Source organism: Borostomias antarcticus (genome assembly GCF_949987555.1).
Source record: "Borostomias antarcticus genome assembly, chromosome: 2".
In the NCBI taxonomy this organism is placed as follows: Eukaryota; Metazoa; Chordata; class Actinopteri; order Stomiiformes; family Stomiidae; genus Borostomias; species Borostomias antarcticus.
Genome location: NC_140235.1, coordinates 17621059 through 17742954, shown reverse-complemented (window position 1 = coordinate 17742954; position 121896 = coordinate 17621059). Strand labels below are relative to the sequence as shown.

At 45.5% G+C, this 121896-nt stretch overlaps 3 protein-coding genes across 7 annotated transcripts; 2 read left to right on the top strand and 1 right to left on the bottom strand.

Annotated features, from left to right (window-relative positions):
• Positions 1-16705: 16705 nt before the first annotated feature.
• Positions 16706-19290, top strand: cmbl (carboxymethylenebutenolidase homolog (Pseudomonas)). 2 transcript variants are annotated; one of them, XM_084456535.1, is made up of 6 exons: positions 16706-16811; positions 17206-17420; positions 17629-17736; positions 17893-18035; positions 18320-18411; positions 18573-19290. In XM_084456535.1, the coding sequence occupies exons 2-6, from the start codon at positions 17206-17208 to the stop codon at positions 18750-18752; spliced, it is 738 nt and encodes a 245-aa protein (XP_084312661.1). In that variant the 5' UTR covers positions 16706-16811; the 3' UTR covers positions 18753-19290. The 2 variants fall into 2 exon arrangements, with proteins under 2 accessions (XP_084312661.1, XP_084312662.1); XM_084456536.1 differs by having other exon boundaries at positions 16707-16816.
• A 35-nt stretch (positions 19291-19325) lies between these two features.
• On the bottom strand, positions 19326-30467 carry cct5 (chaperonin containing TCP1, subunit 5 (epsilon)). Its single transcript, XM_084456523.1, has 11 exons — positions 30248-30467; positions 29694-29754; positions 29289-29453; positions 28552-28750; positions 22798-22990; positions 21523-21672; positions 21184-21303; positions 20886-21071; positions 20581-20718; positions 20086-20266; positions 19326-19661 (listed from the first exon to the last, which is right to left on the bottom strand). Exons 1-11 carry the CDS (start codon positions 30350-30352, stop codon positions 19534-19536), a joined length of 1626 nt encoding a protein of 541 aa, XP_084312649.1. The 5' UTR covers positions 30353-30467; the 3' UTR covers positions 19326-19533.
• A 309-nt stretch (positions 30468-30776) lies between these two features.
• mtrr (5-methyltetrahydrofolate-homocysteine methyltransferase reductase) lies at positions 30777-85377 on the top strand. 4 transcript variants are annotated; one of them, XM_084458549.1, is made up of 15 exons: positions 30777-30795; positions 31439-31583; positions 31774-31927; positions 32150-32267; positions 32466-32934; positions 33129-33242; positions 33384-33537; positions 34216-34304; positions 38358-38538; positions 41310-41352; positions 42419-42614; positions 42858-42976; positions 81127-81219; positions 83680-83862; positions 84309-85377. In XM_084458549.1, exons 2-15 carry the CDS (start codon positions 31440-31442, stop codon positions 84451-84453), a joined length of 2202 nt encoding a protein of 733 aa, XP_084314675.1. In that variant the 5' UTR covers positions 30777-30795; position 31439; the 3' UTR covers positions 84454-85377. The 4 variants fall into 4 exon arrangements, with proteins under 4 accessions (XP_084314675.1, XP_084314676.1, XP_084314674.1 ...); XM_084458550.1 differs by lacking the exon at positions 30777-30795 and adding an exon at positions 31131-31203 and having other exon boundaries at positions 42419-42599; XM_084458548.1 differs by lacking the exon at positions 30777-30795 and adding an exon at positions 31131-31203.
• The last annotated feature ends 36519 nt before the right edge of the window (positions 85378-121896 follow it).

The window sequence follows — 121896 nt, the reverse complement described above, 5'->3', positions numbered from 1 at the left end:
GGCAGGGGAGGGGGGGTTCAAGAGAGGACGCCCTGGATGTGTCTGGGAGGGATGGGGTATCGGACGTGGATGTGCCTGGGAGGGATGGTTGATCAGACGTGGATGTGCCTGGGAGAGGCAGTGGATTGGACCTGGATGTGCCCAGGAGGGAAGATGGATCTGGACTGGCCTTGATGGTGGGGTTCGACATGCATGAGGCAATGAGGACAGGTGGAGTCAAAGATTGTTTTGACCCCACTGCCTCATGCATGCCATCATAGAAGCTCCAAGTAGCAGGGGTTTCTTCTCCCTGGTCAGTCCCAGAGCAGAGTTGGTGGAGCTCTCAGCTCCTAAAACAAACAGTGGCATGAGATATCTGCAGCATCTAGAAGGCTATATTCATGTTATGTGAAACACATTTACTGTGTACTTCTTTAAATTCACCCATTTCTTTGAGGCCTGTTTTGGACTTACCCTCCAGGTTAATTTCTTTTATGATGAAGCTGTTAAGAAATATGTCCGGGAAGATGGTTAAAATGTTTTGGTCAGAATGAGTGCTGTGTGACTCCTCCAATCACTCCACATCTTACCAAGTAGTAGTCCTACACATCATTTATCAAGTCCTAGTAATGGGATACAATCACACAATTAATCTTCTTTCAAAGAATCTTAAACATTAAGGTGTTTTTGGTTGTAGGCCTAATCAGTGAAATCTGCCAATGGAACAAGTTAAACTTTGCTTAATCTTTGGAAGAAGATGCATTTATCTACAGACAAATCACTTGTCCTATATCTCACTGAAATGTTGCTTGTTGGTTGAGTGTCTACATTACGTGTAAAAAATATGTGTTTTGTGGTGAGTGGCAGGCCATTCATGGACTAAACCTGTGAAAAAACTTACTCCCAAGCTTCTTTAGTGCTGTTTCGTTTTTTTGTGGACAACTTTTCATTTTCCATTCTCAGTTTGATCAGCTGTTTAGTCTGAACAACAGGCCGCGTTTCCCAGATTTGCCGAATTTCTCCGCACTACCACGCTTCCCAAGGTATACCTTGGCGAAATGACAGAGTTTCCTACGAGTGTTTCCCAGACTATCCCTTAGCGTGCGCGTGAAGATACATCGTTAGGTCCGTCCCAAGATACATCGTTAGAGGAGCTGTCCCTGGGCGCGGTGCTGAAAAAAGAATTAATCGATGCCGCACACATCGATGGCCATTCGTAAAGTCACAGAAATGACGTGCCAATATAATACGTGCTGTCTTAATTATTTGATTTCAGTCTAAATATTACCAAAAAGGAAGCTAATCCACCGAAAGCTCATCTGCTAATGTATTTAAGAGTCAAAGCGAGACCTCGTGATAGTCCCAATTCATACATTAAATTACATTACATCAAATAAAATATCCAAGAAAGAGCATGAATCGGATTGGGACATATAAGCCCCGTCGAGGATGTCTTGAAAGGCCAGGAAAAAATAGCCTACTTTAATGATGATAGGCAATGATGATAGCAAAATGACCACTGATTTAGTTATCATACAAACAAAGGTATAATGCCCATATAAATTGCCTCTGTGGCAGTAGCATTCCCACGTTAGAATTCGCGCGGATACCATGACTAATTTAATCTATCAGGCACCGGTGTTGGCGCATGTGGCCTATAAAAAAAACAAGGGTAACTGCACATATTGAGCGACATGGCAGATATGAAGAGAAAGCGTGTGATAGCGTTCACCAAAGAATAACTAGTGATCATGCTGGACGAGGTGGAGCAGCCGAAGGCCGTCCTGTTTGGCGGCTACCAGTAGGGCCTATGCACAACTCCAGTAGGCTACTTCCTGAAATTAGACATGCTTCTCTATTTCCTGTCCTACACTTTGGATGAAATGATTATTCAGGAATTCCTGAATAATCATTTCATCCAATAGTGTAAGACAGGAAATAAAGAAGCATGTCTAATTTCAGGAAGTAGCCTAGGCTACTGGAGTTGTGCATATAGCCCATTGAAGAAGGCTGTATGCGTACACACACACACACACAACACGTTCACCACACTGTAGTTCCTACACACACACACACACACACACACACACACACACAGTATGCGTAGTTAACAGACATCCGCATTGCAGCGCGGATGGCTGCTTCCACTCCTGGGCCACCCAGGGAGTGGACAGTCGTCAGCAAGAAATGGCAGGACTTCGCCAGTTAGGCCAAAAGCCGGGGGGCGGCAGTGCGCCGAGAGGCAGAGCACCGTGCCTTCCCTCACCCCGGAGGAGGAGAAGGCCCTATCGATCATCGGCCTCACAGCCTCCCAAGGCATCACTGGTGGCCTTGATTTGGAGTCTGGAGAGGGCCCCTCCAACATCCAGCCCTCAGCTGAATCACCCCAAGCCTCCCAGCCCTCAGCTGAATCACCCCAAGCCTCCCAGTCCTCTGGAGAGGAGACCCCAGCGCAGTCAGACTGCTCCACCCCGTCGACACGCTCTCCCCCCACACACCCCATGACGTCCCCCCCCCCTCCCAACGTGAGAGGCAGCTGAACACTACGGATGCGAGGTGCGACTGCAGCGAGGAGCTCCTGGAGGTGGGGAGGCAGAGGCTGGGTGTGCAGCGTGAGAGGCTGGACCTCCAGAACAGGCAGCAGGCCCTAGCGGAGGCACAGTTTGTGTGGCCCTCCATATCAGTGCCCATCATTCTGCCAACTCCAGGTAGGCCAAGTGTATATTTTGTATACTCTGTCTTTTCCCACACTGCATGCATTCCATTCAATGTCGCTAATTGAATTTTCCTCCCTTGCAGATGATGCAGATGCCTGAGACACACTGCACACACTCACCACACACACTACATACACTTAACACACACACTGCACACACTACATACACTTACCACACACACTACACACACTCACCACACACACTACATACACTTACCACACACACTGCACACACTCACCACACACACTACATACACTTACCACACACTGCCCACCCACTACAGTACACTGCGCACACACACTACATACACTCACCACACCACTCATCCTTCCTACGTGTTGCTACCTTGTCGTGGTGGGAAGGCTTGTGTGCCTCCATGACCATGAAGGCTATATTGGTGGGGGGTCACCCCCCAGCAGGTTCAACCATGCCGGGCAGGTTCAGGGTAGAGGCCAGACGAAAAGCAACAACTGGCCCTCCAGGTTGGGGGTTGGGCATGGGTCTAACAACCCCACCCCTGAAAAAGACAGCCTGTTACAGGACAAAGGTCTGAAGAACAAACCTGCCCATGTTTTTTCCCAACCAATATTAAACAAGTTCCCTTTATCCTGTATATTTGTTGTTTCTTGCCACATTACAACAGTAGAGGTTTTGGAGAAGGCACACAATATAACAAACAGCATTTGTAAGATCACTAAATACTGTGAATCTGTTAGCAAAGTTCACTATAAGGACAACAGTATTGGGCCACCTACACATTACAACTTTCATGACATCCCATTCTAAATGAATAGGCATCATATGGAGTTGGTCCCCCCTTTGCAGCTATAACAGCCTCCACTGTTCTGGGAAGGCTTTCTACAATATTCTGGAGCGTGTGTGAGGATATTTGACTATTCATCTAGATGGCCTCATTGGATTAATCAATTCGTCAGGATATCTGTCTGACAATATATAAAGACAGACAGAAAAGTCATGTCATCAAATTATCCCTTTACATAAGAAAATGTTGTTGTTGTTCACAAAGTGGATTATATTAGGCTATGGATAGTCCGTATATGTTGCTTGGCTCAATAAAAGTTTTAAAAACAACATTCCCATGATGTGTTCTGTAGGCTGACATTATTTTCATCATTCAAGTTAATTGTATTTTGTGTACACTATGTGAATCGCGCAGGTAGGATAGATAGATGTGCGCTGTATTGCAACTCTCCTTTTTAAAAGTGTCATTTAGCTCGAATCGCGCTAATACTATGACGGGATGAACGGAGCGCATCGCCAAGGTACACTAACGATGGGTTCAGACCGCCCTTCGTAACGTATCCCTTGGCTAAGGTATACCTTGGCTAAGAAGGCTCTGGGAAACAGCGCTTCGGCTCCAAGGTAGACTAACGATGTATCTTCGGAAGGTACATCGTAAGGGCGATTTACGATGTACCTTGGGTGGAGCTGTTTCCCAGAGCCTTCGTAGCCAAGGTATACCTTGGCTTAAGAAGGTTCTGGGAAACGCATCGCCACCTAGAGGTGGAGCTAACGACGTTCTTAAGAAGCACGTAGCGCTACGATGCCTTAACGATGCCTCTGGGAAACGCGGCATATCCACCAGCCACCACTTTACATTACAATTAATGAACATAATCTAGCGTTTTCTGAACTGGAGAACGGAATTTGATGAGAAATACAATGCAAATGTCGTATAATTTGTGAGGAACTTACATTTGTACGGCGCATTTTCCATTTCGGACAATAAAAACAGCTGCACATGTGAATCGAGCCTGCATCGTTGCAGACTCGCTACCGAGGGTGTTATAAGCAGGGCTTAAAAACGAAATTATTTTTCAATCGGTTCGCTCCGAGCAGAACCAGAATATTTAACGTTTCCGTCCTCGTGTTCCGCCACCAACATAGCGTTCCTAACCGGGTTAAGAACGAAAAATAACGTTCCGTTCACCGTTCCGGGGGTGTTAGCCTATTAAGACTCTATAGGCCTACAGTATTTCTTGTACAAATATTTTCTTGTACTGTTGCTGCAAGCTATTTAATTCTGCGCCTGTAGGCCTATTGTTTGTTTTTATTTCGTTTTGTAATGTTTTATGTTATTTATAAATAATTAGTCACCTCATTCATTCATCTGCACAATCCCTATTGTTTATGCTGCGTTCCTTTTGTATGGGAGCTCCGGATTTGGCGCCTATACGCGTAATACGTAGCCTATCGTCTGACATCCGCGGTCTTTAATATTATAGTAATTTAACTTATGCTATTCAATGATCAGGGTTGCACGGCAAATTGTCACTAAAGTGTGCTCATATTAATTAATGTCGCCTAATCATTTGGTTTGTGAAAGTCAAGACGTGACAGAAATCTGTGCAACAATAGGCATATGACTAGATTCCAAGAGGCGCGCTCGCTTTCACAGCCTAATTGCCGAGTTGAACTCTGAAGTAGGCAGACCATTAAATTCGCAAAACATAGGTTTTGCATACTAGTATACATCCAAGCAACTGTACTCCATGTTTTAAATAGCCAAACCATACTTTGAGCAAGATGCGCAACTAGTGAAAATTGGCTTCCGCTGAATGTTGGTTATAAAGATAGAGGAACTTTATTGCAGACACGCAGGTCCATATAAAACATTATATTTGCATAGTAGGCTATTATTTCTTTCACTTTATTATTTGCATCATTCTTTGTGGACCAATGTTGGAATAAATTTGCCTTCGAACGTTATTGCCCTCTCTGACATCCGCGGTCTTTATGTGAAATCTAGTTTTAGCCTACTGAAACATTACAGGCTATAGGCTAGCCTACTCTTCTTCAATTAAAAAAAATAAATCACATTGATATCTTTGCTAAGTAATAAGCTGTAAGGACAGGCTGAACTATTGTTTTGCACTGGAAAACAAAGGAGAGTGTGTGACAGCCCTGCGCAACGCGTGCAAATTGGCTGCCGCTGAGTGGTTGGGAAACATCAAGAATAGTCATGCATCTTAGCTTGCAGAGTTTGAGAAACATCCTCAATTTTTCTAAATAGCACTTGTTGTAGAAACTTGGGAATCCTGTTTTTAGACTAGTCATGTAATCGGTTACAAAACCACCGTCTAGTCATCAGTGAAAATAGTCGCTGCGCACATCCCTAGTCGGAACTAGGCTATGCATGTTGTGTGTTGTTGTAATATCTAAATCTCTTCATTTCGCTAAGCAAGCATTTAAGATCCTGACTGTGAAATAACAGATTTAGGGGCCTAGGCTACATTACAAAAACAGGACAAGATGTAGGCTACAAATTTAATTAATTTAATTTAGCCTATTCGGCCATAAAAGGCTCAGCTTTCTTCTTTTTTACAATTATTTTAAAGTTATATAGGCCTACTACAAAGAACGAAAAAATAACGTTATTAACCGGTTTTAAAGATTTCAAATTAACGTTTCTGTTCTGGAACAATTAAAGACCATTTCGTTTTCGTTCCTGTTTCTGTTCCTCGTAAAATATTTTTTTAATTTGTTGTATGTATTAAGCCCTTTTTGAGCGGTGTGCTTTGACTACTCTCCTTTTTTGTGGTCATTTTCATTAACACATTTGATTAAACAGTCAATGGTATTAAAAGACTATATCCGCACTGGCCTATGAACGGCTAAAGATTCCCCAGGCAGAACTGGTTGATGCTGCTAGGGAAAGGGATGTCTGGGGCCCCCTGCTGGAACTGCTGCCTCCGCGACCCGACCCCGGAGAAAGACTTTAGCCGGGACCCCGTTGATGTTAGAATTAATAGGCTACCTTTATTTGTGGTACTTGAACTTGTGTCTGCGTTTCTGGCTTGCCATCATGGATGTATTGTTCATAGGCTATGTTTATCGGATGAGATGCAGTTGTCCGGGCAGGTCAGCTAATGTGATTTACGAATGGAAATACATGCTTGGGAATATTTAGACATTTCAAACTTCCTCTGTTAAGGTGGTGCTGGGGACAGCGCAGACGGCCTGCATGGCAGTAAATTATCAAAAATTAGGCAAAATCTATCTATGAAAATAACCTCAGATTGAAACATATTTTGTGGTGAATATGGCGATATAGGCTTAATGTGTATTTATACGGAGATAAGATTCGATTGATCAAGGGCGAATGTGAAATAGCAGCCACGAACTCAGCGGGTTATCCGAGATGCGGTAGCAGCGGCCAAAGCTCCTGCTGGCGGGGAGTGAAGCTTTTCAACTCGCCGGTCACTGGCTCCCTGGAGGAATTTAGCCTGGCTGCAATAACGTTATCGCGAACGGAATGAATACCATCTACTAGCAAACAAAACATGTTCAGTTATATTTAACCTGTTAAAACTAAGATGCCTGGATGAAAAAATAATTTCTCCAATGGATATATTTGACAAAAACAGGTTAATATGCAAGCCGGTTTTCATTGCTAAATCAAAGCGGGGAGAGCCGAGAGAGCCGGGAACGTGCGTCTACATTTCACATAAAGGTGAACTTTTTCGTGGACGCGCGTCGGACAGAAAAGCACAACTGCGCAAGTACAAAAGTCACCGGAAGGCCAGAAAAGCACAACTGCGCAAGTACAAAAGTCACCGGAAATAGTCAAATGACTACAAATTTGCCAAGATGGCGCGGTTCAATAGGGCTTCATTGTTGATAGCGGTCCCCTACTAACACAGTGGGTTGCAGCAACGTTGCACATAAGTTGTACTTAGGTAAGTTGCAACGTTACCATCAGGCGATGTTGTGACAACGTCCATCTAAGGTCGAAAATAATTTTACCCTCCTAAGTCTAATTAGACTTTTCTGCAACGTTGCAGAAACATTTGCAATATGGGTCCCTGCAACGTCATTAAATAAACGTTGCAGTGACGTTGGATTAAAGTCCTATTAGGCTAGCATTAGGATTGCTATCGGGCTATCCCGTGACGTCACTGCTTGCTGGTTCACAGTTAAAGTAGGCAGGATTCTTTGCCAAACTGCTCCTGTCTTTGTAATTTTTTTTTAATTTTCGCTTATATCCTTCATATTGTACTGTATGTTGAGGTTAATAACGCATCTTAGAAATGTTATTGATTGTATATTTCCCTGTTTGTTATAAATTGAATGCTTTTTCATTAATTAAAAAAAATTCTAACTTTTCGGTGTCGACCAAGATATCATTTTTCAAAAGACGTGTCGAGAAAACCCATTCATTCTCTCGGCATTATGGAACGCTACCACTAGGGGGCGATGAGATCACTTTCCCTCCCTATAGATGGGTTCGCCGCCTACGTCACAGCAGAGCGAGCACGTAGCCTCTCGGTAAAAAGGAACGAGCGAACGAGGAACGAACTCGCTAGCTACTCGTTTCATGTAGCTAATTATGCCTCAAAGCTGCTGTGAACTGTACAAACAGAAAATGACAAGATGATGGCCTCAGATTCTTCAGCATCCCCTCGAGATGTCCCCCTTTTCAGAGGAACCGTCGAAAGCTGTGGTTTAAAGCCATAAAGAGAACAGATTGGGGACTAACAAACACAGTGTGGTGCGCACTTCATCTCTGGTAAGTTATACCAGTTACCTCGGGGTTTTTTTCCTCATCAAATTACATTGATTTGACTGTTGGTTTAGCTATTTATTTGTTTACTTACCGGTAATAATTTAAGTAAACAGAAGTAACTCATAACCTGCACGCTAAACTAAGTTCAGGAATTGGAAGCCCAATGCTAGCTAGCTAACGTTAGCTAATGCTAGCTAGCACGCTACCTAGTGTTAGCTAGCTAAGTCAAGGCCCGAACTTGACTAACGTTTAGACAATATTGCAAATAATCCGACAAACTATTGCAAACCTTTTTTCTGTTACTGCTGGCTTTGTGTTCGCCGCGAACATTTGCAGAAACATAAGCAAGCGAACGGTCTGAGCTGGTAGTTTGTGTTAGTTAACGTTACTCTAAAATGGCCGCTGCACATGTGAATTGTTTGTTGTTTGACTCTGCTGAATTTGAGACTCACATTGGGAGCTCACTCGTGTCAGGCTTTCTAAGGACATCACGAATCTTAGGCTAATATTACATAGGCAACAGTGAAGGCGAAGCCAAGATAATGCTTTATATATGTTCCATTTGTCTGGAAAGTGGGAGACTGAGAACAATGCCACCCACGAGGTAAGCGGGTTACCGGACAATAGCGTTAGCTCGAAACAAAGATGGAGGCAGCTTTGTTTGCCACATTAGTAATATCGGTGGTGGATATTGTTGGAGTTCGAGTCAAAAACAGGCGTTCCTGTTAAAACTGAAACTGCATGTTTGTGTTGAAATGAAATGTCTATGCCTACTGCACACTGATAGTTGGACTATTTTTTATTTATTTTGAATACCATTTTACTCATCTTGCAGATTTTCCAAGCTTGTCCCATGTGGGCGAGTGGGGCCCAGGCCCCATGTATAGCACCCCAGCCAGATCATACAGCACCCCAGCCAGACCAGGTAAGAGTGGCATGTACTGCTGTGGTGTCTACCTGTCTTGTCTTTATTTAGTTTCCCTCCAAATGCCAGAAGCCAAAGCCAACACCATAAAGTTTCCTGCTAATCCCTTTAGGTTTTCAGTTAGCTCTGTGATTGGCTTTTTTAGATTGAATACCATTTACTCATCTTGCAGATTTTCCGAGCTCATCCCCTGTGAGCGAAAACCATGCGAGCCCAGGCTTCATGTATAGCACCCCAGCCAGACCAGGTAAGAGTGGCATGTACTGCTGTGGTGTTTTGATGTCTACCTGTTAATGTCTTAATTTATTTTCCTTCAAATGCCAGAAGCCAAAGCATGCTGCCAACACCATACAGTTTCCTGCTAATCCCTTTCCTTTATCCCTTTTGTTTTTCAGTTAGGTCTGTGATGCCGTCGCCCAATAAAACGGCTCCAGCACCATTGACTCCATGTAACCCTCTACCTAATCGATGCTGCTCTGCAGATGCTGGTATGGGACTACTTCATGTTGCATGCAGGGATATATTTTGAGTTTCATTTAGTTTTATGTCAATGTACTTATAGCCACATCTGTGTTTATCTAGATTTCCAGAGGTCTGTACATCAGCAGTTCTCAGAGATGCGGGAGCAACTCCGTGAGCTTGCACGGACTGTGAGGGAACTGGCCCAGAGCACGTGGCCTGTGGAGTCTGGAGCCCAGGGAGAAGTGCTGGATGTACTGAACCCTGCCCAAACGGACGAGGAGCTGCAGGTCTGTGAGGCCATGTTGAAGGACCGGGAACATCAGAGGAAGATGGTGAGTGTCTGCAGGGCGGAACTTTGTCTTATTTTTGCAGTGCAGGTAAGGGTACAGTAAATGACTGTCTTTGTTTTGCAGACACAATACCTAGGTGCCATTGGTGGCAGAGACTTGGCGGACACAGTCCGGCGGGTGCTGTCAGCTGTAGCCACACATGCGGTGTGGAGCGCCTACAGTGTGCACGGGAAGAAGGGGAAGAAGCCACTGAAGAGTATGACACTCTTCAATGTTCTAACACGTAAGAAATGGTTCATATTTTGAATATTTTTTAATACATCGTCTTTGTTCCATGACCGATGTGAATTGAAACCATTACCTTTCTTGATAACTTAAAGGTGCAGTGATGGTCTCCATGCCAAAGGCTATGATGGCGTAGGTGGCCGCCCAACTGCAGGAGGCATTGAAACATGCCCCTGCTAAATGCAGAAGGGTAAGTGATGTCTTTTTTTTTGGTTTCTCCTACCCAGTGACACTGCATGGTTCCAAAGATTGTGTACCACTTTTTTGTGCATGGATGTGCGTTGTGTATTTACGGCCATTTCATTGTGTCTTTAGGTATCTGCAGAAGTCCGCCTGAGCACAGCCCATCCAAGAACAGTCCATCTGAGCACTCCCCAGCATTCTGATGAGGAAGACTTCCCTTCCTAGCTGCCCCCCAGCCCATCTGACGCCCACCCGCAGCCCATCTGAGCACAGCCCCCCCCCCCCCCCAGCCTATCTGAGCACAGCCTGCCATTTTTTTTTTTTTAAATAACTTTTTTTGTAAATAACTTTTTGTATTTTTTTTTTTTAAATCCTTTTTGTTTTTAAACTTGTTTATCATGTTGCAGGCCAGACATTGTGTACTTTTTTAATAAAATAAATTGTTCTTGACTGAATGGTGTTGTCATAACTTTTGTACCATAATTTTGCTTGCTGCATTGACTATGACATTAATAGGCTCTTTGCACAAGCTCCACTACTTCCTGACACTCTACAGGCGTATTTCTTTCCTGTCCTATACTAGTGGATGGAAGTGATTGATCAGGTGTGCTGAACACCGGATTCATCGCTATTGCTATCCAATAGTATAGGACGGTAAAGAAATATGCCTGTAGAGTTTCAGGAAGTAGTGGAGCTTGTGCAAGGAGCTGATTTGTTTTGTAATGCAAATTATAAATGTAGCCAACGGAAGTGTAGACCACGTTGCAGCAACGTAACAAAGTAATATATAAACGTGTATACAACGTTGCAGCAATATACATCGAAATCATCGCGGAAATCACAACGTTGTGTACACATTGCAGGCACGTTGCAGACACGTTGGACCTGCACGTTGCAGCAACTTGTGTGCAGATACCGCGTTTGCGTTGCATGCACGTTTAACTTGACGTTGAGTGGACCATACAAAAGTCTAAATTGCACGTTTCTGCAACATTGCTGCAACCTGATTGTGTTAGTAGGGTCAGTGAATGGAGTGGCTGTATCCAGTTCTATTAATACATCCATGGTTATAAGCCACTTCCACTCGGCGCGAATTGGTTTCACAGCGGTGTAATATCCTACTTATCGTACATTCAATGAAAATATACAGAAACAAATCATGCAAAGCTCAGAGCTTTTCCACGTCTGTCATGCTTAAGAATAAATACACACAAAACCATAAGAAATGTGCAATCTTTTTCAGTACAGGGTATCCAATATGGACTCAAATGCTTTTTTCAGTTGTGTGAACCCATAATAAAAAAAACGCATCTTGAGTTTCTTATTAACAGGAAATCTGGCTAAATGTATATACATACGTATAAAGCAACATAAAACAATCAGTTGTGTTGTTAGTCATCTATTGCACAATGTGTGTGAGTCTGAGTTGAGAGATTAGGGTTCAGAGATGAGGGCGCAATCTCAAACCACCCCCTAAGCCCTCACCCTATCCACTCCCCCTCCGTTTGCGCGTTCACGCCAAGCTTCACCATGTTAAGGGCCGTCCCAAACCAATAAGCGCGGAGTGCGAGTGGGCTGTCAACCCCTTAAATAGCAAGCCTGCATCGGTGCAAGCTCCCGATAGCCGAAGCAGGAAGTGCATGTGCCAAAGAGATGCCGCAGGAAACCACATATAAATAAAGTTCCGTCTTCCTACACTGTCAATTATTTTTGATTATTTTACAGCATTCAAACGTTTGATTTTCTCACACCGATTTCACTGCATCAAACAAAATCGCAGAATATGGTGTCAAAAGATACAACCAAGTGATACAATCACTTTATCCCTAGATCACTTGACTTGTAGCAAACTCTTAAAAGCCTGTTTTCATAGCCGACATAAAATAAATCTAAATAGGTCTACTTCAAATGTACATCATATATTCCATTATTTACAGGGACATTGGAACAGACAAGCAGCTGATTAGGCTGCGATATGCAAATGCCTCTTCACAAAAGAAGGAATGCTGCCAAAGGCATGGGAGTAAGTTTAATACATTTTAATTTATTTATGTATTTGTCTCGGGACAGTGTTATAGTATTCATTTAATTGTGTTCATTCAAGTTCATTTGCAAAAACATGTTTGGATTTTTGACCATTTCTCATCATACATGGATTTATTATAGTGATTTATATTTGTATTATAAATCAAACATTTTCCCATAAATCACCTAACCATGCCATGGTGACGGCCCTGTCCCGGTCAGTTCAGGTGGAATGGGGAGTCCGTCCCACATTTGGCTTTCCATTTATATACCCTCCCCCTCGATTGAGTGCCCTCCACAGCTGCGAGTTCATTTGGAGGGACACTCGGTGGTGGAGTGGGAGTGGGTAGGGGGTGGTTTGGGATTGGGCCTACGGTTACAGTTTGGCTTGTTGATGGTGATGCCTGTAAGGCAGTTCTACTGGGTGGAGATGAGCCTGACGATCATGTGGATGATGCGGGAGCCTCGTGGGCAGCTGCACAGGTCCATGCTGGGGCTCCGGATCTTATCCTCCAGGAGCTGGTCAAGCTCTGCCGGCTGGCCGGCCGGCCGGACGGACGGACGCACGCACGCACACACGTTAAGAGGTAAGCACTGCATTCAACAGGAACAGATGTACCGTATGACCGCCCATGCGGCTGACCTGATGCGAGGCGGCGGCGAATCGTATGCAGCCGTCGTCCAGCAAGATGAACAACTCCCCCTTCTGCAGCTCGACGTTGACCTGGACCCCTCCGAACAGCACCAGGGGGTAGACGGACACCATGCTGCAGTCTCTGATGAACACACGACTGGTCTTCACCTTCTCATGGTACACCAGGTAGGGACTGTCATAGTGACGCACCTGGAGGAGGGAGGGGGGGTGACTTTGTTAATCCGTCTGGATCCGAGTGACACTGGACATTGTCTGCTGCTCCTGTTAGCAGCAATGACGTCTGGGGCCCTTTGACCTTCATCGGGCATCAGGACTGCCATTCTTCTGTTCTTGTTGAAACAGACCCCCCCCTACACACACGCACACGCACACACACGTTGGGGTACCATGTAGTTGACGGAGGACGGATGGACATGGACGCAGCCATCGTTCTTGGTCATGAAGCGGAGCTCGTCTGCTTTGGGCTGCATCTTCATCGCCCCCTTGCTGGTCTGCTTGTACTTGCCCTGGGGGGAACGCACCTGGTGTAGGGAGACACTGATGGTCAGAAACACACATGCACGCGCACACGCACACGCGCGTAAACATACGCAGGCACAACCACAAGTACAAACACAGACACATACATACACAGGTGTGTGTGGTGAGTGTGTGCACAGAGGTAAGTCACTCTGCTCACCCAGCCTGGCAATCCACTCTGTTAGGGCCAATGGGATATACTGTACATAGCCTACTGTATATCCACCTATGAACTCCACACCAACCTAGCAACAACCCCCCACAGGGTTGAAGCTAGTTGGCAACAAGGAGGCAACAGAATATATTGTAATAATTATTGGGATCTACCTCAAAAGAGTAGGCAAGGTTTAAATGTCAGGGACACACCACAAACCACACGCACAGTCGTCGCAGTACACGATCACATCTTTATTAAATAATTAGCAATAACACAGGACAAACACTTCCTACGCAGTTCATGAGGTGGGGGAATCACCAGGAGGCACAAGGGAACTCCTACTCCAAGGCTGGGGCCTTATTGTCGGCTGCCGTCACACCACACTGCAAACGTGCACGGCACACACACACACATAAGAGGGCCACTACAACCGTAGCCACTTTACACTTGACCACCGCACACAGGGGTCGCCTCAGCGACGGTGAGGACCGGGGCGACACTGCACTACACACATGGGAGACTGCGTGTTTCAGTTAACACGGCAAACTAGGGCAGCAGACTTGAGTCCCCCGAAGCCTAACAGGTTGGGATAATAAGCCTAGTAGCCTAGTAGTAGCCTAAACACTGATTAGGGGAGTAGGCTATTGAGTGCTGTGCCATAAGGGGGTGTATATTATCGTTCTGTCATTCCTCTTCGTGGTGTTTGGCCATTGTTGTCATATAATGGCTCTGTAGTTTATTTAGTGTGTAGCCTACTTAAAAGCTTGCTTGATTCGGCCTAAATATTGCCCGCTATTCGCTCGCTGTCAAATTATTGGCCTTTGTTGATGTGTTAAAAAACATCAGTAGCCATCAGTAGTTTATGTATGTATGTCCTGTGATCAGGGCCGGACTGGGTGAATATTTCATGCCGGGAAATGTAGCCCCAGTCAGGCCACGAGCCGAGCCGACGCGGTGAGATGGAACACCTTCAGTTTCGTTTTGTTGACGGGGGGGGGGGGGCGCCTGTGATAGAGTGGCGAGACACCCGAATTTCCCCAAGGGGATTAATAAAGTATTTATCTATCTATCTAGCCTAGGCTACTGTTGTTTTCCTGTAAGTTGTTTACATAGAAAAATGCCACTGCTCAGCGCCCTTCTGGTGCTGTGAAACCTCCCATCAGGACATGCTTTGAAAGCGCACCCCCAAAAAAAATGTTCGCGCTGCGCGCGCGTTTCATTGGTCCTGTCTTTCCCGGTTCTAGGACCCACCAGACACCACTGGTTATCAAAGGTTTTGACTTGTCATTACAAATGAAACGCCGTTGTGTTTTGCGCTGTGCTTAGAGGGTGGGAGATATATTAGACCAGTGAGATGTCCAGGCCCTCTGCCCTGGTGTGTGGCAGCTGTTAGTGTCAGAGGGAAAGCCTCGTTCAGACTGCACGATTGCCATCTCTGAGGGATCTCTATTAGATGATGGTCAGCTATCTCTTTTTCAGCTTCCACTGGCACATTTTCCCCCCAGATTTTTCTTTTTCAGAACTGACATTTTTTAAGGGCTCATGTCCCGCAGTATGTTGCATTAAATAGTATTTTGTACTGTAGATGGAAATGGGGCACATTGAGTTGTTTGTCAGGGTGTTACCTGTATTCTCATTAAAAAAGACTGGGCACGACACTGGATGCTATTAAATATTGATTTCTATTTATTAAAGTCCCGCCTTGTTTACCATGATTTGTGTATGATTACTTCTTTGCCATCCCCTTTCATAACCAAATGTGGTCTGATTATTAAATTGCTATGGCTTCTTGATTTTGCTCTCAAAGTGTGCCAAATTGATGCATTTAAATTAACAATGTTGTAGTATATTTTTGTACTGTATTACATCAATACATCTGTATTACTCTCATGTAGTAATCAATATTACTAAGAATAATGAATAAACTTCACTATAGGTAGAACTGTGTTAATATAACAGGATATTGACAACAGATGCCCTGTCCTGAGTAAACATTCCTTTGTCCTCTGGGTCAATAAAGATAACACCTCGTCTACAGTTGAAACGTGATCTAAGCAGGACAGGAAGAACCCAAGATTGCCCCCATGTCCGGAGGGGGGCAGAGCTCAGTGACCTATTGACCAATCACAAGACTAGTTGACCAGATCTGTGTTAAATGTACATCCCTTGTATGCAAATTTGTTTGTCATGTGATACTTGGCCTGAAGCCAAGTATATAAACTCGCCACCTCGTAAAAGAACTTTAGTACTGCCGAAATTTTGACCTGTCTGGCGTGCTCAATAAATATTTGGTTTAACTGCATTTTGCTCTTGAAGTCCATTCATTTTTTGCCCAAAAGTCAAGAAGAAAAGAAACCACAATGTTAAAAAAATTCTCCCGGGGGGGCAAGACCCCGGACCCCCCTAGAGGGTCAGAGGTCCACTCCCCATAGCTGCCCAAAATCCTGTGGGAAACACTGTTTATGGTCTATGTGTCTTTGGTGCATGGTGGCAAAACCAAATGGGCCCCTAAAATATATTTTCCTGCAGGTTTCACCCACTCTGAACTTCAGCCCCTGATGCTTTTCCCTTAGCCCCTAATGTTTTTGAATCCTAGATACGCCCCTGTCTACATCGTATAAAAAACATGTTATGTCTGATACGATTGTAGATAATAAAAGTGAGTCAGGGTGACCATCAACTTGTAGGCTATCCCAATCGCAGATTTAGTAAAACACGAATGTGTCCCTTGTCAGAAAAGGATAATACGACTTATTTAATAGGACCGGCGCCGTGGCTTAGATGGTTAAAGCGCCTGTCTAGTAAACAGGAGATCCTGGGTTCGAATCCCAGCGGTGCCTTTTCGGACCCCTGTAGCTGTACATTCAATAGGCGCTTCTCACGCTCAGAAACATGTTTGGAAGAGGATCGATTCGATTGGTGTTGGACGTCGAACGGTAGGCGTGAAGGGGGCGTTCACTTGACGATCACTACCCACGTGATTGTTACCTAATACAGAGGGAGAAAACTTAAACCGTAGACTAAAATCCAGACCGAGCATAGAATCTTCAGTTACACCGTAGTCCTACTGGAATCCAATCAACTGAGGCAAGTTAAGTAATGCTGGCTTCAACTTTACATACTTCTAGAATTTGAAGTGACTAGCTGTAGCTGCTTTACCCACTTATCGCCAGACTCAATTCGCAAACGGGAGGACTAACTGAGTCACGCGATGAGGATACTGTAGTATTTTAGTTACTTCTTTCCAATGTTCCAAATAGGTTTCTTTACATTGTGTTATAATTTGGTTTACTCTGATTGGCGTTTGGAAAGCAGTGTTGGTGTGAGACACACACACACACACACTCCCTCTCTCTCTCTCCCCCAAAATACTCTCTCTCAATTCAATTAAATTCCAGTTCAATTGAAAGGGCAACATATGTCAGCCCGACTCCTTGCCAGTATAGGTGGTTGTATCTGTTTTGTTTTCTTCTCATGACAGATGGCTAATGAAGCAAAGCCCTGTCCGTGTGATGTTGGTGACAGGATGGACTACGGTGGGCTCGGCCAGGAGGTGCAGATAGAGCACATCAGGGCTTACGTCACAAAGCCCCCCACAGACTCAGACAAAGCTGTCATCGTCATCCAGGACATCTATGGGTGGCAGCTCCCCAACACCAGATACATGGCTGACATGCTGGCCTCCAATGGATACATGTAATATTAAATTAAATTTGTACTCCTCTGCTTCCTATTTTACACCCACACCTATGCTAAATGGTTGGGGGAGGTTTACCCTAACTACAGTATGTGACCGCACTAGAACCTAGGTTTAACTTGACAGGAACATCCCCTGGACTAGTCATTACCTATTGATCGTGAGTATTTCTCTCACACTGGTTGCTGCTTCCTCTGTGCTCCTCAGTGCTGTCTGTCCAGACTTCTACGTAGGGAAAGAGCCGTGGAGTCCAACACATGACTGGTCCACATTTCAGCAGTGGCTGGAGGACAAAAAGCCCACCAACATAAACAAGTAGGCACACCGCGTTTGCGGGAACTCTCTTGCAAACCCAGTCCAGACCAGTAGTGAGTTTGTGGGTTGCTTGCGTGTACTACTGTACTGTATATCCGGTTCCAGTAAGAGACCCCCCCCCCTTCTTCTCTGTGCCCATTCTCCTGGTGGCCCCAGGGAGGTGGACACTGTCCTGAGGTTTCTGAAGGACCACTGCGGGGCCAAACGTATCGGGGCAGTGGGCTTCTGTTGGGGAGGGGTGGCCGTTCACTACCTGTCCCTGCATTACCCGGAGGTCAGGGCCGGAGTGTCTGTCTATGGTGAGGCTCACTTTTCTGGCCCCCGGGTCAAACTGTTTTTTTTGCTTCCCTCTGGAATATGTAGGGGTGGGACCTATGCCCATCCCCCCTATTGCTCTCTGTAAAGTGTGTTGTGTTACCTCTGTGTATGAAATGCGCTATACAAATTAAGTTTGATTTGATGGTGAAGACCTAGAATGTGTCCCAATATTTTTTTTTCCTCCATCTGTCAGGCTGATTATTGTGTGATGTCATTCTACGGTGGTGGTATGTGTTTGATGGGTCTTTGTTAACCCTGATGACAGGCATCGTTAGAGAGAAGGAGGACAGGTATGCGCTGAAGAGTCCAACTCTGTTCATATTCGGGGAGAAGGACGAGGTGATCCCACTGGATCAGGTTGGTTGGTGACCATTATTAAGGAAAATCTCCATGTAAACTGGTAACTTAAGTATGAAAAGTATAACAGCTCAATAACTATAAATCTCAACTCGTCACCTAACAAAAGCCTGAATTTCTCTTCCACCAGTCCTGCTTAACTCATCACTGTCTTCCCTTAGGTGAGCGTCCTTGAGCAGAACCTGCAGGAGAAATGCACAGTGGAGTACCAGGTGAAGATCTTCCCAGGCCAGACACACGGCTTTGTGCACCGCAAGAGAGACGACATTAGCCCCATGGACAAACCAAGCATCCAGGAAGCGAGAATAGACATGCTCAACTGGCTGAGCAAATACATGTAATAGAGATCCTAACCGCATTGTGAGGGCCAGTGCATCTCAACAGGCAGAATGTAGGCTAGGTACCAAATGTTTACCAAATACTAAATGCAACTATTGCCATATCAGAATATAAATTGCTAAACTGACGCACCAGATTTGCTTCAGAATATGAGCTTGTGAAACCAGTTGTCTCACAAGGCTAATAAATTGCCTAGTTCATCAGTTAGCAGAGCTCTGTACTATAGCTACATACAGCTCCAGCATTAGTGCCTCTTGCACAGAGTGAACCGTATCAAAGTCAATGGGGATGAGAACTGAATATGGAAGATAGGAGTGGCCTTACATTAAGCACTTGGAATGTGCCTTTTCCTTACATTACAAAACTGAAATATCAATATGTATGAATAGGAATGTGATTGCTTTTTAATTCCATACAGTATAAATGAATGCTACAATGTTGTGATGTATTCGCAATGTACAATGCATCATGGTAGTCTATATCTTGATCAAGTTTTGCATGCATTAATTCATGAATCAATAAAAATCATGCAAAAATGTGTTTCCTCTTGGATGTGAAAGAGAAACTCAAAGCAGTGACATTCCACAGACCAACATTTTATTGATACCTTCGGCACTACACCAGCTTGAAGGGAGGGGTTCCGTATCAGATGATAAATAACAGTACGCAGATTACTAAACAGTGCTCGGGAAGTGCCTAAGACTGTTCTAGAACTTTTTCTTTCTTTCTCAGAACAGTGCCATTCTAGAACACAGGCCGAGCCTTGCACGCGCTCAGTTGCTCTCAGTCCTCAGCCTCTCCCGGACTTCTGATGTCATCGATCTTCAGGATCATCTTGACCACCTGGGTGGCCAGAGAGATCTGCTGCTTCTTCCCAATCAAAGTCTCGATCACATGCTGCTGCTTCATGTCTGAATAGAGGCGAGAAGACACAATCATGTAAGCTTAGAACTTTCATGTGAGAAGTGTTGAGACCAGTATGTTGCATGATTATATTATATGAAGATCCTAAAATATTGTTAGATCAATAAAAGATGGCTTAACGGATGAAGTTTTTTTGAGATAAGCCTCTCGTTGGCGCTGCTCAATTCCAGCAGCCAATCTGATTCAATCCCCCAACACCATTTGGCGCCGCTGATTAAAAACAAGCGTAGCGCCGCCCAAGATGATTGTGATTGACTTAAAGAAATGCATTGTCCCCCCCTTTTCGCAATGCTAATCGGGTGCAGCCAGACCTTTCTCCAGCACAAAAAAGTGTGGAAAAAGGTCAGGCTATGCGAGACCAACTCTGACCTATCCCAGTAGCTACAGTATGTGATGCAGCTAGCCCCTTACCGTTGGTGTTGAGGTGCAGGCAGTCGATGCCCAGGGCAGGGTTGTTCTCTGTGACCTGCTTGGCCCGGACCTCCGTCATGGTCTGAATGGGGTTCAGGCCACTGTTCTCAGCCAGAGCCATGGGGATGACCTCCAGGGCGTCAGCAAACGCCCTCATGGCATACTGCTCCAATGAAGGGCACTGGAGGGAGGGAATAATGGAGAGGGAGAGAGAGGGCGAGAGAGAGAGAGGGAGAGAGAGAGAGGGAGAGATTTCATTTCATTTCAAACCTTTATTTCAACTCGTTAGACACTGAGGTTTCCCTCATTTGCGGTGTTGACGAGCTAACACAATCATAAACAAACAATAATAAAGAACAACAGATCAATGTACAGTGTTACAGATAGAATCATTAAACACAATTGCAGGATGAAGTTAGCTTATAGCACGCCGTTAGCTTATAGCACGCTGCGCAAACTGTCATGGGGTTTGTGAAGGTAAAGCCGGCCAGCTACCTTGTCTGCTGCCTCATTGACAGCCAGGGCGCAGGCGATCTCAGAGGCTCCGCCTCCGTAGACGACGCGGCTGTCTCTGACCAGGTTACGGATCACACACAGGGCATCATGGAGGGCGCGCTTCGCCTCCTCGATGATCTGACGGAAAACACACAAGATGGCAAAGCAGAGGATTGAACAAATCGCAATAAAGAATCAAAACCACGGTATGACAGTCAGCATGATGCTAGAGGGGTCCGTGGCGCTATATATCATTTTTAATGTCCAATTTTATAGCAATCCATGGTCAGAGACAAACGCCTCACCATCTTGTTGCCTCCGCGGATGAAGATGGTGACGGCTCTCGAGTTCTTGCACTCCTCGATGACCAGCATGCGGTCCTTGGTGGTCCCGAAACAGATCTCCTTGACGACACCGGCCATGCCGAGCTTCTCCGGGGTCAGCTCACAGAAGCGGGGCACGATGCGCCCGCCCGTTGCTATGGCGATCAACTGCGGAGAAAATGCAAGAGAAGATGGCTTTAGCACATCTGGTGGTGACTGGGACTGCTGGTCGGGTGACGGTGGAATGTTCTGTCGCGGGTGTGATGCCCCCCTCCCTCACCTCGATCTCGGGGCCTCCGACCCAGCGCACGGCGGGCAGCTCGTTCTGCAGCAGCAGGTGGTTGGCCTCGTCGTCAAAGCCCCACTGGCAGATGGCCAGGTTGGCTCCGTTGTCTTTGATCTGGCAAAAATAGTTACGCATGTTAGCTTTGAGTAAAATTGGCGGGTGTGTGTGTGTGTGTGTGTGGGGGGGGGGTGGTTCACACGTTTCAAAATTATTTGTCTGCGCAGGGTAAAAACAACAACAACCAAGCACAGTAGTCCCGAACAAATAACACTGCGCATGAACCAACCACCAAGAACTAACTCTGCTGCTGACAGAGAGTGAGCTGGTACAGACCTGGCGGATCATCTCCAGGAACTTGTCCTTCTCGTACTTCTGCAGGGCCCGGTAGTCCTCCACCGAGGTCACGTCCAGCTTGTGCTTGGTCTTGGGCTTGGGGGGCTCAAACGGGCAGGTGAGGATGGCGATCTTTGTGTCCTTCAGAACCTGGGGGAAGGCAGAAAGGAGAGAGGGTGATGGATAACAGTATATGACACACACACACACAGACACGCATCAGTCCACATCCGGCTTAGGCCTGATGCTCTTAGCCTTTCTTGATCTGAAAATTTAATTTAATGTAATTTATTGCTTTTTAAATGTTCTTAGCCATTAGACAAATATATTCCAGGAGCTTGCTCCAGGTTGCCTGTTTCAATATCTGTGTGGTTTGTATGGCTCTATGTGCTACTAACCCTGTTCTGCCTTCCCTCTCCCTAGTGCCTCTCTCTCTCCCTCCTATCTTCTAACCAGGTCCAGTGGATGCCCCACTGTCACCAGCAGACCTCCCGGAGTCCGATAGACACCCCCGTGTCTGCTGTGGATGTCGTAGCATGTCCATAGGATGCCCTCTCTCCTATGATGCTTTTTTAGCCTCTCTTACTCTGAAATGTAATGTAATGTAATGTATTGCTTTATAAATGTTCTTAGCCGGTAGACAAACATACTCCTGGAGCTTGCTCGATTGCCTTGTTGAGAGGGGTCAGGGAAGAATTTTTACAGCTCACTTATCTGGCCCCCGGGTGATTACTGTTTTTTTGCTTCCCTCTGGAATATGTAGGGGTGGGATGTCTGCCCACCTCCCTTGTTCTCTGTAAAGCGCATTGTGTGGCCTCGGGGTATGAAATGCGCTATACAAATAAAGCTTTGATTGATTGATTGATGACATAACTTGCCAAATAGGCTTGTAAGGGTCACAACGTCCATGTAAAATTGTGCCGTCACATGTTTGAAGGGGGCACTCGGGGTCCCAGTGACAGATGACAGGGTAATGTCGCTGGACATGACACCCTGTCAACTCCAGAGCACTACACACGGGACATGACGTAGCTGGGGTAAGGGAGGGGAAGATGGGGCAACATCTCATGTTGCCCTTATTATTGCACTGCCCTTGTTTAACTTCTTGGTGGATGTGGGGTAGCACGGGTGACCTAGATTACCTCTTACTGTTAGGACCCGCTAAGGAGTTCTGTGACACCTGGGAGGGAGAACCAGGAAGGCGCAAAAGGAAGAAAACCTCTGTGTGCAGAAGGGAACCCAGCCTGGGTCTCTGCAGCACTGCTGTGCTGGTACCTTGGGCATCTGCGGGTGGCTGAACTCCTTGTCCACTATGACTCCCTTGATGAGCTGCGTGTCCTCCAGCTTGCCCCCGACCTTGCCCTCCATCTTGATCAGCTCAAAGTCCACGTCCTTCCTGTTCATGTCTGCCACGGTGAGGATGGCGTTCACAGCGATCTCCGCCATCTGTCTGTGGCAACGGTTGATCCTGAGAAAGGAGAGATTGACAAGTGGCAAATGAGGTGCATGCACCTATCCCAGGTAGCCTTGCCACGAGGAGTAGCATTGGCCCTCTAGGACCTGAACGCCTCAGGACCCTTAAGCGGGCAGTAGAGATTCTAACCGAAACCTCCTACCATAGTGCTCCTTGAAGCACTCCCCTCTGGCAGGAGCCTGCAGTCAGTCAGGACCAAACCTCAAGGTATATAAACACTTTCTTTCTGACTGCAACTTGTCTCAACAAGACACGAGAGCCACTGACAAGTCTATTTTGTAGATTGTATTGTAGATTGTATTGTATATTGAATTGTACAGTATTTGCCACTTTGTTATTGTATTTTGCACTGTCCTGTCTTTCACTAGGTTTATTGTCATGCACAGACCAAGGCAAATTCCTCATACTGTAGGTGTCCCTCCTCCTAGCACTGATTGCATTTGTACTTGTACAGATGTGGGAACATAAGAATGTAACTTGACCCGCGGTATTCTAACAGGCGCTTTACGTCATTCCGCACCACCGCTCGCCTGCCCATAGGGGCGCAGTAATACCACTCATTGACCCATTGCTGGCTCGCACATTAGATTAGCCTACCGTTCTCAAACTCCTTGTTGTCTGTCTGGTTGTAATTTAATTATTACGAACAAAGCCTATCTATTTATAGTTTCTATCTCTGTAAATGTCGCCGGGTCTATATCTGTTAACTGTCGGGACAAGTAGAAGTTTAATACATTAGGCTGAGTGTTCTCATATGGAACATGGCATCAGGACGAGTAAGATGGCTAACGGAGATGACCAGAGATGTGTTTGAAATGGTTCACTCACTCCCTACTCCCTATTACCATGGATGTATTGAGTGCGACTCATAGTGAACTACATGGGGAATGATTTAACAGTTTTGGGACACTACATGGAATATAACTGCGTAAGATATTCATGACTCAAACAAGCAGACGCGCCGATCACTGATGGCAGCAGGTTGAAATATCAGGTAGTATTCAGGTTCCATGTTTAGTTGAATGATAAATCCCATATAAATGGTTGGAATTCTAATGATGTGCAAGTGTGATTTTGTCAACTTAATGCTGTCTGCTAATAGCAGGCTGTGAAGCTGCACGATGAGACCGTGATAGCACGTTAGCTCACGACAGCAGCTTCCGTTCCGTTTCAGGAGTGCATCAGTCGTGAGCCTTGACAGTAGATACCAGCCTGCGCTGCGCTCAGAACAAAGTTGGATGAATGGATGGACTTTTTGGAATCCTGGAAAATGTTTATTGCGCTCTAAAATCATGAAAGCATAAATGTAAAAATGCAGCAACAGAAGTAGTCTAGATGAGATGGTGGTTTAAATGAATGGCAACACATAAATTCAATGGCCGGTCATGGCAAAGCACCCGCTAACGCAGGCTACCCCCCTCCCCACGATCCAGGGCTAGGAAACCGGTTCATCCAGTTTATTTGAATATAAAAGAATTTGGGGGGGGGGGGGGGGTTACAATAGTCTAGTCCAGGTTCGCTGGAGGACCTGTATTTTCAGTGTTTGCTGGTAGCGGACTGCATCGATCAATGCAATGACTCTTCAGTTTTACCCTTTTCATCAATAAAACATCATTTTTACAACCATGTCTCATTGATTGTGAAGGCATTTAGAGCTGCCGGTCTATTAGCCTACATTCGGACTCAGAGGATGACATAACTGTTTATTGAGAAACAATTGGCTATATAAAGAAATACCACAATGCATGTAGTCTAGATATATTACATTATGGTTATACACTTTATGGTAGACTGCCCTCTCGCTCGCTAAGCAGGCTACATTGTGGCTGTTTTGTTCATCGCCTATAGGCTACACATTAGAAAAATGTTTTTTTTTATATAGACCTAGAAGGAATCATTTCCTATTTTAATACAATTCAAATTCTGCTTAGAGGGAATTATTTTCAACGGACATTATGACCTGAGCATAATTAATAATTATCTAAGTTAATATAGGCCTATGAGAACGCAACGCTTTTTACGATAGGCTAGGCCTATGCGTCTTGTGATTGTACTGTAGCCTAGGCTACAACTTAAGGCTTGCCCTATTGAATTCATTTTATAGCCTACTAGGCTACTCATTATTATCGAATTATCTAGTTGATATATGAATAAAACAATAAGCCGTTTTAATGGCTATGGGCTACTAGTTGTAGCTATATGATGCGCTCTGCTCTTACGCACGGTTGAGGCGGCAGCTCAAATACACTTCGCACATATCCTCTGCTATAGCCTCTCACAGACAGCTAGGTGCACTTCATGCATTGGTAGACAGTTCTGCAGCTTGTCTTCACCATGCAGGTATTTTGGTGGGGGTATTCTTCTGTGGACACTGCGAGGGGCGCAGCCGGTGGCTGTTTGGAGGCCAGAGCGCGCAGCTCTTCAGCCAACTGGAGGATGTCGCGTCTGGGGAGGCTCTGTGTCTCTCCACCAGTCCCCAGCGAGTCCAAGCTATTCCCAATGAATAATACTTATTTATAATAGCCTACGTAGCGCGAAACTGTGCATATAATAGGCTGTAGCCAGCGCGAAACTGCGCATTCCCTATAGCCGTTCATGGAACGACTGGCGGCCGGTATAAATAAATAAAAACGTACACGATATTTTCTTATTTGAATGATCTTGAATATATATATATTCAAGATCATTCAAATAACAAAATATTGTGTATATTGTGCATGTGAAGGCACTCACTGTCAAACCTGCCGCTATCTATGCACAAGATAGTTAATGTCCGGATATGATTGGCAATGAGTGATCTTTACTCATGGCGACTATGTCAATTTTATATGGATCCACAAGTCGATCAAGCTTATTTTTTCTTTGTATCGTGCTGAAGCCATATAGCCTACTGCGCTCAGACTTGGCTACATTAGCTGGTGCCCTGTCTTCAAATTTACTTCCGGGGTTTACAAGTAGCCTACCAGTTGAATGCGTTCCAGAAACACTCCGTGTTAAGGGAGTGCATCAGTCGTGAGCCTTGACAGTAGATACCAGCCTGCGCTGCGCTCAGAACAAAGTTGGATGAATGGATGGACTTTTTGGAATCCTGGAAAATGTTTATTGCGCTCTAAAATCATGAAAGCATAAATGTAAAAATGCAGCAACAGAAGTAGTCTAGATGAGATGGTGGTTTAAATGAATGGCAACACATAAATTCAATGGCCGGTCATGGCAAAGCACCCGCTAACGCAGGCTACCCCCCTCCCACGATCCAGGGCTAGGAAACCGGTTCATCCAGTTTATTTGAATATAAAAGAATTTGGGGGGGGGGGGGGTTACAATAGTCTAGTCCAGGTTCGCTGGAGGACCTGTATTTTCAGTGTTTGCTGGTAGCGGACTGCATCGATCAATGCAATGACTCTCCATGTTTTCCAGTTTTACCCTTTTCATCAATAAAACATCATTTTTACAACCATGTCTCATTGATTGTGAAGGCATTTAGAGCTGCCGGTCTATTAGCCTACATTCGGACTCAGAGGATGACATAACTGTTTATTGAGAAACAATTGGCTATATAAAGAAATACCACAATGCATGTAGTCTAGATATATTACATTATGGTTATACACTTTATGGTAGACTGCCCTCTCGCTCGCTAAGCAGGCTACATTGTGGCTGTTTTGTTCATCGCCTATAGGCTACACATTAGAAAAATGTTTTTTTTTATATAGACCTAGAAGGAATCATTTCCTATTTTAATACAATTCAAATTCTGCTTAGAGGGAATTATTTTCAACGGACATTATGACCTGAGCATAATTAATAATTATCTAAGTTAATATAGGCCTATGAGAACGCAACGCTTTTTACGATAGGCTAGGCCTATGCGTCTTGTGATTGTACTGTAGCCTAGGCTACAACTTAAGGCTTGCCCTATTGAATTCATTTTATAGCCTACTAGGCTACTCATTATTATCGAATTATCTAGTTGATATATGAATAAAACAATAAGCCGTTTTAATGGCTATGGGCTACTAGTTGTAGCTATATGATGCGCTCTGCTCTTATACGCACGGTTGAGGCGGCAGCTCAAATACACAGCCAACTGGAGATGTCGCGTCTGGGGAGGCTCTGTGTCTCTCCACCATTCCCCAGCGAGTCCAAGCTCCCTCAATGAATAATACTTAGGCCTATTTATAATAGCCTACATAGCGCGAAACTGTGCATATAATAGGCTGTAGCCAGCGCGAAACTGCGCATTCCCTATAGCCGTTCATTGAACAGCTGGCGGCCGGTATAAATAAATAAAAACATACACGATATTTTGTTATTTGAATGATCTTGAATATATATATTCAAGATCATTCAAATAACAACATATTGTGTATGTTTTTTTCATTTATAATTTAACAATAGGGGGTGCAACAGAACACAATTTTAGGGAAAGTCATTGACAGGCGGACTTCAATGTTTTATTAAAATATAGTTATGTGCAAATGAAAACCCACAATCGTCCTATGGACCTTACCCCGATTTTGGAAATCAGATAAAGGCGTTCACAAGACCATTTCAATAATCGCATTATTACAATTATCGGTTGATGTCTCACTGTCAAACCTGCCGCTATGCACAAGATAGTTAATGTCCGGATATGATTGGCAATGAGTGATCTTTACTCATGGCGACTATTTCAATTTTGTATGGATCCACACCTCCGATCAAGCTTATTTTTTCTTTGTATCGTGCTGAAGCCATATAGCCTACTGCGCTCAGACTTGGCTACATTAGCTAGTGCCCTGTCTTCAAATTTACTTCCGGGGTTTACGAGTAGCCTAACAGTTGAATGCGTTCCAGAAACAAAACGCAAAACCCCCACGTTCACCATATCTTTACTAACAAATATATTTACAATACTGTTATTTTGCGCATTTGACTTAACAGACACCACGTCTTGACCCGACGTCAGTTGCCGAGATAGATAGGCTACTGTAGGCCTAGATATATTATAGGTGTTCGTAATAATTAAATTACATCGAGGTGGATAAAACATGTGTTTGAGAACAAGGTAATAATAACAATTAAACGTTATTTGTATAGCACCTTTCATACAGATACCTTCAGCTCAAAGTGCTTTACAACAGAGCATTTAAATTAAAGAATGTGAAATTGAATGATGCTTCATTCGTAGACTATAGGAGAAAAACACTGAGCCCAGCCTGCTAAATCTACTCAAAGACGCCACCTGGCGGTGGTGCATCACTAAAACAAAATAACACCCGTCTGAAATCCCACGAGATTTCCAACGGGATTTCCCTGCCAAATACCGCGACGTGAAATGCTGCAGCAAGTTACATTCTTATGTTCCCACATCTGTAGCTGTTCTTGCACTTTTACTTTAGTAACTAGCTTAGAAAGAGATGCACTAATGAGTTCTGGTGAGTAATAGTACACCCAACTACCTACGCTGAATGCACTTATTGTCGCAAGTCGCTTTGGATAAAAGCGTCTTGCTAAATGACTGTAATGCAATGTGTAAACCTACTTGGCTGAAATAATTCTGAATGAGCACTCACACTTTAGAGCCCAGCGTTGTCATGGCTGTCTGGACGAGGGGCTCTGTGTTGTTGGGGTCGTAGGGGAAGTTCTCGCTCATCTTGTCCAGCTGGTCGATGGCGATGCGTGCAGCCTGGTCGTATCCATCGGAGATACGGATGGGGTGGATGCCCCGGTCCAGCAGCTGCTCCGCCTGCTCCAGGAGAGCCCCAGCCAGGACTGAGGAGGGAGAGAGGGACAGGGCACCTTAGAGGGAGGGGGACTATGCTACAACACTGTATGCAAGTGGTGCCAGATGTGACATCTCTAAGAACTTCTGACGAGAGAGCATGTCGTATACTGTCAGGAAGAGCCAACGCATAGATATTTTAAAATAAGAACATATATGAGCAAAGGCAGTATTGCTACAGGTAATCTGAGGCAAAATAAAATATGCAGCAAAATGATCAAACAACACCATGTTAAATTGTCAGCTCTGAATGAGTCTTCTGGACAGGTGTGCAGAACCGTGTGCAGGATAGAAATTAAAGCCAAGAAATGAAAAGGGCTACAGCCAGTAAAATTAATTAAAATTAAAACATTTTTATTTGGCACTGACTTGGACCTAAGCATTTACAGTAACAAAAATGTTTGAATACGCAAGCCAACCAAGACACCGCGCAGGAGAACTGTCAGCCATAATAGCTGTTGAAGAGGACCCAGTTTGAGAAGTGACACAGCAGCAGTTACTGAGCGGTGTTACTGTACGTGCTCTTACCAACCACTCCGGTGGTGCCATCACCAATCTCGTCATCCTGGGACTTAGAGAGCTCCACCATGAGCTTGGCAATCTGGTGATCAACGTCCATCATGCTAAGAATGGTGGCACCGTCGTTGGTGACCGTCACCTCACCGTCCTTGTCAACCATCATCTTGTCAAGGCCTGGGAAGGGAAATAGTTTGGGCAAAAAAAGGCAACAGTGAGGGTTTTTCAAAATGGTGCATGATGAGTCAGGCTTGGGTAAGTTATCTGGTGTTGATATCCAGCAATAAACAGGGACTACAACTCATTTCTGATTTCTGTCTGTGTTTGAAGTCTGAATGAACCCCAAGATGCTGGTGTTGAATCTGTGGCAGGGTGGGCCACAGCGAGAATATTATGCAGGAGTGCGCTTGGACATACCGTTTGGTCCGAGAGACGTTCTGAGCGTCGAGGCAACCGCCTTCGCTGCCATGATGTGAGACTGCAAAACACAACATGGCAATCAGATTAATTTACGCTATAACTTATCGAGCATACCTACCCAGCAGGACCACAAGTCGCAAGAATGATTGATTGGGGAGGGTAACGTTTGCGAAGAATCACACTTATATGACGTAGCTAGCCAACTAGTGAAGATAGCTACCATAGTTAGCTGACGTTAGCTAATTTGCTAAGTTACCAGCATCTTCAACCGGCCTTCGACTCAACGCATCAGTAAAACGTAAGCACATGGGGAGTACAGCTAGCTAAAGTTAGCGTGCCATAACTGATCCACCATTAGCTCCCAGATGAGATTACTGAACAAACAGCCAGTTATACATTGTGCACCGCATACATGTGCACTTCCCATAATCACAGAACAAGCTTCACAATAAAGATACATCGATGCAGACGACATACTAGCTATGGCGTGGGTGAAGCAGCATGCCGCACCAGCTAGCTAACGTTAGCTCTCCTAGCCCATTGTAGGGTACCTTCAATGCGTCAAGGCCCGACAACCGCGTCTTCTTATCCTGGTCTTTTATGATGATGAAAGGCCGCCCATAGTCATCGAAGGCGAGAGTCCCAAGTGCCGACATGTTTACCGAAAGACGGTGACACTCGAAGAGTGCCAATTAGATTGAATGTGGTCTTTTCTCGGTGAAAAGTGAAGTGATGCCGGGCTGCTTGTCGCACGGGTCTGCCGGCGACTTCTGGAAGGTTCTCGGGGTGGGGAGGGCGAGACCAAGTAGCGTGACTGGATGAACATTTTGATCAAACAATTTAACAAATCTCTAAATTTGAGTTAATTGAGATTTAGATTCTAACATTACATTATAAAATAAATTTTACGGTGAGATATGGGATTATTTATTCTGAAAAGTCAAATATGTCGGTCTGATTATGGTTTATTCCAATCTCGTACAACGTTTCACTTGAATCTCGCGATGTCTCATTCAATGTGCTGCTTCTGGTGCCAGTAATGGAAAGATTATATACTTCATCACAGTTGGCTTTGGATGACTTTGGAGGCCTTGTCTTGGTAAGTATTTAGTTAAAACCAGGTTGAAACTTATACCAAAGGCGCTTGATCATCTCAGGCTTGCATGTATACCACTCGATTGTTAAATAACGTTACACTTTGATCATGCGTGTTGTGTGGTGTGGGAAGGATTGTGACAGTTTAATAACTAGTAGCAGCATACATCAGAGTATGTAAATTAATTAAGTATAACGTTAGGCTAGTTGCAAATTGTGTGCGTTTCACAATTGTACAAGTACGATCTGTGTGTATGTGCACATGCACTGGCTGTTCCTGCAGCCTAGACAAAACTGACGTAATGTCCGGGTAGTTTCTCTTCATGGTAAACGTGATCAGAGGTTTGCTCCACTATGCTGCCAAAACTATTCTAGGATCTGCCAGTTACCTTTCAACTCTCCCAGTTTATAGGTAAGAGACTCTGGTACGATTAGTTGGGAAATTGACATAATGAATACATATCTTTGGTGTTATGGCTGGTTTAGAATATCAGCCATAGCGGTAACGTCCCTCATGTTTAGTTAACGGTATGCCCACTTCAGTAATAATCAATAATGAATGGTGTGTGGATGTTCATACAGCAGATTCTTCAGCTATGTATGAGTATGCAGTAACTTTCTAATTCAACACGCATCTTGATCCATAGAATGCCTTGTGAAGTGAAGCCACGGATCTTGGTGCTTTACGGCTCGCAGCGCGGACAAGCCCAGTCCCTAGCCGAGGGAATAGCCGACGAGGCAGGGGAACAGGGACTGGTTGCTGACCTCTGCTGCTTGAGCCAGGATCAGAAGGCAAGGACGGAACTAGATACCTAACATGACATGATCAGGATCACTCCTTAAGCTGACACATAAATACACATAAATATGAATTACACCCACTTATGGTCCAAATGAAGACGGATATTTCGTGAATTAAGTGTAATGCTGTTAACCAACATTGTATGTTGAAGGGTACTAAAGGTCCTGTGTGTGTCTGCAGTATAATTTGGAGGGGGAGAGGTCCCCGGTGGTCCTTGTTGTTGCTACGACTGGGGACGGGGAGCCGCCAGACACTAGCCTGAAATTTGACAAGAGAATCCAGAACAAGAGCCTTCCTCATGACCACTATGCACATCTCCACTATGCACTTTTAGGTAAGGATGAGTCTGCTATGGTCATTGCAAGCTCTCCTTGTGCAATGCCAGCGGAGAGAATAGGGTTTCAAAGCCCTGGTGTCAGTTTAAAAATAAAAAATCATTCCATGTTTTTCTATTGTTAGGCTGCAGTTAGATCAAATGTTGTTAATTTTCTGGTACCCTTACATTATGTTGGCTCAAATGATGGGAATCTTTTTTTTTTTTCTTTTCTACATACAGCACTAGGTGATACAAATTATGCAAATTTCTGCAACTGTGGGAAGACCATTGACAGACGCCTACAGGAACTTGGAGCAAAACATTTCTATGCTACAGGACACGCAGACGACGGTGTAGGGTAAGGCTTGGAGTAGGGAACATTATTGTGATTTTATAATAAGTCCTTTCTTGGGCATACCATTTTAAATGAATTAGCGGTTCTTAATGTTAGACAGTTTGCTTTGTCCCCCATAATCCTTTCACCTACTTCTGGGGCTCTCCCTGAGATATGGCACATGACCTAGATCACCACATGGACTTTGCTCTGTGTGTCCAGACTGGAGTTGGTTGTGGAGCCCTGGCTGGAGGGACTCTGGGACGCTGTCAGAGGAGCCCTCTCAAAGATGGCCTCCCAGCAGCCTGAGAGCAGCGGCCCGGCCAACGCTCCCCAGACTCACGACCCGAGGGACTCTGTGAACACAACGCCTGATTCGCTGACAGCAGACGTGAAACTAAGCGTCCTGAGTCTCAGCGATCCAGACGGCCAGACCTCAGACTCGCCCAGAGCTGCGTCAGACGGCCCGACCTCAGACTCACCCAGAGCTGCGCCAGGGCAGAAGGCCACTGATGCGGTCTCCAAATCTGAGCCTGGGACACAGAAGGGAGAAACTGTAGCTCCCCCTGCTGTTGTGGAGGCCTCCCTGACCTGCTCGCTGCCTCCGCTGTGCGAGTCCTCCCTCAACGTCCCTGCGCTGCCTCCTCCCTACCTGGACGTCACGCTTCAGGAGGCCACCAAAGAAAATGAGGTTATTTAATTTACTTTATTTCTTTATTTGGCAGGGACAATGTACAATTTGAAACATGCTTCAAACCTGTACTGTCTGTGCCAGAGTAAAGCCATGGTTATGAGTCTGGGCTGAACTTCAAGAATAATGCCATGGTCTTCATTTCTCTCTTGTTCTTTACTCTCCTCTCACCCTTGTTCTTCTCTCTTCTCCAGACCAGCGCTCTATTCACTAAAGAGACCCTTTATATGGTGCCCATCGCCAGTGCAGTTCAGCTGACCAGAGGCGACTCTGTTAAAATGGCTCTTCTTCTAGAGCTGGACATATCGGTGAGTGTGCCAGTCCTGCTCTGTTATGTTACAGGTTTACTGTAGTCACATAGTCCTGACAGTCGGATAGAATATTTCATCAAGACCCCTTTTGTGTAATCAACATGTCTCTTAATCCACTTCTCTTCCATGTTTGCTCAGGGCCACCCCATAGCATACCAGCCAGGGGACTCGTTTGATATTCTCTGTCCAAACAGAGACGTTGAGGTGGGGGAGCTGCTCCAGAGACTGGGTCTGCAGGACCAAAGGAGCCGCTGTGTCCAGCTCTCTCTGCGCAAGGACACCAAGAAGAAAGGTAAAGTAGGAGTCAGTATCAAATGTCAAGACCCAAAACTGTGTTAAAGATGTAGTGTAAATTGTATACAAAAATATATTATTGTTGATGGGTGTCTTGTGTATGTCAATAAGACTTTTCACACTGCATATTCTAAGCCTAAGGCTATCCTTATCCCAGGGCTAAGAGTTAACCCAGAGTTAACTTAGCCCCTTTTCACACACACATTCAGTGATTATTCAATCTTTTAAAATCTTTTACAGACATATTGTCATTTTAGTTAGCTATGACGCTGCCGTTAGTAGTGTAGTTACAAAGAGTTCGGTTGCCTAGTGCCTACTGTAATAACGTGACAAAGTAGTTGTGTGATTGGACAACAAAAACATGATGCAAAGTCCATTGTTTACTTTAGTCCCGTTTCACACTGGCACCTTTTAGCCCCGTGCTTAGTGGATTTTCAGGAGATAACACTGCAAACTTGGGGCTAACCCTGCTCCAGAGCAGGGCCAGCAAGTCCCACTTTGGAATGTGCCAGGATGGTGCCAGTGTGAAAGCTTTCTTATCCTGGGGCTAACAGCTCCCTTAACCAGGGGCTAAGTAGGTTCTAAGAATGTGTTCAGCCCTGGGCTAGGTGTAGTGTGAAAAGCCCTATTGAGGTGGGAAGTCAGCATTCTGGTTTGACATAGTGTTTGTTTCTAGCTGCCCAGCTGCCCTCCTACATCACTGAGACCTGCACCCTGCAGCACCTGTTCACATGGGGCCTGGAGATCAGAAGTGTCCCTAAGAAGGTGAACTTCACTTCCTTGTAGAAATACAGTCAAGCCGGAAAGTCTGCACACCCTTCTCCACGTTTCATTATGTTAGACTTATTCTACAATAGATTGTGTTCATTTTTTGCCTCGAACATCTACACTCAATAGCCAATAATGGGAAAAGGGAAAGCAGGTTTTTAGAAAATATTTTTATTTCACTGACAAAAATAGGTTATTTAGGGGTTACATACTTTCTCCGAAGCCACTACTTTGTTCTCTTGGCTGTGTGCTTCGGGTCATTGTCATGTTGGAAGGTAAACCTTCGCCCCAGTCTGAGGTCCAGAGCACTCTGGAGCCGGTTTTCTTCAAGGATCTCGGAGTACTTAGCTGCATTCATCTTTCCCTCTATCAGGACTAGTTGCCCCTTTCCCGCTGTTGAAAAACATCCCCACATCATGATGCTGCCAGCGCCACGCTTCACTGTAGGGATGGTATCAGCCCGATGATGAGCGGTGCCTAGTTTCCTCCAGACGTGACGCTTGGTATTCAGGCCAAAAAGTTCAATTTTGGTTTTATCAGACCAGGGAATCTTGATTCTCATGGTTTGAGAGTCCTCTAGGTGCCTTTTCGCAAACTCTAAGTGGGCTGTCATGTGCCTTTTACTAAGGAGTGGCTTCTGTTTGGCCACTCTACCATAAAGGCCTGATTGGTGGAGAGCTGCCTGGATGGTTGATCTTCTGAAAGGTTCTCCCATCTCCACAAGGATAAGCTAGAGCTCTGTCAGTGACCCTCAGGTTCTTGCTCACCTCCATAGCCAAGGCCCGTGTTCCCCAATTGCTCAGTTTGTTCAGATGGTCAGATCTAGGAAGATTCTTGGTGGTTCCAATCTTCTTCCTTTTACGAATGATGGTGGCCACTATGCTCTTTGGGACCTGTAAGGCTGCAGACATATTTTCGTACCCTTTTCCAGATCTATGCCTTGACACAATCCGGTTTCTGAGGTCTGCAGATAATTCCTTTGACCCCATGGCTTGGAGTTTGTTCTGACATGCACCATCAACCATGGGACCTTATATAGGCAGGTCTTGGCAAACCCCAATCATGTCCAATCAATTGAATTTCCCACAGGTGGATTCCAATTAAGTTGTTGAAAGTGGAATCAGTGGAAACAAAATGCACCTCTGCTCACTTTTTGTCACACAGCAGTACACCAACACACATGCCACGGGCGACACAAAGAACACACAGACAGGGTTGCCCATGAAATGTTCTCTGCTCTTCTCTTTTGGCCGACACCGATGTTTAAAATTACAGCTGCTGCGCAGCACTGGATCAGGGCCGGGCGTTTTGAGGAGGAAGAGGAAGGAGACAAATGAAAAATCATAGATATTTACACTGTAGGAATCCTGCATGAACATAATAGTAGGCCTACATACTGTGATGGAATGAGTTGTGGGACTCTGGACTGAGCATGGACTCACTGACATTGGATTGAACACAGGTGGGACTGGTTGAGATGTAAGCAGACAAAAGACTGGTCAGACGAGATGCAAACAAGAAAAAACTAACAGCTACAACAAACAAGATGAAGAAACAGTAACAGCTACAAATTAAAAATTGTTAAAAAATCATGTCACCGCACAATGGAGTATGCATTAACATTTTTATTCTGCATCCCCTGGGCTTGAATTGTTGAGCTACCTGCCATGTGAGAAGCCATAGATGGTTTCACACCATCTTAAACATCACAATCATAAGGGTATGTAAATGTCACAGGTGCATGTAACATGGAGGTTTCAGAAGTTTCCACAAAATGTTGTTGCACCGCGAGGGGCAAAAACCAAAACCACAGACTAAACAATAAAACCAAGGTATACACTCAACAAGTGGAGAACAAAAGACAAAGCTTACAGATGTATAAAGCCTCGGATACACTAGAAGACTTTCACAATCTTAACAGATTATCAAATTACGGAGTATACACGAAATGGCTTCTGCTGGTTGTTGTATCACAACTGAAAAACTGGGTATCGCACATTTAACGACTGGACCAACGAGTGACGAGTTTACACTACACGATTACGTCCAGAATCTGCTCAAAAATATCAAACATGTTTGATATGCTCCGACTCGGATCGGGAGAAGTCTATTCTCATCATACACTTGCCAATTTAAATCTGTACCCCTCATACACTTACAGATTTCTGTGCCAAATTGCCGCTCCGCTTACCCCCAACTAGTGCAGACTGCTGCTGACTAGGACAGACTCGGCAGGATTGGGAATCGTGTATAAAATCGGGCATAATATCTTGTAGTGTATCCTCAGCTTTAGTTGGCACAACACCAGGGACAACGCACAGCTACAGCAAATAATGAACAGACAAAGAACAAGAGGGGAGCTACATGTAGGCTATATATACACAGACTAGCAAGACAGGTGGAAACCAATCAATCAGTGTCACAGGTGTCCTTTCAATCAGAGTCAATTTAGCCAGTTGTAGTCCTAGGCTGCGTTCCGAATCGCATACTTCTACTTCTTACTACCAGTACCTACTACAGCTGCCCTTAGAAAGTACGTACTTTGCAAGCAGTAGGCATCCAATTGGGACATACTACCTTGTCATAACATTGCGCCTTGAAATTAGCCCACATCCGTCGCTGTCCATAACGCGACAGTCGTCTACAGCTATCAACTCGCGCATGTGACGCACATTACCGCTGCGCAAAGGATTGTGGGTCAGAATAGCCAGAAAAGCCTGCTGGCGTGCATACTGCAAAATACGACCGGATGTAGTAGGTCATCCTGGTACTTTTGCCATACTGCATGTGGCATACTATGTATTGGGACATACTACATTCTGTTTTGGCATACTATATAGTAGGGTAGTAGGCGATTCGGAACGCAGCCCTAGGGTCCGCTATTGTGGTGGGGTGGCCAACAACAACGTCTCTGATTGGTGGAGACATTCCTGTAGCACTATAGGATTCTACCTCCCATGTCTCCCATTCTAATCTCCCATGTCATGAAAATTTCAGATTTATTATGCGAGTATATGCAGTAGCAGCATACAGTACTGTTTACAGTAAAACAGTTTGATGCACTGTGGGCTCAATTTTTGATATTTCAAAAATCTCTGAAGATTGTTTGTGGAGGGCAGTCTGAAGATGTATTGTAGCAATTGGGGTGTCAATTGACCAAAAATGTAGGAAGAGTAGGGCTTGATGGGTTTTACATTTTTTGAGAAAAAGAGAGTGATGGACTTCATAATTCCTGCCAGCTCAAAACATATGGAAGTTTCTGCTCTTTTGGGCCTACATTTTGGTGGTGGTTGCAAAGTGATGGCACATACGGCTGTTTTTTTTTTCAAGTTCTCGGTTTCTGTAGCACCACCATCAGGACTATTGGCCCACAATGCCAACGGAGGACTTCTGGCATAGAATGGACTTATGTACAAAGATTTTTCATGCATGGGAAGTCAGACTTAGTAGGAAGAAGAAGAAGATTCAGAATATTGGGAAATACAAGAGGGACCGTCAGCTGAGGCTGTCCGGCCCCTAATAAGAATCTGGCTGATAGCCAGTGCCAATGTTTTTTTGTTGTTGTTTATTTTGTTTTTGTTATTTGTTACTCCCTTTGTGCCAGGGAAACAAAGACATCTTCATTATATATAAAAAACTGAACTGTTTTAGTCTTTTAGCCCTTCATCACACTATCTTTGAATGAGCACAAATTCAACCATACAAATTTATGAAACAACCTTCAATGCGACAGATAACATTGGCCACTGCCATGGTGAATGTCATCTTATTTGCCAATAGGCTGATGGCAGTCGACAAGGGGAATATATATATATATATACAGTATATATATATATATATATATATATATGTATATGTATATATATATATATATATATTAGTTATTTATTAGATATTAGTTATGTGTCGTGGGAGTAGGACTTTCGTTCCTCAGTGCTGTGTTTATGGAATGTTTTCTGTGTGTAGTAGTATAATGTAATATAATACTTTCATCCTTATCTGGCCCTGCCGCTCTCTCTCTCTGTCTTTCTCTTGCTCGGTCTCTCTCAGGCGTTTCTCAGGGCTCTGGTGGAGTGTACAGGAGACAGCGGTCAGAAGAGGAGACTACAGGAGCTGTGCAGCAAACAGGGCACAGCTGACTACAACCTCTATGTGAGAGACCCCAGCCTCAGCCTGCTGGACCTGCTCACTGCCTTCCCGTCCTGCTGCCCCCCTCTCAGCCTCCTCGTAGGTCAGGATCCCTTCACTCTCCTGTCACTCCCAATGCATCTACCTCAAACTGGAGAATGTCAACATATGGAAGCATTGCTCTCTAAAATACCTTAAATGGCTATAAAGTATGACTTTGGTTGTAAAACCCTTCAGATTCATCCCCAGGAAGACCAGAGGTTCTGTGACGCTGATGTGATGTTACACTGCGTAAGGTTTTCCAGCAGGGAGCAGTAGAAGCTCAGTGAAGTTGGGTCCTGCAGTGATGTTCACTCTGACACGGCCCAATGAAATGAAACAAGCAAAAAAGTGGGCCTACATTAACTGTTGTATGGTGTTACATTAATATGGGCTTTAGATTCATACCCGACTCACTCTGATGACAATACAACTTTCACTTCTAAGTTTTGGAAGACAATGCTTGTTTTTGATCTCTTCGATTGATTCTCTCTCTCTCTCTCTCTCTCTCTCTCTCTCTCTCTCACTCATGATTGTTCCAAGTGTTGGAGGAACACCATGTTTTATCAGTTCTCAGGACAACACTAATTAAATATTCATTGGAAGTGCTTAGATGGCACACTTATTACCACTCCAAGTTACCATTAGCACTCACAAGCTGCCATTTCCTCTAAAAGAGCTGTGTCACATTTCCCGGCTTATCCAGTGTCACAGTTATTTTTGGCCCTTTTGCAGAGCGCAGCACCTTTTCAGCGGTGGGCCGACGCAGAAATCGGCAATCAGGACATCTGCACCCCTTGTGAGAAGTGTGCAGCTGGGAGTGCTTCAGGGCACCAGCTGTTGTGCCTGGGCTCCAGTCATTGGGCGTCCCACTGGACGACACCGCAGGACACCGCGGGGCCCGGCTTTAGCTAGGGTTAGGGGCTAATGTCCAGCTCGCTGTGTCAGCGCATTCACCGTGCTTGCTGCATTAGCCTGACTGAGAGAGGTCAGTGCAGAGCAGGTTTAATTGCTGTTTAATTATTAAGATGAGGTCTACTGTGTTAATTGATTGACCATGCAACTTCCAAACCGTGTCCACCAATCAAGGGTTCTAATCTCTTGAAGACAAAAGAGAACCCCAGACGCCTTGTGTTTTGGAGGGGACACAGTAAATGCGGGTTCAATCTCTGGCTCTCATAACTTCCCCTGCAGCAGATTTGACAGTAGCCTTATGCTCAGACACCAAAATTACCCAAAAGAGGGCACTTCAAAGGCTGACAGAAACAAGCCATGCAAAAGCAGCAATCTACATCTTCCAGGCACCACATCAATGGGGATTTGATAACCCTGAGTTTGTGATCTTATGAATGAAGAATAGAATGAACTGCGAATGTGCTGTGATAAAACAGTGCTGGCCCATTTTGCACCTTCTGACTTCAGATGCGCTGCCTACAAGATTGTGTTTTGATTGCGTTCCAGTTTGCTGAAGACGAGTGAAAAGCTCTCTTCTGTGTTGTGGAGGGGCGTAGACGTATCGGTAAAGAGGCATATCTGGGGCACTACTGCGCCTCAAAGGGTTAAAAGTAGGTAGTACGGTGATTTGGAATGACAGATGGATCGTCCTGGGTCCCTGGCGTGCTGTCTTGGCGAGTGATAGAGAGCACAGAGATACGCCTGTACAGACGGCGTTCGGGATTGTTCACAGGCCGTGTTCATCCTGCCACTGGAACGAGGCCGCCAGGACAGGCCTGATGGAGTGTGCTGTGGCCCAGATGAGGGATCCTCCATCTCCGGCCAAGCGGAGCCTTTTATTGCACGGTGACCAGCTGGCTGTTGTGGTCCTTTCCTTTCTCCCTGTAGGGTAGCCTTCCAGCCGCTTACATAAACCCACCCAGACTTAAGATGGAGAACTGACTGGACCCGTGTCTGTGAGCCATGGGCTGGACAGCTACCATAGAAAACACTTTTATCTCTGTGATGGCAACGTCCCAGGCACTGGAGCTGGTACTCAGGCGTGACTTCATATTTAGGCGCTGTCCATGCCAAGGTCGGCCAATTACACGTTAGCTGCACGGTGTCACTGATGTCGAATCCTAGAGACCAGAGAGAGATAGAGTGTGGTGTTCATGTGTGAGAGCGGTGTGCTCTCTGGCTCACACCGACACCATGGTTCCTTGCCTTCTAGCTGGCTCCTTCAGACAGCACAGGCAGTGGAGCGATCCAGACCAGCTGGTTAACTTGACGAAGGCCTCATTGGAATAATAGCTGTTTTTGACTATTCTCAGCTGGTGCATATGGTACATTTATACATATTTCAGGTTAATTTATTGGTTCACACTTTTACTTATTTCATGAAGCACATGAATTGGTAAATTAGAATAGACCACATTGAGTCTAGACTGCAGTATCTGGACCTTTAGGCGTTTGAGATTAGATTTAGGACAACATTTCTCTTTTTATGAGCCACGGAAGCCATAACAATGACATTTAAGTGTTTTGAATCCCTTGACTCTTGAAATATATGAGAGCTCTCCTGCAGCAGATTTAACAGTAGCCTTGCTCAGACACCAAAATTACCCAAAAGGGGGCATCTTGAAGGCTGACAGAAATAAGGCCAGCAAAAGCAGCAATATACATCTTCCAGGCACCACATGTGGTCACTGGGGATTTGATAACCCTGAGTTTGTGATCTCATGAATATAGAAGTGTGCCCTGGAATAAGAACCGGGAAATGGGCTGAGGGAATATGATTGGTCTGGAAGAGTCTCAGTAAGATGAAGCGTCCTATCCCCTCCTTCTCTCTCTCTCTTCCACCATTGGCCTGTCTGTAATTTTGAGTGTGTTTCTTTACAGAACATTTGCCTAAACTGCAGCCGAGGCCCTACTCCGCAGCCAGGTAAGCTGTTCTGCTCTCAACTGGTGGCCAAACTTGTTTGTTGTGTGTCCTTACTATCCCATAATGAGATTCAAACCCAACTCTGGTATTGGTGGTGAAGGTGAAAACCTAATTGGGTTGTGTAGATAGTTGTAGAAGCAGGCTAAATTATGTTCCCAGTAGATGCCAGTTTGGCAGAGGGGGATGTTGATGCCTTCCATTACCGTCCATTAAGATCACTCTAAAGCTTGTGTGGAAGGGCAGCATTTGAACAAAATGTCAAAACAGCCCACCTACTCTCATTAGTTCTTTGCTAATCTTGGTGTTTGTGTGTGTGTCTGTGTCTGCGTGTGCGTGTGTGTGTTAATAGTGGAGGTAGTTCATCAGATGTTGTGGAGGCATTAGTGGCCTGCATTATTGATAATGTGGTCAATACAGATCCCCAGTGGCCGGCAGTTAGAAAAAGACAGAGAGATAAAAGGGAGGGCAGGACACTCTTGTCCACCACTGACTTCAAAGCTGACAGAGAGAGGGAAGAAAGGAGGGAGAGAGAACTGTCTGAACTGGGTCTATGGATGGTGGCAGGACACACAGAGACACACTGTTGTTGACTCAATCACCGCAGCTCAGGATTCATCAGGTCACTTTTGATGACAAGTAAACCACCTTGACACAATGCATGGATTTCACACATATTTCCATTTTGTAACCAGTGCAGCATCAAACCTGTGGTGTGTGCCCTGTTTCCTTTACTGACCTTCTACAGCCTCTCCACGCGGCGCGCAGCTCTCCAGGACGCGTCTACGCGTTTCGCAACCCAGTTTAGCGATAACACCATTGAGTTTAGGGTTAAGGAAGACCCTAACCTTAACCCTAACCCTAAACCTAACCCTGAACCTAACCCTACACCTGACCCTCACCCTAACCCTAACCTTAACCCTAAACTCTATGATGTTCTTGCTAAACTGCGACCTTGCAAAAAGTAATCTCGCCTCCAGGACGGCACGCGGCTGTGTGATGCATCTCTTTCTCATTCCCTCCTTCTTCTCCTTCCCTTCTCTCCCTCCCTGCCTGCCTCCCTCTCCAGCTCCAGCCTCAGACACCCAGCGAAGCTGCACTTCGTCTTCAACCTGGTGGAGTTCCCGGCCAGCTTTGGGCGTCCCGCGGGGAGGCGGGGCCTGTGCACCGGCTGGCTGTCCGACCTGGTCAAGCCCATCCTGGTGCAGGGTGGGAGGGCCCAGTCCTCCGGCCTCCCGGCCACCCCCGAGGTGCGGACAACTCTGGTGTGTTCTGTCCTGTCAGACCGGAGGTCCGATGGGGGGGGGGGGGGGGGGGGGGTGTACATTCAATGTCAATCAGCCACCTGTGTAGAGGCTCTATGGGTCACAAGTCACGACAAAAGACACACAATCTGTTGCACTGCTTAGCAGGCCAGTTAGCTGATGGCACATGGAAACTTTTCCATTTGTACACATGTTTACTGTTAAGTATTTTTGTTTGCTTCTCTGACCTTCAACCCCACGCAGGTCCACGTGAGCCTGCGGCCCAACGTCTCCTTCCGCCCGCCGCCGGACCCCTCGGTGCCCCTCATCATGGTGGGACCAGGCACCGGCGTGGCCCCCTTCATAGGCTTCCTCCAGCAAAGGTAACATGCTCCGATTCCATCCTGGATTTAGCCTCTTGTTTTTTATGAACAACTCATTAAGGGTCACTCTCCTTCAGTGTTGATTGGCCAACAAAACATAAATATAATATAATAAAAGAGGATATCCAAGCAAGACATTGCCATAACAACTTTACTTTGTTTTGTCGGGTGCATAATTCCTCCAGTAATAAATATTAATAACGCCAAAGTGAAGTCAAGTGTGAGTTATCCAAGCCTGTTTTGTAGGCAGCGATCTGCATAATCAATCGCAAGAGATCTCGCTGAGGATTCTCCACAGCTGTTGTTTCTGTGCACGCGTGCAGGCGGGTGGTAGAAGTACAGACTGCTGTGGCCAACGTGGTTCTGATCACGTCCGGGATTAACTCCGGAGCTCCGTGTTTAAGACTGCCACTGTAGTGAACAGCCGAGAGTCAGATGAGGGCAGGAGAACGTATCGATTAGAATGTAGATAGAGGGAGAGAGAGAGAGAGAGAATCCTGAGCTGTGTCTGGGCTAGTAAATCATCACCTGTAATTGCAGGGGAGGCGTAGAGGGGATATTGGCTGGTCCGTCGAGTGCGGAGCGACTAGCCCGCCCTGCCCCAGACCTGTCCTGTCCTGCCCCTCCTTGGCTGTGAAACCGCCTCTGTGGAAAGCACAGAGCTATTTTATTACCGGCGTGTGTGAACTGGACTGGTTGCTGTGATGCCGATTAATGACGGTTCATTTTTAAAGAGGCTTGAATCCAGAATGCCATTGTAACTCCGACTGACTGACTGATTAAAGCTTTTGTAGTGTGACTGCTGCTGTTGAGCCGGTGGGTAGCGCCACTTGTCATTGTCAGGGAGTGGGCTCGCCCCCGGCCCTCCTAGCCACCGAGACAGACGCGCCTGAATGTCTCCATATGGGCCAGGATATGTTCCGCAGTCCTGTTTCCCTGTCTCCGTCAAGGCCCGAAATGTTATGTCATGTCACGTTGGCATCAGGGCGTTCGGAGCGGCGGTAACAGCGCGTGGGAGGGCGATGAGTGTCGACGACGGTGTGATTTGAATGTTGTCCCGGAAGGTGATGGATGGTTCATCGCACACGCCGCGGGGGGTGGGGGGGGTGCACCTGTGGGACGCCACTGACAAATGGCCACCGCCGCTCCACTGACACGGTCACAACGCTTGCCGACAACGCCAAACCGTCAGAGTCGTGGTAGAGCTGTCCCGTTTCGGCACTCGGTGACATGGATTGCTGGCTCAGTCCTGCTCTGTACCTCTCAACCCCGTGGTGCGCAACCTTTATTGACTCACCCTGAACTGTCATATACTTAAAATAGGCCTACCAATGCCTGTCACACAGGATGCTTTGCACCTTAATTTTTCTGATTTATTTTCTGGTTACTCAGGCTACTGTAGGCCTCAGTGGACGACAGTCTACAGTGAGCACTGTTGTATGTGGTTGTTCTGATGGGCTTCCCTGCTGAGAGCTCCCTGCTCTGCTGCTGCTAATACTCTCCCTCGGTGTGTTACAGACCAGCAGCCTTTTCTGGAGATGAAGCTGCTCTCAATAGGAGGAGGAGGAGGCTGTGTGACACTATCAGTACATCTCACACCTTTCTTTCTCTCTCTCTCTCTCTCTCTCTCCCTCTCCCTCCCTGCCCCTTCCAGGGGTTGTGCTGGCGGATTGTAAAAGCCGGTTATGTGGAGACCGTTGTATGGATGCTAACTTGACATCCCTAACAAGGCTTCAGTGCCTGATGCTGAGCTTTGATAAAAGATTACAGTCGCCATTTTGTCAGCGGGACGCTGGCGCTGCATCACAGCCTGAAGGGCTTGCTTATAGCAGCAGAGCAGCACAGGACGTGTCGATTCTCCTCCCTCCACATCCCGCGCCGCCACCCCCCCCCCACCCCACCCCACCCCACCCCCACTTTGTCAATCGATGGCTGTTTGCAGATGGACTCTGTAATACTCTCTCAGTCTGAAACAGGAGCCAGGGAGATCAGCTGAAGGGTTAGAACCTGCTCTCTGAGGCATCCGAGGCCGTCCTACAGAAGTTACCCTCGTTGGTAACGCTTTAGAATAACCCTTGTTAATGAACCATTTATCAAGCATCTGTTCATAGTCTGTTAAACATTTACAAATTATTATGTTTAAAATATCTAATGATTTACTAATGATTGTATAAGCTATGTGATAATGGTCTGTTCACGATTTATGGGCCATTATGAATAACCTTAATGCATTGTGAATTCATAAATGTTAGCACATGTAGTAATACCTCAGATGATGCTTAATACAGGTCAGAAAACATGTATTAATCTTTTAAGGACAGGTTCGGAATTTAGCATTATAAGCCATGTTATAAGGTTATTTACGATCATACACAACGGCCGATATCAAAGTTTTGTCAAACGGTGAAATCTCGAGATATAGCCCGTCGCTGCTAACACACTCAATGGATCCACAGGTGCATAGACAAATTCCCTCAAAAACACCATAAAGTCTCGTTTTCAAAGACAGGAAACTCACTGAGAAGTCACTGGTGTCTTTAAAAATGAGAGTTTATGGTGTTTTTGAGGGAATTTGTCTATGGATCCATTATCCAGTATGGATCCATTGAGTGTGTTAGGGGCGACGGGCTCTCGAGAGTGCACTGTTTGACTAAACTTTGATATGGGCCGTCGTATATGATCGTAAATAACCTGGTGTTTTGCAAGGATTGATATAAAGCAGACACTTAATACTTTATAGATATTTATAAATGGGCCATTACTCAATTACATATTATAGAAACCATTATAGAAACCATTACTAATCTTTTTTTTTTTTCTTCAGTGCTTGATGTAAAGCGGGTGTGACCGATTTGAACTCATCTGCGTTGTGTATTGTTATTGCCGAGGGGTGGATTTGAACCCCCATCTCCCGCGTGACATTGGACCTCATTCCTGAACGCAGTTAAGAAGAAGTTGTTTCTAGGACAATTCTGGCATTCCTGAATGGTTTCTTATGTCGGATTTGTTCTTATCTAAGAACAGGATTTAAGAACACGGAAATGCAGTCGTAGGTAGGCTAGATTGGAGTGCACCCGTTCGCAAGGGCTGAATTTATGAGAAATCCGAGGTGATTGCGTTCACATCAATTCTACAGACATCCTAGGCTTGAATAATAATCATAATCATAAATACGAGGATATTTGCATCATTTCCAATTACGTTTCACATTCATGATTCTACAAGGCATCGCAGTGTCCTAAAATAAATAAAAGCACTACAGAAACACTGCAAATGGCAGTGAATTAATAAATAAGCACCAAACTCAGTCGCTATACTCAGATTCAGCACAACAGCACCTTATATTCCATAGTCGTCAGAATGGACACATCTACATTCTGTAAATAAACATGTGAATATCCATAACTACAATATATCATATGGTCCTACATAATATAGATATAGGGCATATCAAGATCCATAAGTAGCCTACTCATGCATTTAACTAAACTGTACAATTGAATCTGCTCTCAGCACATCCCATCCCTTTCATGTAGGCTATATATTTTGCATTTTTTCAATATATACCGTCTTGTTTTCTTTTGTTATTTTGTATTGGTTTATTTCACCTTGCTTAAGCTTAGTGTGCACGTTATAAGAGCCAGCGGAGAAACATCTCACTGCTCATTTTACTGGTAGGCTATGTTGCATGTGACGAATAAAACGTCGAATTTGCACGTGACCTTGAACATCAATCATGTCAATTGGGAACATCTCAACTTTTTCCGCGCTGTCTGGGGATTTTGTATGCACACGACCCTGTAGTAAGGAGCTGGCGGGGCGTTTATGTATGCAAATTCAGGTGTACGAGAACGCGCATTCAACTTAAGAAGGGGAGCACAGCTGAGAACACTTTGGCAGTTTAAGAACACATTTCCTCCCGTTCATGAATCCGGCGGGGATCTTTCTTAGGGTTGGTCTTACGAAGTTCGTAAGAAGACATTTAAGAAGACACTTAAGAAAATGTTCAGGAATGAGGACCATTGTTCTAACCAGCTATACCACCAAAAAGCTAGCTAATCAATGACACATTTATAAATGACCCGTTACTCAGGGATAAACCATTTGCAGACACTCCAATGATATATTAAGGTTATTCATAATGACCCATAAATGGTGAGCAGATAATTATCACATACCTTATAAATGATCTTATAAACCATTAGAAAATCATTTGAAATGTGGAACCCAGTTCAATGTAAATGGGAAAATGGACTGCACTTATAGAGCGCTTTTATCCAAAGCGCTTTACAATGAAGGCCTCTCATTCACCCATTGGCACACACATTCACACACAAATGGCGGCAGTTGCCATGCATGCTAGCCTGCTTATTGGTAGCAATTTGGGGCTCAGTGTCTTGCCCAAGGACACTTCGATTTGTGGACAGGAAGAGTCGGGATTCGAACCGCCAACCCTACAATCATTGAGCGACTCGCTCTAATTAGGGCCCGAGCACTGGCGGTGCGAGGCCCTATTGAAATTCGAAGGATTATTATTAGGGCCCGAGCACTGGCGGTGCGAGGCCCTATTGAAACTCGAAGGATTATTATTAGGGCCCGAGCACTGGCGGTGCGAGGCCCTATTGAAATTCTAAGGATTATTATTATTCTCCTACCTTCTCCTTCTTCTTCCAAAACAAAGGATTATTATTATTCTCCTACCTTCTCCTCATCATCTTCATCTTCATCCGCTTATCCAGGGTCGGGTCGCAGAGGCAGCAGCTCCAGCAGGGGGCCCCAGACATCCCTTTCCCTAGCAGCATCAACCAGCTCTGCCTGGGGAATCTTTAGCCGCTCACAGGCCAGTGCGGAGATGTAGTCCCGCCACCTAGTCCTGGGTCTACCCCGCGGCCTCCTCCCAGCCGGACACGCCTGGAACACCTCCCTAGGGAGGCGCCCAGGAGGCATCCTCACTAGATGCCCGAACCACCTCAACTGGCTCCTTTCGACGCAAAGGAGCAGCGGCTCTACTCCGAGTCTCTCCCGGATGACTGAACTTCTCACCCGATCTCTCAGGGAGACCCCAGCCACCCTCCGGAGAAAACTCATTTCGGCCGCTTGTATCCGTGATCTCGTTCTTTCGGTCATGACCCATCCTTCATGACCATAGGTGAGGGTGGGGACGAAGATAGACCGGTAGATCGAGAGCTTTGCCTTTTGGCACAGCTCTCTTTTCGTCACAACAGTGCGGTAAAGCGACTGCAGAACCGCACCAGCTGCTCCGATTCTCCGGCCAAACTCCCTCTCCATGGTTCCCTCACTCGTGAACAAGACCCCCAGATACTTGAACTCCTTCACTTGGGGTAAGGACTCATTTCCTACTCGGAGCGGACAGGCCACCGGTTTCCTGCTGAGAACGATGGCCTCAGATTTAGAAGTGCTTATTCTCATCCCAGCCGCTTCACACTCAGTTGCGAACCTATCCAGAGAGTGCTGGAGGTTGCAGGCAGCTGATGCCATCAGGACCACATCATCTGCAAAAAGCAGTGACGTGATCCCCAGCTCACCGAACTGCAAACCCACCTCCCCCCGGCTACGCCTCGATATCCTGTCCATGAAAATCACAAACAGGATTGGTGACAAAGCGCAGCCCTGGCGGAGGCCAACACCCACCGGAAAGGAAGACGACTTACTGCCGAGGACCCGGACACAGCTCTCGCTCTGGGTGTACAGGGATTGGATGGCCCTAAGTAGGGACCCCCTCACCCCATACTCCCGCATAACCCTCCACAAGACCTCTCGAGGGACCCGGTCGTAAGCCTTCTCCAAGTCCACAAAACACATGTAGACAGGTTGGGCAAACTCCCAAGCCCCCTCCAAGATCCTTGCGAGAGTGAAGAGCTGGTCGGTAGTTCCACGACCAGGACGGAATCCGCATTGTTCCTCTTCGATCTGAGGTTCGACTATCGGCCGTACCCTCCTTTCCAGCACCTTGGAGTAAACTTTCCCTGGGAGGCTGAGTAATGTGATGCCTCTATAATTCCCACACACCCTCTGGTCCCCTTTTTTGAATATTGGGACCACCACCCCCGTCTGCCACTCCTTCGGCACTGACCCAGACTTCCACGCAATGTTACAGAGGCGTGTCAACCAAGACAGCCCCTCTACACCCAGCGCCTTCAACATTTCTGGACGGATCTCATCAGTCCCTGGGGCTCTGCCACTGTGGAGTTGTTTGACTACCTCAGTGACCTCCTCCAAGGACATTGACGACCCCCCATCATCTTCCGGCTCTGCCTCGATCGTAGAGGGTGGATTAGTCGGGTTCAGAGTTTCTCAAAGTGCTCCTTCCAACGCTCAACAACCTCCTCACTTGAGGTCAGCAGTGTCCCCTCCTTGCTGTATACAGCTTGGATGGTCCCCCGCTTTCCCTTCCTGAGGTGTCTGATGGTCTTCCAGAAACACTTTGGTGCCGACCGAAAGTCCTTCTCCATGGTTTCTCCGAACTCCTCCCACACCCGCTGCTTTGCCTTGGTCACGGCCGAAGCCGCAGCCCTCCGGGCCAGTCGATACCCTGCAACTGTTTCTGGGGTCTCCCGGGCTAACATAACCCGGAAGGCCTCCTTCTTCAGTCGGACGGCTTCCCTGACCACCACCACCACGGTGTCCGAGGGTTACCGCCCCTTGAGGTACCTATGGCCCTCAGGCCACAGCTCCCAGCCGCAGCTTCAGCAATGGAGGCTTTGAACACCGACCACTCATGCTCGATGTCCCCAACCTCCACAGGGATGCCTGAGAAGCTCCGCCGGAGGTGGCAATTGAAATCTCTCCGGACAGGCTCTTCCTCCAGACGTTCCCAGTTCACCCTCACTACACGCTTGGGTTTTCCAGGTCTGTCCAGAAGTTTCCCCCGCCATCGAAACCAGCTCACCACCAGATGGTGATCAGTGGACAGCTCTGCCCCTCTCTTTACCCGAGTGTCCAAAACGCATGGCCTCAGATCAGATGATACGATAACGAAATCGATCATCGACCTTCGGCCTAAGGTGTTCTGATGCCAGGTGTACTTGTGGGCATCCTTGTGTTCGAACATGGTGTTTGTTATGGACAAACCGTGACTAGCACAGAAGTCCAACAACAAAACACCACTCGGGTTCAGATCGTGGTGGCCATGCCTCCCAATCACGCCCCTCCAAGTTTCTCCATCATTGCCTACGTGTGCATTGAAGTCCCCCAGTAGGACACTGGAGTCCCCTGCAGGAGCCCCCAAAAGGACTCCACTCAGGGTCTGCAGGAAGGCTGAGTACTCTGAACTGCTGTTCGGTGCATAAGCACAAACCACAGTCAGAGTCCCCCCCCCACAGTCCTAAGGCGCAGGTAGGCGACCCTCTCGTCCACTGGGGTGAACTCCAGCACATAGGCGCTCAGCTGGGGGCTAGCTAGTATAGCCACACCTGCCTTACGCCTCATACCGTGAGCAACTCCGGAGAAGAACAGGGTCCAACCCCTATCCAGGAGTTTGGTTCCGGCGCCGGTGCTGTGCGTGGAGGTTAGCCCCACCAGGTGTAATTGGTATCGCTCCACCTCCCTCACAAGCTCCGGCTCCTTCCCCCCCAGTGAGGTCACGTTCCATGTCCCCAGAGCCAGCCTTTGCCGCCCGGGTCCGGTCCGTCGGTGCCCCCCGCCTTCACCGCTACCTAGTTGGCAGCGCACCTGACCCCGACAATTCCTCCCGCGGGTGGTGGGTCCACGGGACGATGGAGGAGGAGATGGTGCTTCCACGTTGCTTATTCGGGCTGGGCCCGGCCGGGCTCCATGGTAAGCCCGGCCACCAGGCGCTCGCATGCGGGCCCTACGTCTGGGCCTGGCTCCAGACGAGGGCCCCGGGCTTCCTCCGGGCCGGGTCTCTCTTCCTTTTTGGTGTTCTGTCATCAGGGTTTTTCCTGTAACCCCAGGTAGGGGGGCTAGGGGGTACTACCACTTGCCCAAGGTGGACCCCCAGACTAGTGGAGGGAAGGAGGCGTCTTACTTCTCCATTCTAGTTTTGCAACTAGCCACTGCTGCTGCCCTTCTCCTTCTTCTTCCAAAACAAATGCAGTTTTTGGCGGCCTAAACATCGATGAAAACTGATGAAACTTTGCAGAGACGTCAGTCTCGGTGAAAAATTTGATAATTCATGGGTAACGGAAATGGGCTTGGCAAAACTGCTCAAGAGCGCCCCCTGGAAAATGTAAAATGGCAAGCCCCACCTTTCAGTTTGATGTAGGCGAACGAAATTCAGAGGGCATATGTATTTCATCGAGACACACTAAAATTTAGTTTTCACCAAAAACCCTTGCTGTGGCGTCCCGCCAAAGTTTGACATTTCGCCATAAAACACGAAGTCCTCATAACTCCTCCATACATTATCCAATTTGTCCGATATATCTCACGCTTCATGACGGTTCTGTCCTGAATACATCTTTGTGTCAGTATTGCATCATACTTATAGCGCCACCTATTGGTGAAACAGGAAGTCCTCATAACTCCTACATACATTATCCAATTTGTCCGATATAGCTCACGCTTCATGACGGTTCTGTCCTGAACACATCTATGTGTCAGTATTGCATCATACTTATAGCGCCACCTATTGGTGAAACAGGAAGTCCTCATAACTCCTACATACATTATCCAATTCGTCCGATATATCTCACGCTTCATGAAGGTTCTGTCCTGAACACATCTATGTGTCAGTATTGCGTCATACTTATAGCGCCACCTATTGGTAAAACAGGAAGTCCTCATAACTCCTACATACATTATCCAATTTGTCCGATATATCTCACACTTCATGACGGTTCTGTCCTGAACACATCTATGTGTCAGTATTGCGTCATACTTATAGCGCCACCTATTGGTGAAACAGGAAGTCCTCATAACTCCTCCATACATTATCCAACTTGTCCGATATATCTCACGCTTCATGACGGTTCTGTCCTGAACACATCTTTGTGTCAGTATTGCATCATACTTATTGCGCCACCTGTTGGTGAAACAGGAAGTCCTCATAACTCCTACATACATTATCCAATTTGTCCGATATATCTCACGCTTCATGACGGTTCTGTCCTGAACACATCTATGTGTCAGTATTGCATCATACTTATAGCGCCACCTATTGGTGAAACAGGAAGTCCTCATAACTCCTCCATACATTATCCAATTCGTCCGATATATCTCACGCTTCATGACGGTTCTGTCCTGAACACATCTGTGTCAGTATTGCATCATACTTATAGCGCCACCTATTGGTGAAACAGGAAGTCCTCATAACTACTACATACATTATCCAAATTGTCCGATATATCTCACGCTTCATGACAGTTCTGTCCTGAACACATCTATGTGTCAGTATTGCATCATACTTATAGCGCCACCTATTGGTGAAACAGGAAGTCCCCATAACTCCTCCATACATTATCGGATTTGTCCGATATATCTCACGCTTAATGACGGTTCTGTCCTGAACACATCTATGTGTCAGTATTGCGTCATACTTATAGCGCCACCTATTGGTGAAACAGGAAGTCCTCATAACTCCTACATACATTATCCAATTCGTCCGATATATCTCACGCTTCATGACGGTTCTGTCCTGAACACATCTGTGTCAGTATTGCATCATACTTATAGCGCCACCTATTGGTGAAACAGGAAGTCCTCATAACTACTACATACATTATCCAAATTGTCCGATATATCTCACGCTTCATGACAGTTCTGTCCTGAACACATCTATGTGTCAGTATTGCATCATACTTATAGCGCCACCTATTGGTGAAACAGGAAGTCCCCATAACTCCTCGATACATTATCGGATTTGTCCGATATATCTCACGCTTCATGACGGTTCTGTCCTGAACACATCTATGTGTCAGTATTGCGTCATACTTATAGCGCCACCTATTGGTGAAATAGGAAGTCCTCATAACTCCTCCATACATTATCCAATTTGTCCGATATATCTCACGCTTCATGACGGTTCTGTCCTGAAGACATCTATGTGTCAGTATTACGTCATACTTATTGCGCCACCTATTGGTGAAACAGGAAGTCCTCATAACTCCTACATACATTATCCAATTTGTCCGATATATCTCACGCTTCATGACGGTTCTGTCCTGAACACATCTATGTGTCAGTATTGCATCATACTTATAGCGACACCTATTGGTGAAACAGGAAGTCCTCATAACTCCTCCATACATTATCCAATTCGTCCGATATATCTCACGCTTCATGAAGGTTCTGTCCTGAACACATCTATGTGTCAGTATTGCGTCATACTTATAGCGCCACCTATTGGTGAAACAGGAAGTCCTCATAACTCCTACATACATTATCCAATTTGTCCGATATATCTCACACTTCATGACGGTTCTGTCCTGAACACATCTATGTGTCAGTATTGCATCATACTTATAGCGCCACCTATTGGTGAAACAGGAAGTCCCCATAACTCCTCCATACATTATCAGATTTGTCCGATATATCTCATGCTTCATGACGGTTCTGTCCTGAACAAATCTATGTGTCAGTATTGCGTCATACTTATAGCACCACCTATTGGTGAAACAGGAAGTCCTCATAACTCCTCCATACATTATCCAATTTGTCCGATATATCTCACGCTTCATGACGGTTCTGTCCTGAACACATCTATGTGTCAGTATTGCGTCATACTTATAGCGCCACCTATTGGTGAAATAGGAAGTCCTCATAACTCCTCCATACATTATCCAATTTGTCCGATATATCTCACGCTTCATGACGGTTCTGTCCTGAAGACATCTATGTGTCAGTATTACGTCATACTTATTGCGCCACCTATTGGTGAAACAGGAAGTCCTCATAACTCCTACATACATTATCCAATTTGTCCGATATATCTCACGCTTCATGACGGTTCTGTCCTGAACACATCTATGTGTCAGTATTGCATCATACTTATAGTGACACCTATTGGTGAAACAGGAAGTCCTCATAACTCCTCCATACATTATCCAATTCGTCCGATATATCTCACGCTTCATGAAGGTTCTGTCCTGAACACATCTATGTGTCAGTATTGCGTCATACTTATAGCGCCACCTATTGGTGAAACAGGAAGTCCTCATAACTCCTACATACATTATCCAATTTGTCCGATATATCTCACACTTCATGACGGTTCTGTCCTGAACACATCTATGTGTCAGTATTGCATCATACTTATAGCGCCACCTATTGGTGAAACAGGAAGTCCCCATAACTCCTCCATACATTATCAGATTTGTCCGATATATCTCATGCTTCATGACGGTTCTGTCCTGAACAAATCTATGTGTCAGTATTGCATCATACTTATAGCACCACCTATTGGTGAAACAGGAAGTCCTCATAACTCCTCCATACATTATCCAATTTGTCCGATATATCTCACGCTTCATGACGGTTCTGTCCTGAACACATCTTTGTGTCAGTATTGCATCATACTTATTGCGCCACCTATTGGTGAAACAGGAAGTCCTCATAACTCCTACATACATTATCCAATTTGTCCGATATATCTCACGCTTCATGACGGTTCTGTCCTGAACACATCTATGTTGCAGTATTGCATCATACTTATAGCGCCACCTATTGGTGAAACAGGAAGTCCTCATAACTCCTCCATACATTATCCAATTCGTCCGATATATCTCACGCTTCATGAAGGTTCTTTCCTGAACACATCTATGTGTCAGTATTGCGTCATACTTATAGCGCCACCTATTGGTGAAACATGAAGTCCTCATAACTCCTACATACATTATCCAATTTGTCCGATATATCTCACGCTTCATGACGGTTCTGTCCTGAACACATCTTTGTGTCAGTATTGCATCATACTTATAGCGCCACCTATTGGTGAAACAGGAAGTCCCCATAACTCCTCCATACATTATCGGATTTGTCCGATATATCTCACGCTTCATGACGGTTCTGTCCTGAACACATCTATGTGTCAGTATTGCGTCATACTTATAGCGCCACCTATTGGTGAAACAGGAAGTCCTCATAACTCCTACATACATTATCCAATTCGTCCGATATATCTCACGCTTCATGACGGTTCTGTCCTGAACACATCTATGTGTCAGTATTGCATCATACTTATAGCGCCACCTATTGGTGAAACAGGAAGTCCTCATAACTCCTCCATACATTATCCAATTCGTCCGATATATCTCACGCTTCATGACGGTTCTGTCCTGAACACATCTATGTGTCAGTATTGCATCATACTTATAGCGCCACCTATTGGTGAAACAGGAAGTCCCCATAACTCCTCCATACATTATCGGATTTGTCCGATATATCTCACGCTTCATGACGGTTCTGTCCTGAACACATCTATGTGTCAGTATTGCGTCATACTTATAGCGCCACCTATTGGTGAAACAGGAAGTCCTCATAACTCCTACATACATTATCCAATTCGTCCGATATATCTCACGTTTCATGACGCTTCTGTCCTGAACACATCTGTGTGTCAGTATTGCGTGGCCTAGTTATTATTATTCTCCTTCTTCTACCTTCTTCTTCTCCCCAAACAAATGCCTTTTTGGCAGCCTAAACATCGATGAAAACGGATGAAACTTTGCAGATACATCAGTCCTGGTGAATCAAGGTACAGTCCTGAACACATCTATGCATCGGTATTGAGTCACCCTTAGAGCGCCACCTACTGGTGACAGGAAGTTTCTCTCATTACTGGACACCGAAATAGCACAGCCTTTAATGATGCCGCACCCCGACGCGCGTGGGGTGCGAGGGCCCGCTCACTGCTGCTCGCAGCCCTAGTTATAATTGTACCCACATTGCACTAACCTCAATATGGACCTGAGAATCCTAACATTTAGAACAAGCTCCAAAAGAGCCAGTAAACACCTCACCTCAGCTCTGAACTCTGTAGATTTAGAAAATATACGGGCTCCTGAGTAGAAGACTTTTACTACTTTTACTGAGACACTTTTTTGCTTGCGTCATAGCAACGCAAAGCAGATGCAGGTATGCTGTTCCGGCCTTTGTGAAATGTCCGACTGTTTGCAGCTAAATCAATGGATTCAATGTAGTATGACATGATATGTAGCTTCTGACCATTATATTTAATTTGTCCTGCTTCTCGTTCCGAGAGACGCTCGTTCTGTCTGGAGTGCATTGTTCGTTCTTGGCCAATGAACGTGGAACTGCAGAGCACCCAGAAGCTACGCAGAGTTGGTCTTCAAACGCCTGTGCTATTCAGAGATTCTCATTGCATCTGAAGCTCAAGCCTCGAACCCCATAGACTCCCCACCTAACGGTATGACTAACTTTGCCATGGTTGGACACATATATGACCTAGCCATACTCTATCTCTGGTCTATCCAACATTATACAAAAAAAGCGATTACCCTACCAAAAAAGCAATTAGTCAACTCCAGCTGATTAAAAATGCTGCACTACGTATTCTTACAAAGACCAGAAGGTCACATCACACCAGTTTTAAAATCACAACGACACTGGTCACCTATCAGTTTTAAAATAGATTTTAAGATTATTTTATTAGTCTATAAATCCATACACAATCATGCACCTAAATACATATCAGACATGCTTTTAAAATATACACCTAGTAGGTCCCACAGGTCCTCTGGCACTGAGCTTTTAATGGTTCCTAGAGCCAGGACTAAGAGGCATGGGGAGGCAGCCTTCAGTTCATATGCCCCCAGCCTCTGGAAAATCCTGCCAGAGGACCTGAGAATGAGACCATGTTAACTTTTAAGTGAGATCTTAAAACATACCTTTTTAATATTGCATTTACCACATAGCTTTACTTGTGTTAATATTTTAAAGTGTTCTTAATTTGTATTCTCTGCTTTCATATTTGTTATTCTATTATATATATATTATTCTTTTCATTTTATTGTTTAAAATCTGTTCTCATTGCATTTACATGATTTATGTTTTTATCCATCTCTTTTTATGTTAACATTGATTTGTATGAATGGTGCTATATAAATAAAATGACATTGACATTGATATGATCAAACTACCAAAATAAGAATGATCTAATCTATGTTGTGAAATATAACGAATATAACCCAGCAAGCTAAAAGACGTCATGATGACGTCGCAACGACGTATTTCACGAGACGTCCCGGACTAAGCCAGAGCACGTCTGTTTTGGCAATTTTTTTGACGTCTTTTCAGGACGCCATCATAACGACTTTTTAATGAACTGGCCGTTTTTTTAAGTCATTAAAAACCTAAAAAAATTTGACTGATCTGTCAAAACCAAAATCTCCAGTGTCAAGTCTCTCCTCACTATCTGTCTCACAGTGATTCCTGTGGATTATACACTACAAACAAATCACTCACTATCTCCAGAAAATCTCCAGTGTCACGTCTCTACATTTCTAATCACCAGGCAGTATGGAGAGGACTGATGGGGTGGGGAGGGCGTAGCATATGCTGCCCTATTCACAGCACTGCGGGGGTTGTAACCCCCTCCCCCAGACCGTCCAGGGGCAAGCTTCAAGTAGTCACCGGCGAAGTACAGTATGCGATGTCGCGGTCTCTTGCAGCGGGCTCCAACGCTTCACCGCCTCTGTAATAGATAATAATTAACATTATCAGAACTTTAAACCCAAACTTGGCTTTTTAGCCCACTCAAGCGAAGCCCAATCAAGCAAAACATAAAAATAAAGTATCAAAATCAAAGGAGCAAACTGACCATAGGGCCATCCATATGGCTGGACGACAGTGATTCAACGCCCTGGCTGCCAGAGGGAAGCTGTGCCTATACACATCAATCAAAGTGTTTAGGCACAGCGGCCCTCTGACGAGACAGAGGCCAGGGAGACAGAGAGACCGACGGACACACAGTGTGTGTTAACACACGAGAGAGAGAGAGACACAGTCTCAGAGAGAAAGAGAGATAAGGCATGTGATTGGCTACGTATAAAAAAACACACAAGAGTGCAGAGCATGTGAGGACATGTAATTATATTTAATCATATTATCATGTTGTATGGCTATGGTGTGAGTGTGAGAGAGAGAGAGAGGGAGAGGGAGAGAGAGAGTGCGCATACATACGTGCGTGTCAACTTTTCAGACCAGTGAATCATTGAATTACTGATGGTGGAGCAGAACAGGGCTGTCCTAAGACACATTTAGCCAATCAGGTCAGAAAAGCAGGAAATCTTGTTTAATCAGGAACAATCACATCCCTGAGAGAGAGAGGGACAGAGAGATACAGAGACAGAGAGACCGACAGAAAGAGGGAGAGAAACAGACAGAGAGAAACAGAGGGATGGAGAGAGACTCAGACTGACACGAGAGAGAGAGACAGATACAGAGAGAGAGGGAGACAGAAAAAGAGACAGACATTAAGAAAAATAGACAGAAAATTTGAGTTGATGCAATTACCTAGAAGAACGTTAAACAGGGCTGTCGGCCTAAAGGCCATCTTCACTCCTGTTCATCAAGGCCATCATGCTGTTTGTGAACATCCTGAAACAGCAGAAACACACCGAATATGAAACACACCCAATATGAAACACAGAACAGTTGAAAAGCCGTTTTCACTTGCTCAATTGAATCCGCTTTAATACAATGTTTTGCTCAACACTTCATTACGACTGCATAATAAACGGCAGAATTCATCTAGTCCTTTGTACATACCTATCCATTATGTTGGTCACACAGTCCCTTAACTTCCTCCCCCCGACTCGACAGGTGGGCCATCTGTGGATAATGTGTAATGTCACCTGATTGTATCCATTTCCATAAAATCTTGCTGTTACTTTTAAGTGCCTAAATGGCTTGGCACCCATCTACCTCTCAGAACTGCTGGAACCCTATGCTCCTTCAAGGTCCCTCAGGTCCTCGGATCAGCTTCTCCTGGTTGTCCCCAAATCCAGGCTGAAGCTCAGGGGGGATCGGGCTTTCGCAGTGGCCGCCCCTAAGCTCTGGAACGAGCTACCCCTGCATGTTAGACAGGCCCCCACTCTGCAGGTGTTTAAATCACGCCTCAAAACACACTTATATTCTTTGGCGTTTTCCTGACATGGCCTAAGAGACTTGTCCTTTTTCATGTGACATACTGCGTATGTTTTACTATGTGCTCTTTGTGTGTTATTGTTGTTTGACTTGTACAGCACTTTGGTCAACTTTGTTGTTTTTAAATGTGCTCTATAAATAAAATGGTATGGTATGGTATGGTATTTCAGAGACACATAACATAAAACATAAAACAAATGACCAAGGACTAAACATAGCACAATGAATACATCCATTCACACTGTACACTAGGCAAAGATCACATACAAATTATTGAACACTTGGGATGTCATCAGGCGCTTTTGAGGCTGGCTCCATCAATTGACACGGTCGAGCTGTTTGAGCAAAGTGGAAGAGATTTTTGCTGTGATCATGCCATGCCACTAAACGTTAGTAAAAATACACGTATTCTTTATCCCACCTCGGTATTAGTGGAACCAAATTAGAGCCAGCAGCCAGGCTGTGAGCTTGCGAATGTCAGCTAAAGCTAATGCTAACGTAAGCCGTCGAGCTAAAAGCTGCTTGCTTGCGTTTGGTTTCAGTAGTGTCGTATATTTCAAATGCACAACTTTGAGTAAAAAAGTACTTCAGGAGAAAAATGCGGTCGAATCAACAATTTATTGAGCAAGCCTTTTACACGGGGTCAAATCTAGGGCATTACTAAGGTTCACAGGGTGGGGCCAATTTATATGTCCTGGCTTCAGGCCAGGTCTCACATGACAAACTAATTTGCATACAAGGGATATAAACATGGTCACAAACGGTCAACTGATGTTCTGACTGGTCAATGGTGTCAGCTGGTCTTTGCCCCCCCTTTGAACACTGGGGGTTGCTGGGTCTTCCTGTGTCCTCCTAGGATCACGTTACAACTGTAGGCTAACTGACTTCAAAGGTGTTATCTTATTGACTCAGGGACAAAGGAATGTTTACTCAGGACAGAACATATGTTGTATCTAACCTGTTAAACTACTTAAGTTAACACAGTTCTACCTAAAGTGAAGTTTATTCATTATTCTTAATAAAATGATTACTACATGAGAGTAATACAAATGTATTGATGTAATACAGTATAATACAGTATAAAAATATACTACAGTAGCTTGCTTGCTAAATGTATGGGCGTTTTTGTATGGGCGTTTTTTACCACTATTTAAGTACATACATAAACATTGCACTGCCAGGAGTTGTCTCATAATTGAGATGTTAACTTAATAAAAGTAATTCAACACTCTCGCGTCGAAGTAGCTAGCTAGTTTGCTAGTACATTTGAACATACATTACATTGCTGACGCTTTTGTCCAAAGCGACTTCCATGCCAGTTATAAAGAGTTTTCTCATAATTCATAAATCGCACAAACCTGTTTATAGACGACGTCTTTCTTGGCTCTGATCTTTTTCTCTTGGATGTTCTTCTGCTGCTCTCTCGTTATTGACCTCGACTCGTCTGCCGTTAAGTGCAGGAATTATCAATCCACGTGACCGACGAGAACCTGGCTCTGCGTTAAAGTCGCACTGAAACGGACGTTTGAGATCATCTAACTTCCCTAGTTTGACGTATTTCCAACGCAAACAAGCTATGAGGGTGGGACATGCGTTTAGAGGAATTTGATTGGAACATTGACAAGTGGACGGATTTTAAGAACTTTAGACAGATTCGATAGAAGGATAGTGTTGATTGACGGGTGGATGTCGTGAGATTATTGGCCTAAAATCTAAGGTACCTGTTGTCGTCATTACACGTGACCTACCGTTTTCCAGGAAGTAAGAAATTATATACTTTGATATAAGATTACAACAAAAGTAGAATTTTGTAATTTTTTTGGCATACATCGTTGAATAGGTGAACACTATGACCAATTATGTGAACCAAAATGGGACAGAATGCTTTTTTCATTTCAGTGCAACTTTAAATTGACGCAAGACAAAAAAACACTGAAATAAGCGAATTATTTAAACAGCATTATAGGCCTGATGATTCCGTCCCAAGCTTTTTGATCCAAATAAGCGGTGATATTCTGGTCCAGATCTGACTAGTCATGATATAACTTGAGTCCGGATTCGTCCAGGTCCGTGTATCATAGTTTTGTTTTTTAGGGGCCAAGCCCCGAAGGGGCGAAGACCCTATTGTTATTGGGGGCCAAGCAGCAAAGCTGCGTAGGCCACCACTAAGTTTCTACCTTTTCTTATTTCTTTCTTTATTATTCCTCTGCCATTGTAGTCTATGGCAGCCCATAGAAGCTTATGGTAGAAAGTTATGAAAATTGGCACACTCATTCGGGACAGTGCCCTGACCCTCCTCACGAAGTCTCATGTCCACACCTCACCCTCTCTAGCGCCACCAACGTGTCAAAGTTGGAGGTGCATTTATGCATGCAGCTTTTCTTCAGCAAGTCCAATTTTCAAACTTCAGGTGTCCTTTAATTCCTTGGCTCAAGCCGGATTCAACGCACTCTAAGATGTCATTGTGGCCATCTTGGCTCCTCCGCCATTTTGAATGATATGCAAAACCCTTAAAATGTATCTCCTCCTAGGAACTTTCACCAATCTGCACGGACATCGGTGGATGTCATCTATACACCAATGTCTACAAAGGATGTACAGGGATTTTTGATTATCCATTGCGTTCGCTCGTGACAGCCAATCAAAATTGGCAGAAAAGCTGCAAAACAGGAACAGGGATCATATCTCAGTAATGTTTTAATCCATCAAAACCACATTTGGCACACTCATCCGGGACATATCCATGACATCTGTCACCAAGCCTCATGTTGACATCTAGTGCACTCTAGCGCCACCAGCGTGTCAAAGTTGGAGTTGCGTTTATGCCAGTAACTTTTGAACTGTATGTCCAATCTTCAAAATTATGGTAGCAATGGATTCCCTGGCTCATGCTGAGTTCAAAACACCCCATGGTTTCATTATTACTTCATTTGTTTGATTGCAGAATGAAAGGAACACTTTTTGTCTTCTGCACAATTTCACCAGTGTCAGAGTGGTGAAAGGCGCATTTTGGAAAAAGTCACACATTTTCTAAACTGCCATCCCTCTTCCAATTCTCACAGCTCATACACATTTTATATATCAAAACGTTCACACGACTCTTGGGATTCATAAAATCAAAAAAGCTAAGCTCTTCGATGTATATTTTTCACTCTGTGACAGTTCGAATAATGACCCCCCCCCTCCATTGAAATCAATGGAGCCACACTCTAGAAAATCTCTCTTCGCTCTAGAATCTCTAACTGTTTCTAACTCTTCACCTCTCCTACACTTCTGAAGACCGAAGGACATTTTATACATCGAAATGTTCGCGTGATTGTCTGGATTCTGAAGAAGTAAATAGTTGAGCTATGCTATGTATACTTTTCGCTGTGTGCCAATTTAAACAAAGACACCCCCCCCTCTCACTCTACCGAGAGGAAGCAACCCTACCAGGTGACATTAATTAAGTGCTCAGGACTCACTCTACCAAGAGGAAGCAGAAGCTGACATTATCCACTCAAATCTGCGACGCACTTTGTAAGATCCGTCGTGGCTAGCGCGTCAGTCTCGCAAGCAGCGAGTTCAGGGTTCGATTCCCGTTCATCCAAAGTGCATTCTTATAATTATTGTAATTATGCTGCTGTGGAAGTCAATGGCAGACATTGTTGTCGGTCGCTCCTGCCAGTTAAAAGTTGTGAAATTTGGCTCACAGACCAGGGACTCGTGTGCCTATTGTTTAGAGTAAGTAATATGTGTGTATTACAAATGTTTGCCATGTGGGGGAGGCATCTTACAGTACGGTACATCATATTCATGGGTTTTGTTGTAGAGACGATTATCCAGACAAGCACATACAGTAGAGACAATCACATAGACAAGCTCATACAGTAAAGATAATCACATAGACAATTGCATACAGTAGAGAAAATCAGACGGAAGCACATACAGTAGACAATCACAGACATACAGTACAGCAGAGAACATAACATACAATAGACACAATTACATAGACACAAGCACATACAGTACAGACAATCACATATAGTACAATAATGCGCTCCTCTTGTGTAAAATGCAGCAGACGGAACTTGGTTGCGTATTGTTTGCCATGTTCATGGCCGTGTACAAATAGTCAAAGTGGGTAAAGGAAATGCAGTGAGTGGGTGTAGACTTCTGTGGAGTAGGGGAAGGTTTTGAAGATTCAATGGAGTCTAGTTTGTCTGAATGGGAAGGTACAAGTGAAGAAGTGAAGAACACTGGCCAGACTCCTGTTTACCTTCATTGCTATCAGAAGGTAGGCCGTCTTTCGCTGGTGCAGCAAGAAATTCCACTCTAGGCTCCCATTTTGTAGTATTCATTGACAACAACATTCTCGCAAACTTACAGGAGGTGAACCTGAGAAGCTTGGAGCAACAGTGGGCAGCCAGACTCTACAACTACCACTTCAACATCAAGTTCCAGCCTGACAAAACCAATGTTAATGCTGATTCTTGTGTACCTGTGGATGGAGGAGAGGATGGTGAAGAGGAGGAGATCCTGGCCCTGAAGACTTTTCTCACCAGGGTGGAAGACCCATGCCCAGAAATGCTTAACTCTCCGTCCAAGTTGACCTAGAAGAAGTGCAGCTGGGCCGGGCCCCCTGGAGAATGGAAGGACGCCCAGCAAAAAGATGACATGATTCGCCACATGCTGTTATCCTTGCAGACAGGGAAACCGCCCAGTGCAACAGAAAGGATCGCCCTGCAACGTGACACTCGGCAGATCCTCAAGGAGAGGAAGAGGCTGACTCTGAGGGAGGGAGTCTTGCATTAGTGTGTGAGGGACCCCAACACCGCAAACTCCATCTTTCAGCTGGTCCTCCCTACAGCCTTGAAAGAGAAGGTGTGGCAGAATTTCCACGAACGGGCTGGCCACACGGGTGTGGGAAAGACTTTAGCTCTCATCCGCTGCCCACGAGTGTTGAGTATTAGACCAGCCTACTTTTCTTGTTTTATTGAGCTGAATGATTTTCATAGTTTGCAGTGGTTGAAGTTTGCAGTGGTTATAACGTTTGCTGTGTTTACCAAGTTTGCAGTGTAGTTGCAGTCCGACAAACATATCTCTAAAGCCTTCAAAACATCAGTCGCATTTGCTTCATCTTTCGTGTGGTCAGCTTGGCCCCCACAACGCTGCTTGCAGCTTTAATTGGTAGTATTATTATTATTCCGCCATGGGAGTCTATGCAAGGCCTTATAACCGACTGGTCGCTTTTTACGAAAATCGGCAGAGTCATAGAGGCTTAGGCCCCGCAGCAGTGGAGCAAGTCTCACATCGATTGGCCAAAAGGGGGCGCTATAGCAGCCGACTGAAGTTGCGAACTTTGAACAGGCATATCTCAGGCCCCGTTTGACATGTAAATTTGCACACATATGTCTCTCCTCATGATGAACAAATTTGCCTCAAGGACCCATAACTTCCGGTTATATAGGTTTTCCGCCATTTTGAATTTTTTGAAAAACGCTTAAAATCTATCTCCTCCTAGAGATTTTGACCAATCTGCATGACATCCGGTACAGATAATCTAGGGACCAATATCTAAAATTCCATTTCGGCAAAAGTTGAAAAAGTTAAATATACCAGCAACTATGAGCCAATGAAATTTGCAGAGGGCGTGGCTTTTCACATGAAGGGGTATCATTTCTTAAGGGTTGTGCAGAACACCACGCCACTTGGTAGACATCTGTGCAGATATAACCTGAGGCGGCCACTGCATTATTGGCCCAATCAAACCAAATGGGGGCGCTAGAGAGCTCATTTTCAGTTTAGGCCAAACCGCCATGCAGAGATTTCTGAACCACGGTACAGTGTTACCAGGGTATGTCTAATGGTCACTGGAGAAAGAAGAGCCTGATTGGCCACAGGGTGGCGCTATTACCAGACAAAATACATAAAAGGGGCTAAATTGCAAACTTTGAATGGTCATATGTCATGCCCCGTTGGAGCTAGTGTCATGAAGCTTTGGAGGCATATATGTCTCATCAGCTGTAACAAATTTGCCTCAAGGAGCCATAACTTCAGATTATGTTAATTTGCAACAATTTTGTATTTTTTGAAAAACACTTGAAATCTATCTCCTCCTAGGAAGTTTTGTCAATCTACATGAAGCACAGTCTATAGAATCTAGCAATGAATATCTAAAGTTCCATCTCGCCATAATTTAGAAAACTTGATGAAAATAGCCACTGTGAGCAATTGAATATTGCAGAGGGTGTGCTTTTCACAAAAAGGCATATAACTTCTGAAGGAATGCATGGAACACCACAAAACGTTGTGTTCATATCAACAATGTCAGCCCGAGGCACAGCCTCCATTACTGGCCAGAATAAACTGAATGGGGGCGCTAGAGAGCTCATTTCCTGTTCAGGCCTAACCGCTTGGATGGTATTTCCGAAAACAGATATAGTAGTACCAGAGCATATCTTGAGGTAACTGAAGAAATATGAAGCAGTTAGGCCAAAGGGTGGCGCTATAACGAGCCCAAATTCTTAAAAGTGGCTTAAACGCAATTGATTGCTGTAGCGCCCCCCGTGGCTAAATGGGGTTCATAATGCTTGTATGGGTAGCTGATGGCATGCTCTACAACTAACTAATTGGGCACAACACTGTCAGATTACATTTTGATGTTTATATAAGCATTGTTGTGCAAAGGGACCCCCATTGCCCTTTCATTGTATTTTCATTGCTAGAATTAAACCAATGTGTCGTCTCTTCTTATATGAAGAATGTGCTTGTTTAACTGAAATAATCAAGATCACTACAATTGAATGCATATGGACTCCACTTTAGTTTGACAGTAGTCATTCAGGTCAATTGGATGGAAATGTAGACCTTAAATTACATAGCCTACTTACACCAAATGTATGGGTAGGAGAGGGGCATTCTTCTGAAAACTGTGAGGTAGAGGTAGAGAAACAAGAATTGTGAGTGTTGTTCACAGATTGCTGAAATGTCAAGCTATCCCTGCAGTGATACTTGATGGTAAAGGTGGGTCTCCCAGGCAGATGGAAGGCCTGGACAATGACCAGGTGGGATGTCGACATGCAGAGAAATAGGTCCTAAAAATATGTCCCAAAATAGAAGAAATGTGTTGAGATGCTTAAAAGGACCTGACACTCACTTGACATCATCAGATTAATTAACTGTGATTGTGGTTGTATGATGATGCTGTTGCATGAATTTAACCTGATGTACCTTGTCAGGTGACAAAGACAGTCACATGCATAGCTCAAATGTGGCTATGGCAGATGCCAGACATGTTTCTGTTACACAGATGCTATCAGCGTTCATAAAGAATTGATGTGTGTGTACATCTTTAAAGTGTGCTTTAAGATATTGTGTAGAGCCTTTATAAATGAACTGGCTTTTGTGGGAGTCTGTGTGAGAGAGGCATTTAGTGTAATATGTGACATAGTTGTATAATGATGATGATGATCATGGTGATGATGATACTGTTGCATGAATTTGACCTGATTCACCTGGTCAGGCGACATAGATGCTCACATGCATAGCTCCAATGTAGCTATGGCATGTTTTCCTCGTTGGCTTTGATGCGTTCGTTGCGCTTGGCCCCGTTATTGCTGCTTGCAGCTATATTTTGTTTTGTTTTTCCATATTTGCCATGTTGTCATGTATGAAAAGACCCAAAATGAACACTGTAAGCAGATTACTTGATTATTATATGTGAATAATTTAAACAGCATTTGTACTACTGGCTAATGATTCTGGCCCAAGCTTTTTGATCCATATAAGCGGTTGATCACTGTAACCATGATATATAAGCGGTTTCCATTGTTATTGAAATAGGGTGATATTCTGGTCCAGATATGACTAGTCATGGTATGACTTGAATTGGCCCCAGTCGGGCTCGTCCGGGTTTCCACTGTAGTTGTAATATGGTGATATTCTGGTCCAGATCTGACTAGTCATGATATGATTTCAGTTGGCCCCAATCGGGCTCGTCCGGGTCCGTCCGTGCTTGCTGGGAACTAATGATAATTATACCCACAATGCACCTCAATACAAACTTATGAGATTTCCCCCACAGGGATTACTAAAGTATATCTTATGAGAATCCTAATATTTAGAACAAGCACCAAAAGAGCTACTAAACCCCTCAAGCTCTGAACTCTGTGGGTTTAGAAAGTAGACTGGCCCCAGGCTCCTGAGTATAGTGAGACTATACTTTTACTGAGTTTTTACTTAATTTTTTTATGTACAAAGCAAAATGTACTTGGCAATGGAAAAAATGAACTGTGGCAAGCACCCCAAGGGTTCTGGGCTCTGGTACATGTGTGACGAACGGACGCACGCACAAACGTACACGTGTAGATCTGAAGTCCCTTCCACACGATTTCATCGGGTGAGGAACAAAAATAAATCTCACAGATCAGACTTCTGCTACTGCTGTTGCCGTCTAGTCAACACACAGTTTTCGTTCTTCGTTTCAAACCAGAGGTGCGCTGTCTTTTTAACAGTTTGTATTTTTGTCTCTCTGTTTGGTGCTCCTAGAATCTGTTAGCTGGGTTGTTTGTTCTGTTGTTCGGTTGTTCTGCTACACCAGTAAGAAGTAGCATGCAGCTATGTCACGTACTGTAGCTTCAGTCTGTAGTAATCACTGTGTCGCTCCAGGGGCTTGGCATCCCGAGCGGCGTGCGAGTGTGGCGCCGAGGAACAAACTGTAGACCATGTCATCCAGGACTGTCCGATATACCGGACACCCAACGGAATTTATGGCCTTATGGTTTTGGATCACGAAACGGTGACATGGCTCCTGGAGGAGCCATGTCGGATATATAGCCCGGGTGACCCCTCACCCAGGCTCAAGGTGGTAAAAGGATAGCCCCCTCGGCCACAAGCCCAGGGAGAAGAGGACACAACACCTAACCCGCACGACGAAGAAGAAGAAGAAGACTGTCGCTCAGTACCTTTAGCCTGGAGTGACTATGGTCCTCAGGCTGTTTACTGGCTTCTGTAAAGGCTTTAACAACAACAACATTCACACCAGGCGGCAAATCACATCCCCAGAAGATAGCTGTGTTTACGAAGACAGCCAAATCACAGTCTGCCCCCCTCCATCTGTTCATGGGAGAGGCATGGTTCTGACCCAGCGAGGCGGTGATGCTGCGTCCCAGTGGGACAGTATCCTGGGCCGGGCTGAGAGAGACCACATATAATCTGTATTCAGGAGGAGGCGCCCCTGTGTTCTCCTACACGTTGCAGAATGGAATCCAGATTTTTCATATTGGTATTGATCCCTGCAGGGAGAGAGAGAGAGATGAGGGAGAGGGAAGGAGAGAGAGGAAAGTCCACTAAAATGACAATGAAATTACTGGAGGCTGTTTGTAGATGAGGAGAAGGAGGTCCCGGGTGTAGAATAGTGGAATCGTACAGCCTCTGTCCACCTGGCCGGCAGCCGTCCAAAACAGTCCACTCGCACTAACACAGGAGCCCCACCGAGCCCAGTCTGGCTTTTCTAACTGCTTTTTACCTGCTTGTTTAATCCTCTCAGTCATTTTCATGTCGTCTTCTCAGACCAGATTCGCAATACGAGCGCTATCCAGCAGCAGGAGTGCCGTCTCTAGCCTGCTAATGAGCTGTCCTTGTGTCTAGTCCTGGGGAGCAGCTGTCAGAGAGGTTCTCCCCGTGCCGACAGAGAGCCCAGGGCCATCAGGATGACTCGCTTAGCGGGTGAGAGCAGCAGCCTGTCATCCTTGAGGCCTCCTGCTCCGTGTTTGGGCGCCGGCCCATGGCCCGTCGCCTCTATGTGGCTCTTCTGAGGGCCTTTGTGAAAAGGCTGCCCTCCCTGCCGCCCCTCTGTCTGTCCAGGGCTGGCAGACCAAGCGCCGGCCTTCAGGGGCTCAGCCGACTGACGCTACAGCGGAGGTCAGGGGTCGCGCTCTTATCTAGCGAGAGCTGCTGGCTCTTAGCAGGTGTGCCACGTTAATAGCAGCTCAGCTCCACTCCTGTCTTTCTGCCCCCTAGCTGCAAAGCATTCGGGAGCCCTGCCAGACTGCATGGCCAGGAGAGGAATCGTTTTTACAGCAGACACACGCATGCACGCACGCCGAGTACACAACCTCCAGTTTCATTTTCAGCTACCGTCAACAGGAGCACGATCCATCTTCTAGCGGAGTGTAATCTCCATGTCCCCACTGTGCCTCCCACTCAGACCCATGCATTAGGTGATTGTGGCGTTTACTGTTATGCAGTAGATAATGGTGTCACTGGCGTACCGGAGCCCCGGAGCTTAGGAGGCCCCACTAGATTATTTTTTTTCTTTACATTTTGTAGCCTCTTAGATTTCCAAAGTCGTAACAGGAACAGGACGCAGAGGGCCCGCCCCCTTCCCTTGTTATGTTATGTTATGTTATTTTTATTTATAATGCGCCCCCCAACCAACTGTTACATCAGCCCGGGGCGCTTATATGTTGCAAGGCACCCCGTCATGTGTATCATTCTAATAATTATTTGCTTACCTGTGATAGGGCTAGCCGGCTGAACATAAATGCTCATTGGCAGGCTGGGCAGCATTCAGAGCAAAGCGGGAAGCATTGCTAATTTAAAGTTCAGTAGCCTACAGAAATTGCGTTGCCGGTCAAAACTAAAAATGAAGCGCAAATACCCAACCGGTGCTCAGAAAAACAAAACGAGAGCGAAAGCTGAACAGGAGAGGGCGAAGCTACCAAAAATAACATCATTGTTCAAACAGGCAGCAAAGGTAGACTCTACCGGTCCGGCCACTGCTAGCATCCCCGTGGTCAGCTCCGATTTCAGGTAGGCAGCGGACAGACAACCCAGCCAGACCCTCAGCCCCGTTACAGCCGAGCCAGCTAGCTCCCCACCGGGCCCGGCCGCGGGTAGCAACCCCCTGGTCAGCTCAGAGTCTAGGCATACAGACAGCACAGCCCAGTACAGCCGAGCCAGCTAGCCATGCCTCACGCTTCGAGACAGGTAGAATAATATAAACTAGAAAGTACATTTCCTGGAGAAAATGTGAGGTGGGCTAGCTGCTGCAGCTGTATGTAACAGCTACTGCTAGTACTACTACGGACAAGGCAATCTCCATGAACCCACCGGCGAAGACCGTGCGTCTCTAGCCCACTCACAGGCTGAATTGTGGGGTCCGTGGCGTGGACAGTGGCATGGTGGCGAGACTCCGCCCTCTCAGGTCAGAGCTGGTCGGGGACAGTGTACCCCTCTCTGGGCCACCTACCTGACTCCACCGGTGAAGACCGTGTGTCTCTAGCCCACTCAGTGGCTGAGTTGTGGGTCCCGTGGCGTGGATAGTGGCGTGCTGGTTAGGCTCCGCCCCCTTGGGTCACAGCCAGTCGGGGACAGTGTACCCCTCTCCGGTCCACCTACCTGACTCCACCGGTGAAGACCGTGTGTCTCTAACCCACTCAGGGGCTGAGTTGTGGGGCCCGTGGCGTGGACAGTGGCGTGCTGGTTAGGCTCCGCCCCCTTGGGTCACAGCTAGTCGGGGACAGTACAGTGACCTCCGGGCAATTTCCATGCATCCACCATTGAAGACTGTGTGTCTCTAGCCCACTCAGGGGCTGAAAAGTGGGTTCTGTGGCGTGAATAGTGGCGTGGTGGCGAGGCTCCGCCCCTTTTGGTCATAGCCAGTCATTGACGGTGTACTCCTCGCCGGGCTACCCCCCGGCCCCCACCAGTGAAGATCATGTGTCTCTCTTCCACTTTGGCTGAGTTCTGTGCTACCACATTAGTTATAATAGGGCGCCTGTACCTATAAGAGAGGCTGCACATGCACACAAATTCAAAATAAGCAACAGCTTCCAACACTCTTATCCCAACTGACACTCTGATCCTAGACATGGTCCGCTTCAGACAGCTCTATCGTGAAAACTATAAATGTTACATCTTATATATTCATACCACAGTAATCCTGAGAACTTGCAGAACATTTCTATGTATACTATGTCCATATAGCTTAAACACTGTAGGCATGGCAAAGTTAGAAAAAGGGTAAAAATGCAAAATTAGCAGCTCAAAAGTTAGTGCGGCACCATATGTTTAAATGGGGAGCGAAGTTGCCGAACAAATCGTCATACAGCGAAAACTATAAGTCACACGGCTTAGATACTTACATTGTACGAATCAGCACAGTTGTGTGAATGCTTTGATGTATAATATGTGTAGAGCTGTTAAAACTGTAGGTGCGACAGCAGTTTACAAAACGTGTAGATGTTTTCAAAACACAGGCTGCCACACTCTAAAAACTGAACATTCCATACATCCACTTCAATGTTAAAAAGGGTCCAAAACAAACTTAAATTACATGAAAACTATAAGGAATTTCAAAAATCTGAATAGATCGTTTACTCAGCTAAAGGTCCTGAACATTTTAAACTTTGAAGGAGGTTTCTAGCACAAAAAATGAAGGAGGAGATAGGTTTCAAAGCTGACGAGGGGTTTCAAGGTCTGCCCATAGACTTCCATTGTAAAAAATTGTTGAAAAAAGCTGAATATTTTGTTAAAATATATTTAAAATCTCAAAGGTACCCCATAAAGACCATAAAGAGATGAACATTTTGATAGTTGAATGGTTTCTGTAGCTCAAAGTATGAAGGAGTTGAAGGCTGAAGAAGATTTCAAAACTCCCCCATTGACTTCCATTCAAAAAATTTTTTGAAAAGTTGAATATTTAAAAAAGTATAAAAGGTATAAAAATCTGAAAGGATTCCGATAATGTCCTTAACAAGCTGAATATTTTGATACTTGAATGGTTTAAATTGCTCAAAGTATGAAGGAGCTACAGAGAGCCAAAAAACGTACGGAAGAAGAAGTAAGAATAACTAGAAAATTGCATTTCCTGCAGAAAATGCGTGTGAATGCTGAGCAGCTGAATGGAATAGCAAAAGCATTGCTGAAAATGCATGAATGTGAAAAATCTGAAATGTGAAATGCATCAAACCTGAACTGCTGAAAATCCTGGACGCTGAAAAGACTGGAAGCTTAGCTGAACTGTGAAACTGGTAGAATTGGAAGCTGAAGTGCATTACATAAAGAAGCTAAGAACTTCAATACATTGCTACAAAAGCTGGAAGATAAACTGTTAATGATGGAATGTATTGCTAAAAAGATTGGAAGCTGAAAAACCTGGAAGTTTAGCTGAAATATGAAACTGGCAGAATTGGAAGCTGAACTGCATTGCCTCAAGAAGCTAAAAACTTAAATACATTGCTACAAAAGCCGGAAGATAAACTGTTATACTGTCAAAGCTGGAACATGAAATAAATGATGGAATGTATTGCTAAAAAAGCTTGTAAACTGGAAAACCTGGAAGCTTAGCTGAAATGTCAAACTGGCATAATTGGAACTGCATTACCTAAAGAAGATAAGAACTTAAATACTTTTAAAATTTTCAACCTGAGTAGTTTAAACCTTGAACTGAGTCTTTGGCTTAAAAGATGAGCAATAGAGTAATACTGTCAAAGCTGAAAGATGGAATAAATAATGAGATGTATAGGTTAAAAGCTTGGAAGCCTATCAGGGACAGTACAGTGACCTCTGGGCAATCTCTATGCACCCGACGGTGAAGACCGTGTGTCTCTAGCACACATGAGGTGAGTTCTGTGGTCCATGGCGTGGATAGTGGCATGGTGGAAAGACTCCGCCCCCTCGAGTGAGAGTTGGTCGGGGGCAGTGCATTGACCTCAGGGCAATCTCCTTGCACCCACTGGTGAAGCCCGTTTGTCTCTAGCTCACTCAGGGGCTGAGTTGTGGGGTCTGTGGCGTGGATAGTGGCGAGGTGGTGAGACTCCGCCCCTTTGGGTCAGAGCCAGTCGTGGACAGTGTAGGCCGTGCCGGGCTACCCACCTGCCTTCATCAGTGAAGACCGTGTGTCTCTAGCTGCCTCAGAGGCTGTGTTGTGAGGTCCGTGGCGTGTTAGTGGCATGATGGCGAGACTCCGCCCCCTTGGGTCAGAGCCGGTCTTGGACAGTGTACGCCACTCTGGGCCTCCCACATGCCCCCACCTGTGAAGACCATGTGTCTCTAGCCCACTCAGGGTCGGAGTTGTGGGGTGCGTGGCGTGGTGGCGAGACTCCGGCCCCTTGGGTCAGAGCCGGTCGTGAACAGTGTAGGCCGTGCCGGGCTACCCACCTGCCTTCACCAGTGAAGACCGTGTGTCTCTAGCCATCTCAGAGGCTGTGTTGTGAGGTCCGTGGCATTGTAGTGGCGTGGTGGCGAGACTCCGCCCCCTTGGGTCAGAGCAGGTAGTGAACATTGTAGGCCGTGCCGGGCTACCCACCTGCCTTCACCAGAGAAGACTGTGTGTCTCTGGCTGCCTCAGCGGCTGTGTTGTGAGGTCCGTGGCGTGGTAGTGGCGTGTTGGCGAGACTCTGCCCCCTTGGGTCAGAGCCGGTAGTGAACAGTTAAGGCCCCGCCGGGCTACCCACCTGCTTTCACCAGTTTAGACCATGTGACTCTAGCTGCCTCAGAGGCTGTTGTGAGGTCCGTGGCGTGGTAGTGGCGTGATGGCGAGACTCCGCCCCCTCCAGTCAGAGCAGGTCGGGGGCAGTGTACTGACATCCGGGCAATCTTCATGCAACCAACAGTGAAGACCATGTGTCTGTAGCTCACTCAGGGGCTGAGATGTGGGGACAGTGGCGTGGATAGTGGCGTGGTGACGAGACTCCGCCCCCTGACCATGTGACTCTAGCTGCCTCAGAGGCTGTTGTGAGGTCCGTGGCGTGGTAGTGGCGTGATGGCGAGACTCCGCCCCCTTGGGTCAGAGCCGGTTGTGGACAGTGTAGGTCGCACCGGTGAAGTGAAGACCGTGTGTCTCTAGCCACCTCAGAGGCTGTGTTGTGAGGTCCGAGGCGTGGTAGTGGCGTGGTGGCGAGACTCCGCCCCCTGGGGTCAGAGCCGGTCGAGGACAGTGTACTGCTCTCCGGGCCACCCACATTCTCCAGGCCACCCACATGCACGCAACTGTGAAAACTGTGTCTTTAGCCAACTCAGGGGCTTAGATGTGGGGATCGTGGCGTGGATAATGGCGTGATGGCGAGACTCCATCCCCTCGGGTCAGAGCCAGTCAGGAGCAGGTCAGTGACCGCAAGGCCATTCCCATGCACCCCTCATTGGAGACCGTGTGTCTATAGCCCACTCCGTGGCCGAGCAGTAGCAGTGGAGATTTTGTATGGAAGTTTAAGTGAGAAGCAGTTGCAGTGAGAAGCAGTGTTTGTTATAAGTACAGCTTCTGTAGTACTACACTGAAAATTGATTTAACCACTCATCATAACTCATAGTTTTATTGAGTGCAATAGCTGAAAGAGTAGAAAAGGTATTAATATGAGTTTACAGCCTGAAAAAGAGTCATTCTGAATATTTTTTTGAATATAAGGAAGGTAGGAAGGAATGAAGGAAGCAGGGAAGAAAGGAGGGAGGGAAGGAAGGAAGGAAGGAAGGATGGAAGGCAGGAATATGAATGCTACCACAGTAGTCATAAAAGGTTGCCTGTACAGAGAGCCTGCACGTGTCCCCAAATTCAAATCCCAACTGACACTGTGAGCATCCTCTCATTCACTTCAATGGAAAGGCATGTTGGCTTCAGACAGCTCTCTCTCAAAAAGTATAAAGGTCACAGCCTAGATATTGACACCGTAGGAATCCTGAGAAAATGCTGAACATTTAAGGCTATGATATGTCTGTGTAGCTTAAAAACTGTAGGCATGGCGACGAGTTAGAAAAAGGGTAAAATTGCAAAATGAGCAGCTCAAAAGTCAGAGTGTGGGCCCATACGTTTCAATGGAGAGCGCAGTTGCCAAACAAATCGTCATACAGCGAAAACTATAGGTCACACGGCTCAGATACTTACATTGTACGGATCAGCACAGTTGTGTGAACGTTTTGATGTACAAAATGTGTATGAGCTGTTAAAACTGTAGGTGCGACAGCAGTTTACAAAACGTGTAGATGTTTTCAAAACACAGGCTGCCACACTCTAAATACTGAACATTCCACACATCCACTTCAATGTTAAAAAAGGTCCAAAACAAACTTAAATTACATAAAAACTATAAGGAATTTCAAAAATCTGAATAGATCGTTTACTCGGCTAAAGGTCCTGAACATTTTAAACTTTGAAGGAGGTTTCTAGCACAAAAAATGAAGGAGGAGATAGGTTTCAAAGCTGACAAGGGGTTTCAAGGTCTGCCATAGACTTCCATTGTAATTTTTTTTTGAGTAAAGCTGAATATTTTGAAAAGTATAAAATATATTAAAAATCTGAAAGATATCCCATAAAGACCTTAACAAGCTGAACATTTTGATAGTTGAATGGTTTCTGTAGCTCAAAGTATGAAGGAGTTGAAGGCTGAAGAAGGTTTCAAAACTCCCCCATAGACTTCCATTCAAAAAAATTGTTGAAAAAGTTGAATATTTAAAAAAGTATAAAAGGTATAAAAAATCTGAAAGGATTCCGCGCATGTCCTTAACAAGCTGAACATTTTGATACTTGAATGGTTTAAGTGGCTCAAAGTATGAAGGAGCTACAGAGAGCCAAAAAACGTACGGAAGAAGAAGTAAAAAAAAATAAAATAAAGAACTGGATAACAATAGTGTGAATGCTTGCAGCATTCACACTAACTAGAAAATTGCATTTCCTGCAGAATATGCGTGTGAATGCTGAGCAGCTGAACGGAATAGCAAAAGCATTGCTGAAAATGCATGAATGTGAAAAATCTGGAAGCTCAAATGCATCACACCTGAAAATCCTGGAAGCTGAAAAGCCTGGAAGCTGAAATGTGAAACTGGGAGAATTGGAAGCTGAACTGCATTGCCTAAAGAAGCTAAATACTTAAATACATTGCTACAAAAGCTGGAAGATAAACTGTAATAATGTCAAAGTTGAAAAATGTAATAAATTATGGAATGTAATTGCTAAAAAGCTTGAAGCTGAAAATCCTGGAAGCTGAAAAACCTTGAAGCTTAGCTGAACTGTGAAACTGGCAGAATTGGAAGCTGAAGTGCATTACATACAGAAGCTAAGAACTTATATACATTGCTACAAAAGCTGGAAGATAAATTGTTATACTGTAATGATGGAATGTATAAAAAGATTGGAAGCTGAAAACCTGGAAGCTTAGCTGCAATATGAAACTGGGAGACTTGGAATCTGAATTGCATTGCCTAAAGAAGCTAAAAACTTAAATACATTGCTACAAAAGCTGGAAGATAAACTGTAATACTGTCAAATCTGAAACATGGAATAAATGATGGAATGTATTGCTAAAAAGCTTGTAGGCTGGAAAACCTGGAAGCTTAGCTGAAATGTGAAACTAACAGAATTGGAACTGCATTACCTAAAGAAGCTAAGAACTTAAATACTTTTAAACTTTTCAACCTGAGTAGTTTAAACCTTGAACTGAGTCTTTAGCTTGAAAGATGAGCAATAGAGTAATACTGTCAAAACTGAAAGATGGAATAAATGATGAAATGTATAGCTTAAAAGCTTGGAAGCCTGTCGGGACAGTACAGTGACCTCTGGGCAATCTCTATGCACCAGACGGTGAAGAGCGTGTGTCTCTAGACCACATGGGCTGAGTTCTGTGGTCCATGGCGTGGATAGTGGCGTGGTGGAAAGACTCCGCCCCCTTGGGTCACAACCCATCGGGGACAGTACAGTGACCTCTTGGCAATCTCCATACACCCACCCGTGAAGATCATGTGTCTCTAACCCACTCAAGGGCTGAGTTGTGGTGTCCGTGGCGTGGTGGCGAGACTACGCCCCCTTTAGTTAGAGCCAGTCGTGGACACTGTAGGCCGTGCCGGGCTACCCACCTGCCTTCATCAGTGAAGGCTGTGTGTCTCTAGCCACCTCAGAGGCTGTGTTGTGAGGTCCGTGGCGTGGATAGTGGCGTGATGGCGTGACTCCGCCCCCTCCGGTCAGAGCAGGTTGGGGGCAGTGCAATGACATCCGGGCAATCTCCATGCACCCAACAGTGAAGACCGTGTGTCTGTAGTTCACTCAGGGTCTTAGTTGTGGTGTCTGTGGCGTGGATAGTGGCGTGGTGGCGAGACTCCGCCCCCTCGGGTCAGAGCCGGTTGTGGACAGTGTAGGCCGCTACGGGCTACCCACCTGCCTTCACCAGTGAAGACCGTGTGTCTCTAGCCACCTCAGAGGCTGTGTTGTGAGGTCTGTGGCGTGGTAGTGGCGTGGTGGAAAGACTCCGCCCCCTTTGGTCACAACCCATCGGGGACAGTACAGTGACCTCTTGGCAATCTCCATGCACCCACCCGTGAAGATCATGTGTCTCTAGCCCACTCGAGGGCTGAGTTGTGGTGTCCGTGGCCTGGTGGCGAGACTCCGCCCCCTTGAGGAGTCAGAGCCAGTCATGGACACTGTAGGCCGTGCCGGGCTACCCACCTGCCTTCACCAGTGAAGACCGTGTGTCTCTAGCCACCTCAGAGGCTGTGTTGTGAGGTCTGTGGTGTGGATAGTGGCGTGATGGCGAGACTCCGCCCCCTCCGGTCAGAGCAGGTCGGGGGCAGTGCAATGACATCCGGGCAATCTCCATGCACCCAACAGTGAAGACCGTGTGTCTGTAGCTCACTCAGGGTCTTAGTTGTGGTGTCTGTGGCGTGGATAGTGGCGTGGTGGCGAGACTCCGCCCCCTCAGGTCAGAGCTGGTTGTGGACAGTGTAGGCCGCACCGGGCTACCCACCTGCCTTCACCAGTGAAGACCGTGTGTCTCTAGCCACCTCAGAGGCTGTGTTGCGAGGTCCGAGGCGTGGTAGTGGCGTGGTGGCGACACTCCATCCCCTCGGACCAGAGCGAGTCGAGGGCAGTGCACTGAAATCCGGGCAATCTCCCTGCACCCACCAGTGAAGACTGTGTATCTGTAACTCACTCAGGGTCTTAGTTGTGGTGTCTGTGGGGTGGATAGTGGCGTGGTGGCGAGACCCCGCCCCCTCGGGTCAGAGCCGGTCGTGGACAGTGTAGGCCGCACCGGGTTACCCACCTGCCTTCACCAGTGAAGATCGTGTGTCTCTAGCCACCTCAGAGGCTGTGTTGTGAGGTCCGTGGCGTGGTAGTGGCGACATGGCGAGACTCCGCCCCCTCGGGGCAGAGCAGGTCGCGGGCAGTGCAGTGACGTCCGGGCAATCTCCCTGTACCCACCAGTTAAGACCGTGTGTCTGTAGCTCACTCAGGGTTTTAGTTGTGGTGTCTTTGGCGTGGTGGCGAGACTCCGCCCCCTTGGGTCATAGCCGGTCTTGGACAGTGTAGGCCGTGCCGGGCTACCCACCTGCCTTCACCAGTGAAGACCGTGTGTCTCTAGCCACCTCAGAGGCTGTGTTGTGAGGTCAGTAACGTGGATAGTGGCGTGATGGCGAGACTCCGCCCCCTCCAGTCAGAGCAGGTCGAGGGCAGTGCACTGACATCCGGGCAGTCTTCATGCACCCAACAGTGAAGACCGTGTGTCTGTAGCTCACTCAGGGGCTGAGATGTGGGGACAGTGGCGTGGATACTGGCGTGGTGACGAGACTCCGTCCCCTCGGGTCAGAGCCGGTCTAGGACAGTGTACTGCTCCCCGGGCCACCCACATGCAACCAACCGTGAAAACTGCGTCTTTAGCCAACTAAGGGTATGAGATGTGGGGACGGTGGCGTGGATAGTGGCGTGGTGGCGAGACTCCGCCCCCTCAGGTTAGAGGTTGTGGGAGGGCACGTCAGTGATTGCCAGGCCATCCCCATGCACCCCTCATTGGAGACCATGTGTCTATAGCCCACTCCGGGGCCGAGCAGTAGCTGTGGAGGTGTTGTATGGAAGTTGAGGTTAGAATCAGTAGCATTGAAAAGCAGTACGTGTTTGTTATAAGTACTGCTAGTACTACACTCAAAAATAGATTAGACCACTCATCATAACTCATAGTTTTATTGAGTTCAATAGCTGAAAGAGGAGAAAAGATATTAATATGAGTTTGCAGCCTGAAAAAGAGTGTAATTTTAAATATTTCTTTGAATATAAGTAAGGAAGGAAGGAAGGAAGGATGGATGGATGGAAGAAAGGAAGGATGGAAGGATGGAAGGATGAAAGGATGGAAGGAAGGAATATGAATGCTACCACAGTAGTCATAAAAGGGTGCCTGTACAGAGAGCCTGCGCGTGTCCCCAAATTCAAATCTCAACTGACACTGTGAGCATCCTCTCATTCACTTCAATGGAAAGGCATGCCAGCTTCAGACAGCTCTCTCTCAAAAAGTATAAAGGTCACAGCTTAGATATTGACACCGTAGGAATCCTGAGAAAATGCTGAACATTTTAGGCTATGATATGTCCGTGTAGCTTAAAAACTGTAGCCATGGCGACGAGTTAGAACAAGGGTAAAAATGCAAAATGAGCAGGTCAAAAGTTAGAGTGTGGGCCCATACGTTTCAATGGAGAGCGCAGTTGCCGAACAAATTGTCATACAGCGAAAACTATAAGTCACACGGCTTAGATACTTACATTATACGAATCAGCACAGTTGTGTGAACGTTTTATTGTATAATATGTGTATGAGCTGTTAAAAATGTAGGAGCAACAGCAGTTTACAAAACGTGTAGATGTTTTCAAAAAAGCTGCCACACTCTAAAAACTGAACATTCCACACATCCACTTCAATGTTAAAAAAGGTCCAATCCACACCGGTGCTGGCCTCCCTCCACTGGCTTCCTGTTCGCTTCAGGATTGATTTTAAAATCTTAATGTTTATTTTTAAGGCTCTACATGGTTTGGCCCCCCACTATCTGGCTGAACTGATTCAAGTTCGGGCGACATCTAGAACCCTGAGGTCCTCCTCCGAGACTCTTTTAACAGTCCCTAGATCGAGACTTAAGACCAAGGGTGACCGAGCTTTTGCGGTGGCTGGCCCAAAGCTCTGGAACAGCCTCCCTCCACACATAAGACACGCACAGAACCTAGGGCTCTTTAAGTCTCAGCTTAAAACACACTTGTTTTCACTGGCTTTTGAGGCCTGATAGCCTACATCCCTTGTCCTGTTTTGTGTCCTGTCCTTTTATTGTTCTGTGATTATGTGCACTTTATTCTGTTTTTTGTTTTTGTTTATTGTATATATTGTACAGCACTTTGGTGCAACTTCGGTTGATTTTAAACGTGCTTTATAAATAAAGTTGACCTTGACCTTGAGGGCTACTATAAAGGAAATTGAGCGTGGAACAATCAAATACCTTGCACAAACCCTGCTCATTCAAAATCAGTCCATTTTGCCAAGTGTTGCCACAGCACTGAAATTGTTTTTAACAATACCTGACCGTTGCCAGTGCCGAGAGATATTTCTCAAAACTTAAATTAATAAAGACATATTGGAGGAGCACAATGTCGCAAGAGAGACTGTCTGGGTTATCCTTAGTATTGAGAGTCAACACGCGTGCAGTCTAGATCTAAAGAGTGTTATAGCCTACAGGACTTTGTGCAGAAGAATGCCAGGAGACGCACTCCTATAAAATAATAAGCTGACTACAACACATGTAGAAAGCAGCTCTTGACTGCAGCCTCTGTCGCCTACAGGATATGTTTTTTTTTCTGTAGACGACTTTTCTTTGATACAGATTATGTTGTGTGAACCGTTCCGTTGTGTGAACTCAAATTATAGGCTATAACGAATGTTCTACAATACCTTCCTGTTATAATAGCCTAATACAATACAATACAATACTACAATACTAATACAATACTTGTTTGTATTTGTCAATGATGCCTGCAATAATAATAAAGAAAAAATGTTTAAAGCATTAAGTGGCCGTGATGTCTATCCCATGTCACTCTGGGAGGGGGGCCCCATGGCCCGATCTGCGGGGGAGCCCCGAAAAATTGCACAACGCCACTGAATGGTGTCACTGATCCTCTTTAGCTTTCGCTGTGTGTGTGTGTGTGTGTGTGTGTGTGTGTGTGTGTGTGTGTGTGTGTGTGTGTGTGTGTGTGTGTGTGTGTGGGCAAGGAGGGATCATCTGTCCTGGATAGTGTTGCGGTGTGTGTGTGTTGATTGAGTTCTGAGATCTCCCCCTGCCTTCTTTCAGAGAGAAGCAGAGGGAGGACTGCCTTGAGGCAGAGTTCGGCCAGACCTGGCTATTCTACGGCTGCCGCCACAAAGACAGAGACTTCCTGTTCAGGTGAGTATTGACGTAAACCGCTACCCCCTTCCCCCCCCGACTCGTATTCTGATAGCATCCAGGAGCAAAGTGGAACAGACTTGAAGTGTAGTGGAAGGAGTGTGAGGAGAGCAAGTTGACTTGGCAGAGAGTCAGAGAAAATGTTGTCCCCCCTCCCTCCCTCCTCCTCCTCCTCCCTTCCTCCGAGCCTCCCAAAGCAGTCAGTCAGGCCGGTGATCCTGGTGTAAACGGCGCACATCTCGTCTCTTCTCCGACGGGCTGGCTGATGTCACGGTCTTCCGGAATGTATCCGCTCCTCTCCGTCCTTGACGGCGTCCCGTGATTGAGAAGAAGAGAAGCTGTGGGTGAGGGGGGACTGCCTTGAAATATGCCTGAATGGGAGAGCAGAGAAAAACATGTTCGGGGCCTGGCTGTCCCACGGTCCCAAAGATATAACTCACTCTGAGCGCTGAGCATGGGTCGGGTGAGTGGTGTCGAGGCGGAAAGTGATGAAGCATAATTTTATCACAAGGCGTAACCCACGGAATGGGGTCTATCTATTTCATTTGGCCAACTTGATGGCGAGTGAAATATTACCTAAACAAAACCTAGTCGCGGCTATTGTTCCAATATAGTTGTGTCACCGGTTCACTGTGTACAAGGAAGGATTTGTCTTCTGTAATCAATTTCAAACTGGCCCAGATGAAAGAAGTCCTCTTTGTTTTACACTGGCTCCTCTGTCCCTCGGTTAATGTATCCTCATGGCCGCGCGCCTCTCTTTGTTCATAGCATGGCTGTTCATATCCCAGAGAATTCGAAGGTTCGTCCCACAGTGTTGTCTAATCTGATTAAACCTGCTTGTTCTGACTCTCAGCTCTGAACAGACGAAGGGCCAATTTCAATCAAAACAGGTCGCCGACAACTCTGCCGTAGAACGGCAGCTATAGGAAGAGAGTGAGGGTGGAAGGAAGTAATTTAAACATTTGATACTGTGTTGGAATGGTGTTGATATTGATCTTATCCAGAGGAAATGTAAAGTGGTTTGGATTTAATACAGTCCTACATTTGTCGTGAATTCAAAACGGCACCCAAACTTTTGAAATTTGAGCTTCTCGAGGATAAGGCCGTCTCTTGATGTTATAAATAGCCAGAAGTCATCCTAAGACTCCAGAACGTTCTCGAAAAGAAAACAAGCTCGGTCATTGGTCCCTTAACCAACCTCAGCGCTCAGCAATCTGACCTCTGGTCAGCAGTAGTCCACCAGACATGCAACCCTGTCGCTCCCCTGTTGTTTATGCCTTTTCCTCCGTTATTTTATTTTTCTCACTCTTTTCATGGATTCGGATTTCACTGCGGAGGGCTGGTGGGTTGCAGGGTTCTGGTTTGTGGCCAAAGTTTCACCTGAGTTGTTTTCTGTGTAAACACAGTATCCAGGGACTGTGTGTCCAGAGATGCTTGGTTGAGATCCGACTGACCCTCTCAGAACCCAGAGAGGCCTTGTTACAAGGAAGTGAAACGTCACTGGTAATATTGTGTGTGACGGCTGTTTATTTAAAAAGAGAGACCTTTGTTCGCCAGGACACAGAAATATGAGATGATAAATAGATCGCAGCAGCCTTTGGGAAGTAGTCTAGCGATATAGAACCCAGTCTCTCACCTCTGTTCAGCATTCCAGCCATGGATCATATGTTTTATTAAAACCATGAGGCTCATGCAGTCCTGAGGTTACGGAAGACCTTCCCCCTCAACATCCCCGGGCCCTGAGTTCATGAGCATGGCTAGACTGTCCTGTCAATCTGGCGCTCCGGTTGCTTAACATTAAATATGATCAGGCTTGCAGCAACAGTAAACTTGGCCACCCCCACCAGCCCTGCTGCACTCCAGGCCCTGTAAAAAGCACCCAGGCAATGAGGACGGCACTTGGCAGGCATACACCCTCGCAGAGAGCAAGGTTATCCTGAGCCGCGAGGCGAGTAGGATTGATTGTTAAAAAAAACATTGTAACCGGGCCCCGACTTTCCTTATGAAATCCATATTTTCTACTTCTCTTGTATTAAATGGGATGGGTCGTTGGGCTGGTGCACAGACCTCTGCCCACTGCTGTGCCATTTCATCGAGCTTGACTACTGTTGTATTTTTTCACAAGCAGAGAAAGAACTTGAGAAATGTATTGAATTCATGTTTACAGCTGTCTAGTGATTTGAACAGAAACGTTCTGTACTCGGTATCAGCAGATATTTTAATTTCACTTCTCTGAATCTGCGTTGGCAGTGGCATCAGTGAACCAATAGGGTAATACTATGTGTAAATGTCTGATTTAAAGACACAAGCCCCGGTGCACATACAAGCCATGTTCTACACATGTATGGTAGAGGTACAGTATGACATCTACCTCTTTCAAACTAATGGTTGAGACGCCTTTGTGGTCACTCCTTCAGGCTGTCTCGTTACTGATTCCTCTCTATTTTGTTTCTTTTCCAGGGAGGAACTGCAGGGGTTTGTGGGTAAGGGCACGCTGACCCATCTGAAAGTGTGTTTCTCGCGGGACAGCCAGGAGGATGAGACGGTGTCGGGCCCCAGATACGTCCAGCACAACCTGCTCCTGCACGCCACCGACATCATCGACATCCTTCTCAGACAAAATGGCTGCCTCTATGTCTGCGGGTGAGCTCAGCACATGGGGCTGATGGTGATGTTGAGGATGGTGATGATAGTGAGAATGCTATCAGTATCTACTGATGATAGTTATGATATCTATTAGGGGTGGGAATTGGTAGTGATCTCATAAATCGATTAAATTTCAATTCTTGGGGTCATGATTTCAAATCCATTATTGCCGATTTGATTTTCGATTTGATTGATAGAACTTTCAATGACATTTCCACCATTTGACTGCAGTAACCCATTAAATACAGTAACCCATTAAATACAAATTTTCAGATTTTGTGAATCAATCGATACTCATCGAGAATAGAATCACCAAATTTTCACCACCTCTTATATCTATTGTAGAAAAGGATGCGTACCAATGGGATCCTGAGGAAACCTGTAGGGGTCCTGTTCACTAATGAATGTCTGGTCCCCCCACCCCCCTCCCAACCCCCCACCAGGGATGCTAAGAACATGGCCAAGGACGTCAACGACACCCTGATAGACATGATGTCAGCCGAGCTGCAGCTGGATAAACTGGAGGCCATGAAGAGGCTAGCTGGACTAAGGGAGGAGAGACGCTACCTCCAGGACATATGGAGCTGAGGAGAACATGCCCCTTCCATCTAACTCAACTAGCTCCTCAGGGGTCCTCTCCTGCTCAATCTGCACCTACAGTATATCTGTGAAGATGAGGAATGGTTAGGTGGAAGAGCGGTGATGAACGAACATGGCTTTCAGGGGACTGGTTTTCACCAGTTTAGTCCTCACAGATATGCTTGTGTGAGTGGCAGCGGGGATAGGAGGAGAGGTAGCTAGTTTAGAGTTCCGGTGATGCAGCCGTGAATGAACAGACTTTCAAAAAGGGGTTCCCACCCCAAGGCAGAGAGTTGGATTTATGTAAGACTAGCCCACTGCCACCTAAACATACAGTACATAACTGTTTATCTGTTAGGATCAGTTGTTGTTTTTTAAGTTGGAGCTGGAGCCCAGCAGAACGGTGACTCAACTTGTTTGTGTAGGAAAGGGCAGTAGTGTGCACGCAATGCTGCCCACACAGAATCCTGGAGACAGCAGAAGAGAAGTGAACCCAGGCTATTCATTCCAGTACATATAAAAACCCACATCAAACTGTGCCTTGCTCGCATTATGAGCTGAGCTGATACACTGAGACACTGAATGTGCAACTGTCTCCTGTGTATTTTCATACTGCGATGAAGACGTGCTCTGTGAGTGAGAATAGTCAAGCAGCTTGAATCAATATTGTGCATCAGTTCAAAGGCTCTGATGTTCATAGTGATGATTATAGCTGTTTGTGATGTGGGTGTGGGTGGTGCCATTAAAGGTCACATGACACTTGGTAGGATGATATGGAAAATGGTTCCAAGATAATGAGTTTTGATTGATTGTCAATGATTGACTTTAATTTGAGGATAATTTGATTGTTCAAGGTGACTTTCCTCAGAAGGTGAAGGTGTGGTCTGTTAATTGAAGGCTCTTATTACTCTGTAAGTGCCCCAGAGAGAGCCTCAGAATTTAATCTTCAAACACCGCAGTGTCTTTTATTTATCAGCAAGCATCAACATACTGTACTTGGCCGTGCTGAAGACCGATGCGGGAGTGGAGAGTACTGGTGAGCTGGCCAGATGTATGGAGGACTGAGATGGCGGGAAGCTCCGCTGAAAAGCTAGTCTGAGGACAACCTGATTGAAGGGGTGAGAAAAACATGTTTATCAAATCCACAGCCAAGGGAGGAATCCCTTCTCAATGAAGCTACATCTTGCAAACAAAACTTTGCCAAGAAAGTAATGGTGAGAAGGTGAATCATTGTGGAGATGTGATGTCTACTACTAACCAGGCCAGGTCCAGCCTGGCTTATGTGTGTGGCTGGCGTGTTTCTGTTCAGGACTGGTAGGACGGAAGCTAGTCATGCCACTGAAATAGCTGTGACTTGAAATGACATGAAATAATGTCTGATAAATTAAGATAGGTCTTGTCGCTTGGACATATCAGTTCCAATGCTTCTAATGCTAATCCAGCACAATAAGAGTGGGATAGCCAGTTAGCTCATGAGCTCACAACAACTAGCAACTAACATTAATGGTAGCGGTCAGTGGCTAAAGCAGTTACACTGATGATTCCTGTAATGTTAGCTATTCTGCTGCAATTGGTTCAACTTCTGTTTCTGGACAAAGGTAAGGGATAAACCCAGATAACACAAGGATAGCGGACCTACAGCGGGTCCCCGATGGACGAGCTGGCGGACCTCCGACCGAATCGGCTGGCGGGTTCCTGGCCATTTGCACATCGAATGGCAAGCGGACCTCTGGCCAGGGTTGCCAGATTGGTGTGATGTTTTCCAGTCCAATGAGTGCTCAAAATCCGCCCAATGTGATGAAAAACCGGCCAAATATTATAGTATATAATATATTCCAGTACATGCTAAGAAAAATGCCTTTCAGTTCAAATACCGAAAATAATAATAACTCATGTGGTAAACTGCAACACACGCCTACACACAGCCTACGAGAGAGAGAGAAAGATGCGTAATCCCATCAAATAGTCAAAGAAATAATAATGCAGGCAACAAATGATAACACATGAGAAGCATGGCTATATCATGAATATAGGAACGGCGGTGCTGCGGTCTTAGACAAGAGAGCAACTCAAGATAACAAGATGACAAGCTAGATAACAAGCCTATATAACCACCTGTATAACCACCCATGAATAGCCTGCCTGCTCGCCTGCAATAACCGAGTCAGGAGTGTGACACTCAGGCAGGCAAGCAGGCAGAGACACAAGTAATGCATCACTCAATGATGCGACATCCAGAAACACCTGCGTATAGTAGCCTAAATAAAATTGTCTTACCTTCACCTTCGCCGAACAAGTCAGGAGTCCATTCAAACTTCTAACGTAAGTCGTCAATGTAAAACTATGAACATGTGGTGAACTTGCTAATTAGCAAGTAGGGCCTATTAATAGATGGTTGAGTCAAAGCTCTCCAACAACTGTCTGGGAGGGTGGAACGTTGCAGACGTCCAACCGCTCTGTGTTATGCTGTGTTCACACCGGGCGCGGATTTTTCCGGCGGCGCGGCGAGTTTACATAGAAAGTCAATACAATTTGCGCGAACTGGGCGGCGGGCAGCACGAATCGACGAACCTGGCGGCAAGGCGGCCAGGATTCGCAGTGCGGCGTCATTCGCAAAAGTTCAATTTTTGGAACGGCAACCCATTGATCCCGCGGCGAGATTGGGTAAACTGGGCGGCGCGAATTTTCTCGCTGCGCCAGGTGTGAACACAGCATTAGACTGAGCACACGTCCATGAGAGAAGAAAGCAGCAGTAATCCCATGCAATTTCTGGCATCATCTTTGAGTAGCGTCACTTGGGATATGGCCCCTCCCCCACTTGGTGAGTTCATCAAACAAAACACAAGTAGTAGACTAACTAGATCTGTCGAGAGGTGATTGTGCTACTCCATATAGGAGAAGTTCCTTCAGCCTGTCTGCATTTTCTATAAAAGCAGCGCATCTCTGGAACGCCCTGCCTCTGCACATACAGATGTGGGAACATAAGAATGTAACTTGCTGCAGCATTTCACGTCGCGGTATTTGGCAGGGAAATCCCGTTGGAAATCTCGTGGGATTTCAGACGGGTGTTATTTCGTTTTAGTGATGCACCACCGCCAGGTGGCCTCTTTGAGTAGATTTAGCAGGCTGGGCTCAGTGTTTTTCTCCTATAGTCTACGAATGAAGCATCATTAAATTTCACATTCTTTAATTTAAATGCTCTGTTGTAAAGCACTTTGAGCTGAAGGTATCTGTATGAAAGGGGCTATACAAATAACGTTTAATTGTTATTATTACCTTGTTCTCAAACACATGTTTTATCCACCTCGATGTAATTTAATTATTACGAACACCTATAATATATCTAGGCCTACAGTAGCCTATCTATCTCGGCAACTGACGTCGGGTCAAGACGTGGTGTCTGTTAAGTCAAATGCGCAAAATAACAGTATTGTAAATATATTTGTTAGTAAAGATATGGTGAACGTGGGGGTTTTGCGTTTTGTTTCTGGAACGCATTCAACTGTTAGGCTACTCGTAAACCCCGGAAGTAAATTTGAAGACAGGGCACCAGCTAATGTAGCCAAGTCTGAGCGCAGTAGGCTATATGGCTTCAGCACGATACAAAGAAAAAATAAGCTTGATCGGAGGTGTGGATCCATACAAAATTGAAATAGTCGCCATGAGTAAAGATCACTCATTGCCAATCATATCCGGACATTAACTATCTTGTGCATAGCGGCAGGTTTGACAGTGAGACATCAACCGATAATTGTAATAATGCGATTATTGAAATGGTCTTGTGAACGCCTTTATCTGATTTCCAAAATCGGGGTAAGGTCCATAGGACGATTGTGGGTTTTCATTTGCACATAACTATATTTTAATAAAACATTGAAGTCCGCCTGTCAATGACTTTCCCTAAAATTGTGTTCTGTTGCACCCCCTATTGTTAAATTATAAATGAAAAAAACATACACAATATGTTGTTATTTGAATGATCTTGAATATATATATTCAAGATCATTCAAATAACAAAATATCGTGTATGTTTTTATTTATTTATACCGGCCGCCAGCTGTTCAATGAACGGCTATAGGGAATGCGCAGTTTCGCGCTGGCTACAGCCTATTATATGCACAGTTTCGCGCTATGTAGGCTATTATAAATAGGCCTAAGTATTATTCATTGAGGGAGCTTGGACTCGCTGGGGACTGGTGGAGAGACACAGAGCCTCCCCAGACGCGACATCTCCAGTTGGCTGTGTATTTGAGCTGCCGCCTCAACCGTGCGTATAAGAGCAGAGCGCATCATATAGCTACAACTAGTAGCCCATAGCCATTAAAACGGCTTATTGTTTTATTCATATATCAACTAGATAATTCGATAATAATGAGTAGCCTAGTAGGCTATAAAATGAATTCAATAGGGCAAGCCTTAAGTTGTAGCCTAGGCTACAGTACAATCACAAGACGCATAGGCCTAGCCTATCGTAAAAAGCGTTGCGTTCTCATAGGCCTATATTAACTTAGATAATTATTAATTATGCTCAGGTCATAATGTCCGTTGAAAATAATTCCCTCTAAGCAGAATTTGAATTGTATTAAAATAGGCTAAAGTTAAATTTCCACATATTCTGATTCCTTCTAGGTCTATATAAAAAAAAACATTTTTCTAATGTGTAGCCTATAGGCGATGAACAAAACAGCCACAATGTAGCCTGCTTAGCGAGCGAGAGGGCAGTCTACCATAAAGTGTATAACCATAATGTAATATATCTAGACTACATGCATTGTGGTATTTCTTTATATAGCCAATTGTTTCTCAATAAACAGTTAAGTCATCCTCTGAGTCCGAATGTAGGCTAATAGACCGGCAGCTCTAAATGCCTTCACAATCAATGAGACATGGTTGTAAAAATGATGTTTTATTGATGAAAAGGGTAAAACTGGAAAACATGGAGAGTCATTGCATTGATCGATGCAGTCCGCTACCAGCAAACACTGAAAATACAGGTCCTCCAGCGAACCTGGACTAGACTATTGTAACCCCCCCCCCCCCAAATTCTTTTATATTCAAATAAACTGGATGAACCGGTTTCCTAGCCCTGGATCGTGGGAGGGGGGTAGCCTGCGTTAGCGGGTGCTTTGCCATGACCGGCCATTGAATTCGCTAGTTTGATTGATAGATTGATGGATTAACGTCCAAAGTAGATTGTGCAAGTATTGTATAGGCCCATGTGTAAGAGATGAATGGCTGTAACCATGAACTAAGCCATAGGTAGGCCCTACTGTAGATTATCAGCATTATCACCAGTCTCAATTTATGTCTCAATTTATGTGTTGCCATTCATTTAAACCACCATCTCATCTAGACTACTTCTGTTGCTGCATTTTTACATTTATGCTTTCATGATTTTAGAGCGCAATAAACATTTTCCAGGATTCCAAAAAGTCCATCCATTCATCCAACTTTGTTCTGAGCGCAGCGCAGGCTGGTATCTACTGTCAAGGCTCACGACTGATGCACTCCCTTAACACGGAGTGTTTCTGGAACGCATTCAACTGGTAGGCTACTTGTAAACCCCGGAAGTAAATTTGAAGACAGGGCACCAGCTAATGTAGCCAAGTCTGAGCGCAGTAGGCTATATGGCTTCAGCACGATACAAAGAAAAAATAAGCTTGATCGACTTGTGGATCCATATAAAATTGACATAGTCGCCATGAGTAAAGATCACTCATTGCCAATCATATCCGGACATTAACTATCTTGTGCATAGATAGCGGCAGGTTTGACAGTGAGTGCCTTCACATGCACAATATACACAATATTTTGTTATTTGAATGATCTTGAATATATATATATTCAAGATCATTCAAATAAGAAAATATCGTGTACGTTTTTATTTATTTATACCGGCCGCCAGTCGTTCCATGAACGGCTATAGGGAATGCGCAGTTTCGCGCTGGCTACAGCCTATTATATGCACAGTTTCGCGCTACGTAGGCTATTATAAATAAGTATTATTCATTGGGAATAGCTTGGACTCGCTGGGGACTGGTGGAGAGACGCAGAGCCTCCCCAGACGCGACATCCTCCAGTTGGCTGAAGAGCTGCGCGCTCTGGCCTCCAAACAGCCACCGGCTGCGCCCCTCGCAGTGTCCACAGAAGAATACCCCCACCAAAATACCTGCATGGTGAAGACAAGCTGCAGAACTGTCTACCAATGCATGACGTGCACCTAGCTGTCTGTGAGAGGCTATAGCAGAGGATATGTGCGAAGTGTATTTGAGCTGCCGCCTCAACCGTGCGTAAGAGCAGAGCGCATCATATAGCTACAACTAGTAGCCCATAGCCATTAAAACGGCTTATTGTTTTATTCATATATCAACTAGATAATTCGATAATAATGAGTAGCCTAGTAGGCTATAAAATGAATTCAATAGGGCAAGCCTTAAGTTGTAGCCTAGGCTACAGTACAATCACAAGACGCATAGGCCTAGCCTATCGTAAAAAGCGTTGCGTTCTCATAGGCCTATATTAACTTAGATAATTATTAATTATGCTCAGGTCATAATGTCCATTGAAAATAATTCCCTCTAAGCAGAATTTGAATTGTATTAAAATAGGAAATGATTCCTTCTAGGTCTATATAAAAAAAAACATTTTTCTAATGTGTAGCCTATAGGCGATGAACAAAACAGCCACAATGTAGCCTGCTTAGCGAGCGAGAGGGCAGTCTACCATAAAGTGTATAACCATAATGTAATATATCTAGACTACATGCATTGTGGTATTTCTTTATATAGCCAATTGTTTCTCAATAAACAGTTATGTCATCCTCTGAGTCCGAATGTAGGCTAATAGACCGGCAGCTCTAAATGCCTTCCCAATCAATGAGACATGGTTGTAAAAATGATGATTTATTGATGAAAAGGGTAAAACTGAAGAGTCATTGCATTGATCGATGCAGTCCGCTACCAGCAAACACTGAAAATACAGGTCCTCCAGCGAACCTGGACTAGACTATTGTAACCCCCCCCCCCAAATTCTTTTATATTCAAATAAACTGGATGAACCGGTTTCCTAGCCCTGGATCGTGGGGAGGGGGGTAGCCTGCGTTAGCGGGTGCTTTGCCATGACCGGCCATTGAATTCGCTAGTTTGATAGATTGATGGATTAACGTCCAAAGTAGATTGTGCAAGTATTGTATAGGCCCATGTGTAAGAGATGAATGGCTGTAACCATGAACTAAGCCATAGGTAGGCCCTACTGTAGATTATCAGCATTATCACCAGTCTCAATTTATGTCTCAATTTATGTGTTGCCATTCATTTAAACCACCATCTCATCTAGACTACTTCTGTTGCTGCATTTTTACATTTATGCTTTCATGATTTTAGAGCGCAATAAACATTTTCCAGGATTCCAAAAAGTCCATCCATTCATCCAACTTTGTTCTGAGCGCAGCGCAGGCTGGTATCTACTGTCAAGGCTCACGACTGATGCACTCCCTTAACACGTCTCTTCCCAGACCATCAAGAGAATTTCAATATGAAAGACCTTGGGATTCCAGGAGTCAAGGCCGTTTCAGAGGGGGAGCGACATTCCGCCTGCGTTCTCGCTCGGAGCGGGGGAGGCACGCGTCCTGCGCGCAGCGGGGAAAGCTGACTACAATTCAGCTCTTGTCGCGGGCGGGCGCGCAGCCTAGTTCCATATGAGAACACTCCTCGGTCCAATTCCGTATAGTAGATCAGCCTGTGTACTTTCAACGAATGTATTATTAGACATAATATCATAATAATATATAAAGCCTTCAACGACCTCCTGCTGCCTGCCTGATGGTCTCAGGGCTAAAGAGACCGCGCGATCATTCCTCTAGCTGCTTTGCTGCTAATGCGAGTTCGTCTCCGTTCCTGCCCGAGAAACAGAAGTTGAACTTATAGCATCAAAATAGCTACAGGAATCAACGTTGTAAAGTTAGCTATCTGCTTTTTAGCCACCGACAGCTACCGTTAATATTATGGAAGCTGCTGTCGTGAGCTAACGTGCTATCACGGTCTCATCGTGCAGCTTCACAGCCTGCTATTAGCAGACAGCATTAAGTTGACAAAATCACACTTGCACATCATTAGAATTCCAACCATTTATATGGGATTTATCATTCAACTAAACATGGAACCTGAATACTACCTGATATTTCAACCTGCTGCCATCAGTGATCGGCGCGTCTGCTTGTTTGAGTCATGAATATCTTACGCAGTTATATTCCATGTAGTGTCCCAAAACTGTTAAATCATTCCCCATGTAGTTCACTATGAGTCGCACTCAATACATCCATGGTAATAGGGAGTAGGGAGTGAGTGAACCATTTCAAACACATCTCTGGTCATCTCCGTTAGCCATCTTACTCGTCCTGATGCCATGTTCCATATGAGAACACTCAGCCTAATGTATTAAACTTCTACTTGTCCCGACAGTTAACAGATATAGACCCGGCGACAGTTACAGAGATAGAAACTATAAATAGATAGGCTTTGTTCGTAATAATTAAATTACAACCAGACAGACAACAAGGAGTTTGAGAACGGTAGGCTAATCTAATGTGCGAGCCAGCAATGGGTCAATGAGTGGTATTACTGCGCCCCTATGGGCAGGCGGGCGGTGGTGCAGAATGACGTAAAGCGCCTGTTAGAATACCGCGGGTCAAGTTACATTCTTATGTTCCCACATCTGTACGTACTGCTCAAATGTATCACTCTTTTAAACTCAGCCTGAAGAACTGGCTTCTTAACAACCAACTGTGTGACCATGAATCGTGACTCTCCCAAGCGAATAAGTGAACTAAATGTCTGTCTCATTTGTCTGCCCTGTTGGTGTCTTATGTTATTTAGTTTATGTTAGTTTTTAACTATAACCTTTTTCCATTTAGCGATGGCTTATTACATCTGGCCTCAGGGACTGCAGTTGAAATTTAGCTTTTTTGCTAAGACTGACACATTTACCCCTGTGGTTGATTAATGTGTACTGTCCCTGTTCAAATAAATAAATAAAATGAAATGGGAAAATTCTCTCTCCACATGAGCATTTGATATGGGCAGAGTGAGCAATCTGATTGCGCCAAGTGCCACATCCTGAAAGCACAGATTTCCTCCGGCATCTTTAAAGGCCTCCACCTCCAGCCAAAAGGCATCGATGCGGTGATCATGACAGAAACCTGCTGATCCCACCCCCCCGTTTTTCCCCACTTTGGCTTTAGGTTTCTTCGGGGGTAGCTAGCTAGATTTGACTCCGACCTCAACCTCATTGGACAGGTGCACATCTCCCACCCTATTACTAACATCATTGGATAAAATTGAAACGTCTGTCCCGCCAGTTTTAAAAAATATATTAAAAAAATATGTATACATGTAGATTTTCTTTTTTTTTTAAACGCCTGCCCAATGCTATTTTTTTTCAGCCCAACCGCCCAATGCTATTTTTTCTGGCCAAACGTGATCAAAAGATGCCCAATTAGGCGTGAACCTGCAATACTAGGCTCATGGATTTCTATTGCTAAATTAACTTACTCTGAATTTTTTTAGGGTAACCCTTCCTTTCATAGTCCCCCAATTACTAAACATTTACCTGGTAAATACATGCAAAGTATAGCCCAATATATAATGGGTAATTACTGAGACACCTATACTGTAGGTATAATTTCAAAACAGGAGTATTTGAAATGTTCAATTACTGCACATAATTTCAATAACTGACATAGCACCACCAGGTAACCACATTTTTACATAGCTTCTATAACATCCAGTGACAAAAAAAAATCTTCCCCACCGTGGCTTGAACCCCTGACCCTCTGCACCCCTGACCTTCTGCATGGGAGTTGGATGCTTTATCCACTACACTACCGGGGATCTGGAAAGTGCTTGGTGTCATAGTGTATTTATTTTGGTGTGCTGGGACCAGTGTTTCCTGTGGAATTGATCTCTTGGTGTGGTGGTGCCAAGCTCAAGACCGCCAAAATAGGGAGGATTTCTATACCAAAGCGGGGGTCTGGGTGTCCTCCCCCAGAAAAAAAAGTTTCAGAGACCTAGTTTCCAGTATTCTGGTGACTTTTAAAGATTGAAAATAACAAAATCGTGAGACATATAATTGAAGTATACTGAAGCTTAGCCTACACAAAATATACTTTCTTTAATTTTGAGTTATGGGGTGAGAATAATATATATGTTTTATTTAATAAAAAAATAATGTTTGATGCCCATTGATGCTTAACTGAATAATCATCCCTTCTAAATCACCCCTCTTTCTAATCTCTCATCCTGCCCTGTCCCCTTCCTTCTCTCTCTTTTCCTGCTCTCCTCTCAACAACCTCTATCCTCTCCTCTCACCTGTCCCTCAACTCTGTGCTGGTCCTCTCTTCTCCTACTACAATCACTGCCTTTTTTACATAGCTTACATAAATAATAGGCTAGATTAGGCTACGCTTAACTGATATTTCGTTGCATTTGCTGTTGCTTTGACTGACACTTTTAGGTGGCTGGAGGAACATAAACGCAAGCTAGCGTCGTTAAACTTTCGGTTCAGCCAGCCAAAAAGATGGTCCCACAATCAGTCAGTCAGGGCAGCGCCTCTGATTCGCATTGTAGCCTACTCGCGCTTGTGGTGTGGGCCGTCTCATTGACAAATTATGCTTGCTGACTGACAGACAGTAGCACGTAAGCTACATAGATGGAGGCTCCGCTTCGGCTCAAACATAGGCTAGGCTACTGGGTGCATATGTACTGTAGCTCCACGTCGTGTTTCTACACTGTATTTTTTAGATAACGTTACATATTTATCACACTTCAACTATAGGCTATTTTTTTGGCTACTTGTCCGATCAGACAACTTCATGATGCACTTGCCCGAACAGAGTTTACTGGTCCGGGGGAAGCAATAGGCTAGCTGACTTTTAAAGTGACAGATTATGTGCCTCAAATGGGACCGCCGGGACTTAACTCATATTGTCGGATGTCCATCTGGAAAATGTAGGCTTTATGCTTTAGGATCTGCCAGTTGTCATCAGCGAATGATAAGACCAAATAAGCCAGAGAAGGGCAGGAGCTGTCGGCACTTCTTGGAACGTTATCTAGCTCTACACTGTATATGAGTCCACTTATTAATATATTTTAAACTGCTATGTACCCTAGTGAGGAGTAGGCTAGGTAGCCTACCAGCACATTTGGTCCAATTCAAACACTGGTTAAACACTAGCCTACATTATTTTGTAATAGGCTCGCTGAAGAAAAAATCCCTTCATGTGCAAAGTCTTTTGAGTTGACCACAGAAAGCAGCATTCACGGAGCGCACGGCCCAAGCTATTTTGAAAATAAAAATGTGTGCACGACATTGTCATGGTTTTAAAAGCGCTTCTAGGCAGAAATAAGAAAGTAAGAAATAAGGCAAAACCTTACCAACGGAAACACTGGCTGTGACTACTGCCTCTTGTGGTGTCAACATAGAACTGCAGGTCAACAACAGGACGGAGGGAAAGAGGGAAGGAGGGCGGGAGGGAGTGACAACCAGACAAATGTTTTTTACAGATTATGAAAGTGCAGATTGTAAGCTTTCAAATGAGGTCTCATACATTGAAATCTGAACATATTTGAAGAAGATATGCTTATTTGAATGCTAGTACTGCCAAATCAACTTAGCTGAGAAATCTCCCTCCAAAGTTCTCCAACATTTTCACACCTCTGACTGCCAGGTAATGGGCGTGAACAATAGCCTGGTAACCGCACCCCCAGCCACTCCCCCACTGGAGGATCTGTCATTATCTGTCAGAGTGGCTGTCAACTTGGGGTATTACCTGAGTGGCTGCCAAGTGAGGTGCTCTCTCACTGATGGCCCCACACTCTTTGAGTCAGTATTAATCTTGTGTTGTGAATGCAGTTAAGAACAATATGAGATGAAGTTCAAATTTAACGTTCTTTATTGTCACATACATGATATAAAGTACAAGCATAAGTAGTTGAGTGTACAAAAAAAGGCAACAGTCTAAGTGTTAAAGTGTACAGTCAGTTGTCTGTTTTAGAGACAAGGTGCATAGTGTTCATTGTGATCAAGTGTACAACAAAGTAATAACAGTCCCCAGCTCAATACTCAAGGTAATAACAACAGTACTCAGCTCAGTATTCAATATTCTAACAATGCAGTCTGTGCAAGTGTGGGCAAGTCTGTGCAAGAGAACAAGCAACGCTTCAGTATACAAACAGGAAAACAGGAAAGGCTGTGGCCTTTCTCCTGCAGTGCTGTCCGTCCTGATGATCTGCAGTGAATCTACAAGCGGACAGTCTTGTTCTGAGCTGCTGTGGAGTTTGGCAGGGGACATGTGACGTCTCGTCCCTCATCAGAACAGAACTCTCTGATCTTGTCAAAGAGATACGTCTGTCTGGCCATGTCCAGTCCGGGTGGGGCTTGCACAAGAAGACCTTCTCTGGGGGGCAGGACATCAGGCTTGCGCAGCAGCTGAAACTCGACTGCCGGTGCATCACGGTGTTCTCTGGCCACAACCATGCCAGGTCTCTCAGCATCAAAACTGCAATAGAATAGAAGGAAGAAAGTACATTAAACTATTGCCCACAGTACTGGCACTCCATATAGATAAAATAGTACCAGAATGTGTTGATTAAATAGACTAGCTAATGCATGATAGGATGAACGTATTCTCACCTGTTGTGCAAAATCAAAGCTGTAGTGCATAGTGATCTTCTTGCTGGCTGGTATGGAGGGGCCCAGGGAGAGCTGCAAATCCTCACCTTTTTGCTCATCCTGTAACCAAAACAAAAAACAAAGGTGTCAGACTACCATAGCTCTCATGCTCTCTCATTCTGTTTCTCTCTATAATATAGCTACCTAGCTCGATATTAGCTGCCACGCTGGCTAGTTTAGGAACAAAGGGCTAGCTCAGCTAACTAGCATGTTAGCTAACGTTAGCTAGCTAGCCTTTGTTAGTTTGTTATGCTAGCTAGACTTAGTCACTTGTTTAGAAAGGAGCTTCTGCTAAACGACTAACGTTAATGTAATGTAAACAGCACAGATAGTATAAAGATTAGCTTACCCCAAAGCAAAGCAGAATGCTTGGCGGTGGTGTGAATCTGCTACGTCGTTCGCGTTCGCTTGGTAGCAACTTGCTTTGCTGATACAGTCATCTCTGTATCACAGGTCATCAAGAATAAACTCCGTGTACGAACGAGTCCTGCTCTGCTGGAGTTTTAGCTGCTCTTAAAACTCTTTCCATGTCCTGGATGCCATCCCCGTCTTCTCTTTAGCAAAAGCTGTAGCATCCATGGTTGAACGTGGGACTGAATGTAAACAGCCGGCGTGCTGTTCTTATGGGAAGGGTGGGGGCGGAGAACCCGGAAGCAATAGCCAATGAAACCAAATCATGCTAATCGATCTGCCCGCCCCCAAGCCCGGCTCGAAATCAGCTAAAAACGAGCTTAGTTTGCAGACTAATTAAACGTATTTCGTGAACCTAAAACTGTTGTCTGTTATAGTAAGTAGGTTCTTCACAACTTCAACTTTGGTAATACACAAAAAAACAAAAAACGAAAAAAAACGTTTTTTTAGTTATTTTGCCCTCTAGCGCATTTCGGGGTTTGCCGAGTTGCGGACCAAATCACCAGCCACTGTCACAAATGCTATCTATGGTGCGCTGGCTGACAGCTACGCACAAAAAAAGTATCAGAGCAGGGGGCTGTTCATGAGAAATTACCAAGAAATTACTTGGAAATTACACAGTAGGAACACACTTTATTTTAGGGGGCTGTTCCTGAGAAATTACCAAGAAATTACCTGGAAATTATGCCATAGAAACACACTTTATTTTAGGGGGCTCTTCATAAGAAATTACCTAGAAATTACTTGGAAATTACGCATTAGGAACACACTTTATTTTAGGGGGCTATTCCTGAGAAATTACCAATAAATTACTAAGAAACTATCACCTTATTGCAAATTAACTTATGATAATTCTCTCCACTTTACAAGGAGTTGTATCACCTCATTACTTTGACATTACTACTGCTTACTGTCACCTTATTTATATTACATCACTTATTAAATACCACCTTATTACTAGTATATTACCACCTTATTTCTAAGAAATTACTTGATAATTACCACCTTATTACTTGGAAATTATAAGGTAATTTAAACATTTTTTCTTGATAATTACCACCTTATTACTTGGAAATTACTAGGTAATTTCAACTGTATTTCTAAGAAATTACTAGCTAATTACCACCTTATTACTAGGAAATTACTAGGTAATTTCGACCCCCTAAAATAAAGTGTAACCAAATAATTTTATTGGATACAGCAAATATTAAAAACACTGCTTACAATAATTCATCTGTATTGTACAAGCACAGTGTGGGTAACCAACACACAAACAAATATGTTTCGAAGTCTGTTCGGTCAGCTGCGACCGAACCGACCGAAAAATAAAAAAAACTATGGTATAAGGGCTACAGGGTAATGGTCTTGGTGTGACCTCACCCCTATCGGTGTCGGTTGGTTCCTAGAGGAGTAAGCTATTGACTCCAGCGCGTTCACTTAGTCCAGGCTACACACGTTGCACACAATGGGTCCCACCGACAGTGTTCCGTAGATCCAGCTCAACAGTATGCAAGCCAGCAGACTTTCTGGCTATTCTGACCCACTATCCTGTGCGCAGCGCAAGTTAGTCACAAGCATGGATGTATTAATAGAACTGGATGCAGTGACTACGTTGACGCCTCGTTCTTGAGAGTGAAGCTTTTTGAACAGGGCCACCCATAGATATCATATACCTAGGTAATATATGATATCTATGGGGCCACCGACCCCTTTTGACATGCGCAGTTGTGTTTTCTCACGTCACAGGCATGCTTTCTCATATTTTAACCACGTGATTTGTTGACCCGGCCATGAAGTTTACACATTCATGTGGATTTTTAATGTGCGTTCACCACTCTCCCCGCTGTATTGCATGTTAAGTTCCCCTTGCATTAGCATTGTTAAGTAATAAAAAAAAAAGATGTAAATAATAATTGCATGGTGCAAACTGTTCGTGAACGTGGCGGGGTCTGATAAAAGCACAACTGCGCATGTCAAAAGGGGTCGATTCGGAAGAGGTCAAAATTCAGGAAGTAAATCGCAGCCTGGCCCCTTGGTCAGGCTGTATGCGCGAGTCACGCTGGAGCCGTTATGATGAATCCCAGCTGTGGATGAATGTCGCTTTATGGACTGCAACAGATGTGGGCAAATTTCAAGGCGCAATGTTATAACAAGGTAGTATGTCCTAATTAGATGCGTACTGCATGCAAAGTACATACTTTCTAGGGGCAGCTGTAGTACAGTATGTACTGGTAGTAAAATGTAAAAGTATGCGATTCGGAACCCAGCCCAGGTTCTCAGAACTCTTCGAATTGCAAATGGAAAGGCTTTCATGAATGAGGCGTAGGCTGAATCATTATGTTACCTCCATCGACAATTGATAGTATTGTTCACTTTCGTTGTCTTTTATTATTGTCCTTATTCCACCCTGCGTTGTGTTTTGATTTCAATAAAAGATGGCCCCCAATCTCACACAATACCACACAGTCCAGTGTCCCTTTGTTCTGGTATATTCCAAATGAATCTCTCCAACACGGGATTTGAGCGACAATCAAAGCTTATTTTATTACAGAAGGTTATAGCATACAAAAGACGATGGCATATAGTCTAGTGTTCAGCTGACCTATCTGTATGGCTGTCTGGCCCAAATCAAAGCATCTGAGCTTGAGCACGGTTCTTATGGTTCAGGGGCGTTCCACCCCCCCCCCCCCCTTCCCCGATCAGACTGGTCTGGTCTCTCCTGCAGTGTCTGGCTTTGAAGCGAGATAACCGGCCGATGGTTCAGCGCCCAGGTCTCTATCTCTAACCACAACAATTGTTGTTGTCCACAGAATGTACCAACCATGGAATGTCACCCTTATCTCATAAGTCTATGGAAGGGAGACAGTTTCTTACAGAAACCTCAAGCAGACAGCCACACTCAGGGGTCAATCATCATAATTAGACATAGCTAACAGGATCAGGTTAAACCAATACATTTTTCTGAAAATACAGCTATTTTCCTCAGTATGTACACAAAAAATAAAGATTATAACTTCAATAGGACAGGTAAAGTATTTCACTTAGGCTTGATGGGAGTGATTAATCTGGAACTCCCCATTGAGAGGAAACACAGGTGGAGGAACTTAGCAGAAGATTGGTTTGGGTTCTTTTTGACAGTCGTACTATATCTCAGTGTGAGCTGGAGGCTTTCGCTTTCTCTCGATCTCTCTCAATTGGTCTCTCCCTCCCTCTCGCTCTCTCTTTTGCTCTTGTTCACTCTCTCTTTCTCTACCCCCCTCCCCCTCTCTTCCCCCTGTGTTTAGATATTACGTCCTCCCTGCAGTGTCTCCTCTTCAGATTGCAGTGGCCAGGAGGATGTTTAGATGTTGTCCGCTCCAGTATCTAAACCAAACACACCACCAGAACTCGGAGCCATAACTGCTCCACGGAGACACCCAGCTGTTCATGCTCAATTTAACTACAGCATTTGCCAAAACCATAGAGCAAGCCAGGTTATTCTAAAATATTGTTTTGACATTTTCTCTCCTCCTCACTATAACTGAGTGTTTTTGTTCTCCATGATGTTATTGATCATATACTGTACCCCTGGTTCACAGGGAGCAGAGCAAACATTTGCAGAAATGTTACAATGGTGACAGATGGAGGAGGAACTCAATAACAGAACACAGGCCTCAACCCTTACCTCCCCAGCTCTTAAGCCTAATTTATACTTCATAAAACGGCTCATGGCTCATGTCTCATGTTTGCCATGGAATGCCTGGGCATTGTCTTTAGCTTCCATTCCATGGCAACCAAGAGCCATGAGACATGAGCTATGAGCCGTTTTATGAAGTATAAATTAGGCTTTACTGTACAGGATCTCTTTCCCTTCAGTGGTTCTGAGATCTCTGGCATTGCAGAACACAAAAATGTCCTGTAATCTTAAACCAGAAGGCTCTTAATTACAGTTCCAATGAGGTAAACAATTTATTGCCGGAAATGGAGAAGAAAACTCTACACAGTCAGCAAAGATAACTCTGGTTCCCTCTTTAATATTTCAGCTACAGTATGGACACACTAAAAAAACACTTTCTTCAGCGGTTGTGTATTCTCAGGATTTATGACTTCTCTCTCTCCCTCTGTCGTGTCAGCCATAATGGCTTATGCAAATTAGTGATGAATTGGATTGCTTGGAGATGGGTGTACTGGCCAGTGAGGGATGTGCTTTGACTGAAGGAGGGACTGTGTGCATGTGCTAGTATGTATGTATGTATTGTAGCTAGGCCTGCCCCCGACTGAAGATTTTCCTGCTCGACTAGAAGTCCTCATTTCAAGCAACTAGTCGACTAGTCGTTCCTTTATTATTATGATGATGATTATTATTATACATATAACCTTACCATACACGGAGCGAGCGGCAGCAGCCGCCTCAGCAAAGCGGTAGATTAATTCTCAATGTGTCGGCATTCGGCAACACAGCAAGGAGACTGAACAACATTTTATTACTCATTTATGTAAACATTCATATAGCCTACAACAAACTGTAACACCGAAAACAAAAGTAGCCCACACACATTTCATTTTTCACAACAGCCGAGCAATCAGTGAAGAAATAAAAAATAAAGGGGAGCTACATGAGAACTAAATTTTCTGAGGTCAGAATGCAAACGAAAATGTAGCTGGCCTATTATAGGCTATACGCACATTTCTTAACCCTCCTGTCATATTCGTTTTTCTGTAACAGCCAAAATATTCCCGGGTCAATGTGACCCAGTGCATATTTAATTATCCAAAAATTGTCAGAAACCTCAAAATTCAGATAAGAATAGTTTGTACCTCTTATTACTATCAATTCAATCAATATTTAGTGAAAAAAAAAAAAAAAAAAAATTTGTGTTATTCACCTCAGATCATGGTTCAAATTAGGATAATTCACTCGCTTTTCACAAAAACCTAGATATTACATTAGTTTTGCATAACATACCTTTTCTTATATTATTTTTGTATACAATTTTCATATTGTTCATTTAAAATCATGCCAAATGAGTCATAAGGATTTTTATTCAAAGTTATTTTTTATTGAGTGTGTGTGCATGCGTGAATGTGTGTGTGTGTGTGTCTAACCTAGTGGAGCAGATTAGATTAATCAAAGTGTCACTGGTGTGGTCTGTTACTCTCACAGGACAGCAGTCACATGTGATGTCTGAATATGAGAGAGAAAGAGAGAGAGGGAGAGAGAGAGAGAGAGAGAGAGTGTGTGTGTGTGTTTGAGTGTGTGTGTGTGTTATGATACTTTCCCAGTCATTATGGGAAATAGGTTGTGTAGCACTGTGTGTGTGTGTGTGTGTACAGTAGGTGGGGGTGGATAGGACCCTGTAATATGATTTCCATGTCTGTACATACATTTATATTGAAGGTGTTGTGGATGGATGGAGGGAGGGAGGGAGGGAGGGAGGGAGGGAGGGAGGGATGAATGGATGGATGGATGGATGGATGGATGGATAGATGGTGTCTGCTTGAAAGGGTATTCAAATAGACTATTGTGTGTGTGTGTATATGTGTGTGTGTGTGTGTGTATATATGTGTGTGTGTGTGTGTATATATGTGTGTGTGTGTGTATATGTGTGTGCGTGTGTGTGCGCGTGTGTGTGTGCGTGCGCATGTGTGTGTGTGTGCACATCCAGGCTTTTTTCCAGTCCGGCTTTTCGGCTCTGCCAGTCATCGCCGAGCGTTGGTCAAGGCAGAACGCACACACACACACACACACACACCCTGTGATCAATAGTTCCAATTAAATGACAGGAGAGGAGAGACAGCGAGCTCTTCTGTGTGTGTGTGTGTGTGTGTGTGTGTGTGTATGGGAGGGAGTATGAAATGATAATATGCATCACAATTAAACTTCTGACCCCTTTTAGCCTCCACTTTCACTGCCGGGTCAAATTGACCCGAATACAATCTCTGTGATATAAACATGCAGGTGGGGGTTGCAAATACATGACATGAACCATTTTCATTTTACATCTTTATAGTACTAATTAAGGTAAGCAGAATAAGTTTCATACAAAAAAAATCCTTTTAAGTATTTTTCCTAGATTTTCAAACTTTAAAACGGGTCAATTTGACCCTGAATGTAACAGGAGGGTTAATAAGAGGCCGAAGAATGAGAATGATGAAAAAAATTAGGCCTACATCTATTTTCCAAATAATCAAATTTCAGCTCCTCAAGCTAAATACCAGTGCAAACCTCTCCTATGTGCGTAAAACAAACACATACACGCACACACACGAAATGTGCGCATTTGCGCAAGCACATTATATCAGCAGATTCTCCAACTAAATAATACCAGTGTAAATCTCAGTCCTATACCACTTTATCATGCACGTAAAACACACACGCATGAATGTACGCATTTGCGCAAGCAGTTTAAACGACTAGAGAGCAAATGAAGATTAGCTTCATATTTATGATTAGCCTACCTTTCAGAAGCGGCACGACGTGCCTTCCTCGCAGCTAAGGTCAATTGCATCCTCGACTTCGATTCTCTGTGCCAGTTCGTGTTCTATGGAGAGCGTTGCAAGTCCATTTCAGTCTGTCCTTTGTCATTGTACTACGAAGGTAGTTTTTTGTTCGTTTCAACTTTGATAAACTGCGTTCTCCAGAAGCCGGAGTCAACTCCGCAAAAAGTTGCTTGTGAACTTGACGGTAGATCTGGTCCTGGAGGCACGCTAACGTTAGCATCTGCTCTCGTCATGGTGCTGCTAGTGCTACAGCTAGCATGCTGTTTCTTCTTGTGGACAAATGCCTGTAGTTGGTAGTTTGGCAATCTCCTGACATTGCGGGCTTGACGGTAGATTTGAAGGCGGCCTGTCTGCTCCGATGCTGCTAAAGCTAGCACCTGCTGCTTCTTCTAGAGCAACGGAGGTAGTTGTGCTAATGTTACTAGTGCTAGCAGTCTCTTGGTTCGGTGGTGGTTTTAAAGAAGATGCCTCATCCTTGCTACCCCCGGTGGGATCAATATATTTAAACAACGAACCCCTCTGTTTTTGGAGTGCTTGGTCCTTCAATAGTCTCTTTTTGTAGTCGCTGCCAGATAATTTTGCTCGTTTGGACAACATGCTACTGTTGAGGAATTTACATCCAAACACCTTAAACCTTTGTTCTCTCTCTCCTTTTGTAATTCATCACCTCCCCCAAATATTCACATAGCTGTGCTAACATACAAAATGGCCTCCAGGAGGCCATACACTTTGAATCTGTCTACAACAGAATAACCATCCTTTGTCCCCAATTGCCGCCTTTTTCTCATGTCACATGTCTGTACTCTTGGCCACGCCTGCCATTTCATATGACGTACAATGGAGTAGCCAATCACATCCTGGAAGCACCGTACCTGTGTTTTGATTGCATATAAGGCACAGCAAAACCCAGAGCCGGCACTTCGCTGGATAAACCACTCTTGTTGCGTTGTTCAGGAAGTCCTTGCGCTCGTATGTTTTCACAATAAACCAGACTTAACCTTTTGAGCGAATCTTGGTAAATCCTTTTTACTAGATCAGTAATTCCATTACAATTTGGCGACTCGGGACGGGATCGGCTGCTGTAAGGTTCGCCTGGAGTGAACAACGAAGGAAGCCAGACGTGCGGAGCAGTAGCGAGCTCTGGAAAATCTTCTCTCTTTGCGCCTATCCGCATGGGTTCGGAGAAGTCCGCCTCGTTGGTTTCACTCGGCTAAACTCACGGTATGTGGAAAAACGAATCCTTTTATGCTTGGTATTTGCCTTGGTTTCGTTTCAGATTGTGTTGGTCTAGATTGTTGAAAACAGAAACCCCCGGGGTGGGTTAAGTAACTATCTAAGGAGTTGTGACTCAACAATAGATATATTATATTGTATTGTTCTTTGACTTCGTCCTTGTTTCGTTACTAGGGTATATGCCTTTCAGAAGAAGTGTGGATTTTGGTCTCATGATTTGTTCTCCTGCAGTTGATGTACAGTTAAGGTTGTTTATCGGTTGCAGTTTAGAACGGTTTTGAGTTAATACGCCAAAGTTGGCACAGAACGGGCTTCCCTTTGGCCGGTCGCAGGAGTTGTACCGTTGAATGTTTTTCTCAGCGAAGGTTGTACCGTTGAATGTTTTTCTCAGCGAAGGTTGTACCGTTGAATGTTTTTCTCAGCAAAGGTTGTACCGTTGAATGTTTTTCTCAGCGAAGGTAGCTACTGGGAGTGGTTTGGTAGTAGTCCATCCGCGTTTCTTGGAGAAACGTTTTCCCCTTTATCCCGGGTGGTTGGGTAGTTTCCAACCAAGAGGCTGGTGGTTCAGCCGGGCAGGCAGGCATATGGTTTTTTGCTTGTCGTAAACGTGGGCCTGTGTTCGTCCCATTTGTTCGTCTTTTGTGTTCCGTGTCCCTACACGGGGTTGTTCGTTTTGTTGTTTACTGTTTGAGCTTCGGCTCTTGCCTTTTATTGTTTATTAAGCGCGCCTATTATCCAGGTAAGTATTATAAGTATTTTGTACACTGTTTAGACTGTTAAATTCTAACTGCTAGAATCTAGTAGCTGCTCGCCTGGGAAACGCAGGAAAACACCACTCCGCTCTCCCGTGATCCGCCATCGAGCCAGAGGGAGAACACAGGACCAGTTGCTGGGGCCGTCACACGAACAAGAATCGTAGGGATAGAAACAGAATGGACTACAGGATGAAACCGAGGGAGGGAAACGAAAACGGAGACAGAACTGACGCGTGTTTTCATTGTGGTAAAACTGGCCACTGGATTAGAAATTGTCACAGTTACCGCAGGCAAAATGAGAGGGAGAATCCTGCAACCTGGGATTCGGCGCCACCTGCTGGGGTTCCCTTGAACAACCCACAAGGTAGATTTTAACTAGCCAATATAGACTTATTTTTTTTAAGGTAAATAAACAGGACAAGACAGATGTAGCTGAGGACGTAAGGTTTGTACATGATAGTGGGGGGATAGATAATGTTTGTCAGCGTCTTAATCTGCATGCAGCATCTCCTAACCCAAATTATATATTTTTAATGTTTATGTTAAATATCTCATGGTTATAGTTTGAGGCACATTCATCGGGGCGGAGTGTTTTTCTGAGTGTTTTTACAGACAACTGTCGTTCCGGGAGTGATGGGTGAATGCCGAACCAGGAGACGGGCACAGGACCAGAGGTGGAGATGGAGGTTACCGGCCTGTTTCCTTACAGATGGGCCATGTCACCGACTCACCGTGAACGACAGATAAGTATGACATAGGGAAGAGACCATTTTGTCCGAAGTGTGCCCAATACTCTGTCCTCAAATGCAGAAGAGGGAAGTTTTAGATATACAATATTTAATAATTGGCTATACAAATAAAGCTTTGATTGATTGATTGATTGATTGATTGATTGATGGTTTGTTAATTGTAAATGAAGCGAGTCCTTTTTGGTGTTATTTTATTTGAGTGATGCATTTTTTTTCCCCCCCATCTCTGTTTTATCCTGACTTCAGGGAATTTGTTTTCACCCTTAGGGGGTGTTGTTTTGTTGAGATGAGAATCTTTTTATTTTTATTTCATAAAATCGCGAAAGAAATTCTAAGAGCAAAATCCAATTGCCTTGATCATGACTGGGGACTGGGCGTGTTAAAGTAATTCTTACACTGCCCCTGATGTCACTGTAGGCTACTGCAGAGCCTAGATCCCTGCTACTGTCCGATTCGGTAAATGGACAAAAGCTAGATCCCCACTGACAAACTACATAGACTGACGAGCCCGACTGGCTCTAATGACACTTGAACAGACACCCTGTTTAAGTTTTCCTGACTCAATAACAAAATTCTTCCCCAAAGCAGGATCATTTCCTGCCAGGAAGAGGGGATGATAGAATGTGGCTTGCACTTAACGATGTTTCTGAGTATCTTCAACAGACTGCTGATAACCGTGCCTGACCAAAAAGGGGAACAGGGAGACCAGACCAGAGGACTCAAAGAGGGGAACAGGGAGACCAGACAGGGAGACCAGACCAGAGGACTCTCCTTTTGCTCTTCTGTTTTGTCTCTGTTGTCTCTCATCTGTGGATTCACAGGTCTCTCCTCCCATGTCTCTCAAAGACATTGCCGACCTGCTCCCCGTATGAAGTCCCCACTAAGGAAAGGTGACCATTCCGGACGCCAGAGAGGGCTTCTTCTTATCATCTCCAACCAGGCCGTTGGGTCCTGATCCGCGACCTGGGGCCGTACCAGATTCAACTCACCACGCAGACGGCTGCCAGAGTAGCTGAGAGAACTTCGACGCCGTTGCGTCCCAAACCAAGGAGCAGAGGAGCAGCCTGAGAACAGGCCAGAAAACATGGAAGAGAAGTAGATGTAGCGGGGTGAACCTACCCGTCAAAGATGGAACAATCAGGACCAGGGCATTCTGGCCTGTGTGGAATAGCTGTCAAAAGTAGCTGAGAGGACGGTCCATGCAGCCGAACCAGAGATCTCAAGGGCAAAGCGGTCACCGCCACACTGTCCTCTCCTCTGATGAGCAATCGGAGAGTGACCTTGACGGTCACCGCCACACTGTCCTCTCCTCTGATGAGCAATCGGAGACTGACCTTGCCGGTCACCTCCTTCTCGTGGTTGTGGTATGACAACGTGGACAATCTCAACAGCAATGACTGCACCTCTAATCGCACAAACTGGAACCTACATTAAACATTCAGAGACGCAAACATGGAAGCTATGATCCAGAGGAAATTACATGCGATTATTCACAACAAGAGTGAATGAACTTTGAAATTATCTTGAAAAAATATCATATTTGTTTACAAGAGTTACAATGGTTGAAACATGAGTTGATAAATAAGTTTGGGTTTTTCCTCTAAATTGACCAAGAGGTTTTTTGCCCTTCTTACACTGGTAACCATTCATCTTTTTGCCTTGTTCAAACTTTAAATCAAGGTTTTTGGTGAATGGTTGTCCACTTTTAGACTATAAATAGTATATAATCATGTAATCTTTTTTACCTTGTTTCCTGTCATATTTCTGAAACAAGGGGTTTTGGTGCGTGATTTTGCACGTGGAAAGAAAATAATCTATTTTTTTTGTTAAATATTTCACAATAAAATAAAAAATTTTTTTTTTTTTGCTCCACCTAGTGGAGAGATTATTTCCTTTCCACATGTATAGCATAGCTGAATGTTTACACTTTGTGTTTGGATTTTATATTTTATTTTTGTGTACCTGTTCAGGCACAAATGGGGGATTGTTGAGGAATTTACATCCAAACACCTTAAACCTTTGTTCTCTCTCTCCTTTTGTAATTCATCACCTCCCCCAAATATTCACATAGCTGTGCTAACATACAAAATGGCCTCCAGGAGGCCATACACTTTGAATCTGTCTACAACAGAATAACTATCCTTTGTCCCCAATTGCCGCCTTTTTCTCATGTCACATGTCTGTACTCTTGGCCACGCCTGCCATTTCATATGACGTACAATGGAGTAGCCAATCACATCCTGGAAGCACCGTACCTGTGTTTTGATTGCATATAAGGCACAGCAAAACCCAGAGCCGGCACTTCGCTGGATAAACCACTCTTGTTGCGTTGTTCAGGAAGTCCTTGCGCTCGTATGTTTTCACAATAAACCAGACTTAACCTTTTGAGCGAATCTTGGTAAATCCTTTTTACTAGATCAGTAATTCCATTACACTACCATTTTCCCTCAGTCATGGCTCGTGAGAGCTTGGGGCGGGTGGGGAGGCGGCGGCAGGTGCAGACACATTCCTCAGCCACGAGGAATGTGTCAATCACGCAGGCTCAACCATTGACGCGCCTAGATTTTTTATTTTTTTTTAATTAAAAATTGGCCCTTGGTTGGCTCACATTTTGCCGCCCTTGCCAAAGTGCAATTGCCTAGTCCGTCTATACATACAGGCCTGCCCTGGACATTGTTATCCCAAGCAGATTTTGAGTTTTTTTTTTTCTTTCTGCGACTAAGCGACTAATGAAAACTTGGACGTTTTAGTTTTCGACTAAACTACCGGAAAACATCACGTCTGCTCAGCACCAGCACACCCATACCAGCAGTAGGGACAAACAAGCTTACCTCTACGATCGCATGTAAGTCCATGTAGGATCGCCAAATCTCGATCTGGACTTTCCACCCTCCTTCCTTTTCATTAACCCTACTAGCACAGTACGTAAAGCTGACGGGACACATTGGTGGTAGTTTGGTAAATTTGCGAAGGTACCAACAGCGGACCTAGCTGACACCTAGCTGACACTTGCCTTTTCAGTCGCAAAATAACCAAAATAACTGACCTCAAGGAGACTTTAAGGGAACGTAGCTGTCACTGCTGCTTAAATCCGTAACTACGATGTAATTAAATGACGTGACAATGCTGTTACATTACAGTCCCACCCTGACTTTATTGGAAATGTGTCACAGTGGCTCAGAACATTTGTAAATTACTTAGATTTTAAAATAAAATTTGAAGTCATACAGTTACAGAATTGTAATAATGAGGAGAAATCCTGCATGTCTGTTTTATGTGTAATTTCTCATTTACAGTTAATATTAACACTAAAGATTTGCAGTCTAGGCCTAATAAAAATAATGATAAAAAAAAAAAAAAATTTGCAACCTAAATGTGAGCAATGAACGCTGAGCAGTGAACGTAAAACAAAGAATGCAAGGCATTGGGCTACTTTCTTAGGTGACACAATTGAAGAACTAGACAAACAAGTTACACACTCTGGTACAGTAGGTGGCTGTATGCACATTAAAGTTGTTTGCGATCCGCCACTAAACCCAGCGAAGAAGAAGAAGACGACGACGACGGGGTATACTTCCGTTCTGTTTGAAACAGAAACGATTGAGAAAGACCAACACGCCAGTCTTTATCCCCGCGACAACACAGATCCTGTAAGTATCTCAATTTCAATGTATATGTTACGGTCAATGTGAGAAAACGGGGAATGTGAGCTTTTCCCGGTTATTGCGCACATTCCCCGACCTCGCGGGGAATGTAGGAGAAACATGTGCGTTTCTCACATCTCCCGGGTAATGTGCACATTCCCCGACCTTGCGGGAGATGTGAGAAATTGGTTAGTATTTCTCACATCTCCCGCAAGGTCGGGGATTGTGCACATTAACCGGGAAATGCTTACAATTCCCGACCTTGCGGTAAATCTAGGAAAGTCCAACCGTATGCAAAACCTCTGCGCTGCCGGGTTTACTCACTTTACTCAGCAGTAGATGTTCATCACCCAGGCCCTTAGAGCTAAGGCACAAGCAGCATCCATCGGAGATTAGCACCCCGGCCAGACCAGGTAAGGGTCTGACATGTCTACCTGTTTCATGACTAGATCTATTTAATTACTGAGGGTGAAGGGTGGTAGACATGTTGCCCTGTTCCTCTAAACGTGTCAGAAATCACGTGGTCCTGTGGAGTGTGCATGTCAGCCAACGAGAGGGTCACCCACTCTTGCTCTCTCTCCCCTCCCATGCTCTCAGTTGCCAACCTCCCAGTTCTTGTTTGAACTGAGCAAGAAGCAGGTGAGCGGGACAGGAAGAGGCGCTAAGACGGGGACAGGCGTGGCCAGGGGCAGTCCTGGGACAGCACCACAGGCTCTGTGAGTCTTGTTCAGTTAAATGCCCTCATGAGTATTAACAGAAGAGCACCATATACATATGCACACATACACTCTAACATGTCGCTCTCTCCTCAGCTCAGCCCAATGGTCTCTGATGGTTCTGTCTGGCCAGCCCTTAGGTGGAGAAACACCTGATCATCAATATAGGCAGGCACACGTAAGTACAAATGCACATACGTTTCCATAGACGGGATAAACAAATGGGAATATTGATATTGAGTTAATGTTAGCGGTAGACGTGAGATTCATAAGACACATCACTGACGCCAGTGACGCCACAATATCAGGAAAATTGAGCAATTGCTTCCCTGTAGTGCAAACTTGCAAGATTCGTTCAGTTATTAACCCTTCTTGCCTTTTTTGTTGTTGGTTTTCTCTCTCCTCCTTCCTCTCTGTGCAGTTTTCCTGTGTGGTGAGCCGCTATCCCATGTATTGCCACTGCTGACAGGGTAGAGCTCAGCCCCATGCAGAAGTCAGTGATGAGAAAAGGGAAGAGGAAGATCATTTTCCCGTTTTTTTTTCCTCCAGTTTTAGGAACCGTCTCAAGAATGTGTTCCCCACTTTTATGCCTTTAAATCAGGGTTAGAGTATTCCAGGTGTGTGGCCATGGCCATGAACACCAGTAGAGGAGGGAACCAAGTGTCTCATTCTCTCTCCACAGTTGTGTGGTTGTTACCCCCCACTAGCTACATATTCATTCAATCTTTATTTAACCTCATGAATCAATTGAGAGTAAGCTCTTGTTTACAATGACGTATAATCACTCTATATTTGAACTTGTACTACAGGTGAGCGGATCCTTTTTAATGGTCTCTCTCATTCGCTCTCCTAGCTGTGATGTTAGAGTTGTGCAAGACTTGGGTTCTCCTGCTCTGAGTGCCCATTCTCCTACACCTCCCAGATCTACCTCCACAAGCACATCAAGAGGAGCCATGACAACCTCTTCTCTGCTGAGGAACACACAGAGCATTATGAAGTAGCCAGTGCCTTGGCGAAGGTGTTTGAGCAGCAGTCGTCAATGGATTAACTCCCAAGACACAAGGAAGAGACAGCGCAACACACGCTATGACTCCAGTGACGAAGGTAATATAATAAAGTGCATTCAACAGTCCCAAAAGAGTACTACTTGAGTTGACTAATCTGAGCTAATTTACCTCTACTATATGTTCCAGTGCCCAGGCAGCCGGTCGGCAGAACTCAGACCAGACCAGCTATGCCAGGTGCCAGAGCCGGAAGGCCTGCTCTGCCAGTTATCAATGCAGGTATCCATGCATGTTTGTGTTGGTGAAATGTCTATGCATATTTGCACACTGACAGTTAACTCAGGACTTTTTGAAGACTAATTTACTAATCTCACTAATTTACTCATCTCACTTTACTCAGCAGTAGATGTTCATCACCCAGGCCCTTAGAGCTAAGGCACAAGCAGCATCCATCGGAGATTAGCACCCCGGCCAGACCAGGTAAGGGTCTGACATGTCTACCTGTTTCATGACTAGTTGATTCTTCCCCTTATGCTAGAAGCCGTACGCCGCCAGTACCTAGTTTCCTGCTAATCCCTTTATCCTTTTGGTTTTCAGTTAGTCTGTGATGCCATCGCCCGTGAGACCAACAGCTCCAGCAGTATTGCACTCCACGTCTTTCCGGAGCCCCCCGCTTACCCCTCTGCCATCAAGCTCTGCATGTGCTGGTATGCAGAATTTTGTGAACTACTTCATGTTGCATGCAGGGATATACTTTGAGTTAGATTTCCATTATGTGACAGTACAATTACTTATAGCCACATCTGTGTTAATATCCAGATTGCCAGAGGATGGTGTATCAGCAGTTGTCCAGCTTGACCAGCATGCTCGGTGAGGTCATGCAGAGTCTGAGGGAGCTAGCGCAGAGACTATCCGGGGAGTCTGATGGGGTTGCACGGGGAGCAGTATTGGATGCACTGGATCCTGCAAAAACGGAGGAGGTCTTGGAGGAGCAGCTGAAGGACAAGGAGCATCAAGGAAGATGGTGAGTAACTTCAGGGCAGAACTTTGTTCCTTATTTTTGCAGGGAAGTGTTAAGGAAGTGTAAAAGTAAATGATTGTCTTTATGTTTTGCAGACACGATATCCGAGTTCCATTGGCGGCAAAGATCTGCCAGATGTGGTCCGGCGGGTGCTGTCAGCCATTGCCACACACAGAGTGTGGTGTGTCTACAGCGTCCATGGGAAGAGGGGGAAGAAGCCTCTAAAGAATATGACCCTCTACAATGTCATATTACGTAAGGGATTGTTCATATTTTTGCAAAATAATACATTGTCTTTGCTTCATGCCATGTGCAGTGAAACCATTCCCTTTTTGGTTAAAAGGTGCAGATATTGCCTGTAAGCCAAGTACCACTGTGACGGAGGTGTCTGCCCAGCTGCAGGAGATGCTGAAACATGCCCCTGCTCGATGCAAAAAGGTATGTTATGTCAGTCAGTTAATTTTCTCGTATCCAGTGACATGGCATGCTTCCAATGAACGTATGCGACTTGCGTTTACAGCCATTTCTGTCCTTAGGCATCTGCTCCAGCCCAGCTGACCTCCCCAGCCCAGCCCCTGACCGCAGCTCCAGACCTGACCACAGTGGAGTATTCTGATGAGGATGACCTCTTCTGCCCAGACCCTCGATTCAGATGAGGGTGACCTCCAGCCCAGCCCGTCTCCCTAGACCTCCCTTTTTTGTAAATAGTTTTTTTAAATTGTAACCTTTTTTTTGTGGGATACAATGGTCTGTTCCCGGTCTGCCTGCCACAGAATGCACACTTTGTTTCATTTTTGTTTTTAGAACTTTTGCAATTGTCAGATAATGGGTTGCTAGCCAGAGCTTGTACATACTTTTTTTTTTTTTCTGGCTATGCGTAATGTGACAGACCGTTAAACTCATCATTGTAAATATGTATACTTTTAATTTGTTTTTTGCAATGTACTTTGCCTAATAAAATGTTCTAAACTGTTAATGGTGTTCAGTCTCATCTTGGTTTGTATCATAATGCTTGCTGCTATATCCCCATATAGCATTAATTCGTTTTTGTACTGCAAATGCTAAATATAGCCAGTGGTCAGGGTTTAGTAAGTAAGTGACCATATCTGCACCGTGCAAAAAAGACGTGCAGACCAAGTCATATAAATACCTGTAGATCTAGTCTCAACCAAGTCAGTCTACGACGGTACTTGCTGCTCACGTGTAGATCAAGTGTCAGCCAAGTACGTTTATTACGTAAGTTCCTGCCCACGTGATCACGTGCGTTTTTAGCACGCGGCCGTGACTTATGAACGACGTGACGTTCTTATGTAGCGGCTACTAATCCGCAGATCTCGCCTTTCCGTAAATGGCCACGTAATTTCCGCACGTGGCGCAGATGAATCGTCACCTATAGCGGCCGTATGTAGAACGTTTGCGCAACCTGCGTGTGTTAGTAGGGTAAGTCACCGAATGTCAATCCGATGTTTTTCAGTCAATCACGACGCAGCGGCAGTCAACAGGCTAGCCGGTGTTAGCTGGCTGCGCTAGCCAACACCACACGGAGCCTTGAGCGCCCCACCAAAGGACTCCAGACGTGCTGCCTTGACGCCCCTGACTGACTTACCGACATTACAAGTAAACGGGAGGTACTTGCTGTTATTTTATTTGTCTGCTGGTATTTTTCCATGCTGTTGTTGTTGCTGTGTATTTGTATATTCCAAACGCAATGTGGTGACGGTGACTTTCTGTTCGCTGTAGGGACGGGGATCTGTGGTAAAACCCGGAGTGGAATATATTACTATCAAGTTGGATTATTGTGTGGAAATGGACTCTGATGGACTGAACCCCACACTCGCACCTACCCTCATGCACGCAATGTTGTGTTAATGAATATATCATGCAAACTGTCTGTTGTGTTGTTGTGTGGTTATTTCTTGCGGTGTTCTATATGCTATATACAGTAGGACCTCACTCATCCCAACTTCAGAGATCCGAACCTCCCGGTCAGTGTGCTGTTGTGTGGTTATTTCTTGCGGTATGAGGTTATATATGCTAAATACTATTACCTGAATTATTGTATTTGTGTTTTGTAAGGGTTGACCGACTTTGTTGTCAGACTTGACTCTGACTGGCACCCCGGCGAACAATTCAAGATCATAAGGTCTATCCTGTTACAAAAATGGCACCCTAGGTGGGACGCGAGCTGGGAGAACACAATTAACCCTGGCTGAGGTCTCGTATTACTTGATCAGACAAACAAAGGACACCCAGGCTCACCCATCAAAGAAAAGTAGCTATAAAAGTGGTTATAAATAAAATCACTTATAACATAATGAGTGAAGGTGAAATGGCTGATGCATTCAACCTTCTGGATCTATCCTGGGTGGGGCTGCCCCCAGTCTGCCCAGAGGGCCAGTTACCACCACCTCTGGTCCCTACCACACAACCATACCCCCGCCAAGGGAGACTGCCCTCTGATGGTCAGGAGGAACAACAGCGGGCTTCACCCCCAGCCAAAGCGTACCAACCGCTGCTGGTGCCCCCTGCAGCACAACAAGAGGAATGTGCTGATGGACCAGCCAAACCACAGGATAAAACAAATCTGTCCATAAAGGATATGGACCTGACGATGATTGAGCCTAAGGATACTTCCAATATGAATATGTAGGAGAACTTGCACTTACTCATGGACGCCCAAACTAAACACAAGGAGGAGCTCCTGAGTACAGTAAATACTTTATTAAAGGACGTCCATGACAAAATGGAGCAGACCATGGAGAAGCAGAGTATTTATCTGAGAGACCAGGTTGCCGCAAGCCTCAACTGGCGGTTGTCACACCACCACAGAGAATTATTGAAGGACGTCAGAGAATCCATGACCCCGGTGGTGCAGGCGGTGGGCAGCCTAGAGGACAACATCGGGAAACTGACACACAGCATGGATTTGATGTCCCAAGACATAGTGACAATGAAAGACACCCTCAATATGTCCGCCGTTGGGTCTGTCCCTGTCCAGGTAGCTGGGACCCCTGCCGAGACCCCCGCTCCTGGGCAGATGGAGGTTCAGAGGCAGCGCCTCCAATCTACGGCGTTACCTGAGGTGATGCATGAACTGCTGGAAATCCCTCAGAGTTCCTCAGCTCTGTCTGCTGTCAGGGGACGGGCGCCTGGAAAATGCCCTGTGAAACTGCTGTTTCCCACCTTTGGGAAAATGGGGGATGAAACAGACCCTCTGATATATCTGGAGAAATGCAATGATTTCCTGGCCTTAAATCCACTGAATGATCAGGAAGTGATGGCAACTCTGAGAAATGTCCTACATGGAACTCCAAGGGACTGGCTGGATGTGGCTCGTTTAAACACACATACCTGGTCAGACTTCCAGAAGAAGTTCCGAGCTGCCTTTCTGTCCGAAGACTATGAAGATGAACTGGCGGAGAGAGTGAGGACGAGAGTTCAGGGTGATAGAGAAAGCATCCGGGATTTCGCCTACATGTTTCGCTCCTTGTGCAGGCGGTGGAAGCTAGACATTGAGGAGGATGCTGTCCTCAAACTGATTTTTCAGGAACCTCAATCCTCGGATGGCCAGCCAGCTCCAAGGCAGAGTCACTACAGTGGATGAACTGGTGAGACTGGGTCAACAGCTGGAAAAAGATAAGGCCAGTCAAGTACTGTATGAACAATGAAAAAAGCAAACAGTCAGACCAATGGAGAAGGTGGATTCACCCAGTTCTGATAACCTGCCCCAGAAGAACAAGCCTGCCCCTGTGGTTTACTGTTGGAGATGTAAGGACAGTCATGTTCCCTATTCATGTCCCAACTACAAACAGTACAGGGATTCCAAGCCCTCTTACCCCTCCAATTCAGAGCAACGTAATCAACCTCAGCAGCCCCATAGATCTCAGCCACCCCTGGGCTCTCAGCAGCCCCGCCCACCACCCTCTCACTCTGCTGACCGTCGGGAAGCAGCTTCACTGACCGTAGCCCACACGACATCCTCGGCGCCATGCATTACCTCACCTTCATTTGTGCAGGGTCTGGGGTCTAACGCGTTTCCTGGTCTGAGCTGTGGCTCCACCCTACCCCGGCAGCTGAAGGTGACAATATCTGTGAGGTCATCATACACTCTGCTCAGTGAGCAGTTGTGGATGGCCGCTAAGGCCCCGGATGACAAGCTCACCCCATGGACAGGCAGTCCACTGTATCTGGCTGACGGGCAGTCTAAGATGCCTCTTGGTTGGGTGGAGTTGGAGCTACGTCTGCAGGATAGAGTCTGGATGATTCCTGTGGTGGTGTTGGATTCCGCGTCCCTTGTCTTTCCTGCTCTGTTGGGGCTGGACTTCATGTATTTCACTGGCATGCTATGGGATGTTGTTGAGGGGCTGTTCTGGTTCAGGGACGATGAGAGGAGGAGGTATCCCTTCAGTGCAGAGTCCTCGCCCATGGGAGGAGGGGAGGTTGACGACAACTCACTCTCCTTCTTCTCAGTGGAAGCTCCATCAGCCTCTGCACTGACACCTGCTCTAGCCACACGGGAGGACTCAGACTTGTCCCTGAGGGCAATCCAGGAGTCTCATCTGGAGGACCACATGAAACCGCAGTTAAAGACCCTCCTATGCAATAATGCAGATGTGTGCAGAACAACAATGGGACATACAGGTCTACTGAAACATCAGATCTTTCTCACCAACCCACATCCCATCCGACAGAAACCCTATCGGGTCTCGCCACCTAAGCTGCAGGTGATGAGGGGGCTCGTGGATGATATACTGGAGAAAGGGGTTATCGAACCTTCATACTCTGCTTGGGCTTCCCCTGTAGTCCTGATTCCCAAGAAAAACGGTCAAATCAGGTTCTGCGTTGACTACAGAAAGGTGAATGAAAATACTGTCACAGATGCCTACCCTATGCCCACCATCCAGGAGATACTGGACAGCCTTGCAGGTGCTGCCGTCTTTACCTCTCTGGATTTAAATAGCGGGTATTGGCAGGTTGAGATGGACCCAGAGATGCAGGAAATCACTGCCTTTATCTGCCCTCTTGGTTTTTTTCAGTTCCGGGTCATGCCCTTTGGGCTGAAGAATGCCCCAGCCACCTTCCAGAGGCTTATGGAGAGGGTGCTGGGAGAATTGAAAGGTGTCATCTGTTTCGTCTACCTGGATGACATTATCATTTTCTCCCGGTCCTGGGAGCAGCATCTCTACGACGTTCAGGCTGTCCTCGACCGGCTCCGACTTGCAGGCCTCTCCGTGAACATGAAGAAGAGCAAGCTGTTCAGGACCTCTCTGAAGTTCCTGGGACACGTTGTGTCTGCCGCTGGTGTTCATGTTGACCCGGACAAGACTGAAGCTGTGTGCAACTTCCCAGTCCCCACCAACATGAAGGCTTTGCAGAGGTTCCTCGGCATGTCCAGGTGGTATCACCGCTTTGTCCCTAGCTTCTCAGCAATCGCTGAGCCACTCAATGCCCTGAAAAGAAAAGGAGCAAAGTTCGTCTGGTCACCAGCATGTCAAACTGCCTTTGAGACACTGAAAGGACATCTGATAACTCCACCTGTTCTGGGTCACCCGAACTTCAATGTTCCTTTTGTGGTCTACACTGATGCCAGCGAAATCGGACTCGGTGCAGTATTGGTCCAGAAGTCTGCTGGGACAGAGGAAGTCCTCGCGTTCGCCAGCCGCAGCCTGAACCCTGCTGAGAAGAACTATGCTGCCACCGAGTTGGAATGCCTGGCCGTGGTGTGGGCCTTGGAGAGGTGGAGGCATTATCTGGAAGGTGGTCACAGTGGTGACAGACCATGCCTCTCTGCTGTGGGTGTTCAAAACCACCAAACCCAGCTCACGGCTGATCAGATGGGCCCTCAGGCTCCAGGAGTTCACTTTTACAGTGGAATATCGAAAAGGGAAGTACAATACCCTGCCAGATGCACTTTCTCGAGCTCCAACCGACCAGCCCTACATGCCTGTGTGTGCGACCGTCATGTCAGCCACGGCCAGACCTGCAAAAGAATTACCCATTTCCGTCGAGGCCCTGTGGAGAGCGCAGCAGGAGGATGAGGAGTGTCAGGCCTTATACCTGAAGGTTATGGAGAATGGCAAGATCAATATTGATGCTAGTACATGCATGGATATAATAGAGGACCTCATTTACCGGATTGTTACACTTCCTTACAAGACCCAGTATCAGCTATACATACCTGCCGGCTTCAGGACACCGCTTCTGGAATATTTCCACCAGGACCCCCTGTCTGGACACCTTGGGAGGCACAAGACCTACCGGAGACTGCAAAACCTGGTCTACTGGCTGAAGCTGAGCTGGGATGTCAGGTGTGTCAAGCCTACAAGCCAACAGAACAGAAAACAGGCGGGCAAACTTCAGCAGACTCTGGTACAGCGCCCCTGGGAAATGCTGGGGATGGACCTGCTGGGACCATTTCCCAGAAGCTCCAACCAGAATGTCTACCTGCTGGTAGTTTTCGTGGATTACTATACCAGATGGGTGGAATTATTTCCCTTGAGGACGGCGACTGCGGACAGCGTCTCCCGGGTCCTGGTGAGGGACATCTTCACCCGATGGGGTGTACCGGACTACCTGCTCTCGGATCGTGGAACACAGTTTATCTCAGCGGTTTTCCTGGACCTGTGCCGAACCTGGAATGTGGGTCACAGGATGACATCTGCATACCACCCGCAAACAAACCTGATGGAGAGAGTGAATCGTACCCTGAAGACCATGATAGCCTCTTATGTTGGCCAACAGCATAAACAGTGGGATTAATACCTCCCTGAGTTCCGGCTCGCCATAAACTCTGCGGACCAGGAGTCCACCGGTGTTTCCCCGGCTGAGCTAAACCTTGGACGTTCACTCAGGGGACCTCTGGACGTCGTGCTGCAGCCTTGAGAGCCTACACCAGGCTCCGCCGTCTACCGCAAGGTCGCCCAGCTCGAGGAGCTAAGTTCCCTGGTTACCAAGAACTTGGACGCTGCGCGACGTCGTCAGAAGAGGAACTATGACAAAGGGAGAAGAGACAGGAAGTTTGCTGAACAGGATCGAGTCTGGGTACGAGCCCATCCCTTCTCCAAAGCAGCTAAGGCCTTCACGGCAAAGCTAGCCCCCAAGTGGCAGGGACCCTATCGTGTGGGGCAGGAGGTTGGGCCTGTTAACTACCAGGTAATTTTGGAGGAGTCAGGTGAAGACCTGAAAGTCGTACAAATTTCCCGCCTGAAGCCCTGCTACCCCACTGCTCAGGACCTTGAGGAGCAGGAGCGCCAGCGTGTCCTGGATATTTTTATGGAGGAGTCTGATGACGAGGACTTCCTCGGCTTCTCTGACGCTGCCCGTTCTGCTCCCGGTGGAGGTAAACCCCTTGAGGAGCAGGAGCGCCAGCGTGTCCTGGATATTTTTTATAAAGGAGTCTGATGACGAGGACTTCCTCAGCTTCTCTGATGCTGCCTGTTCTGCACCCGGTGGAGGTGACCCTGGTCCGGAAGAGAAAAGACATGATTGTTCCTCGGACTCTGTCCTTGAAGGCTCGGAACTTACCTTTGGTCGGCTTCTGCTAAGGGGGGAGGAGTGTAGTGCCCAGGACGTTTGCGTCTGTACGTCACCGCTCACATGGGTAACTAGTATCACAAATATCACAGGGCACACCCCACTTCTTCGTCTGTCCATCCAATCACCACAACCCCACGTACTATAAACCCTGCCTACCGGAAAACATCACGTCTGCTCAGCACCAGCACACCCATACCAGCAGTATGGACAAACAAGCTTACCTCTACGATCGCATGCAAGTCCATGTAGGATCGCCAAATCTCGATCTGGACTTTCCACCCTCCTTCCTTTTCATTAAGTCACCGAATGTCAATCCGATGTTTTTCAGTCAATCACGACGCAGCGGCAGTCAACAGGCTAGCCGGTGTTAGCTGGCTGCGCTAGCCAACACCAAACGGAGCCTTGAGCGCCCCACCAAAGGACTCCACACGTGCTGCCTTGACGCCCCTGACTGACTTACCGACATTACAAGTAAATGGGAGGTACTTGCTGTTATTTTATTTGTCTGCTGGTATTTTTCTATGCTGTTGTTGTTGCTGTGTATTTGTATATTCCAAACGCAATGTGGTGACGGTGACTTTCTGTTAGCTGTAGGGACGGGGATCTGTGGTAAAACCCGGAGTGGAATATATTACTATCAAGTTGGATTATTGTGTGTAAATGGACTTTGATGGACTGAACCCCACACTCGCACCTACCCTCACGCACGCAATGTTGTGTTAATGAATATATCATGCAAACTGTCTGTTGTGTTGTTGTGTGGTTATTTCTTGCGGTGTTCTATATGCTATATACAGTAGGACCTCACTCATCCCAACTTCAGAGATCCGAACCTCCCGGTCTACCGGACAGGCTTAAAAAACGGTTTTTTTTTTTTTTTTTAGCCTGCTATCTGGTTACTGGTGGGATTTTCATTACAGTACTGTATCCTATTGTGAATAAAAACAGAACTGTATGTAGACCTACATGTTGCCTGTAGGCTGTAGCCTACTATCACGTTTAATTTCTTTGTTAATCTAATGTCGAGCGCAAAACGCAAACGAGTCTGCTGCGCGAAAGCTGCAGTCCTTGGTAGCCAGAAAGCGCGTCAGCAACCTGAAGCAGATGAGCATCGAGTCATTTTTCGTTCCCAGTTAATGGACTTCAGGAACACAGACGTGTTGTAAGCATGTAGATT

Excerpts from the sequence above, each read along its gene's own strand:
- cmbl (XM_084456535.1), top strand. The coding sequence starts at position 17,206 with ATGGCTAATGAAGCAAAGCCCTGTCCGTGTGATGTTGGTGACAGGATG. Across the intron at positions 17,421-17,628 it reads CTGGCCTCCAATGGATACAT|TGCTGTCTGTCCAGACTTCT; the intron begins GTAATATTAAAT and ends TGTGCTCCTCAG. Across the intron at positions 18,036-18,319 it reads GGCCGGAGTGTCTGTCTATG|GCATCGTTAGAGAGAAGGAG; the intron begins GTGAGGCTCACT and ends CCCTGATGACAG.
- cct5 (XM_084456523.1), bottom strand. The coding sequence starts at position 30,352 with ATGTCGGCACTTGGGACTCTCGCCTTCGATGACTATGGGCGGCCTTTC. Across the intron at positions 21,072-21,183 it reads TCGGAGGCCCCGAGATCGAG|TTGATCGCCATAGCAACGGG; the intron begins GTGAGGGAGGGG and ends TTTTCTCCGCAG. Across the intron at positions 20,267-20,580 it reads TCAATGAGGCAGCAGACAAG|TGCCCTTCATTGGAGCAGTA; the intron begins GTAGCTGGCCGG and ends CCCTCCCTCCAG.
- mtrr (XM_084458549.1), top strand. The coding sequence starts at position 31,440 with ATGCCTTGTGAAGTGAAGCCACGGATCTTGGTGCTTTACGGCTCGCAG. Across the intron at positions 32,268-32,465 it reads CACGCAGACGACGGTGTAGG|ACTGGAGTTGGTTGTGGAGC; the intron begins GTAAGGCTTGGA and ends CTGTGTGTCCAG. Across the intron at positions 42,977-81,126 it reads ATAGGCTTCCTCCAGCAAAG|AGAGAAGCAGAGGGAGGACT; the intron begins GTAACATGCTCC and ends GCCTTCTTTCAG.